This window comes from Numenius arquata, chromosome 7 (assembly GCF_964106895.1).
Source record: "Numenius arquata chromosome 7, bNumArq3.hap1.1, whole genome shotgun sequence".
Lineage (NCBI taxonomy): Eukaryota > Metazoa > Chordata > Aves > Charadriiformes > Scolopacidae > Numenius > Numenius arquata.
The window spans coordinates 57339216-57483394 of record NC_133582.1 but is presented as its reverse complement, the minus strand read 5'-3'; the positions used below and the strand labels follow the sequence as shown (position 1 = coordinate 57483394).

Below are 144179 nucleotides of genomic sequence, written 5' to 3'. Positions count from 1 at the left end.
AAACACCATATGATTCATTTTTATTAGCCATGGCATATAAAAAAAAAAAAAGAAGAAGAAAAAACCACACAAAAAAAACCACAAAAAAACCCCACAAGTCCTTCTGTAAATGTAGGTGACAGCATAAGGAGGAAGAGAAGTGTCAGCTGAATCCAGAATCAAGTTATGTTGTTGTCCAGTGCTTTAGGAATTGTACTTTTAATACGATAAACTGGCTGGCTGGAATGTTACTAGATAGAGATCAAAAAGTTCAGCTGATGAAACCAACTGGCACCTAGAGACCCTTCAAGATTCTTTTAAGAAACACACAAATGTGGTGGCTCAGCATGCCACATTTTTGCCCTATTTTGGATTTAGCTATTGAGGAAAACTAGCAAATTAAGTATTTTTACCACCAGAAAACAGTATTTGTTCTGTGACAAATGTTAACCACAGCCTATGTTTATTTCCCTCTTTTACACTTGAATACTATTAATTAACCACAGGAACAGAAGAATCTTTGAGTACCAGCCCAAATTGTCTGAAAGCCTTTCTTGGTTTCCAAAGCATGAATTCCACAGTATTTACTATAAAGAAAAATATTTACAAGCTGGGTGGTAGGAGACACCTGGGTGGAGTGAAATTGATAGTGGGAATAGAAGTCTGACTCAACTGTAGTTAGAGTGAAAACTTACCCAGAAAATACAAATGATAAGCCATTAATAGAAACTGTGCTCCTGAGATTCATTCCACGAATATGATAGTACAGCAAGGAAATAGCACCAGCAATGCCAACTGGCAGCAAAAGAGAAAAACAAACGTCAGCAGGGTATTAGAAACTGATCTGGGAGAAAAAACGCCATTTACAGGTAAGATATATTAGGTGAGATTTGTCCTGTGACTGCAGCTCTTTTTTACAGGGAAAAGGCCCGAGTAGTGAAAAGAGCCTCTGAGAGGTCCAGATGCAACTGAAGGAGGATTTCCTCCAGCAACCATGAGGAAGACTTTTGGCTGTCCCTCTAAAAGTCACCAGCGACCCCAGGCATCAAATCGGCCCCCAGTGGAGGTGGGGGCTGCAGAGCCAAACCACATGTGTTTCAGGCACGTTGAGCAACACTGTCAGCAGCAGAGCACACGAGGCCTCTGGGCTACGTAAATTCGGCAAAAATCCAAAGACTGCCTCAATGCTTGCAGCAGCCTGGGCGAGGGAGGGGGTAAAACTGCCTTTACTTCTCCCTCCCATGAGGGTAGGAGTCCTGTGCTCTTTGGCAGATGACCCAGGCTGTCACCCCTTATCTTTTCTCACTGACACTGAATCACATAGAGTTGCCTTTAAACTTAAAGACAGGCATATTTGAAGAAAAGAAGTGAGAATAATAAAGCCAGAAGTTGCACTGGGGAAGATGCACGTACTCTGGTATCCCACAGGAACATCGCAGAGCACACTATGCATCTCTGTGTGTCCCCATAAGGAGCCAAGCCATAAGGAACTGCTCCTGTTGGGCCAGGCCCCGGCACAAAGCACCTTCCACATGCTGGGTGCTTCGACCATCACTGGGACAGTGTAGCCTCATGGGCTTCAGAGGCTTTGGCCACAGAAAGAAAAGGAAGAGTTTATCTGCCACCTTAAAATTTCATATTTTAAGACTTAGTTCATATCAAGTCTCTTCCCATGACCATAAAACAAAGCCTAAATGGAACAAGGAAAAGGAGAAATAGAGGGATATTCTTATTCTAATGAAAAAATTAGTAGGCACAGAAGCCTGAAGGGGCACATGAGAAGATGTCATAAGCATTTCTTTGCTCTGACAAACTGCTTTAGCAGTGAGAGCATCAGAGAAGAGGCTGTCCGTGGCTAAAAAGGAAAAATCCCCAAAGTGGCCACAGCATTCAAGGAAGTGTTCAGGCCTGAGTCAGCTATTATTTAGGTAGCTTCATATGGGAGAAACCATTTATAGGAAGACCCAATTCTGAAAAAAAATCCCATGTACTCCATCTGGCATTATGACAGGCCAGTGAATGTTAGATAGAAGAGACAGAAAAAAATGAGGCAAAAGCTTTAACAGTGGCCGGGAAAAGTCTTTAACTCCTTATCACCTTCTCGTTAACATCTGTCTTCTCCATCGGTTTGCAGCTCATCTAGATACCTAGATTAGCTGGTGGGATGACTCACTCATCGAGGTGAATAAACTCTTTCCACCAAAAAAGCGGAAGGTGACAAATAAAATGGTTACGTTAGTGGCCATGATAATCATTCCCCCCAGTGTTGCAGGGGCAGGGCAGAGAATCAGAAGCCATGACAGGCAGTTTTGTGGTGTTAATATGGTTTGAAACAAAAGTAAGCAGGGAGAGTGACTCTGCGACCTTCTGAATTCAAATTTACTGCTGCTGGTGTGATCTCATCATTCACAATTACTGGATTGGGTAAATAAACTCCCCGAAAATGCAGCTGCTTTGACGGGTTCTTGCATTCTGTTGGCTTGTATCTCATTTATTTTATTCCCATTCAATTTGTAGAACAGACTCTTGCAAGTATTTCCCAATAACTTTTAAGTTTCTACAATTGCTGAGATAGTGTCTCAGACAAAGACCTATAGGGCTGAAATAAAAATAGTGAAGGGTTCAAGATGACATCATGTTTTATGAACACAAGACGTGACCACAAATAACCTACAATAACCTTTAAAATTAGTTTTTTCCTGACTTCATAAAACAATATTTTATTTGGCAGGCCCTTATTGGCAAGCACTTTGAACAGTTCTATTTGTTTTCTGTAACCAGGAAGACACAACCAGTGTTTTCACATAGGTTTCCTCAGCACTGTGGTTTTGCCATTTTCTGCCTCTTTATTACTGCCTGCTGCTGTTGAATATTTTTCTTTGGGATGTTTATTAAGAACAAGGATATGAATTAAAAAAAAAAAAACAAAAACCCCAAGCTTTCCTTGTAACAGCACTGGTGAGTTTCTCCCACTGTAATATTACTGTATCAAAAACACAGAAATAGATCATGGTATCTAGAATGATCTGGTTGCTTTAAGTCTAAAGTTATGTAATAACATACAGCTGGCTACATGTATATTATGAGAAACTGAAGGAAATCAGCCCATATGTCCTTTGATGCATTAACCAAGACCAAGATTTAGAAATCCACCATAACTTGTAACACCATATGAAACAGAGGAAAGGGACTTAGCCAGTCACTGAACTAAATAACAAAAAAAAATCTAAGCGTTCCAGTTAAAGTAAATTCAAAATTGATATCACAGAGTGCAAGAAATGCTCCTGGTTTCTTAGGGGATTTTACCTGGGATTAGTTGCTATTTTGTTTCACTATCACCAGTTGTCCTGGTTGTGAGAACAAGGACTCGAGAGGTGTGTTTTTCATAGCGCCACCTGTAACTGAATGGGATTGCTTTCTGTATTTGACACTGCTCAGGCTTTGTTGTTTTGAGTTGCGGTGTCGTGGAATTTCACTGAATTTCACTGAATTTTTTAGAGTTGGAAGGGACCATAAAGATCATCTAGTCCAACTCCCCTGCCGAAGCAGGATTGAAAAATGGACCATTTTCCCACCACGTCTGTAGAAGTAGTTATGCTGCTCTCAGTGCCTTAAATATGTAATTTTGGGGCTTGGTTTGTTGTTTGTTTTTTTTTTAAATATTCTTTTAAAATATCTCCATAAGATTTTTATTCTGTGTATTTTGAACTAAGAAAGAAATTTAGTCTGTAGTCCAAATTGCACCATTCAGCAAATCCCAACCCCCCAAATGTTTTGTGTGTTTGAGCAGGGGCCATGCAATTAAGATGAGCTTTTCAGCTTCTGTACACAGTTCTGACTTCCTAGTAATCCCTCTTTCTCCTGTACAGTATGAAGCTTGAGTGAATAAGGAAAGTTCCAATAATTAAACTTGCTCTATTGACCTAACCAAAATTAACTGGCTATGCAACAATGTAGCTGTCCATGTAAAAACAGGAAGTCAGATTTCCCCAAGTAACCCTTATTCACCATGAGAAAAACAGCTGGTGCTCTCCCTTTACATGCAAGTGTGTGGGGCATGGATAAAAGATGTATACTTCTGATATCCTCTCTTTTAAAAGGGTGTGTTTTTTTTTCCAGTGGAAGTTTTCCAGCACTCAGTTCCTGAGAGGTAGGGCCCCAAGATAGTCTGGTCAAAATAGTTAGAATCGTATCTTTGTAGGGAGAAGTCTGTGAAAACGAACAAAGCAGCCACATTAGTATAACATGAATAATCCTCCCTGACCTCCAAAGAGAAAAATAATAAAGGATTTATTACACTTTTTTTTTTCTCCCTAAGAAAGAGTAATAAGAAAAATCCTCCTTACAACAACAATAACCACTGTTTCAGAATCAGAGCTTTTGTGTCACTGTTTTTCAGTAGTTACGCTACATTTCTCCCAGTACACTGCTGGGATTTTTTATTCTTTATTTTGCTACGCATGCTCGCACATCTGCTCCACATGTGTGATCAGCAACTGGATTTTCTGAGCTGAACGTCCTGTTAAATGGACAGAGTGGGCAGATCATTCCTTAGAGAGCAGAGAATCTGCCTCTGGTGGATTGCCGCCAAATGCAATGGTGTAATAAAGAAAAGAAAGCTGCTCATTCGGATTGCTCTGAAATGAACTGTGTCCTCTCCTAAAATACCATCTGGTTAGGATCCCTGGAGGCGCAGTCCAACACACCTAGGTCTGGCAGTCTATATGTTTGATGGCTGTAAATGTCTCTGCGTAGGTCGACTGGGGGGAGGCAGGATCATTAAGAATTAGAAGAGGTGAAACAATTGTACTCTCATTCCCTTTCACCCACCCAGACAAAATTACACACGAGGGCTGTGGAGGTGATTGTACTTTCTGTTGCTGAAGCTGACAGCTAATCTTTAAAAGAGCTGTCTTAGGCTTCAACTTTCTATGTATTGTCTAAAAGCTTTGTTTTCAGCTGGTGTAAACCAGCAGCAGTCTGGACTGATCGTCTCTCTTCGGATTTGGACCTCAGCGCATTAATCAAGGGGTTTATAGTAAACTCTATGAAGGAGATTGAAGTGAGCCTTATGCTATGTGTGCAAGGTAATCCAGCTTCCAAACATCAAATCACATCAGGGACTGATAACAGATGTACAAAGTAAGCGGAGAAATTAACAGATGCTTCCCAGTTTGGGCCATTATCACCAATGAAACCCAACTCATACGGTCTATAGGTCACATTAAAGAGTCTGCTGTAGATAAATTTGGTGCTTTCCTAATGCTGGCAAAATTAAGATTGCTGGGACTGCACAATACTGGATCTATCTTGAATACAAGTTGATTTTCTGAAGTACTAGCACTGCTGCTAAAAGGATCCCTCTGTGTGTTGAGCAGTTAGTTCTGCAACCAGACAAATAGTATCACACTGGTTTAATCCATCTCTGTAATGGATGTCTTGTAAAGCAGGAAACGTGACGGTTCCATTCTCCAGAAACCAAATATTTCATTTTAATTTTCTTCTCAGTCTACATCTATCCTGGTGAATTAATCAGGGCCTGGAAACATTCCTGGGCACTGGATTATGATCATCTCTGGTGTTAAACAGATAGGCAAGGCCCTAGCACCCTTAAGGCTGCTGCCAACTACCCTTCAAACCGCTCCCAGGCACAAATCAGAAGCAGGGGATTTCCAGAGCCATTCCCAATAGGCAATTTGCAAGCAGCCACCCAGTTTTGAAGGTTAAGAGTGTTTACTAGAGCTGAGCTGGCTGCTCTGTGCTTGTTGGCTTTGGTTCCTGGGAACTCTCTGGGAATGTCTCAGCTGCCCATCCATAGCCCTGGACAACTCTCACCAGCGAGACTTTATTTTAAGCAGGGGCAGAGTCTACCACTTTTTGAGGCAGAGAGTTTTTTTCTGCCTAGGGAGACCATTTTCTCTGTAAACAAGCCCAAATTATAAAACTCTGGAGCTATTTTCAGGGCTTCCCTCTGCAGCTACCACTAGACAGGATTTTGTTTTGGCTTCCCTGGAAGCTGTTGGGCGACCAAACCCCTGCAGTGATTTCACTGACCGGGCGGATCTCACATCCTCTAGCTAATGCAATCACTCTACCCCATTGAAAGCACACTAAAAACATTTTGTTTTGTTTTTCTTTTTCCAGAGGTGTTTTAAAAGAACTAGCTATTGGATATATCGTGAGCTTCTATTGTTCTTTTTAACCATCTGCTTGTAATTGTGCTGGGTTTCATTCAAGATGATTTTTAACTAATTTGAAATCATTAATTTGATTATTGCTTACCACCCAGGAAAGAAATGACCAAAAAAAAGTATTTGGCCTTTGCAGGACTTTTCAAGGACTTGGATTCAGTTATTATAATTAATTATTATTATTATGTATTATTATTATTACTCTTGAGCCAGACATTTTTAAAAATTGCTTTATGAACAGTGACAGAGGGTGTATCTTAAAGAAATTACTCCTTTGGCTCAAGATGTTATTTTAGCAACTATGAAACTGAGAAAAACTTCACTTTCACTAACAGCTGTGCTGGCTTATTGGGTCTCACACCAGGTATTCCAGGGAAAGTCTCTTGTTTAACTGGTACTTTCTGGGCTTCCCTGCATGAAGCTGCAGCCTGGCAGGAATTCCTGGACAGACCAGCTTCCAGACGCATGGAGAGCTTTGTCTGAGCCCGGCACTTCCAGGCTCCAAGTATCAGGTCCAGGGGCACCAGGTGCAAAGAGCAGGACTAAAGGGCTGGGACTCAAAGGGCTTCCAGCCAGCTGAGACTCAAAGGGCTTCCAGCCAGCTGGGAATAAGCCCTGATGCACAAAACTGTGAAGCCAGAGGCTTCCAACCATGACTTTCTACTGCTCGAGGTCTGAGAAATGCAAGGCCTTTGGTGTTCAGCATTCTAGAGTCGGTGAACCAGCTTTCTTCAATTTGCATTTTCTGATAAACCATTCCATTAGATAATTTCTCATAGAAATCAGTGGAATACACATAGGGTAGAAAAGAAAACAGTGAGTGGAGCTGTTTGTTAAGTAATCACTATGATTAATTAGTAGTATATGAAAAAGCTGAACTCCTAAAACCAGGTGAAGGTTTTTCAGTCTGGCAATTGGAGACGGCTAGGGAGGAGGGTTAAAAGTTCTCAGCTAGACCTTGGATTAGAGTCAGCGTAAGGCAGGATGCATCTAAGGAAATCATAATTGCAAAATAACACTATTTAAGTAACATAAAGAGCTCTCCCATTGTTTCAAATGCAGATCCTATCTTGATCAATTATTGTGTACAAAAAGATGATTTAGCAAAGAGGTAGTTGAAATGGAACAGGAGCATTAAGGCAAATACTGGAAAAAAAGAGTTTTCATTCATTATATAAATCACAGTGACAGAGTAATAACTAACAATGAGGTGAAGCCATTGAGGTGACGACCTAGATGATCAGAGCCCACCATTTGAAATTAACCCATTTTGAAGTTTGGTTAAGTTCATCTAGAGGTTTTCAGTATTGTCTGGCTTGCGTCCTGCCTTTCTGGGTCCCCACTGATGGTCAGCTCAGTTCCCCACAAGCTCAGACTCCCGGGAGTGCAGTTCCCTTGTTAGTGACCATGGCATCAAGTGGCAGGGACATGGCTCAGGCCACAGCCAGGCTGGGCAGATCTGCTCCCACCGCCTGCACTAGCTGGGGTCTGTAGGACGTTCTGTAAACCAAACCTGTGGGGCAAAGAACCGTTTGGAAGTCTATGTGAGAAATATGGAGTTGGTTTGGACAGAAAGGATTCCTTCTTTGAGACATTCCTTGTCAGCTGAGCAAGGCACTTTGTCCTACCTGACAATACTTTTCCTCATTCCTCATGTAAGACAGGAGAACTGAAAACCAGTGATTGCCTGTACAAAACCACCGAATTTGAGGCTAAGTATTTCACCCACCCTGGGAACTGATCTGCTGCCCTTTGGAGACCTGAAAAGTCTTCCTGCTGGCTCAGGTGGGGTTTTGGATTGGGTCCCCCGTATAGGTACAGCAGAAAGCCCCTAGCCAAGCAAATAAAGCTTCATGAAATCAAACTATTATATTCTTTGCAGTTCTGCTGTAATGCATTTAATAGTAATTCAAATCTTAGCCATTTTATAGGGTCACATAAAGAAATGGAAAGGGATATAGAGAAAGACACAGTGCGGGACATAGAGTCCTACACAAGGCTCTTTTAGCACACATGGTGGTACAAAGGCAGATCTCTCCAGAGCCATGCAATAAGCCATGGCAGCTATCCTCTACTCTACCCGGCATATGGCTTTCTAGATCTCACAAAGCTTAAGAAAAGGACTCAGCAATACAGTATTGTGCCATACCCTACCACACACCTCCTCATTTTGCAAACACTATGACAGCATTATGGACTGGCCAGAGGAAAAAAAAAACTACTGGTGGGGAAAAAAATGTTTGCTGACTTTGTCCGCTCAGTGTTGTCAATACAGTTTTTAATTGCCTCAGCAAGTTGTCGTTAGGTGAAAGATAACAGCCTGCCAAGTCTAGAGAGTAAACATTTTGTGTTGGTCCGCCCACAAAGCATTCAAATAAGAAACTGAGCTTATTCAGCGTAACTCGGGTTTAACTATCTCATTTTCAACATAGTTCACTCTTCATGGCCTTTCAGATCCTGGTCTCTTCATGTTTGTTCTCAGCCTCCTGAACCTTCCTGCCTGCTCTTTCATGTTCAACATCTGGCTTAATCAGACATAGGTTATCATTATATTTGTGAACATGTCTGATGAAGGTGCCTCTTTTATTACTCACCTGCAGTCTGGTTTTAAACGTTAACATCTTAAATGTTGATAGGTTTTATTCTCATTCCCCAAACTGCATATTGTTTACATGTGTTTCGCTTAGGTTCATAATATAGATATTAAAATGCAAACAAATATATATATGCATATATTTGCACCCACACAACATACATTTTATGCATAAATATACATGTGCATACTATATATAATGTATGCAATCTTTGTGCTTATATTTTTTTACCAACATTTGGCTCTAAATTAAAATATTTCTCCAATTATAACAGCACCTGTTGATGTATTTGTAAGTAAGTTTACTTAAAAATCAGAATGGACTTGTGTCAACAGTGAAGTAGCCCAGAAGCTCAGGGCACCATGTAATTGAGGACCCTTTCCACACATAGTTGGTAAGTAAGCTGTGCCAGGTGGAAAAGGACTTCTCTCTGATACCATAGAACAGGGAAGGAAAAAAATTAAGGGTGCAGACAGTATTGTTCTAAGAAATAGAAGAGGGAGTTCCCAGAGGAGGTTTCTGATCTCCTGGGGAAACCAGGGTCAATGAGATTTCTCAGTTGAAAGAAGATCAGAAAAAGGAAATCAGGGGTAGGAAAGCATGGGGAAAGCACACCTGAAACTCATGAAAGTATGGGGCTGGAGAGGACAGATTTGAGGCTGACAGCAGCTGCCTATGAAGGGAAGAGGAACTTTGCAGCTGGTGCAGCAGAAGGGAGTTTGGCCAGCAGGACATGCAGCTGAGGCTGAGATACAATCTGGAAAAAAGAGCACCTGACGGGGAGTCATCAGGTGGCTCTCACCATTCTTTGCCTCCCCGATACATATCCCTAAAGCTATCTCTACTTTTTACCCCTGAACTGTGTACAGATCTCTAAAGTATGGAAATGCATACAGTGCAGTAAGTCAACCAAAATAACCCATAAGCCTTTATCTTAGGACTTTTGCTCTTCTTATAGTAACCTGCTTGGAGGCTACTGTATGTGAGACTTCATTCCTGTTCCATTTCAGAAGACAAGACTGCAATATTTTCACTGCTCACTACTGAGCTATAAAGTTTCTTGGTCTCCATCCCATAGGAATAAATCTGATAAAGCATCTTGGACTATTTGTCAAAAGGTCTGCTCTTGTTAGCCTTTTGGACCTGAGAAACCTGAGAAATTAGCCAAAATTCAAGAGGCTTGGACTGTTCCAAAGAGGAGAAACTGGTGCAGGAATCAATATTTCTCTCAAACAATTTTGTAGATTTACAAGGAATGGATTGACCCTCTGTTCCTGAGGAGAAAAACCACAGTTATTTACCACATCAATGTCCTCCTAAGTTACCTCCCCATGAGGACTCTCTCCAGGCTTCTCAGGGTTGCGCAACCAGCTGTTTGTTGGGTTCTGTTCCTTTTCCCTCTATACCATGCGAAGGAACATGTTGCAGAGAGATCACAAGTAACAGAAGCCAGGCTAATAGAAAAATCAAATTAACGCAGTCGTGTCAGACCTGTGTTGCACGTGAGCTAATAAGATTTGCAGAAGGTAGTGCTTATAAGTGCAAGCCCAGTGCAATATGCAGGAAGCTGATTTGTTTGGCGGATGTTGCTTAAACCCTTCACAAGACAACCCCTTGTATCATATGGCTGGACCACTGGGTTTCTGTGGGGTAACTGGGCATGTCTTCTCTTTGCTTCCATTTATTTCTCTTGTATATGCAACCCTTTTCAGCCCAGCACTGAGAGAGCTGAGATTCCTCAATTATTTGTGTTATGTCCTTGTGCTAGCGTGGAGACCAGCAGAGCTCCAAGAGCTTGTTTACTTGACTCCAGGTGGTCAAAACCGCCCACTTCAGGGGACCTTCACTGGACTGTCAGTGACTGAAAGTACTGGAAGAAGCCGCAAATTCAGCAGCTGTTTTCTCTTTCTATGAATAGTATATAGGTGTGCTGTGCACTGCTTTAGGATTTAAATCTGGAGTTACATTCTGATCTTTAATGGGGACACTACAGATTTCAGGTGGAGTACCTGGGATCCAAACTTAATAATTTTGGGGGGGGGGGGAGGCAGGGAGGTGTGCTGTGGTTTTGTTTCATCATTTTTTTTTGCGTAAACCAGCTGGACTGTCACAGTCTTCCATAGAAAATAGCCAATGTGCTATTATGGAGAGGATGGTCACTAGAGGAAACTATCGTAGGGAGAGATGGAGGCAGGCGCAGTAGCGATTTTTGAGTGTGTGCTTCTGTCCTGCAGGAGAGGTGTAATTGCGTTATCTCACTGTCAAGGCTGTGGGTAAACAGAGACTGAAAAATGATGTCTCTCAGCAAAACAGGAACAGCTCTCCCTAGCTATTCCACATTGCTTGCTGTCACCTTCAATGAATGTTTATAAAGAACTTGGGGATCTTAGCATGCAAAGTGTCACATATGAGCCACTGATAATTAAATGTTGTATTATGTACTTGTTTAAGCCAATGCTAACAGTAACTAATGGAAAACTTCAATCTCTATGTCTCAAAAAGGTCAGAATAATTGGAACGAGCTGACTGTCTGGGTAAAATGTGTGAAATCTGAAAAAAAGCCCGACTGAAGAGTGTGGTGTGTTCTCACAAATGGGTGGAGAAAAGGAGTCTTTTTCATTTATCAGCACTTGTATTTAATCTAACAAGAATAGAGCAAGCTGATACAGCCAGAATATTTCCTATTTTCAGAGTATTTTCCCTGTTAGTAGTCAGCACTTAAACTGGAGGCAGTGTCTAAAAGGATCTGTTATCTAAATAATAGTCAAACATATTACATGTAAGTCATTAGACAACTTGAACATTTGGCAAATGAGTCCAGTCAACTTGTTAAGATCTATGAATCTCCTCTGAACCAGGGTGAGGCGCTTATTACCCATATCCCTAGCACTACTCCTTAAAGCAAGAGGCAAGTGGATGCAACAAACAGTGCCCAAAAAAAAAAATAAAAAATGGAGAGGCTGGTGACAACTGAAAATAAAACCAACTGGCCTTGGCTTAAACACAGGACCTATAAATTAACATGTGTGCAGGTGCAATTCTGAACGTGCCTTTGTGCATGTGCGCACACGTTCAGTGTCTGCCAGACAGAGATCACAGGCAACTATTGCAGCTCCCTCAGTCTCCGCTTGGCCCTGGCAGTTGCAGAGCTGGTAATTGTTTCCCAAAGCTATATACCAGGTGCAAGTCCCTTGGCTTTAGCCTGTCATTCACATGACTACACTCCACTCACTTGGGAAGAGCCTACATCGTCTGCTATCTTAAAAAAAGAAGACAAGTGAGAACCAGAGAATAAGTACTTTAGCATTGAACAAAAATGTACCAACAGCCCTTGTTGGCTTTATTGCTAGCCATGAATATGTAATTGTATGACTTTATTTTTAAGATAATTTATTATCATGTTTCATTGAATTATTTTTTTTTTAAAAAATCAGCATAGGATTGGCTGAACAACACACTCACTTTTTTCTCCACGCTTTAAGCTCCATCCAGCTACCTGTGAAGCCTGGGCTTGACCGACTACATCAGCCAGCAGAGATTTTAGGCTCACGTTCCGCAGCTGGAAGTCCACATCCTGAACCTCGGTACATGTCAGGAGACCTTCCCCCCGCTACCTCCTCCTACATATTCACTTCATAATATCATAAACTACTTTACGTTAGCTAAACCCATTAGCTAACCTTTATCATACACAGCGTATATATCGTGCCTAATAGAGTTAAGTTGCTAAAAAGCTCAATAGATGGAAACGTGTGCGTTACAAATGGCAGTTACCTGCTGCCGAGCCCCCGCAGGAGCCGAGTTGCGCTCCCCCGCCATTCCTGGTGTTATACTCCCTCTGCTGCCCGCAGCTCCTCCGCCTCTCCTCTGCTTCCAGGCATCTGCGCTTTCTGTCTCCTGCAGTTACCACCGGCACGTTAATCAGAGGAGCATCCCGCTGAAGAGGCTGTGAAAGAATAACGCTGTATGTTTATCACAGGAACAACCTTAATCCCGTCATCGCTTACTTTCTCTCCTCTTGCTCAGTGTTTTAGAGTTCCACCCCATTTCTTTATGGATCTCGGGTGCTTCCAGGGATCTGATTTTTCTCCTTTCCTCCTGTTCTGCAGGAACCCCTCCTAGAGCCCCCTCCTCCTGCCCCTGAGCCCACCTCTCCATCATGTCACCTTGTTACCACTCTGTGGTAAAAGCAGAGGGACACAGAAGGTTGTTCTTTTTTTATCCCTCCATGAATTCTGACACTTGAATATCTTCAACCTAAATCAAAGCCAAAAAGTCACATTTGCTTTTTTTCTTGGTATGAATAGTGAGAGAAAAAGGAAATTTTGAAACATCTGGTTAAGTATTTTCAAAGTAAAGCACAGTTCAGCACCCTAAGCACAGCTGGTTTAAAAAACCCAAAATATTCCAGTTTGGTTCCATGGATCATTTCAACTTTGTAAACACTGTGTTTTCTTCCTAAAAATTTGTTTGGGTGGAAGATTCCCAAGAGTTTTCTCCTCCTCGTCTTAGTAAATGTCCAGCCTCACTCCACTGGGCAGAGAGCAGCCAGCGGTGAAGAGGGATGTGGGGGCTGTTCCCTGCTGAGAGCCATGTAGGGGAGCGTGATCCTGAGCTCAGCTGCCCTCCCAGCCCGCCGGCTGCTGGGACGGGCTGAGCCGGGGTGAGGATTGGGCCGTGGGTATAATCATATATTGTCTAGGTTGGAAGGGGCCTTTAAGATCATTGAGTCTAACTATCAATCTAACACTGCCAAAACCATCACTAAACCATGTCCCTACGCACCACATCTACTTGTTTTTTAAATGCTTGATAACCCTTTTGGCGAAGAAATTTTTTCTAGTATCCATCCTAAGCCTCCCGTGGTCAACTTGAGGCCATTTTCTCTTGTCCTATCATCTGTTACTTGGGAGAAGACACCGACTGCCCCCTCTCTACACCCTCCTTTCAGGGAGTTGTAGAGAGCGAGAAGGTCTCCCCTCAGCCTCCTTTTCTCCAGGCTGAACACCCCCAGCTCCCTCAGCCTCTCCTCGTAGGACTTGTGCTCTAGACCCCTCACCAGCTTCTTTGCCCTTCTCTGGACTCTCTTCAGAATCTCGATGTCTTTGTTGTAGTGAGTGGCCCAAAACCGAATACAATATTTAAGGTGGGGCCTCACCAGTGCCGAGTACAGGGGGACCATCACTTCCTTAGTCCTGCTGGCCACACTGTTCCTGATACAAGCCAGGATGCTGTTGGCCTTCTTGGCTGCCTGCTGGCTCCCATTCAGCCGGCTGTCGACTAAAATCCCCACCTTTCCAGCCACCCTTCCCCAGGCCTGTAGCCCTGCATGGGATTTTTGTGACCCGAGTGCAGGACCCAGCACTTGGTCTGATTAAACCTCGTCCCATTGGCCTCGGCCCATCCATCCAGCCCGTCCAGGTCCCTCTGCAAAGCCTTTACCCTCAAGCAGGCCTACACTCCCCCCCAACTTTGTGTTGTCTGCAAACTTACTGAGGGCACACTCGATCCCCTCGTCCAGGTGGCTGATAAGACATCGATAACGCCCCTGTGGCGTAGGCCTGTGTGGGGATCAAGAAGGAGGCTCGCTCTGGAAATGGCTGCCGGCCTCCAGCAGGCCCCAGGCTGCCGGGGCTGGTCACACACGCCCTGCCAGGCCTTGCTCCCCTGGCACTCAACACAGAAGCTGGAAGTCCAGTTTCCTCTATTAAATGCTTTCCAAAAAACCCCACAGTTCTTAATAGCATAGTAATAGGTCTGAGTGACAATCCCAGGTCTGTCCATGAGGGATTGCAGGTCAATTCACATTGCTGACGCGGAACATAAACAGGGATGAGCGCTGGTAAATCTATTGCACAAAATCAAATGAGCCAAATGAGAAACATGGCTGGATAATTTTAATACACTGATAAATTCTGCGGTCCAAGGTCCTTGCCTGTATTTCAGGTACATGAGTAATACCACCTATTATCTCTAGAGCCACTGAAAAATGAATGCAGGCAAAGAGAGATTTCCATGGTTCAACTGGTTAATCAAGGGTTCCCTGATACAGAGAGGTGTTTTTACCACTAAAGTATCATCTCAGCAGTAATAAATTTCACAAGACAGCACTTTTAAGCTTTTACGGTTTTCAATTTACAAAGGACTTCATAAATATGAATGCAATCACTGCACATAGGCTGCCGTGAAGGAGCCATTATTCACATCGCACAGAGGGAGACGCTAAAGCATAGAGATGTTTACTAAGCTTCTGGCGCCCGTCTTCCCCTGAGCGGGACTAGCACCCAGCTCTCCTCACTCTCCTCTCTGTACTTTAAACCTGGGACCACGTGCACCATATGTGCTTTCCCCTTTTATGGGGAGAAAACAGAGCAGTGAAGTACACTGGGGGAGATACATCTAGCATTGGCCTCACCATCCTGGGACCTTGTCTTTCCTCAAGAAGCCGCTGGTTTTGTGGCTTTCTCCAGTCTCTTTCCAGTGCCTGTGTCCAGCCTCACTCCTTGTGTTGTTTACTTGGACTATAAAGTTCCTTGGAGAGGAGGCACTGTTTCAAAAGTGGCTGGCACATTCTGATCGGTCAAGATCAGAAACTCGAAGTAAACCATTTATAGGGACATATTAGTTTCTTCAGAAAACGCTTTGATTAGAGGACCATCTGTCCGAGTGTTGTACGTACCAGTAAACATACACGACAGTGACAGCCGTTGCCCAGAGAGCTTACAGGAGGTGCTATTGTTCCAACTGCACACATATATGCAGAGAACCTGAGTGAACAGGCAAGAAATGGCCTGTTCTGGTCCAGGCTGGAAGTCCATGCCAGAATTGGTAATCAGCGGTCACTCTTATGTCATTGGTAGGAAAAATAACACCTTTGATGTTTTAAACAGCAGATCATCCTCTCAGCACTGCTGACTTTTTTGCTTCCTCTTTTTTTAATATTAATGCTGCTGCTGTTATTGTTGCTAGTAATTCTTTGGCTTAATTAGATCATACTTGTTCTTTCCTCCCGAAAAGTCCTTTCTGCTGGTACTTCAGGACTGGCTTTCTCTGGCACTGTAGAAATAAGGAAGAACATATTCCTCAGACTACCTTCTGATGTAACTTTTATTTTCATGCACATGTGGCATCTCCATGGATAATGAATATTGCATGCTTTGTTACGTATATGCTAAAATGCTTTGCTGGAGTAGAACCTATAAGAAAGGAAGTTACAGTCCTTATTTTCATCTGGGTGACCATTTCTACTCTCATCCAATGAAATTTTTTATGCACTTTTGCACATCTGTCTTCAAAAGTAGGGGGTATGATTCACTATAAACAATTGTATATGTCCAAAAGTTAGACATCTATTTGAAATTAGTTTAGTGTAATCAAGGTACAATCAATTGAAATAAGGGACTTTTTTCTCACCTCTTTTTATAACGGTTTTGAGTAGGATTAATTGTTTCATGTGCTTCCGTGCATAAATGTGGTATGCACTCTCTGAAAGTGATGCAAAAAAAAAGTTACATGTAATTATGAAACTATTTTTTTCAGTAGTTCATAGGATCATCTATTTATATATAACTTCTACTTGACAGCAAAAATGCACAAAAATCCAAACCTGTGTAGAGATGGCTGTAGTGAAACATCGATGTGCACCAGCAAAGATCTTGTCCAGGAGTGCACCTCTCTTTACTTCTGGGCTCTCAACTCTTGCTGTAAGCATAGCAAAAGCACAAGATCATCAGCTTTGCCATAACACTTGCTAGATGTAAAAGCCACAACCCAGCCTACAGGCAACCCTCAAAAAAATTCTGACTGTATTTACTGCTCTACAGGTTTTCATTAACCCTAAGTACGACATTCCAAAACCAGGAAAAAACACACTTCGACTGCACAGACACAAACAGCATTTTAACTGCAGAGGGCATGAAAGAGCTACTGAACAGCGGCTGCGTTTTACTTACAAGGCGTTATTACTTGCGACATAATTTTCTGCAAGTTTGATTTCTTCCACCCTGAGTATGTAACATACTGCATTTTAGTCATGTCAGATCCTCTAAGGATCCATCTGATCCAGTTCATGTTTTCTTGGGGTAAAATACAAACCTAAGGAACATAAATGATCAGATTCATTCTAGAAGAGATTTCTTTATGATAATCATGAACTAGAAATCATTCTGTTGTCCTCGCTGAATCTAATGGATGTCATTTATTACTGATTTTTTTTTTCCATTTTACTTCACACTCAAATAAACTTTTTTTTTTTTAGATTTGCATATAATGCTGCCAATGTAGGATAAGATGACATTTACCTGTTTCCCACTTAATCCCACTTTGAAAATCCCCAGTCATTCACTAATGCTCACTAGAGTCATTGACCATATCCAGCATAGCACAGTGCAGCTATTTTCTAAAACTCTTCTGGTGCTCATAAAGCTTTCATCAAAAATTAATAATAAAAAAAAGAGTTGAGATTTTTCATTAAAGCATAATTTTTCATTCAAAAAAGCAGTTGAAGATTAATAATTTGAACACAGAGTTGCCCAGAATCTTGCCCATTTGGCCTGTCTTTTAGGGCTTTCTGGAAATCTGAAACAGATCTTACTCGGGGTGTGTTTTCAGAGGAACGAAAAACCGCTGCAAAAACCGCTACCAAGAATCCAGCCTGAGGCAGGTACGTGCTGGCAGGAGCAGCCCCAGCCGATAGCAAAGGCTCCGCCATCCTCCACCCACACAACCTGATTAGCATGAATCCCCATTTTTTTCCACTAACCCACATGCTCAGCGTGTTTTCCAGCCTCCTCTGTAAGCGAGTCGTGCCTTCATTTCACTTTCTAGTGGTACGCAGGGGCTGATGTGGGGCCGATGGCTGTGGAGCCCACCACGCTCGGTATTTTTTCAGCCCACCTCTGTACCCCAGGTTGTCACTGCTGGGGTGACAACCCCAGCAAGTATTGGCTCTTCCTCTGCCATCGGCAGTGCTCGTCTTTAGTTAATTTGGGGAAGGTTTTGGATAAAACATTGATGGACACCACCAGAGGGTGCATCGCTGCCACTGTAGTGGCTGTTCTCACACCATCAGTATCCCTGCTCCGCTGTGGCAGAGCTTTGGACAAATCCTGCACCTTGGATTTCTGTGGGGCTGCCTACACAAAGGTGCACAATGGAAAGCGGGATTAAATACTGAAGTCAGTGAAGCCAATTGCTTTAAAAAAAAAAAAAAGAAAAAAAATAAACAAGGAGAAGTAATACACCCTGTGTGCTGTGCACTCAAGGCATTTTGCAGCTTTTCTTGAAATATCCATCATAAGAGTACTGCTTTGATCTGCTGCTCAGCAGCCACTCCCAGAAGGGGTGAGAGACACCTCGTTTCCTTCCTTCCTTTCCTTACCCTGACCTACCGGTCTGGAATGCAGTTCACCTCTGAGCATTTTCAGATGTATCATTTTCAGCGAGGCTTTGCAAGTCACAACACACAACCCGGGGCGTACTTCACTGCCTCCGACGCCTGCAGACGACAGCCAGAGGAGCCACATTCTGCCTCTCACCCTCCCGTGCTTCACCTACCTGTACGCCCTTGTCTGCGGAAGGGGCACAAGAGCGTTAGAACAACAAATAACTCCCCTCGCCCTCAACACAGGCAGGACCCCAGGCTGCGAAGGTAAAAAACTAGTGCCCCAAGGGTGGAGTTGAGCGGAGGTTTGGGCTGATCTATGTCTCTGTGGCTGTAGCCCTACATGCCCCCAGCACATCCCTTTGCGACAGGATTCCTCACGTACCTCCTCCCCCAAAGTCGTCCCACCTGGTGAGTGTGGTGAAAGCAAATCACGTCCCGCTGGGTTAGTTTCCAGCCAGGTAACAGTTAGTTTTTCAGCTTCCTCAAGCGACCTGCTACACAGCAGCACAACCCTGCTTGGCTAACGTACCAGAGAGAGGGACAAAAGTGTCCAGAAGAGGCCAAGACGGTTTCTAGCCCTTCAGACTAGCTTCAGCCGAGCACAAAATTATCCTTTTAGGCTTACTCTGCTGTCACTGGGTTCAGAGCGAGTCTTCAAAGAGAGATTTTAAACTCTGAATTGCCCTTGAGGAGTGCCCCCATCACCCCACGGACCATGGGCCTGTGGATGCTTAAGCTGGAGTCACAACTAAACTCCAAAAAACATAGCTGGCGTTCATCAGGACCATAATGTTCCCCCACCAAACGGCAAGGGAGTTGAGCACAGCATAAATACACGCTTAAAACTGCAGCACAATAAAAATAACAATAATAATAAAAAACCCCCAGCATAACCAGCATGGTTATGTGTGAGTTAGCTGGGGATGGCCGGAGGGAGGAGATGCCGCGCATTCTTGAGCGCACTGCAAGGAACTTTCAGTCCCATTGACTTCAATGGGGTTTCAATCAGGCTGGGTCTCTGCTGTGGAAAGGAACTGCTTAACACAGCATCGTGGGGTTCCTCGGTTTTTGTCTCTGAGCAACTCCTGGCAAAGCCACTGGTTAGTAAGTGAAAACACACTTTTTCCAGTCGCCAGGACTGCGAGCCGTACCTGCGTTTGGCTTCTTTTCTTTCCTTTCGCTTTTTGTTGTTGCTGAGGCTCTGACGGATTTGCCAGGCTGGCTCCTTGACTAGGTGCTGATTTTACAAACCCACGTTCGGCTACTGGAGGGGAGGTGGGGAGGGCGGGCTGACCTCGGAGCGGACGGTTTCCCCTCCAGCGGGGCCGGCTCCGCTCGCAGCTTGGCTCCGGCTAATCAGTGTCAGCCCAGCAGCTGCCACGCAGGAGGTCCGTCCCTTCGGGCAGCTGCCGCTCATCTGCCGGCAGCTGGCAGCGGAAGTGACATCTGCTCTGGGTCCCAGCTGTGAGCAGCGCCGAGGTGCCAAAGCCCAGACGCCTCAGTTCTCCGTCCAGGAGCGAGGAAGGGTTTCTGATGCCAGACCACGGCCTGGCTCGCAGGGGAAGGGAGGGAGGCTTGGGGTGGGGAGAGGTTGGGGGTGGGGGAGGTCGTCTCCTTCGACGATGGTGGGCTGGGAGGAATGGAAAGAGAGTGACAAATAGGGAGAGAAAGAACAAGCAACAGAAGTATGGGAAAGGATGGGAGAAGAGCGCGGGAGAAGACAGGAATGGTTGAAACGGAAAGGAAACATGAAATTTGAAGTGACGGGGCCAGTCTGAGGCAAGGAAACCAAGGCAAGGAGGCAGAGTAATGAAAAAGAAAGAGATGCAGAAGTAGGAACAAATAACTGTCCGAGGGAGGCGATGATCTCAAAGGGCTGCTGACCAGGCAACGCCTTATCGAGCTGCCATCTCGGGCGCTACCGAGCCTGGAAGGGTTTCCTGCCCGCAGCCCTTCGCCCCTCGTGCCATTCCAGGGGTCATCCCTGCAGATTTTGCCATCTGGAGGAGCTCTGGCATATTCTCTCTTGCCTCCCTTCTTCACCATCTTATTTAAATTCACGTCACTTTTTTTGCCTGTCCAAGTCTCTTACTCTCTCATTTATCTTTGTAACTGTGTTATAATTCAGTGTTGTGGCATTTTAACTGAATTATAATTTCAGTTTCTGAGGCAGGAATGTGTGCAGGATGAAGGACAAGATCCGTTTCAATCTAAAGATCGAAAAGCACACTGAAATTAACCCGGGAATAAATACATTAAGAAATGCCACTTTGCTCCCGGGGTTGGTGTGTGCGAGCCGAGTATATTCTATCGTATTTTCACAGTTGGGACTGTTTCCTCAGCACAGGCACTGAAATTGGCTGTTTCAGATCTCAAAAGGAAAGGAGTATTCCCAGCAGAAATAACCCAGGAAAATGTATATTCGACAAGTGCTTTACAGCCCTGTCAATCAAAATTAACTCACCCCGGGAAAAATGCGGTGAGGGCGACTGCTTCTTTCCCCTGGTGCTTGCCAGAAGCAGGAGAGAAACTGAACGGTGGTTATCAACAAGGCTGAGGAAGGAGCTGAGGGAGACAGACCTCATAAAAACTCACCAGTCTGAAGTGGAAAGGGCAGGCACCGGGCAGATTTGAACTCATTTTGAACCACTTTGCTGTGGTATCTTACCGGAGGCAGCCAGAGCCGGGCATTAGTCATGGAACCCGGTGCCATCGCAAAGTATTTGAAACCAGGTGCGAAAGATTGGATTGATTGAGTTGGGCAGGAACAATGAAAGCCCTTTCTTAGTTTCTCAGAATTCAGCTCTTTGAGATTGGCTTTAAATAACGTAGTTACTGTTGAACTTTTTATATCACAATTACATATTTCTGTAAGATATAGATAAGATACATATTTATATCTTAATATTTCGTGACAGATTTTCCCAGTGGGAGCCCTTACAGATACTTACAGATACTACTCTTTTTACAAGTCTCGGCAGCTCTCCCTGTTTCAGTGAGAATTAGCTGTGGTTTTAGTAAGTGAACTCTGAAACAAACAAGAGGAAATTCCTCTGAATACCATTCTTTCACTACCTGCACAAAGAGAAAAATCTACCATCTAGTAAACTATGCATCTGAATTAATCAATCTAATAACTACTTTTTTTTTTCCAGTCAGACAGGAACAAGACTAGCGCATCTATCGCATGGACCAGAGAGAATAATCAGAGATCTTAAAGAACATAAGGTCGAGGCATTACTAATGCTCTGAAGGGCTCAATTCATCCCGTAACACACAGTTTTTACAAGCACCAGCCATTTGTAAGGCCCGGTTGTCAGAGCAGTCACACTGGGCCAGGTCAGAGGTAGCTCTCACTCACGATTCTGGCTCCTGCAGGGACGCTGTTACCATGAGCCTACACCTGAACCCCAAAACCTTCCTTAACAGGAACAGAGGGAAGCGTGCCTTGTCTGCACATCTTGGGGGATGCTTGATAAGATGAGGTAGCATTTTTCAGATCAAAGTTATGGATGAAGAGGAAGGAGATAAGAATAAAAAAGCTTTTGCATAGAATCATAGAATCATAGAACGTGTTGGGTTGGAAGGGACCTGTAAAGGTCATCTAGTCCAACCCCCCTGCAGTAAGCAGGGACATCTTTACCTAGATCAGATTGCTCAGAGCCTCATCAAGCCTGACCTTGAATGTCTCCAGGGACGGGGCCTGTACCACCTCTCTGGGCAACCTGTTCCAGTGTCTCACCACCCTCATTCTGAAGAACTTCTTCCTAATGTCTAATCTAAACCTACCCTGCTCTAGTTCAAAACCATTGCCCCTCGTCCTATTGCTATGTGCAAACAGTCCCTCCCCAGCTTTCCTGTAGGCCCCCTTCTACAAGTAAATCTGTAAGTAAATGTGAATTTCTTCAGAAATAAAACCTGAACAAAAAGCAGTGACCAGTAGGAAGCGCCCGAGACAGGGAAAACAAACTATGATCCTTCTCTGGTAGAGTGACCTATGGACAGGAAAAGTTGCTGTATCGTGGGAAAGCGCTAAGCAGTAATGGGGAACCTTGCGTGTCCTTGGAAGCTTCTCTTTGGACGGCACCTAGAAGAGCTCTGCGGAGATGATGAGAGTCTGCTGTCACACAGAAATACGAATCTGAATGCACCAAAAGCTTCGAGGCATCCCGACACATTTTTTGTTCTGCAGCCTACGTTAGTTAGAAGATGAGCTAAAAGCTTCATTGTGATATTTTAAAGTCAGCTAGAGTTAAGCCACGGATTACGACAGGGTCACATCTCACTTTGTTTCTCTTTGCTTTTTGGTTTGGTGGTTTTGTTTTTGTTTTTAATTCCACCATCTTCTTTTCATTCTTTAAGCCTTTTTGAGAGGACCATCAAACCATCTTTTTCAAGCAAGGTAGCCTGGAAAGCTAAAGAGAAAAAAAAAAGTTGTAACTAGAAATTCTTCTAGACTGATCTAAGACAAATGAAGTAATTTAATTTTCAGATTTTGCATGAAGTGGGTTGGTTTCAATATACAAATTTAATTCACTCAGCTTTGCAGCTATGAAAAGCCATATTCTGTATTCTCTTTTCTGATGAAGGCTACCCAAGGAATACTAATTAGAGAGCTCGAGGAGTAAGGTAAGCAAGGCTGGCAGAGTCTGAGCTTTTATTTACTCCGTGTTATCTCTGTCCAAATGTTCAAAGCAATATGGGTGGTGACTGATTTACTCGTTAAATTCAAAACAGCATGTGTGTACGAAAGGCTGCCAAGTTTCTCATGTATATAGCTATTTGTGAGAAGCTATGCACAGACAAAAAACAATCAACCAGTTTCTTAATTTCATTTTATATCTTTATTCCCATTGTAAGTATTAACAATCATCCAAAAGACCATTTAAATTCGGTTTGGATACACAATAGCATTAATCACAGTCCAGTTTTGTTTTTTTTTTTTTAACTGCAGTTCTAGTATTTCGGGGTCTGTTTTAGTAGTTCTGTTGTTGGTATATTTGCTTCCAGCAAAATAGATTTTTTCAGTGTCTGTAGATTATTTAAAAAGACTGTTAAAAAACCATAATGCAACGATTAACAGTATATTAATAAAGCTTATTGTCTTCCACTTAAGATTAGTACTAGGTATGTCTGATGACCTGAAACTTACTTTTTTTTTGTGCATTGTCTGTTCTCTTTTCAAAGTAAGTTCATAAACAACCACAATATTTTCTCATTACAGCAGCTCATTGCAGTAACGTTTTTAATTGGATTGAAATCCTTTTAAGAGAATGAGGTTCAGTCAAACAACCCTACAAAGTAAAAGGTTCTGTTTAAGCAAATGACAAGTTACACACAATCCAATGCTAAGGCAGCATCACAATGTATAAATTAGCGTGGACGGAAAACATAAAGGATTTTCTAAATTCACTTCCTTATTATTATGTAGGGAGGACACATCATGGATTGTATTTTAGTCTTCAAGCGAAGAAGAATCAAAAAATACAGTCAAAGAGACATCTTTCATCGTGTCCTTTAAAAGCCTGTGAGACAAATTCCTTCATCAAACTCATTAATGTAAAAGCGAATTCAGAAAACTTATTTGTGGAAGCTGTCCTGTTAAATTATGAATACCAATAATAAATTCTTCAGTTCCTCATTTATTTGCGTACTCTGCATATGAACAGGCATGAATATATATATGAATAAAATATGCCTATTGTATAGGCATACAATCCGCAGAGCTAATATGAATGCTTCTCTTGTACAATGTCAGAAAAGGACAAATTATTAATCAAAGTCGAAAGGAGAGAGAAGCAAAGAAGAAAGCAGACGATGGATAAGAAGTTTGTTAGTTGTCTTAGGGTGACCTCTGTGTGGAAGAAAACGTGTGCTTTGGATACAGAACAGTCAGCTAACAACTATTTTATGGTGTAATGAAGGAAGTCTGGGATTAACATCAGCCTCTAAAAGAGATTTAAAATGGAGATACAGATAGTCAAGTGAAAGGGAAGAAGGGGAAGGGGACAAAATGTGGATCTTGCTATCCTGAGTTTTGTCTGAGCCCCAGAGGGAGTGGAACGTGTTGGGAATAAGGGGAGGAATGCTGGCTTCAGAGGGAAACTTGCTGCAGCTTGCGAGTGGTCTCGCTCAGGACAGACGGAGCAGTGGGCTCCTGGACACTTCTGGTGGGGATGTTTCCCTAAGACCCTGTTCCAATCAGGACAGGTACATAAAGAGATTAACCCAATGCCTTCACAAGTTCCAGGAAAGCTGGAATTCCCGAGTCCGAAGGGAGGGGACAGGTGTTTTTAGGGACTGTCCTCTTCTCGTATTGCTCTTAGTGGTTTTAATAGCTGGAGATACTCCACATAACCATTCACCATTTTACCTTCCTGTCCCAACTTTCCACACGTGAGTATCAGTGTAGCATATAATTGAACCCACAACACTCAGTTCTCTTTGCTACTATTTAATGCATACATATGTTAACCAGCATGAGATGAAAACTGTATTCTTGTAGACGAACTAACAGAACCTTCCTACTTCTCCATTGCCTACGGATTGGGTTGTGAAACATATTTTTCGGTCCTAATTCTTCCTTAAAGTCTGCATATGCACATATGTGCATATACCAACACAAACACGCGAACACAAAGAGTATGTGTAACACTAATTGGAGCTACTTCGAAATGCTGGCCCAGGGGTACTGGAAGAATCCTAGCACCAAGGAGCGCTACAGCCAGAGCATACCGCATCCGGAAAACTGGGGTTTAGCACCTTGTTGCCCCCACGTGCGTCTTTTCTCTGCTTCAAGGTTCCCTTCATTACGTGGAGGACGGGGATCTGACCGTTCAAAGACTTCTTGCCGTGTGCGTTTCTGTTGATGTCGGGAAGGCTACACTGAATAATGAACTCTACACTCACTAATAGGTATAGCAGCAATTTTTAAATAACTTCTTATAAAGAACAAGAGCTGTGCTTTAGGATTATTTTATCTTAAATCAAATTTCTTTCATGCAGTCCTAGAGTACAACACACATGCATGGCTAAAGACAATTCTGCATGAAGACTGGACGCTTTGGTGTCGTCTCTGCTCCCTCTTAAACAATCAGAACCTCACAAAAACCTCTCAGTATCGTTCCTCCCAGTATGTACCCAGTGCATCTCAGAATTATTTGTATTTTACACTTTACAGATAATATCAGACTTGCATTTTCAGTATCAAAAATACGTTGTTAAAAGATCTTAATAATAAATGTAATAAATCCAGAGTTTTCATCAAAGGGTAAAATGATTCAAGACCTTTGGTGAATGGATGATGAAAAAGAAACATTTCCAAAAGCTACACGTGATTTATGCTCTTATGCTACCAACAGCTGCCCAGTCAGCTCCGGGTTTCTGTCCTTTATTAATGCCATGATAAGAGCAGCAGCAGAATTTACTGTCTCCTGAAGCAGCAAATGGTCCTGGGGAAAAAAAAAAAAAAGGAGCAGGGGAAACAGTATATTAACAAAAGTGGAAAAAGTAAATATTTAACAACAATTTTCAAGTATGCAAAATTACCATATGATTGTTGAAAAAAATAAAAACAGTTATTTGCACTTATTAGAAGATGATGAACTTCTAAAACTTAATACTTTAAGGAAACCCCATTTCACAGTAACAACCATTTTCCAATCTCCATGATGATTTAAAAAGCAAAATTATTTTTCTTAAAAGAATATATTTGAATTGCTAGAATTTCTGCCGTCTATCCAGACACCAACAAAACAGAAGCTTGATTCCGTCACTTGCTTCCTAACTGGTTTTTAAAATCTAAAAATGGTTAAAATTTTGGGTTTGAAAACATCGGAACAAAATTGAGGATTTAATCGAGTAGTAGAGTTAAAGACCTGTAACTCCAAGCACCTACCGAATCCCATCTGTAGCCTACAAACTACTTAAACTCAGAAAGGCACTTAAGCACTGGGACTTCAGTGGTTTAGGCTGATCTTTGCATCAAATAACTTTAGCAAGTGGTCTGGTTTTGATAGGCGAGTATAGAGACCAACACAGGAAGAACTAATAAAAATGAGACTTTGATTCTGTGCTTCTAACTGAGCGCTCCAGCTCACATTTGAAAGAGTCCTTTGTCTAATTGCCAAGTTTTCTTAATTGTATTGACTATAAAAGGTTGGCCTCTTGCTACCAGTAACTTTTTAATTTGCGCACTGGGACAACATCACTAGGTGGAGCCAAGGCATAGACACACCCCTGGGGAGACAAACAGGAGGGGACAATTTCTGTGAAGCAACAGAGAAAAAGAAAGGGCTACAAAACTCCATGGAGAATCTAGAAGAGTTTCAAATACAGCAGGGGGAGGTACAAAGAGAGAAAGAGCTGTTCTCCGTATCTGCAATGGATACAACTGGGAGCAATAGGCTTAAGGGAACTTAAACTGGGATATAAGAAGCCAGGAAAGTGTTTTAACAGTAAGGACTGGTATAAAATGGAACAGATTATTGGACAGACCAAGGAAACTCCATCATTAGGGTCGTGCAACGTGGGACCTGCACACATGTAAAATGGGATGCAGGAACCGCTTCCTCTCCGGGGCAGGGGGATGGAGCGGTTTCATACCGTATCCTTCCACCACAACTTTTCTAAGATGCTGCATCAAGCAATAATTTGCAGATGACATGTTTAAGAAGCTTGGATTGATGGAGAAAAAGGAAACGGTTGCAACAACTTACACAAAAACATAATGTTGATCACTGCTTTTTAAGGAATAAAGCTACTGTGAGGGGACGTACCTGGGCAACTAGTACAGAGGGGAGCTGGAGAGCAAGTAGTTGGGGCTGAAGGAAAAGTTGACACTGGAAAAGTATCACTGGAACACTAAAATATGTAGCATTATATTTTATAATGCTCTTATTAACTTTTTGCTTTACGTAAATGACAGGAAAAATGCTAGAGAGGTAAATGGATAGAATTAGAAATAGCTAGTTTATACCTGATTATCATTCCTGGAAAAACAGTATTTACATGTAACTAGATTTTTATCCAAAAAATGATAGCAGCATTCCAGTACCTAAAGGGTACAGGAGAGATGGGGGGGGACTCTTGATCAGTGAGTTTAGCGATAGGACGAGGGGTAATGGTTTTAAACTGAAAGAGGGGAGATTAAGATTAGATCTCAGGAAGAAATTCTTTCCTGTGAGGGTGGTGAGACACTGGAACAGGTTGCCCAGAGAAGCTGTGGATGCCCCATCCCTGGAGGGGTTCAAGGCCAGGCTGGACGGGGCTTTGAGCAACCTGGTCTGGTGGGAGGTGTCCCTGCCCAGGGCAGGGGGGTTGGAACTTGATGATCTTTAAGGTCCCTTCCAACCCGAACCATTCTATGATTCTACGATCTAAGTAACCTGTTACAATTTGTAAACCCCCAAAAGACTACACTCTTCACAAATTCATGTTATAGATTCTAACATGCAGTAAAATTATTCAACAGTGGTCTAAAAACTGCTCACCACGCCTGTGTCTTGTTGTTTATGAGTGACACCCCCCGTTCAGTTGAGCAAGGAGTGCAGGGGCGTACTCAGGTCCTGCTCCTCCCGTACCTTTTCTGATGGACCGAGGGTGCAAAGAGGAACTCGGAATCCATTCCCCCGATTTGGTAGGGGTTTCACACCCTCCTTTCCCACGGGTACAAAACGCTGCACAACGCACAAGGAGAGCGGACGTCATGTGCACACGCACCCGCTCAAGACGGCAAACGCTGCAGTGGCTTTCCCAGATCCAGGAACACGCTTAGCGACGTTCAGCGGTGCCAATCTCCTTGCGCCCCTCATCCCTTTTTGTTCGGTTTCTCTCAAGAAGCACTTCACATTTACAGTCGCTGTTTTCCAAAAGGGCTTCCAGCCATATCTGAAGTTGGCTGGAGGTGTGTATTTTTTTTTTTTCCCATTTCACAAAAAAGGAAAAAAAAAAAAAAATACACCTGGCCAGGAATGCTCTTAATGTTTCTTCCAATAAATCTTTCCACATCCTCTGTTGGTTACTGGATTCAGTACACATTCCTTTGCAGTAATAAATTATTTAAGTTTTTGAACATAAAAGGAAGCAAGAGAAAGAAATTTAACTTTCACAGGAGAGAATGAAAGTGACACCGCGAGATTCCTTTAGACTGAAAAAAAGCTTTTCTAAAGCTAAAGCTAAACCTAAGGCTTTAGGGCTAATTTCCATGTTCTGAAGGAAAGACACGCAAAAAATTATGACCAGTATTTGTAACCCAGGCATGGCAATGTGTATGGAAACCTGTCTATAAACCACACGGAAATCAACCGGTGAATTGCAATGTGTGCAAAAAGAGAAACACAAAAAGTAAGCAGCACAAATTAAAATAATTAATAATCTGATTATTAATACTATTATTACAACTATTCTGGTTACTGCCTTTCTTAGAATCAAGCCATACAATGGTAGGAACAATGAACTGTCACACAGGGTTGGCCCTTGGCCAGGATCGGTCCCTGTAGGTCTGGTTTTTTGGAAATAACCAGAAGTGTATTCTTTAACTGAATACACATTGTCTTATTTAAGATAAAAAATGCAGTAGAAAAATTATTCTTAAATTTATAGTTACAGTTGATGGTTAAATGACATCGTGAAGCATGTACTGAAGCTTTCAAAAGGGCAATCCTTTAAAGTATTTATCATAGGGGTTACTAATTTTTAGATTTATGCTGTTGCTCCTTCCCGGTAACGCTGTCCCAGTTTGATCTTGGGGTCACCTCTTCATTGAACGGTGTCCAGCACCTGGGCCTGGGAGCCAGCCTCGGAGTGCAGGAGAAATCAGTGCCACAAAGGTCAGGCATGTGCCAATTTTAACTTGCTTTATTCTCACAGCCACAGTCTTACTGGAAAGGGGTAGTAAATAATGCAAAAAACTGGACTCTTCCAGGAATTTCAAAATCATGGTATATCCTGTATCCTTCTGAGAATCAAACCTCACAACTGATGGTCACAGCCTGTGCATAATTTATAACTTTTGTTGGTCACTTCTAGTCCTTGTTATCCAGAAAAAGAGAACAGAAAAAGACATTTTAGCAACTGACAGAGAACGCCTTGTTCAAAGTGTAGGCATAACGCTGACTGACACAATAGTTAAGCTGTACCTTAAGTATTCTTTCCTCTCCATTGAATCCTAAGTAGTTATAGGTGATTTGGATGCCAGCAGTGTTCATGGAGAATGTTAAAAGGATTTAAATGACAGAATTCAACAGCAACCCAGGAAAGAAAAAGAATCTCGTGGGTCTTTATTAATTTAAAGTTAAATAAATAAGGGAACGCTTCAAGTCGCCTGGCTTTACCCTTAACACACCCATGTTTCTGACACTGCCATGTTATTTCTGGCAGCAGCGCTGATTACAGCTGATAGTGCCTACAGGGAGGCTTCAGTAAGAATGCCAGGACAAATTTAATCTACCACACCTAACTCCGTTGCACATACAGGCCTCCGATCCTCTTTTATATTCAATGGCATAGCACTAAATCTTTCAAAAATCTCATTATTGGTTGCAGGAAGTCAAATAATCAAGCAGAACCAGGTCCTCACATGCCTAATTGCCTGACGTGTTGGCGTATATTGTAACCACGATAAAAAACAGGATGTAAGAACGGAACGATCAATACAAATCCTCGTGTAGCCCAGAAGAGCTCTCGCACGTTACTGCCCACCCACCGCTCCGCGAATTCCAGGCGGAGAACACACTTCAGCACGCTCTGGACGGATCAAACACGAATAGTTCTTCCCCTCACCAACGAAATCCTTAAAAAAGACCGTGACCTTTAAATAAGACTGGGAGGCAGTAACGAGTTTAATGGATTAATGACTTGAGTTCCCACATGATCGACTGGTGTGCCACGATCCCCCCTAAACCATTGTGATACTCACTGTCTATTCATTTCATCCAGTTGACTTAAATGAGTCTCTTGTAAAAAAGAAAAAAACCAAAACCCCTTAACATTTCTTGGCCATTAATAAATTACATTTTTTATTGTTTGAACAGATGATTAACTGCATTTATAAGCTAAAAACAAAACTTTTACCACTTTATATTTATGTACTTTGGAAAAGAAAGTACTCAGAAACACTGCCAACCTTATAAACCATAAATCCACATAACAGCACTTTGATTCCAAAATAAAATATCCACTTTGTCTGTTATTAAATAGTAAAAATATTCCAACATAACCATATTGTGTGATGGTTGTAACTCATATTCAGAATTTATTTGATGTAGAGTTACTGACTGTAGGGGTTTTCTGGTCGGCAGAATGAGGCTGGGAACGGATACAGGGACAGACTTAAAGTTGTGCTTGGAATATGCAATCCGATATTTTACAAATGTGCATTTATTTAGGAAAGTGTGAGGGTATCTGAATATTTACTGACATTCCCCCAACGATTCATTTCCTTGCTTCAATCTGTTTAGCATTTTTTTTTCCCCCCAGATGGAGCTTCACATTTATGCATGCTTCAATCGACATATATGTACTAGTTCAGTTTAAGCATAGCGTGAAATACACGTAATACCCTTTTTAGCTAAAAATAAAAAAAAAAAAAGCCTCTGCAGGTATTACTTCTGCCTTTTACTGCATCCCTCCGAAAGAATGAAACACCTGTGTTCCATTATTTGCACTCTGTTTTGCTGTAATATCATTTGACTTTCCATTTAATACAGTTCTTAAAAATGAACAGAACTGTAACGTCAGCCCAGAGTATATTGTTGATGGGAAATCTGAAAACACGATTTAAAGACGCCGCTGAACTTAGGGAACATGGATGTTAACAGGGTCAGGTTTGCAGCAGGAGGGGAAGGAGGGCCAGGGCACACTCTGGCGTGCCCCTGCCCCGGCTGCTCCCTTGTGAGCCCGCTCCCTGGCACAGTTTTGGCTCCTGCCAGCTCACATGTTCCCAGACAATGGCTGGGCATGGTTCAGGGGACAGCACAGGCCAGGGACGGCTCCCAAGGGACAGGCGGGATGAGGCCACCCTCTTTTGGGAAAAGGAGCATTCGGCCATATGGACAAGAGGCACGCTGTGCCTTTCAGCCCTGGGACACGAGAACCATCCCTGGGCTGTTTCACTCAGCAGTATGGACGCAGCCGAAGTGCTGCTGGGAAGTGACAGTCGTGCCACTCTCTGCCTTCCCAAACGCATCAAGAAAACATAGAACGGCGATGAAATAATCCCCCCAGAACCGGACACAAATCCCATGTAGCTACCACATAAACACAGTCATTTAAAAAAACAGATTAACTGCTGTGTGGACACCTTTCCAACCAAAACTGAGAAGGAGAGAGAGAGGAACCAGAGCACAGGGCAGCACTCACGCCGTACTGCACATTCCTGCCACCTGACGGAAAAAGGCTGGAGCCAGCAGAAGGACCAGGTGATGGAGCATGTCCACGGTTCCTCTCACAGGGTGGACCTGGATGCAGACCAGAGACACCAGAAGCCGTGAGTGCAAGAGAAAGGGGCTGAGATAGTCTGTGTTCATAGAATCACAGAATGGTTAGAGTTGGAAGGGACCTTAAAGATCATCCAGTTCCAACTCCCCTGCCCTGGGCAGGGACACCTCCCACCAGACCAGGTTGCTCAAAGCCCCATCCAGCCCATCCCCTTCCAGGGATGGGGCATCCACAGCTTCTCTGGACGTTGTGTTCTGGCAAGCATCTTGCAAAAGACTGCGTTGGCAGTACAAGAGGAGCTGTTGTTAATTTAAAACTCCATGGGATGCTGCGACTTATACTAAGGCTATACCAGGTGTCTCCAAAACTCACCTGATGTCACACACTGACACTCAGAGAAACTGAGTAGAGAATCTAGCCTCAAAAACCCCAATACTTGAAATTTTAATCTTCAACTTGTTGGGTTTTTTTATTTAAAAAAATGACCTGGGGAGGCACTGAGGTTCTTCCACTACTGAAAATCAATCACATAACACAGTTTGGTGTTTATTCTAATCTCACCATGAGGAATTCTTTAGTAGATTCCCGAAGAAGCATTTTTTCCTCCTCAAGATAAGTAGTGGCACGCATCTACAAACTAAAGCAACCTCCATTTCTCTAACAGTACAAATTAAGCTGAAGGCTCCTTTCTTCTTAAAATGCTTCCACATCCCATTTTTAAATCCCTGTGCCAAAGGATCTATTGATAAGTGACATCTCATACATTATATCAATGCAGCAAGTTACCTCAATAAGAAGGTAGCTATGCAGATCATTCCAAAAGATAAGAAAACTATTTCTCTGAATATTTCTGGCTTTCCTTTCAAGTAATGCAGAAATAATTAAGGTAGCATTTGAGTTCAGATGGGTAGCTGGGTTCAAATTTACTCCAGCAGGTTCACAATTGAACCTCTCTATACGCAGCCTTGTGTCCTTTCTGAACCAAGAAAATGCAACCAATTCTTCATTAGTGGATATTCCTCAAAAGAGGAAAAATTTAGAAATCTAGATACTCGGGATGCGATGGAGAATTGAGAAAAGAGATGAGTGATACTGGAAGAACCAAAATGTCTCTGTGCTAATCGAGCCTAGCAGACCTCTTAGTTAATGAACGCTGACAGATCTGAGTTAATTCCCTGCAGCGAAACACTTGTGCATCCATGATACGGTCAAAATCAGATAAATTGTGCATAAATATGTGATATTGAACTGTATCTCTCTCCTGTACCATTGCTCAACCACGCCTCTTAACAGTTTGTCACAAGAAAATGGGGAACCATTGACATTTAAAGTGACCGTGTGGATACACCGAGGCCAGAGAAGTATTTTAAATCTCCTGGAGTTTGTAAGGATTATGTCCCAAATGCTGTCGTGTGCATCTTTTCACCCAAGACTCGCAGATTTTAAACTGAAGGTAAATATCACTCTTTTGTTAAAAAAAAAAAAACAAAAACAAAACAAAAAACCAAAACAAAACCAAAACAAAACCAAAACAAAAAAACCCAAAAACAAACAAACAAACAAAAAAAACCAAAAAAAAACCACCAAGGAAACAGCACAAACAATCAAAAACCCAAACAGGATTAATTCCTTTCTCTAATATGAATGGAATAGCCAGAATTCGCCTAAATCAGCAGTTTTAAACCAGCTCTATTATCTACACGTTTTGCAACAACATGTTAATCCATCCCCAGGCTCACACTTTTTTTTTTTTGGATTGGGGTCAGAATTCCTGTGGAGGAACACCCATTCTACGTACAGCCACTGTATCACAACGGAAAGAGGACACGACTCCAGCCTAGACACTAGTCCAGACCCCTGGGGAACAAGGGAAAGCTCTGTTCTAAATTTTGCTCCAAAAGTTTCTTCTTTTGATGTAAAATACACGAATGATGTTTGGAACAGACATGAGCTTGGTGCCAATGCCTCCGCCATCTGGAGACCTAGGCTTTATAGTTCTGTGTTCTTCTCCTCTCCAAGTCTTTTATTTATTTATTTATTTTCCCCTGTAAGAAAAACTGTTGGTGTGGTCACACTGAATAATCAATAAAAATCCCCGGACCGAAAATCTGCCTTGTTATAAAGAACATTTTCAGTGCATTCAGTCACTGCAGCTTAAGCAAGAGTTTTCCTTCAGCACCTACCTCTATCTGATCCCAGCTCTTGGCAAGAGTGAGTGTGGCAGCAGTGATTGCGCAACCAAAAATGGTCTGTCAACCATTTTTCCCCTCTAAGTTTTTCAAAACGCTACCTAACGCTTGAGCTAGCAGCCAATTCTGCCACCTGTATGGGACTGGTACAAAAATACTGGCAGAAATAAGCCATTTAACAGATGTGGTTGTCTGCAAAGGTATATGATGTGTTTGAGGTTTCTTAGAGGTGGTCTCTTAATACAGTATGTTACCAAATAAGACTATAGCGTGAAACGTATTCATGTTAATGTATGTTCCTGTACTACTTACAGGCCCTATAAGGTATCCCTCTGGTAACCTTGTAAAACACACCATAAGGGTTTTTAGGGGGAAGGACAAAATATTTCTTACCACCAATATAGGAAAAGTGAAACGCTCCTGAGGCACAGGAGACTTGCCTTCTCCTCTGACAACGAGCGCTACGAGATGCTGAAAAATCTAAGATCGGGCCGAAGGTGAGGGAAGCTGTGGCAAATCTCTCCTCTGGTTTCAGAAAGCTTTGGATCAATCTGCTAGCGCTGACAAATTCAGGTGGGAGTGGGATTCAAGCCTTCCAGGCGGCAGCAGCAGCAGCAGCACAACAGCGTTTCCCTCAGCGTGGTGGATCCTCTGCTGCCCGTTCCACCCAGAGACTCTATAAATACTTTGATGGGCTGCGGCGTTAAGTTTTGCAGGCGGCCGGGAATACACAGCAGACCCACCACACGCAAACACACAAAAAAAACGGGTTAAGTAGTGCTGGCCTCCTGCGAAACATCACACCCCAGTCAGGCAAATCATTTACAGACCAGGCGCCCGGCGAAGACGGAGCAGCTACGAATCACGTGTGAACGCCCTCGGCACGTGGGGCTAGTCGCAGAGCAAAAGGGGTTCGGCACAGTTTAGCTGGTTTTCTCCTATAAACAGAGAAATCCAGCACTTTCAAGCTTCGTTTCACTCGACGACTAGTGTTTTAGCCCCGGCGGGCAGAAAGCAGGAAGGCAAAAATGCGTGTGGAGGGAAGACTGAGAGAAGTGGTGGGGAACAAGCGAGGGGAAAAGAAGAAATAACAGAGATAAAAGTACACAACTATCTCAATCCTCAAAATACAAAAAGACGTGCCATTGCTAAGGATGAGGAGAGATTAGTATCGATGCCAGAGGCTCTATCTGATAGGCAAACTGTCTCATATACTGCAGGTTTTTTACTGCAGAATCTTCAAAGAACCGAGCAGGACGTTTCTACCAAGTGAGATCTGAGGTCATCAGAGCAATCGTAAAACTGCAAGTAGGTAACTATCACGTATCTGAACATTTCTCTTCACTCTTGGAGCACTATGCCATCCTTACTTGGATCTGACAAAACCTACATAATACGGACAGAGAAAACAACACAGCACTTCTTCATGTGAACTCCTGCAAGAGCAAAAAAATACCTATTTTATGGTAAATTTAACACAGTATGTTTTGATATTACAGGTTTTTTCCTTTTTGTCCCATATTATATAAACAACATAGACTGACTGTTGCACTTTTCAAGAAAAAACAATCAATACAGTATTTTGCAAACATCTAAGCTGCTAATGTGCAGTACAAGACATGAAACACCTTAGTTATCCCAGGTTACAGAATTTTGCATATCAATGTGGAGGAGCAGCTTCATATAATTTGTGACATACAATTTGTGATTATCAGTGTTATACAGAAAGACTGGGCAACTTTTAATCAGTGACTGTAACAAAGTGGGAAGGTCTTCGGGAAGCATGGGTGATGCGTGTGAATCTCCTGGGGAATGCTGAAAATCAGCGCAGAGGAAACGTGAGCATTTTTTCCACCCTTTTAGTCTAAAGCACACTTTTGTCCCCTCCTGTAGGTGTTAACTTCATCTGGAATATTATGCATAATAGACATCCAGATCTTCGTAATAAAAAGAGGCATCCTTGCCTCCATTTCGATATAAGCAATCTGTTCAGTCATTAAAATCTTCACTACTCAACTCCTACAGACTGTGAATAATCTGAAATACAAGCACACGGCTGCAGTAACTAATTGATTGGAAACATTCTTCTTGATTACAGATCATTTATTTGAGATGGTTCAGAGGAAAAGCTGTATAGCCTAACTAAAAAACAAAATTAAAAATTCTCCTTTGGGGAAAGAAATAAACAAAACCCAAGAGATTCTGAGGGGCAAAGTATGCGTACACATGTGCTGGGCTATTGTTCACATCCCAGTCTTGTGGCTTCCAAACTCTTAGGATGATAATATCAGTTCAGTGGGGTAAAGGCCACATTCCAGTCTTGGTTACAGAAATACGAACCAAAGTAACTACAGTATTACGAGCCCAGTTGCTGAGACTGAAATTCAACTTTAAACTCCGTATTATTAAGACCTACTATTTAACTGTTTCAAACTGTAAAGTCTCAAAGGCAGCTTTAAAGTAACTCAAATGTCGGTGTTTGGGGCAGTGAGACACACTGAGAGGGCACGGCTGTCTCATTGTCCAGCATCTGATATCACAGATTCCCCTAATTTGATACTCTTAATTGAATCGAGCTGGTTGCTTGCTAGTGGCTCTCGAGTTGCATCATCTCATCATTTCGTGAGGGACTGATTCCAAAATAAATCAAAAACTTCATGTTTAAGTTACACGCCGAAATTTGAAAACAGCCTCAAATCACACCTTAACATTTAAAATTTAATGCCCATCCTATATCTTTCCTCTCATCACTCAAATTCTACTCCTTTGACCACATTTGTGTGAAGTTGAGGCATAGTTTATGTCCCGTCTCTGATTTCTTTTCCTGTCTACAGCTGAGGGTCTACAGCCGAACGGAAGGCAAAAAAAAATAATTTCCTTACAACTCAAGACTTTTATATAAGGCCAAACTAGTCTACTTTCCCCCAAAATAAAAATACCAGACTGATGAAGAAGTGTCCAGAAATGAGACAAAAAGTTACAAGGACATGAGGTGACATCTCTCTTTGGAGAGTAACAGTAGTCAGCAGGGGGAAAACAAGTTACAACACAAGTTATTAATAGAGATTCATTCCCTTTGTCTCTCACACCAATATCACATTTTAATACATTAATTTTGCAGTAATTCCGATTGTTCTCAACATCTCTTTGCGCAGAACACAAGCTTGTTCCCTGCTCCAGAGCAGTCTTCATGCAGTGGATGCAAGAAGCAGGAAAGGAACTTGCAAGCACAAATAATTCTACGAGCAAAGGAGCTCTAACCACACCCACATACACTCAAATATGCTCAAATATGCTCAAATACACTCAAAACTGCTGTGAGTGGAGAAAGTGTATTTGCCTCTATCTGTCGTTTTCTTTCAGGTGTGTTAAACTGGACAGTTTATCTGGGCAGCACCCAAGGACATGGACTGAATGCAACCCTATCCGGTATGCAGGAGGAGGAAATAATGAGAATTTCTAAAAACCTCAATCCAAACTCTCAATTTCTCTATTTTCTGTTTCTTTGTCCTCCCTAGCTCAGAGCCTAAAGCCAGTGCAAACAGAGCACTTGCCCATGTTCAAGTTTTCAGCCCAGCAATGGAGGGAGCATATACATTTTGAATTATTAATCCTAAAGAAAGACGGTTCTTGAAGTCTGGTGTGAGCAGCAGCGCTGGGTTCAGAAAGCAGCAGCAAACAGCCCGCGTCCAGTCCAACAGACGGGGCAGAGAAGAGTCATAAAAACACACCAGGAACCCACTGTGGCAAAGTGTTCTCTTTTCAGCGAGCGGCTGAGAGGAACGGCGAGCACCGGACACACCGTATCTTGCCATGGAAGCGTGGATGACAGCAACAGATGGACAGGACTGAGGGATAGAGTGCCATTTTTAAAGATACAATCAAAGTATCCCAGCAGTGTGACTGGAGCAACCCAAAATGTCAACAGGGACTAATCCCACGTGCCCTAACTCACTTTCTCAGCTGGGTTTTGCACCCCTGAGGTAGCTCACGCTGCGATGGATGTTCTGAGCCTGGGCCTCCACCCAATCATCCCTCTGTAGCTTGAATCCCATGGAGGAATCTCTCCTGCCACTAGCTACCGATTAAACCACCACATAGCCGGGGGGAAAATAGCCAGTTTCCAAAAACCCTCCTTTGAGTATAAACCCAGTGACAAGAAGGCAGAAGAGGGGCCACAACTTGCCTTGAGGCTAAAACTCAGCCAACAGATAAAGCACTTAGTGCCATTCCTCAGGGTTCACCAGTAAATCCTTGTCCTCAAACTCAAAATGTATAATCCTTACAATGCTAAGGGGACAGATGTGCTTGCTTTTAGATTCTAGTTTTCTTTTAGGCTATGAGAGTCCAACTACACCACAATGATAGAGCTCACAGATGTTCTCTTACATAAAAATCAGGGTTTGCCAAGACAGGCTTCTCTTTCCTTCTGCCAGCTAGTATCAGCCCAAACCATCTAACACAATAGCCTGTCTATATACAAACAAAGGCACTCAAAATGAAAATATATCCAAGAGATAAAACTCTTGTAAAATACCAAAAAAAAAAAAAAAAAAAGTTTTGTGCTTTTAGAAAAATGGTTATTTTAAAAGTTTAAAAAGAAATGGAAAGAGAGTAAAAAGAAGTAGAAAGAAAAAGAATGAAGAAAAAGAATAATGAAATAAAGGAACAAGACTTGCTTTAGCAGATGGCTGATTGTACTCCATAATTAAGATATTTTATTAAAAATAGAAGAGATGAAATATTTTGCTAGCTATGAAGACATCTCTTTTTTTATGAGATTAGCATTCAAGGTGAAGTGTATCCTTCAGGTATGTTGTACCTTGAGTTGCATAACAGAAGACTCTATGTTTTACAGCCTTTAACACTTTCAATTAAATTGTTATCAAAGCTGCCTTTCGAAACATCCCCAAACCGTCCTGTGCCTACTTGCAACTTTAACTATGTCTGTGACTGTCTGCAAAGATAAGTTCGGTTCTCCCTGGTATCTTCATGTCACAGGCATTCGATTAAGAAACTATTTATGACAGTTTCCAAGGGCATGAGTAAACACGATGCGCAAGAGTTTTTAGCACATCCCTGACTCCTCACTTTAAAATTGGGGTCATCCCGAGCCAACTGAAATCAATGGGCCGAGAAGAAGTGGCCACTGCTATTTTCACGGTGATGGACGCTAGTCTTTATCATAAGAAAGGGGATTGCCTTTCCTCCAAGCCAGTAAGCTAAAACAGCAGACATTAATGTCTTGTAGACTGCCTGCATGGGCAGTGTTTGGCTTTTTCAGCTTTCCCTATAAAAGCTGAATATTCAGCTAAATATTATTGTCGCAAATACTTAGAAGTGACGCAAGAATCATGATACTGGATATTAAGTAAATACCCGTATAATTCACTTGCAGGATATCTAAAATGTTTTAAAATATGTTAATTGGTAATAATATTTAAAACAAACTCAAGAATAATTTACAGGGCTTAACAAAATTGTTGGATTCTTTTCTGAATATAACTGTCAAAACTGAAAGCAAGCAGAACACTGAGTAGTTTTCAATCTGATAGCAATTTTGACTGCAGTTAATCATCACAGATCCTGGACGTAAGACTACAGAGGAATTTTATGTTGATTTCTTTACTTTTTTGTAAAAACTGTATTGCAGTAACAACATTTAAGTTTAAAGGAAACACAGTAGGTTAATTTTGTTGGGTTCTAGTCTTGATATTCACAGCTAGTGAGGAATTAACTCCTATGAAATGGTCCAGTTACTCAAGTGAGAACACAGGTATGAATCTGAGCAGCCCCTGTGTGAGCCCAGCTATTACAGCCTGCTGAGGCGTTACATGATAGATTTGTCTGGTTAAAAAGAAACAGAATGTAGCTCTTGTTAAGCCTTATCCAGAATTAAAAACTAGTTCAGCTGCTCAATTAAGTTAGGTGTTAGTTAAGATCTAATCTCCTGGTGCTTCAACTAGAAAGCAGAACTTTTGCTCTACTCACTTTTCTTTTCCTTCCATCTTCAGTATCTGCTTCCAAGTTCACAGCTGCATCCAGAACTGCATGTATCTTTTTACATGGGCAATGATTTCACATTGTTCATCTCCTCAGCCTGTACTGATTAGATGAATGTGTGGTTTGGCTTTTCGTGGGCATCTTTTAAAAGTTTCCTCTGGACAAAAGAAGCAATCTCAAACTCCATTTCCACTAATTCCTCTCTTGACTCAATCTCTCTTTTGTCTTCAACAGACTCTATTCCCTTGTGCCTGCTCTTGGCCTCAGTTTTTAGCCTGTATGCTCTGCTCCCATAAATCTGCCGTCTATTCAGTAAGCAGAAGTACGTCTGCGGCGCTACGTACGTGCCACAGCCTCGGCTCCTAACGCTCCTACTTGTCCTCAGTCACAACGTCTCCTTCACATCAACTACTGAGATTAACTTTCTATTATTTTCTTGGAGCTTACCCATTAGGAACTTTTGCTGCTTAATGCACAGAGTGAAATTTTATATGCACAGAGTGAAATTCCATTCTCCCAAACAAATCTACTTAGAGACACAGCTACGTGTTCCCTTCAAGGTCCATCACCAAAACACAGGATGTCTTGTGCTTGAGACTGTCCGTGGACCTGCTCCAGCCCAACGATGGGCATTAAAACCCCTCATTCTCTCAGTTACTGCTTTCTGATTATTTCCTACATGTTTGTTTCCACATATCCTCTAACCAGATCCCACTCCAGTAGAAAGGATTTCCTGAATTGTTTAGACTAACCTTCATCTGAAAAAGTATTCTTGTCTTCATGCCTCAGTTATTTTACTCTTTTTATAATATTGTTGTTGCAGCACATATTTTCACATAAACTGCATATTATAATAGAAACATGCATTAGGAAAAAAACTTCCTGTCTTCCACTCCCCTTAAACTTTTGAAAAATTTTTCAAATCTTTGATCTCTTTACCAATATCCTGGACGATATAAGCAAATTGTGCAGTTTTTCCCAAGAATTCAAAACCTACACTTTCAAGACATAGACCTTGCTTACATATAGACACTCATTAGGTCCAAGCCCGCTAGTGAAATATTCCCTAGAGGTAATGCATATACAACACATCAAGAGTATTGTTCCGACTGATACTAGAGCATCTGACTTACTTTTCCTTTTTTTTTTCCTAAATGTTTTCAGTAAAATTTATAGGATTCTATTAGTAGGATGGAAATTTGAAGCATCAATTTTAGTTTTTGTGTATTTGTTTATAAAAAACCTCAAAACCTTATGAATATACACTAGAATTTATTTGTTTAAACAAACTCAAAAGAGAAAGTATGGTTGTATAAGATAGCAATAACTATCAGGGGCGTTATTAATAGTTTTGCAATGACATTTAAAATTATTAATCAGGAAGCTTTTTCTCTTTAAAATTCAACCCAAATATCAGAAAGAACACATTTTAAAATGCAGAGCTATTTATAAAATAGAATGTAATTAGGCCAAAATCATCTTTCCCAAAACACTTCTAGATTTCCTCCATGTCATTAGGATGCATGTAGGGAAATAATGAATTTAAAGAGCTTTGCACAGGAATCCTTGTTTCTGCAGCTGTCATGATATTGAGCAAATACATGTGGCAACCAAATTCATGTTCTGTGGCCAGTAAATATCAGGAGCTCTAAAGCCAAATCAGTCAACAGAAGCAATCCCTTAACGTGCTTAACTTATAATGTTCTGAGAAAGCTGCCACGGACCCTACAATTTTCTAAGTCCTAGAGTTGGCCACTGTGCTGTTACTTTCTGCTGTGAGTTTAAAGGAAACAATATTGTATTTACACAATAGATAATACATAAACTGTAATAAGTTATGACAGGCATTGTATTTCAAGACAATTATAATTTGCCTCTAGTAGCTTTATAAGGCATGAGACTAAATACCTATTGAGTTTTACCACCCAAGAAGTACTGGTTTGGACTGAAATGCCTGGATTATATTACTGATATAAAATAGAAAATAAACTTCAAAATAAGGAAAGCAGGCTACATATTTATTTGTGAATGACCTCATTGCGCACCAGCTCCAGAACATTAGTTTTATCAAGAACCCTGAAGCTATTTGTAATGGCAATTGCTATCAGTTCATTTTCAAATTCTTAACCTGTTAGGCAGAGAAAAACACAGTTCTGATAAAAAGAACTAGAAAAGATTCTCATAAACACTGTTGCAAAGCAGAACTACTGCACGATTGTGAGATTTTGCCAGGACCTACTTTTTATAGATCATGCACTCAGGTGATCTGATTTGTTAACTTAGAATCTGAAAATAAAATTTTAAAAAGTTCAAATTTACAAAACAGTGCTAATTCATGATCGAAGGGTCAAAATTCAAGAAGTACATTCCCATGCATTCATTAAAAAAAACAGTCCATGAATGCTTGTATTTAAGTAAGACTTTAAGAAGCAATTCAAACTGTTATGCAATTAGCCATTGTGGTTAAGGTTTGTTACTTGTGAAATCTTCTAAAGTTCACTTGGGGATCAGTTCCTTCTCTTGCAAGAACTGTAAAAACATCACAAATACACCAAACAAAACACCAAACAAATACCAAACAAACAAAACACAAAACAATACATCACAAAACACCAAAATAGATTATTTAGTTACTGCCCAGGTTGACAGTTCAACCTTATGTAGAGGCACACACCCAAGATTCAACGTCAACAGAACATCAAGACTTTTGAATGAAGCAAACTACCAGCAAAGACTGTTGGTAATAACACACTCAATCAGCCTTACGGTAGGTAGATGGATACTCTCTGAAGTCACACATAACAAAGGCTGTAGTCATGTACCGCAGGGACAACAACTGAGGACGGATTTGGCAAGTGCATTGCAAGGCTCTGAGGGTATCCCATAAACATCAGCTTTCTTGGAAAAGAACTGTCACAAGTATGTCCATACTATACTTAAGCTTGGATTCTAAATCTCTTATTGGCTTTAAGACACAAAGCATTATTGATAAGTGTCTGTACCTCAAATATATTTTAAATTATTCCTGATAAAACATGTTAAATGCATTGGTTTCTACTATAAACAATGTCTACTGCATCTTCAAATGCCAGCTCATCAAAAGGAGACATCAGCACAAATGATGCTGTGTTCACCCAACGTACCTTTTGTTCACCACTTCTGCTAGTTCTCTACTCTGTCCTCTCTCCTTTGCAAATCCTGCTTTGCAACTGTGGCTTGAGATATCGTATGAAAACTAAAGGATGAAAACCAGAAGGTAGAACAGTACTGTGCAGTACTGGGTGAACTGTATAATCCAATTGTATAAATAAAAGTGGGAATCAGATTCCAAAGGCAACATAAAAAGTGGTAGAAATCTGGCTTGTATACCAGTCAGAGGTACTCTTTTATATTTTATTTAACGTGAAAGGAGTTGAAAGTAACAGTGAACTCCAGCCTCCTGGGGTACATGCATAAACAGTGAGATTGGATGACAGCAGAATTTACTGATAAGGATAATATATCTATGCATGTATGTATCCTTATATATAAAACAGGTTAACAGACGAATTACAGTACGAATAAAGTCAACTTTTGAATACAAAACTGTCATTATTTCATAAGGATCCCTTTGTTAATATTTATTCTGTGTCCGAGATCAGAATTGTTTGTGATAGTATTTGAGGGAGAAGGTAAATAACTGGCCAGTTACAGGTAAAGGGTTAATACTGAGCTGATACAACCTCACAGATAATCCCTAACAAACCCTATGTAATAATTTGATCTGACGTATATGGAAAAATGCTTTAAAATAAGGTTTTTTAAAATGTCCTTCTGCATAACATAAAGAGCTCTCAGCATCTATTGTGATGAAAGAAGTATGTGGCTACAAAAGCTTTATTTAAAATCAGACAAACAGACACGATCCACAAGAAAGTCCGAATTACAAAACCAGGCAATGGGAGAACAGCTCTTGACATAGTTTCTAAAATTCACTCCGACGTCATATGAAAGGATCAAGAAACATATCAGGTTTGGACACGGATTCACAGAAGAGCTTTATGACTTTCAGTAGGTCTTGGACAGAAAAACGGGTGCTCAATTCCAGAAGCATAACTTTCAGAATCCAAGGACACCTGCGGGTCAAGTAGTTCACACGTTTTTGACACCGTGCTCCTGAGATACTCTGGTTTAGAAGCATCAAACTGCTAAAAAGCAGAATCACCAAACCTTAAATCTACTAAATCTCTATATACTTTCTCTGAGTCGTCTGAGTTACTCCACTCCAACACTACACGGAGTAATGGATAACTCGGTCAGGAAGCCTGATTGCCCTAGACCCCTTTACAGGTATAAAGTAACCTCTCCTTCCCTAGAAAGGATTCAGGTGAGGAGCCTGATGCCCACAGATTTTTCTTTTTCATAAAAGCTGCACTTCATCTGCCTGTGGTAATAAAAGATAACTTATGGAATTATTACTTGAATAGTCACTGCAAATAAAAGCAATATACTGCAAAAAGTGTTGTTCCATTAGGAAACTGTATGTAATTCTGTGCCTGCACTCTCCCATGCACAGAACATTACAATAGAACTTGATAGATTTAAATTGCTATAAAAGATACTTAAGAAGAAGGTGGGTTTTTTTAATTTTACTTCTGAGCAGTTGTAATAGCTCCTCACTAAAATAAGTCTGTATTTGCTGCCCACCTTTGTCTTGCAGTTCTATTTTCCCATTTACTTAGTGTCTGGGTAAAAGTGCTACAGGTTAAGTAACAGATATCTTCTTAAAGACCTGTGATGAATTATTTGTCTTCAATTAATTTATTTTTTTTTGTTTAGAAGCTTTGTATACTATGCAAACATAAGGAAATTCGAACACCAGGCTACCTGGTTCCAAAGATATTTGGGTTTAGCAAAAGAATTTCTGCAACACAAAGTGATAAATTCAAATATACAGTGGTTTATCAAAAAAGAGAATTCTTGAAGAAAATTTTGTATTTTTATAATTATATTCTATTGTGTTATTTTTACAACTTCCACAGACTATTAATATGTAGAAAAATGTATTGAAGACACAGAACGGAGTGTTTATATGTAGTAAGAATTAAGCAGAATTTGAACTACCTCAATAATAGGATGGAGATAAAACAAATTAAGAATCTTGAAACTGGAAAAAGTTTCCTTTCCGTTCATCCTTGTGGTCAGTAACGGGGGTGGCACTGCCCATTAGAAGTCTCCATTTGCAGTGTTTGCTACACCAATCCCCCAAGATAAAGTAAACCAATTAAACATGAACATTTAAGAGTCCTAACAACAAATCGAGCATAACTGAGATGAAAAGAGAAGTTCCGTAAACTTCAGCAATATACAACACAATATTATTTCATTTGCATTTGTTAAATGCCCAGATTTAGTGAGCGGAGGACAGAGCATATCAGAAAAATGATATATGCCTGCCAGATACTGTTGCTTAGTTGACTGGAAGGTATAGAGTGAAGCAACAGATGAATGACATCTTCTGTGTGTGGTTCACAGCTGCTGCCAGTTCACTTACAAGTTAATTTTAACAAACGAACAAAAGCGCTCTAAAAACGTCAGCTGCATTATCTGTAACTGCATGAGTTAATTGAGTCTGTTCCCAGGCCATACCTATCACACCCACTCACTCAGGCAAAGACAATTGCTAATGAAGAAATATTTTCTAGTTCAATCTGCTCAACCCCTGCTACAAATCTGTTATTCCGCAGAGCACTTCCAATTTGCCTCAAGTCAAGTTTTCAGATTGCATGCATACACGCTGGAGGAAAGAAACTCCACTCTTCCTGTGCCATACCTTGGTTCCCCATTCTTCAAAGTCTGAATCATTTCTCAGCAAAGGTTTTTTTGAGTACCACCACCCTCCTGTACTCCACACTTAAATTGCTTTGTTTTAAAAAGTGGGGTTTGGTTGACCACCCGTATCAGGCAGCTGCTGTTATTATTATGTTTTTTTCTGGGAGGAGTATTTTCTCCAAAGGTCTAGGTAGAAAAAATTTTAAAATAATTTTTAAATAAGCAAAAATTTTAAGCCAAAATTTTAAGGCTACAAAGCCTACTGTTCCTTACAGTATAGTATTGCTGAAGAAATACCTTCTTGCTTAAAGCTGTATGGGTGTATAGATATGATTCCACTCGCACACAGATCATTGAGACTACTGAAAATATCAGTACATAAAATATACTGTACAAATATTTAAGACAAAACACTGAATATACTGTGTATATATATTCAGTACACTGAACATAAGGTGGAGTAAAGTCCAAGTACAAACTTCTTCATTTCTTGGATATAAAACCACATACGATGTTCATAAACATATTGATCATACTTTTGTAAATGTACACATATTTATAAAAAGGGATGCTTTAAGCAAATTTCTTGAACTAATAAACATTTTTCTCTTTCATTGAAAAAAGCTGTTGAGTATAGGACTAAAATCCATATAGAGTTCTTCTCTGTGTTTGGTAGCATCTCTGCTTTTGAGTCATTCAAATATGAGAGTATATTTACCAGAGCAACAAATTATTTTTTAGACGCTAGTAACTATATGAAGGAGCCCATCACCCATCAGAGAACAGGCTTTCCCACCGTCTCTTTCTTGGTAATACTTATGGAAAGATCCCATCTATTGATTTTTCTGTGAATTCATATGCTGTTTCAGATTATAAACCTGCACGCTCTAACATGTTCAGATGGTGGGACGAGAACAGACACCTCTCTCTCTTACCATGCTCAAGAGTTTCTTGCGGGTTTTCACTCTCTAATTTTGATTGTGGAATCTATTTAAAAAGCACCTTTTAAAAATAAGTCTCTATCCTACTTTCTGCTCTGTTCCTATGATTTGGTTAGAACACGGTGGGACTTGTGCTGCCCTTCAGAGGGACCTGGACAGGGTGGAGAATTGGCCCGAGAGGAATCTTATGAAGTTCACAACAGGGAAATGCAAAGTCCTGCACCTGGGGAGGAACAAACCCGTGCAGGAGGACATGCTGGGGACTGACTAGCTGGAAATCAGCCTTGCAGAGAAGGACTTTGGGGTCCTTGAGGACAAAAACTTGAGCCAGCAACGTGCCCTCGCAGCAAGGAAGGAGGAACAGCCCCCCTCGGCTGAATTTGGCAGAGCATCACCAGCAGGTCGAGGGAGGTGATCCTTCCCCAGTTCTCAGCACTGGCAAGTCCACTTCAGACGTGCTGTGCCCAGTTCTGGACTCCCCAGTAGAACAAAGGTATGGACTTACTGGAATGAGTATACAGGGATACAAAGATGATTCAGGGAACGGAGCATCTTTCATATAAGGAGAGGCTGAGAGAGCTGGGACTCGTCAGCCTGAAGCTGAAAGCTCAGGGGAGGTCCTGGTAAAGAAATAACTGATGGATGAGAATGAAGAAGTAGGAGTCAGAGTCCTGTCATCAGTGACCACTGAAAGGACGAGAGGCAATGGGCACAAATTTAAGAAAAACCAGGAAACTCAATCTGAACACAAGAAAACATTTTTTTTTTTTCTTTTTTTCTTCACTGTGAAGGTGGTCCCTTCCAACCTGAACAATTACGTGATTCTGTGACTTGGAAGTACAGGAGAATCATTCCCGACAGCGCCGCAACAGGCATCGACCTGCGGGTACTACTGTCAACGTTTACCAGAATTACCAGAACTGGGGGCAAAAAGCCAGTACAAAGGCACAATGTACCTTATGATCACACTTTCTAAGCAGCACCACTCTCAGCTACATAATAAGCCTCAGTGCGCCAGTGAAACCACTGCACGTATATCCCCACCGGTCTCTTAACAGACGTCTTGCAATTACCTACCTCTCTTTTAATCTTTGGAACGCTATTTTGCATACAGGTGTTAACTCTTGACATTTCATACCAATATTTTGCACATTGCAGCACTAACTTAACATTCCAAAAGCAACTCTCGGCCTGGCTAGATTTAAAACTACTATTATAACACCGTAACGTGGTTTTCAATCGATCGTATACCGCTGCAAGGATGGAATCAAGCCCGAAGCCTCAAGTTTGGCTAGTAGGTCGAGGGAAGTCATTCTCCCCCTCTACTCTGTACTGGTGAGGCCACAACTGGAGTATTGCATCCAGTTCTGGGCTTCCCAATTCAAGAGGGATAGGGAACTACTAGAAAGAGTCCAGCGAAGGGCAACGAGGATGATTAGGGGATTGGAGCATCTCCCTTATGAAGAAAGGCTAAGAGAGCTGGGACTCTTTAGTCTGGAGAAGAGAAGGCTGAGGGGAGACCTTATTAATGCCTATAAGTATCTCAAGGGTGGGTTGAAGGAGGAGGGAGCCAGACTCTTTTCAGTGGTTCCCAGTGACAGGACGAGGGGCAACGGGCACAAGTTGGAACATAGGAGGTTCCACTCGAATATGAGAAAGAATTTCTTCACGGTGAGGGTGACAGAGCCCTGGAACAGGCTGCCCAGGGAGGGTGTGGAGTCCCCTTCTTTGGAGATTTTCAAGACCCGCCTGGATGCAGTCCTGAGTAGCATTCTCTAAGCAATCCTGCTTCAGCAGGGGAGTTGGACTAGATGATCTATACGGTCCCTTCCAACTCTAAAAAAAATTCAGTGAAATTCAGTGAACATTTAGGGCTACAACTTGATGTGTTTTAAAGCTCTGAGCAGCACCCTCAAACCAGCAGCACGTGTACTGTTCAACTTGGATGGTGAAGTCAATCTACTGACACCCTTCTGTTACAGCCTCGCCCACGGAGTGCAGTCCCCACCACCGTGAGGTCTCAGCAAGACCTTCCAGACGACAGACAGAAGCAAAGTTTAAAGAGCATTTATGGAGAAATCAGTTAACAAATATCTGATAGAACACATTATATTCACAGATGACACTTAAAATGTTCATCAGATCAGAAAGTCACAACCACTTGCCTTGTATACATTGCGAGACAGGTATTTAAACTTCAAAGAAAAGCACATTATGAAGCCTGAGCATTAGAATGGACAGATGGCATAAAACTGTAGAAAATCGCTATGTTAATACCAGTTGGCTTTAACTTTCAGTGCATACTGTGATAAAATGCTGTTTTGCCAAGTTCATTCCCATCACTTCCAATTTTAAAACATTATCTATTTAATAACCAAAATACTACTTGGCAATAATAATGCTTATTGTTTCCACATTCTTTTCATCTCCAGTCTATCAAAATAAACTTCCAGGAGAAAAACAACCAGATGACAAAGCCTGTTGCTACCAAGAGAAGCCCCTTACCTAAAGGGATAATAGACCTAAAATTTTTTAATGATGAATTAGACTTTGCGAAGCGTTTCCAAACCAGTTTGCTTTGTGCTCATTTTTAGGCACAAGGCACCAGCTGCGCCGCTGCCCTCCAAACTGAGCGGTGCTGCTCCAGTTGCCACCTGTACTCAGTGGTGAGTGCTTACTGCACTTTGGGATACGTCAGGGAGTATTTCACTGAATTGAATTGAATTTCACTGAATTTTTTTTAGAGTTGGAAGGGACCGTATAGATCATCTAGTCCAACTCCCCTGCCGAAGCAGGATTGCTTAGAGAATGCTACTCAGGACTGCATCCAGGCGGGTCTTGAAAATCTCCAAAGAAGGGGACTCCACAACCTCCCTGGGCAGCCTGTTCCAGGGCTCTGGCACCCTCACCGTGAAGAAATTCTTTCTCATATTCGAGTGGAACCTCCTATGTTCCAACTTGTGCCTGTTGCCCCTCGTCCTGTCACTGGGAACCACTGAAAAGAGTCTGGCTCCCTCCTCCTTCAACCCACCCTTGAGATACTTACAGGCATTAATAAGGTCTCCCCTCAGCCTTCTCTTCTCCAGAATAATTTCTAATTATTAATATCTGAGCGATACTACCTCTTTGGGCCAGCCGGCTCAGGTCATTTTCTTTTGACAAGGGACATGAACAAAATAACATCTGGAGGTCTTTTACAGCCCCAGCCCCTGTTTGTAAAAAATGATTGTCTGACTTGATGATTCACTGTTGTAATTTTTCTAGTAACTGGCAACTTTCTGTTGCCAATTATTTAAATATTAAAATAATAATATATTTGCCTAAAGCAATAAAAAGCAATAAAAATAAGAGTTGGCAGTTATTACTTACATTATAAAAATTTTGATCCAGAGAGTTCGTCCAATTAGCAGAAGAATAAATTAGCTAAGAGGTACGCTATGCAAAGTGTTTAACGCTGTTTTCATTTAGATCATGCTCGCGCTCAAGTCCAAAAACAAGTAGTGAGAGTGACAGGGATCCACTTTGCGGATCCTGCCATCTGGCATGGCATCCCTTGGAAGAGCCACAGCACAACCAGATGCTGTCGAGGGAGACCGAATACTTCTGTGGGGGGGGACGGAGGGTAAAAGGAGAGCCAGTCGGGGGGCTCACTGAGCTGGAAGGCATCTTCTCCCAAGTGCAGCCTCTAAACTAGCAGCATCCAAGCTTTTTTTGGTTTCCCTTAAGCCCTTAAACCCTGGTTTTGCCTTAAACACCACCCATTCCAGGCCGCCTCTGCTCAGCACCCGTAGCCAGAGGCGTTAACAGCTGAGTGGGAACATCTGGGCAGGGGTAAGAAAGTAAGGGAAACGCAGATAATTGAGAGTAAATAATAAAGGTAACAGGTAATTCCATTGCTGAATGGAGTAAGGGACTACTTCCTTACCAAAGGGATGCTGCTGCTGCAGATGAAAGTAAGGAAAAGGTAATGAGATGTACTGAAAGGATGGAAGGAGAGGAGAAGGTTGGCTGGCGATGAAGAAAGGCGGGCAGCTGGTGTAGGGAAAGGAGAGAGCTGCCTGCTGCTTTCCAGAGCAGGAGGGACAGACAGCTGAAGCCCAGGTGCAGGAAGGCTTGGGTTAATATTTTAACCCAAGGAACCCAGGAAAAGAATAGCTCCCGGGATTTCCCAAATTCAGACTTCTTCACCAAGCAGGCCAGCAGCACAGTAAGGGCAGATGAATATAATGATGGAGTTGCTGGCGAGGACCTTGCAACTCCACAACACACATTTGGGGGATTTTACTTCAGACGAGTTTAAATCTGAGCCCCAAATCAAGTGTTCCTACTTTGACAGTTCAAAGGAAAGCTATCCCAAAAATCTTTGGTTTCCAGAGAGCAGGTATTTCAACTGGATGCTCTGGGAAGCACTTCATCATCCTTTTGTCTGTCACACATGATAATGCTAGGTGGCAGGGACAGTGACGTGCATTTCCTTTATCAGCCTCATCTATGGAGTCAAGCCTTATTTCTGCTTCTGCTCTGTGTCCTTCTGTCCTTGCTGAAACAAAAGCACCACCAAAAGCGATCAGAAGTCTCCTATCTATTCTGACCTTGCCCACTATTGTTGCAGCGACCAATATAGAAGAAAAGGTGACCCTACTCCTTCATCCATGGTCATTACTCCATGAGGATAACACAGATGAACTGACTTCAGACCTTGTAGAGGCACTTTAGTCTCAGGAAGGAGATACACTTAATGTCTTCTAGGAGTCTCTACGACCACTGCTTCTTTGCTTCTAGTCTGACATCACCTGGAGGTGCCAAGAACCTCTGGATGGGACTCCATCATCCTGGGACACAGGATGACACAGACAAGTCATGCAGGACATTCAGATGCAGAAACAGTCAAAGCCTCCTGCCATGAGCTGGCATCATGACTCCACCATACTCAAAATAAATTTGCGGTGCCTGTAATTGTGTTCAGTTACATCAGGCTGGCCCAGTGTGGGCAAAGTCAGAATCAAGATCTCTGAGCATCTACGATTCTCAAGGGAGAAGCTTCTTATTCTTGCAAGTTTTAGCAAACCTGCATATTTATTTTAATGGACTTGGATTTTATAATTTTACTTTGCAATTTTAAGGAAGTAAATAGCCCTGCCATTGCTTTATTTCACCTTTGCAGTTTTGCATTAAAATGCTGTTAACATTAATAATGAAGTCTCTATTTTCTTCCAAATTAAATATTTTACTTTGCTAATCTCAGTTTTTACAGTATTATCAACCAGTTTGCTAGCACAGCAAGTTTTCTCTGTCGACTAGGATATACCAGCATCATTGCAGAACTTGGTTAATTGACACTGAAATGATTTTTCCCTCAGCATCTCAGCTAATAATTGGGTCTCCATTGAACATCTTTATCAGCCATTGAGAAGTGCTTTTTAACATGCATATGCAGTGAATTATGATGAGTAGTCTGGAAAAATCATTTTCCTAATCGAGTAGCTGTTAGGAATTCCATTTTTTTTTTAAACAGAAGCATAAAACTGGAGGAAATCTCCACAGTCCTCTAGTTCAAACCCTTGCTCCTGAGCTACCCCACAAACAAGATGATTGCTGAAAAATTGGAGTACCATTACTATGGCAACATGGACCATAACACTAACTAAACCTTGCTTCTCGCAACGAGACATGGAGACAGACCCTCCATTCTCCTAGGACTCCCAGGTTCTAGGCTTCTACCCAGCCTACCTTAAATTCAGCTTTCTTGAGCATAATTAACCAAACCCCACATTGTTTACATACACTCAAACATACTAGAATAAGGTACCAAAATACGTTCTGAGATACGGCATAATTAATTTACATGCCACAAAGAGAATATATTTTAAAATGACAGTGTTTTCTTTAAAGACCATGATTGTGGAATATCAAAAGGATGGAATAAATCAAAATAATACAAGGTAAAAAAAAATACCAAACAGACCACCAACAAAAAGCCCTATTCACCTAAAAGCTCAGCACGAGGTAGAACCTTTCCTCTATTCCAAGCTTAAGATGAAGCATTCCTCACCACTTTTGCTTTCTTTCAGAAAGTGTGTTCACTTCTCCCAGATCTTCTTACGAAAGATGACAGAGAGACTAAGATCTGTATCTCCAGATCTGGCCAGACACAGCATTCCCTAGAATGTGTTCCCCCACACGGAGCAAAGCATCAGTGGTCCTGTCATCAATCACAGATGCAGCGAAAGGAATAGAAATATGCTTACTTCTAAACCTGATAGCTTGTTGATACTTGAAAAGAGATAAATCACTCCCCGACTATCTCATAAAGAGTGTTCACTTACAATGAAAGCATTAATAATGCCAATAGCATATAAAAAGAGCTACGCAGAAGGCTATTTACCTATCCCAGGGTATGGGAAAGAAAAACTAATACAATGAACAGTTCAAAATCTCCAAGAGGCACAATAAACTTCAAAGCCATAAAACGCTGTTGGAGAAAAATGTGGAATCACACTAAGATCTTGCAAACTGAAGCTGTGAATCCATACACATTCCACTCCTCCGCGGATACTTGCCCCGGGCTACTGTATTTCTGAAAGAAAGTATCTGTGTAGAGATTTACAAATTAACTTCACTCCATTTTCAAAAACTGCCATTCATCATTGCATCGTGTTTTCAATAAGGGGAGTCAAACAAGCTAAAACGCTTCAGCTGAAGCCACTAAGTGTTTGCTAACTTGATACTGATGTCGATTCCAGGGTGGAGAAAAGCCTGGAAATTAAGGATCATGGCAGGCGAATTTCACAAGGATTTTGAAGAGAACACTATTTTCTTTCTGACTTTTAAAACTCCTCTCTGCTACTTGAATTTTTACTAGAGCTTTTTCTTCCTCTTTGCTCACGCTAAAGACGGTGCATTCTAGTTCCTTCTTTACTGACAGATGCTGATAATCTCTAGTGAGCCAGAAAGATCGGAATATCTAGAATATAATCTGCATCGCTGGTACTTTTATTTATATCTGACAATTTAAGCAAAAAAGAACAGTTTTGCAGTTGTTCCCACTTTACCTTTCAATACATCGTGACAAACAGGCACTGTTAACAATACTAAAATATTTTACCCGTCTAGGAAATAACTATGGTTTAGAAAGTGAGACATTCAATCCATTTACAAAAATAATACGCACACCCCATGTTTCTTCGATACAGTGTGCCCTTGTAACTCCTGGTGGGCCTTGAGTGCTCCTGCATGCATGAGCATGCGTAGGAATGTCTTGTTTCAAAATAAACATTAGAAACTTGGGTAATAAATATATAATTATCATCTGGATAAAATCAGATGCCTAAAATCTTATTGCCTCTGAGTATAATTATAGTAATAAAAGTATTGCTGACTGATGAAGAAATGTACTATTTATGCTGCAGGGATTGCAAATCAACACTTCTTTATACTCAGCCAGTTAAAAAATCCAGTCTGCATTATAAAACTTCATTGGTATATAAAATAATTCACCTCTGGACTGTAGTGATTAATCCTTCTGGCTTTCTCTTCCTGTATTATCTCTTTCCTATGATTTATATTATTGTCATGGTAATAAATTCATCAATTCAAGATAATACTTGGTCTTTACTGGATAAAGCATGTTTATATAAAATGCACATTCATTGTCCTAAATCACATCTTTAAGATATCTTTCATATGTAGTAAAACATTGTCTCAGTAGATTAGAGCAAATATTTCCAAACATGTCTACAAAGCACAACCCTCAGAAACCTCCTATCTTATTTTAAAATCATATCTTTAATCTTATTTTGCTCACTATATCCCTGGAGTGAATATTAAAAAAGGCCTATTTTACAGTTGCCAAGTGGGGATACATCATCTGAACTGCAAATTTAAATTTAAATGCTTTAGATCTTCTAGAAGATTAAAAACGTGAGTAGTGTTTTCATCTATATTTATGAAGTACTTATTGAAAGAGTTTCCAAATTCTGTCAGTAGGGGTAGAAGAGCCTTTTCTTATTCAGAGGTGATGTGGCTATTGCAGTGCCTTTCCTGTTGTGGGCAGTGGTCTACACCGAATCGAGCCAGTTCATAATTAATTGTACATCAGGTCACTTTTTGAGAAAATAGAAAGAAAACATACTGTTCACCATATCCATTTTCTATTATAAAACACAAAGATTCACTCAATAAAATACAAAGATTGGGGCTTGGACTAGATGACCTTTAAAGGCCCCTTCCAACCCAAACGATTCTCTGATTCTATGAAATGTCAGAACTCCAGTAATTAAGGTTTCTCTGTGCAGCCTATTTCAGGATACTTTTGCATAAGGCATTTTTTAATACCCTGTGATCTACTCACTTTTTCGCCCGGCAAGACCCATTGGGAACAGACTACTGGAGATGACTAGGACGGGTAAAACGATCATGGACCCCATGATCTACTCTGCCTGTGCCATGAAGAGCTAACTTCACTGCTGCTGCCCTGCTCCCAGCCATTTTTCTTTCTGCCTCCTGCAACGTTCACTCCTGTCTTGCCTTTTTTCTGCCCCTCCAGTTAAGATGTGTGTTTACCCCTTTATCCTCTCTTCTTGACACCAGGTGCCCAAGCTGAGGGGGACTGTGAGCACACAAAAATCATTCTACCCCATCTCAACTATTACACGTTGTACAACAGCACCAAATGGGCGCAATGAGATGCAAAGTATTCCGGGGTAAAAAAAAGAAAAAAAATGGGGAAAAAAAACCAAAACAGAGCCTGTGTGGGGTCTATTCAGAGGCTTTGCTGAAGGGACAGCCACAGGGAAAGCTGGAACCCCGGAACAATAAAGCATGCTCAGCGCAGAGGAATGTCGGAAAATTTCAAGGCTGTACTTTTCACTAGAATCAACAGCGTATGCACAAGAGAGAATGTTTATATAGCTGATCACTTGGCTAAATCTGGATTAATGTTTACAGGAAAAGAGGAAAAGATATTCCTGATATTATGGTGACCCTCCCTACCATGATGACGTTTACCTTCCTCATTAAAGAAAAGTGGGAAAGAATTTAAAATAAAATTTAATTAATTTACTCTATCTCCCGATCCCAGATCATGGCTCAGACTGGAAGCAGTCTCCATCAGCACAGACTCCATCAAGGATGCCTATGAGGGGACAGAAGCGAGGAAGCTGGGACACTTCATGGTGGCTACATAGGAGGTGGCGATAATCTGATACATAAGAAATTACTCCTCATGAACATAAAACCAGGATTTTGCTCCCTTTTCACAAAACACAACGTTAGGACAGGCTACAAGTATTTGGTAAGTAAGTGAACAATCCACACAGCTCAAACCACACTGCATACAGTAAATCTGCTTTCATCTGCGAAGAGAACTATACAAATCAGAACATTCTTTTCTTAATTGGAGAACCATCTTTATGCACAGCCAAAAGAGCTTTACCTAATCTTACCCAACAAAAGCATCCCCTATATTTAAGTAGAAAGCTTTTGGTCAGTTTTACATCAATCTTGTACTTACCTTCGTTACCAAATGAAGTCAAAACCTCGAGACAACATACATTTAGACTAAACACAATGTGTAAGGATATCAACTTGCTTACAGTGCTCACTAAAGCTTCTAGAAATAATAATCATGCTGCTATCAATGATAAAATCATTTTAACACAAATTGCCCATTAGACCAATACCATAGGAGTGTACTAGCCAAGACTAATTAACACCAAAGTATCTAATGATAAAGCTTATGCTATAAATTAGCACACTCTGAACTATTCTGCCCAGTGTTCCCATCCCAAGTGACGTGATCTTTCACATCCCTAATGATCCTGGCAAGCACTATCTTAAATGCAGCTACACTGCTTCTAGACAACACTTCTTACTCACAGGTCTTGCATGGCTACAGCACGTGGGAAACCACCCCAACCCCCAGTTTGAGAAACACTCATATTCTGGATAATTCATAGAATCATAGAATCATAGAATTCCTTGAACATTTTCCAGCATTTCTATCAAATATTGAATAATCTGAATTGATAATTTGAAAAAACACTTTGATGGTTTCACCAGTGCTACTGCTTATTTAGGAAAAACTCTTATTTTAAAATAAATTTCCAGTTCCGTTTTTTCTGTGAAGAAAAAGCTATCTTAGGTCTGCCCCATTGTAGCGCTTTAGTCTGTGATGGACTTTGATCTGAGGCAAGAGTGAACATCATTTTCAAGAGGCAACATGAAGAAAGGTCTTGACTTACAAAATAAGATGTAACTGAACGTTAGTGTGATTTGGGCAGACAACTGGAGGGGAAAAAAAGCTGCTTTTCAATAATAACCCTAAACATTTCTGTATGTCTGTGTGTTTGGAAAGATACTGCTCATGTCCCACTTAACCAAGAATATGTAGGCGGTAATTAGGCACTGAGCCAGCGAGCCTCCAAGCAGTTTCACTTAATGCTGTAATATTAATTAGTACAAAATATGTCCTTGCTGAATAGAAAGGCAGAATGGCCTAATTCATACCAGAAAGAATTAGAAAAGGAAAAAGGTCCAGAGTTAATTACATAACGTTTTTTGCCAAGCAGTGAGAAGCTGCAATAGATGGGTATATAAAATAAATAGGCCTTTCAGATGACCTACATCAAGTCACCGGTGCAAGATGGGTAAAGGGACTCTAACCAACGCTGAAAGAAGGAAAAACCAATAAAGTTTGCTTGCACGTGGAGTGGAGGAGGTTGGATGATCATTTTTTCCACCTCTAATTTCTAACTTTCTATATACGACAAACAAACATTACTAGCCACTGATTTTGTTCAGCGCTGAACCCTCAAATCCATCTCTTTTAGACCAGTTTCAGGCTCTTACAGACAGAGTTACAAGGAGCTGTTGGCACATGGAACCATGCCTGCTCTTCCACAATTAGAAAGTTTCAGCAGCTACTTCCTTACACTGCTGAATTTTATCCCCCGCTCTTATTCTTGGGATGAACTATTTCAGCAAAGAGATTACTTTGTTTAGGGAAATTATTTTATCCAAGTGATAGAAAGCTATGTTGTTCCTGTTCGGGCATGAGAAAGTGGGTGGGCAAGAAACCTTGTAGCAAAGCTTTGACCAGTCAGAGAGAGATGGAATTAAGGAAAATGAAGAAATCATCTGAGTTCACTTGTCCAATTTTTCAAGAAGCTCTAGAAAAATCAGAAATAACATTTGTTGGATGATTCTAGGTAGTGAAATGCACTTTTCTCAATCATCAGGGAAAAAACTGAAAACAAACATCAGGTCACCTAAGTCTTCGGTAGAATGTTAAAAAGCTAAGAGGCTGCACCTGCATACAACTATAATTGTTATCTTTTCCAAATTTTGTATCTTTTGCAAAATCTATGCAAAATTTGCAAAACTACCGTGACATTTGCCTTCTCTTCCTGTGACACACACCAGTAACAGTTATTAGTAAGTTAATCAGCAAAAATCTTCTATCAAATCTTACTTACAAACTCTGAAACACCAGCACGTTTGCTTCAGTTTTTCTCCTGCCCCAACAGAAAGCACCAAGGGCAGACTTTTCCTCAACTTCTGCCACTGCTTTTAGAAACAAAATTCGGGATGTTTCATCTCTGCTCTGGGTAACTGCATCATGTTTTGCCCACTTGTTCCATATTTTACGTAACAAGGAAAACCTCCAAAAGTTATGGCACTATGTAACATATACATCTCGTAGAGGAGGAGGGAAAATGTTTTAATTAAAATTTTTTTCTCAACAGAATGAGGAAAAGGTGCACAAGAAATGGAGCTTCACCCCAACCCAGACAGGGTGATCCTTGAAAGAAGTAATTTACCTTTCACAGAAGGAACTAATACCCCCTATTCCTCCAACAGAGAACCAGAAGAGGGAGGAAGGTTACTCTTGACTTCAGAGGAAAAGGCACATGCTGTCCCTTTTGAAAACACAACAATTTTGGTTCATAAACTCCATGAGCTCGTCATGATAGGCCATAACTCCACTGACTAATCTTTGTGCCTTGAACAAAAGCACAAAGCACACTTTGAGGACAAAAATCTAAATCTGAACTATGGAACCGGTGTCTGATCTAGTCAAAGGAAAAGCTCTGAAGCCATTTTACCTCATTTTGGGTAATGAAAGATCTCACAGGACAGGGAGAAGCTTCTAAAACCACAGAGCTCAGGGAGTGAGTGGAAATAAAGGTTTGTGTGCAGTCAGGCTTACAAAACGTACTTTATTCTACTGCTGTCGTTTAAGTTGAGACCATACGTTATCTCTGTTTCTCAGACGCTTTGCTACAAATTTTGCCTACAAAATGTAACACCTGGTCTGATAAATTTAAGCACAGAACACTGGAATTAAATACACAAGGGAGAGATACTTCAGCACGTATCTTCGGAAGAGTGGAAAAACTGAGTCAAGGAAAAAGTTGAAGGCAGAGGCTCTGCCAAAAATGAGCGTTCAGGCTGCTGCCAGCACCACACAGGTTGAATCAAACCCAAATGTAAACAATCCCATATTTTAAAAGTTTCTGCTTGGTGGAAACTTCAGAGATCAAAACAGTTATAAATCAAGCAGATTTATTTAAGCACATTGTGAAGTAATGGGCTCTGCCTCTCAGTACAAAGTATGACTTTTCTGAGCTGGTGGGAAATTACACTTGGAATACAGTTAAAATATTATTTAGGCGGATGAATAAAATTGGCTTAAGAAAACGACAGCTCAAAGAATGTTTTAAAATCAAATATAATTCGTTCAGACAGCGAATGCTGGAAATTCTATGATGGTGACGTTTTCACCTTTTTCAAATCCAAGCATACAATAGGAAAATGACTTTCAGAAATTACTTCGCAACAAAATTCAGATGCAAATCACTACCCATGGAGGCTTCCTATGACCTACATGTCTTTCTCTGAATTACAGTATTTTTTTTTATAAAATATAAAAGTACCTCATTCTACATCTGTTAATCTTAAATTCATACATTTCCATGTCTTAAGAGAATTTTCACAGTAGAGTTTCAATTTAACTTCAAACACCTATCAACGCTATCCTGAGATATGAACCTGTCTTCATACCCAGATGTTCCAGCACATACTTAGATAAAAGCCAGCAGAAATGTTTAGAGACTTAACATTACTGAGATGAAGTTGCCACAAGATTTTTTCCTGTTATCTTTAAATGCTAAAAAGCAAATAGCTCTCAGCAACCAGAAGCGAGCAGCAGAATGCACTCCGAGTTTGCTCTGGCTTTATCCTTGGTGAAGAGAAACGAGCATTTGTTGGCTCTAAGTGAATTTTTTTGCTTGTTTCTTGCTTGGTGGTTGGTTAGATTAGATGCTGCTTGCGGGAAGGTTTGCGAGAGGCTTGGTGCGAGTATGGGTAAGCAGCGCTGAAGAAGGAAGGAGGTATTTGTACCTTTGCAGGCAGTAATTCAACAGATAAGATGAGGCAAATGGCTAGATGAGAAACCATGGCTGACAAGGGCACGAGAGCATGCTCAGAGCTCACAGACATCAGGGGAGCTCACATGAGAATGCTCCTCTGCCACCTCTCTATAAAGTCAGAGACGCGCGTAAGATGAAAGCAATACTCACACAGCAAGAAGAAAGACACATTGAAGCTGAAAGGTAACTCAGTACGCATGAAATAGGTTGTGCTCAAGATCTCAGAAGGGAAGACTTAGCTAGGACATGAGGTTATGGCTGAAGAAAGAAGAAAAAAAAGCCTGTCTAGACAAGACAAAATTTGCCAACACCTGCTGAATAACAAACCCATGGTGACGGGCCACAAGAGGAGCAGGAAGATAGAATCATAGAATCATAGGACAATAAAGACAAAGTAGAGAAAGAAGAAAGATAATAGGAGAGAAGAGCAAGTGGATGCCTGAAGGAGGCTGTTACCCCATGGAAAGCCCACACTGGAGCAGGCTCCTGGCAGGACCTGTGGCCCCGTGGGGGACCCACACTGAAGCAGTATGTTCCTAAAGGACTGCACCCTGTGGAGGGGACCCACACTGGAGCAATTCGTGACGAACTGCAGCTCGTGGGAAGGACTCACACTGGAGAAGTTTGTGGAGAACCCTCTCCCATGGGAGGGACCCCACGCTGGAGCAAGAAACAGTGTGAGGAGTCCTCCCCCTGAGGAGGAAGGAGCAGCAGAGACAACCTGTGATGAACTGACCACAACCCCCATTCCCCGTCCCCCTGCACCATGGCGGGGGGGAAGAGGTAGAGAAACTGGGAGTGAAGTTGAGGCCAGGAATAAGGGAGGGGTGGGAGGAAGGTGTTTTAAGATTTGGTTTTATTTCTCATTACCCTACTCCGATTTGATTGGTAATAAATTAAACTAATTTCCCCAAATTGACTCTGTTTTGCCTGTGTCAGTAACTACTGAGTGATCTCCCCATCCTTATCTTGACCCAGGAGCCTTTCGCTATATTTCTCTCCCCGGCCTGAGGACGGGAGTGATAGAGTGGCTTTGGTGGGCACCCGGCATCCAGCCAGGGTCAACCCACCACATCAGCATTGCCAGAACGGCTGAACTGGGCTATAAAAGCAAGGAAGATTAAAGACCTTTTTATGAAGACATAACTTCTAAGATAAGTCTACATGACTTAATCATTTTGGCTGACAAAGGTGATGGGAGAACTCTGATTTCTCCAATTATAAGTTCAATAGCTGAAATAAGTCTAAAAAGGTCGTGTGTAAAAGGCATAAAACACTAATCTCCTCATTTTCTGTGCAGCTTGTTAAAACTCCTAGAAGCTGTAATAGCAGAGACAAATTGAGCAACTTTCCGACCTTTCTCTGATAAAAACCTATGCAGTTATTTAATGAAAACCCAAAAGGTTACCAATTATTTTTCTAAAAACCTCATCTTCCTCAGACTGGGACTGAGGTACTGCCCTGCAAAGTTAGTTTGTGAAAATGCTTCATTTAAGTGCCTTTAGTAAAGTTGCCCAGTGGTAATAAATCCAGTAATTTATTTCCTGTTTTGGTTGGGAGAGGAGGAAGAACTGAGGGGAAACAAGGAAAGGCAAGGGAGAGAGAAAGATGGAGAGAGAAAATGAGCAAGTAAATACAAGAGCATGTACACATGCATTCAAGGAAGATGTGCTAAAACCCTGAAAAAATAAAGAATAGCAATCACAATTTGTTGATCGATATGACCCAGCATCAGGCTTCAAAGCATCTACGGGACTCAGCCGCAGCACAGGCAAGCGGCATCGCAGCCTTCCAAGCAAAAGCAAGATTTCCAGGTTTTGCGTTAAATAATTTAACGCTCAAATGTTTATGACCTTTCCTGACTCAAAGCCCCAGGTTTAACCAACATATCGGTAAACTTGAAATTAATATATTTCTTAATTGACTAATGTCCCAGAGATGTGACCTTTTTTTTGATTTCTTGACATGCTCTGAATGGTACAAAACAGATGCAGAAGGCTGGCTTGGTCAAAGGGATTTCAGTTCCAAATAAAAAGCCACCTCCCTGGTTTATTATTTCTGTCTATATTACATAGCAGAAAAAAATACCATTCACACACAGAAGTACTTCTTTGGAACTACTCAGCCTTCTGTCTTTCAAACATTAAATTTAGAACTGATTTTCTGTAGTTAAATAACATAAATATTTCATTGAGAGAAATCTTAAGACAACTCTCCAACACTTTTTATACTGCCATGGAAAAATTACAGAAATATGATATGCTAACAGGCAGTTGTTAAAAACAGTATAACTAAATCTATATTGTAAAACTGTGCTGTATTCAGAAATTTCTGTAAATGTGCTTTCATGAGAGCATCTAACACACAAAAATTTCTGACTATCTAATCAACCAGACAGACCAATGGTTTTGATCATACACTTTTTAAGCAAAGCCTGTTAAGATTTACACACATTCACACAGTAAAATATATGAATGAACAACGAACTGTTGGAGATTTCAGAACAAAACCAAAGACAAAACTATCAAGGTGGGTCAGAAAGTGATCTGTAATTGTTCGTGTGTGTGAAAATACTGACAGACACAATGATTCCTCTCTGTGAAACCATAATCCTTTCACTAAAGGAAATTAATCTGCTTCAAATAATCTCCACCCAACTGCAAAATTCAAATATGAAGATAAACTAAATATTACTGAAAGTACTGAAGATGTGAAAATTCATATACGTAAAAATATCACCTATAAACATTTTATTTCATAAATTCTACTACCATCTTTTGGGGGCATTAAAAGGCAATATGGCCCATTCAGAATACTGTCCTTCATGAGCAATCTAACTATTTTTGTGTGAGCCATTCCCAAGGGAAAAGGACAGGTTTATGTTTGAATTCTTGAGTATCAAGCAAATAGATCCTCCAGTTCTGTATCTTTTATTCACTGAAAATTCCATCAAGAGTTACCTGTAGTTTTATTTTAGAAGTCAGTGTTTGTAAACCTTCTTCATTATGTCAGTTCTACCTATTGCGAAATACGCAGTCACGACTGCATCATTTTAATCAGATTGCAATCATTTGACCAATTCTATGCTGCTTAACAAATTCAGAAGCATGCAGGCGTCGTGGAGGGCTCATTTGTTTTCAACAAGATACCAAACTTTTAGTTTGTGATTTTACTTCGTTTGCCCTTCAGGCTCGTTATCTCACTACTCGTTACACCACCTTCTGCTTTGCCACTTGGATGACTCCATTTGGGGTTGTGATCGCTGTTTTGAGAACCACTGCCTTAATGTCTGCACTTAAGATTATTTTTAAGGAATCTTTGATGAAAAAGAAATCGCAAATGTTTACCTTTTTGGTTTACCAAGTCAGCCAGAAAACACATTTAGGACTAAGTATTTCTTGAGCCATCAAGCACACTGTAGATGGGCCTCTTGCCTTCAAAAAGTCTTAAAGACTACAATAAACGTCCAGTGTGTTTGCATAAGAAATCTCCCACAGTTCAGTTTCCTTTTAGTTTCAAGCAGTTTCATAACAATCATTCTATTGCGTCTTTGGGCTGTGATTTTTCTGGCTGTCACTGAATAGTTCCTTTATCTTAATCAAACAGCAGCTTCAGAGGCAAAAGTATTTGGGGCCACCTTACCCCGGGCAAGCCCTAGCACACATTTGCTGCCCTGACCCAACATTCTGTCACTGCCTCTCTGAAGTAGGATTATAGAACTCTATTAATTTTTAATAGCAAAGCTCTATTAGTATGACTTTCATATTTTAAAAATTTCTGTGGCTTCCTACATCTATCCATGCATGCTTTATTTTGGAGGATAATTGCTCCTTTTTATTCTCTGTAAAAGTACCAAAGTTACTACTGAAACTTCTAGACCAAGATTTTATTACTGCACCCTCTACACGCTTCTGAATTTGCACCCCCACATTAGGAAATGCTGCTTCTATTTTCTTTTTTTATGTGTTTTTACGTATTTTTTTTGTAATTCAGTCATAAGACTATTACTTTAAAAGGGAGAATAGCAGAAAATAGAGAAAAAAGTAATTTTTTGTAAAACAGTACTGTCATATTTAAGTATATAATCATTAACTATCTAAGATATGTTTAAAGATAATGCATGTTTGTGAGATCAAGGCCCAAGTTCAGTATTATTCCATTGCTCAGAACACAGATCAACAAATAACTACCACATGCAGCTGAGGTTCCCTCCCAAATCTTGTAATTTGAATGACATAAACCAATGCTTTTAAAATTAATGTATTTTCAGCCCTGCATGGATGAAATGTCTTGACATTACCTTTTGTATTCTTTGGTTTCTTAGCAACTCTTAACACCCCTTTTACGTAAAACCCTGTTTATTTAAGAATAACTTGGCTTCTTTTTATAGCTTTTCCTCCTAATATTCAGAATTGGCTGTTCTGCATTAAACCCTACTAGACTAACTACTGTTAAAAAAAAAAATCTTATTCTGATACATAATAATACCATACCAGTCGTTGCTATTTTCAAGGTAAAGTATTCATTACATCAAAACACTTGGAACTTAGTACTAACATGGTCATCAACATACGCTGGTCATATCTTCCATAAGAACTGGATTTTCCTCCCTATTTTTAGTTCACTTTGCTTATCAGCTATTTCCTTCAACTCCTCTGAAAACCCCCTAAAATCTAACTCTACAAGTTCAGACTCTGGAATTTACTGAATACTGTTTTCCCCTCTGTGTTTGGAATATGTAAACCATTTCTAACATTGACAAACTGTTTTAGAAAAGAACTGTCTTTAAAAATATTTTCATAAGTGAAATTCAAATCGATTCAAATTTCAGGATGCAAACTAGAGCTGTTACGAAGCAGATCCAATCTTTGTATCAATATCAGTAATTTGGTATTCTATGCATGATGCTTATGAGAGAAATAACTAATTTAGTAAAACTGGTGAACATGCACTCTTTTTGAGCAAATGGAAGGTACAAAGCAGGTCATTTATAAAACACATTAAAGCTTTTTGCTTTAATTTTCCTGATCAGCTTCTAGGAGTATAAAATATTCATGAAGAACTTGATATCTTTTTCTAAATACCAAATAAACACTGAATTTAAGAAAAAAAAAAAAAGACGACACTTTTTCTTCAGGCTTCACATGTCCTCCAATACTGTCAAAAATGTACTTCTAGGTTCCAAAAGCGTTTCCCTTCCATTTCCAAAACATAAAAAACAATTATGTATCTCAAAAGATATTTATTTCAACAAATTTACTTTTCAAATGCAGAATCTTAAGGAGTGTTCTCATATTCCTTTATATCAACCCATCATCACACCCACTTAATCATACAACCCTTCTGAACATAAAATAATTTCACCTCGGTATTACCATGGTCGTGTGTCTCAATAAATGTCCCTTAGATTTTACTCCTGTTTTTGAATTAGTAAACGTGTGCATATAAACCGCACAACACATGATAGTGATGATACAAACCTGTCAGCTTGAGGGAAGCTCCATGAAGTAACCTGTCATCACTCTTTTCCTGAAATAAACTATAGCTTTCAGGGACTTCTGGAAAGCGGATGCTCACAGAAGTTATTGGAACAACAGGCTGAGTAACCCGCATTCCAGCAGCAGGTGCTTTTTGTTTTTCCACTGCCTCTGGACCCCTCATCATGCCTGTATGAAATTCATCTTTTCCATCCTCAAGCATGGAATTCATCTATGGATTTACCTATTAGCTAATAGGTTGTACTAAAAGTGAAATACCTTGGTGACTCTCAAATCGTGCTTTGGAATTTAAAAACAAACAAACAAACAAACAAACAAACAAACAAATCCCTCTTTCAAAGATGTCTTTTCACTTAACAAACTGCCTTCAATCACTGCCTTCTCACTCTCTCCCAGACCTGGAATAAAGTTTGGGTTACATCATTTCTAGATTCATGTCAAGTCTTTCCATAGGTCTTCACCTAAAAACAATTACTTTCTTTGTAGATCTGTAGCCAAAGGAAAACTTGATCCATATATAATATATATACATATGATCTGTATAAGCCGTTTGTTAGTCATCTATCAGAACACTGACAAGCAGGAACTCAGGACTATATCCCCATCTTTCTGAGCAGGACATGTTTTAAAACAAGATAGCTAGAAGTAAGCTTACTCACTCTGCAAAGTGTTTTACTCTATATAATACTTTTTCCACGCTAATAAATGACAACTCTGCCTGGAGTGATCTTACATAATCATTCTAGCTTTTTATTAAAAAAAATGGAGGCAGCATTCTGCTGCGATTCTCTTACCACCAAGGATCAAGAATTTCTATTCAGATCTCACATTGTTGCTCTACATGCCTTTTATTGATAAAATGTTTTGGTGCCGTGGTCACAAAAATCCACTGAAGATTATAAAAGTGGTTTTTTTCCAGTCAGCTTTACTAACTATTGCTGTCCACATATGTATATTTGATCCACACGCTTATGAAATCATATAAGCCAACAAAGTTTAAAAGGAAAAAACTGTACTTACTCTAATGCAATATTGCAATGTTACTTTTTACCATGATAAGGTGACTCAAAGCTATGTTTCAAGTTATTCAAATGATTTTTACCAAAAGAATCCAGAATTCACCCTGGAAAAAAATGGTGTTTGATAGTGCCAGAAAGAAGATTGAAAATAGCTGTATGTCCCTTTATGTTGTATGAACAAGAGATAAACCAGTGTCATGTAATGGCATTACTCATATTCTGTTGGCATCAGAAGTCTGTAAAAGCACGAACTGATGGGTATCGATACTCATAGCTCTTAATAAGGCCATAGAATTTGGGGGGAAAATCAAGTCTCTTGGTATGCCAGAAAAAGGTAGATAACTATAGCCATGTTCAATGAACTATACATAAATCCAAACACCTAACCCAACCTTAAAATAATCAGTTGAGATTACATTTATTATTCTTTATGAAAATTTCCACTGAATATATCACTCACTTCTTCCTTCACTGTTGACTACATGAAGAAGCTGCAAAGACTGTATCTGCGCTGGAGGCGAGGTGGCCCACTTTTCTGGTTGGCAGAACATGTTTCCAAGGCAAAATGTGTTGGTTTTTTTTTTAAATAGCTTTTGTAAGTACAAAGGATGCTGGAGTCCTAACCCTTTCAGCCTCCAGCTGAGGCAATCTGCAGCTATTGCAGACATGGACACTGTTCGTTTCAACACCTCTGTGCTATGGCCTTTCTGTCATACCAAACGCTGTCTCGATGAGGAACGTAAAACTCTGCGGAACCGCCCATCAAATGCCCTTTTACTATTTTTTTTTAACTTTTTTAATGCTGCAAAAGCGAGTTTCAAAGCAGAAAGAGCAAAAAGAAAAAGGGCCCTGACATTTTCGTGTAATTCTAAAAAATGTTTACAATTTATTCCTCTCTAACCAAAATGCTTTCATTTTTGCCTATAACTACAGGCTCTTCTGAAATATTGAGCAAGAACAGGCAAGAATATTCCCAAAAAATCTTCTTCATGTCATATTTTTTCCCTTTGATTTTGTTTTAAATGAAGATTCTATCATTAATCTTACACATGACAAAAGGAGATAATCTGAATGTAGAAAAAAATCACATACCTTATATTGGATAAGGAGACCATAAACCAAAATATTTTTCTTTTTCACTTCCCTTGCAAATTTCTTCATCCTAGTTATTTCTTCCATCCCAATGCTGAAAGAAATATTTTCTGAAATATCCAAGTGCGCCTGCAAAAGAAAAAATAAGGAAAAAAAAAGAAAAAAGAAAAAACACTGTATTATTTTAGACTGCCAGTTTTTAGTATCTCATTTATAGGCTAACAAAGGTTTTTCTTAGTAGGCTTCTGTTACTATTAAGTTTCACTACTAATAGATTTCGTGACATGAAAATTATTTCTTTTCAAAGCACAGTGAAAGCCATATGCCAGAAGACATCAGAACACAATGTTCGAACTTCATATTAAAAATACTTCATTAAATCAGAAAATGAACAACACTCTTTTGTAAGCTCTAACTTTCACAGAATTATTTTTTCTACTATCAGGACACTAGAAAAAAAAAGTGTTGTTCTTAAGCTTCTTAGAAGTTTTCAAAATGGAACTGCATTCTTTAAAGATTTATTTTGAATTTACTGCCTTTTCAGTATAGCATATTAGTTGCCTAAATTGGATTAATTTCAAGGTAATGCTTCAAGTTTAAAAAACAGAAACTACTTCAAAAGAAGGTAGGGGTAGGACTACCCTGAGGTCTGGGACAAGGAAAGGCAGGTCTCGTATCCACAGGGATGCTGCACAAACGTGATGGGTCTTACAGGACACGAACCGGTATCTCCAGGGAGGTATCAACTACCTCAACCCTCTCCCAAGGCTGACGTGTTCACCAGTTCCATCAGTTTACTTAACAAAACTTCTATTAACTCTAGAAATCAAAATTAAGGACTACGATTTGTACATAAAGTTTCAGCATCTATTAAAAGCAGAAATACCTTTCCCCTTAAATGAAAGAGAAAATATTTTTCTAGCTGAATGATTGCAACGATATAAAACTTATCTGTAAGTACTACCTCTCCTACAGAGAGCTAGGAGTACAGAGGTAGACCTGAGATCTGTGCTCGGAAAAATTATTTCAAGTTCCCTTTGTACCTTATGTTCAATTTTACCTGACAGTAATAGGTTTTTACTCATTTTTCCCTTGTAACACTTTTTAAAAAGCTGTTTACTGTCTGAATATGCACTGAATAAGTGCATATTCACCAGGAGCAAAGCTATTGTCTTCTACTACACAGGCAGAGATAATTTTCAAACACTCATTATTTTGTTATTTTTTATCCAAACCAAGGCTAAGTACTGCTCATTTACTGCTATTTACAAGAAATTTTAAAACCTGTTATTTTAAGAGTACACAACCTAACACCTCTTTACCATTAACCTGTTCCACAGCTTTAAAAAGAGATTTTTCCCAAACTTACTTCTGTACTGAAACGCAAATAATGGCAACTACAGAGCTGAAGTACTAGCACTCCTTTCTTTCTAACCCTAAGTAATAACAACAAAATAAAAATCGTATCCATCCATAGCACCTACGAACGTGAACATGTATCACTTAGAAAAGTAATGTCAGTTTAAGAATCTGATTCTTCTGGTTATAGCAGAGCTGGGGAGGATACTGGTTTGATGCTGGGGAGGATACTGGTTTAAGGCCAGGCTGGATGGGGCTTTGAGTAACCTGGTCTAGTGGAGGTGTCCCTGCCCAGGGCAGGGGGGTTGGAACTGGATGATCTTTAAGGTCCCTTCCAACTCTAACCATTCTATGATTCTATGCAGGCAAATAACAGCATGGAGTTTACCTCTGTGCCTCTTATTTCTCCTGTAACATTAGTCTTCCCTTTTACACTGTGCCCAGGTAGAGTAGCCCAATTGCTGCTTCAACTTGCAGATGCCACAAAAAAAATCCCAGGATAAAGGATAGACTTTGAAATCTGTGGCAATTTATAGGCGGGAATATGGACAGAAGTCACCGTGTCCGGTGCAAGCTCATCCTTTCACTGGGATAATTCTCCCCAGGCTGGTTAAACAGAACATCTGGTACAATCATAACATCTGTCATTTTCACAACTAAAGAAGCTGAATATCAGAAGGAAAAATAAAACCGATTCTCTTAATTATCAGATTGCTACGAAAAAGCTACTCGTGTCCTGAAACCAAAGAACAGACAAGAAGATTATAATTACACAAAAGCCTACATTAGGCTGTTCCTGATGACGAGGTAGGACTGGAAGCGGTTAGCTGCTCTCCTCATCTATCCTTTCAATTCTTCACTACCAGCAACAGTTCCACTTTTGAGAGTGGAAAAGAATAATGTTTCCCATACAGCTAGTACCTAAAACCTATGCCTTTAAATGTCATCCAGTTGCTTAAAATTCTGAGTCACGTTTGCCTGAGAAATATTTATGTGCCCTTTACATCAAAAGAAAGTGTCTTACAATGCATGCGGTAACAATGCATTCAGGTGTTATGTGAAATGGAGCTTGGAGCAAAGAACAAAGCTAAAGAGAATCCCACTCACAAGCCTTAGTGAAGAGGACACCCAATAATGAATTTAATTAAAGACTGCTAAAGGAAAACTCTGTCCCCCAGCCCTACCATCTGTAATGAGTTTCAAGGATCAGAAGTTTAAAGGACTTAAGTAGTTCCCCGTGATTCATATGAGACAATGATTTGTTTAGCTAATTCTTCAGTCATTTAAAACCCACTTTCCAGTCCTCATGGTTTTTCCTTCTTGTATTTCGAAAAGATAGTGTGGTAACGCCATAAAATTTGAAATGCCTTTTCATAGTTAGGGTACTTCATTTTTTAAAGATACTTTTAACAAATACATGTGTATCTGTGTTTTATATGTTAGCAACTGCTTCCACTTTTAATAAGACTTCTCTCCTACTGTCTAGTTTTAGGAAATTTCAAGTAATTGTCAGGAACAAGTGACGGATCTGGAGTACAGTAAAGGGATTAAATGTACCCTTTTCTCCGGAGGCCATTTTAAAAGGTGTCCACCTAAATAATTTGTGCAGGCTGCTCAAGCAGGTACACTTTCACTTAAAATGGGGCTGGATTCTACAATGACTTCAAGGGGGCAGAACCTGGGCTCCATGGTGAGCTTGTGTAAGCATTATTTGCATTCGTACCTATTTCTCAGGAAATATTAAGTCCAGAATATTTATAGCTACAATTATTAAAACAAAGCTCTCACGTTCCATGTGTCACACTAAAAAAAAAAACCACTTAAATTCAAAGTCCAGGGTTGAGATTAGCTATGAATGGGGCACAAATTAAGCATGCTTTTAACACTGTGGTATTACCTAGCTGATTAACATATCTCATTTTATCTGCACAAAAATTTGACAGAAATGCTTTTTATATTCTTGATAAAGGGCTAATGAAAACATTCTCAGTCCAGAAAAGAGCATTCTCCACATTCTCCACATGTTGCCCATGTAAATGGGCAACAGAATTGGAGGCATATAATTGCTCTGATTATCAAAGGCAGAAATAATTTATCTTTGAAAATTCAGTAAAATTAAAGCTCTACCCTGAACTTCCTCAGAAATAGGGCCAAGAAAAAAAAATGGTCTAGAAATAAAGTGCTAAATATTGATGTTCATAGAATCACAGTGGCTCACTCCAAGACAACAGCATACAATAGGTAAGGGTATAACTTTTTCATTTGTAAAAATAATTGATCTTCACAATATCTCATTTATTTGTTAGATCACTAATGAAATTTCATTGCTTAAATTTCAGATTAAGCCTAAAATTGAGAAGTAAATGCTCAGTTTTACCTCGAGATCACTAGACTATGCACTTCAGAAACTATTCAGGCCCCAGCTAAAATATTTCTTCCTTTTTCAGGAGCTTCACATATGGCATTATATTTTTAAATCACAACATATTATCTTGCTGTATTGCTGGAGAGTAAAATAAATATATTCCAGAGGCACAATCCTTGGTGACATATGGCACCAATGACACTCATTCCACCCAACGCTTCTCATCCCTACCTATTAAGCCAGCAAATATAATGATCAAATTAATTGGGTCTCGTTACACTGCACCGAGACATTAAAATCTACTCATATTTTCTCCTTTCTAACAGTCTGAGTAAAATAAAAGTCACGTACACCTTCTGCCATCCACATGAACTGTTAAATTATTCTGGCAGCAATATTCAAATAATGAGAATTTCAGCCAAAAATACCCTTTAAAAATTCTACCAGAATAGATTTTTCAGTCTTAGAACATCTCGATAAGTACAGTATGTATTAAAGTTATATTGCAAAGTAGTTCAAAGTTAATTTTTAATACCCAGACCAGAAAAACAACAATAATTTTAAAACTTTGAACAAACCACACAGCATCGAAAAAAATAAAGCCACTTAATTCTGATTCAACTGAGCATTCCAGCAGAGTACATCATCTGCAGCATCCCCAGCAGAGATGGAGCACAGCAGCAGAGCGGGAGTTAACAGTTCAGTACGACTAGCCACAATGAGGCTTTTACAGAAATATATAACTAATAAATTGTCATTTGCTAGTGTTGCTTTATTTCCTGACAGCATGCAGTACATTTGCTGAAGTGCAAATGATGCTCTTTACAGTCCAATTCACAGTTAAATTTTACAATTTTATTCAGAGCTAGCAGCAGCTTGGAATCACCATCCCTGGAGATATATAAAAGATGGGTAGATGCGGTGCTGAGGGACATGGTTCAGTGGTGGTTTTGGCAGTGTCAGGTTGATGGTTGGACTCGATGATCTTAAAGGTCCCTTGCAACCTACACGATTCTACGATTCTCTCTCTTGAAATAGTTTAAAACTAGTCTAACATTTTAAAGTATTTCATTAGATGCTTTCTACAGCAACTTACAGGAGTTACCTACCAAAATAAGGACAACTGGGTATAAGAGAGGAATATTTGATTTTTCCAAAATATCCACTAGTTGCTGGGTTTCTTGAACGGCACACTTTTTATCCTAAATTAAAATAAATGTTTAGAGTTACTGAAAACATCAAACAATGATTTCATAAAATGGAATTCAAAGATTTGTTATTTAACAAAAAAAGATACATCATTTTTTGGTTTTGGGTTTTTTAATTTGATTACCCTTAAGAAATATATATATATATATATATAAAACCAACAAGTTTAAGGATCTTTATTCGTCTCGGATATGGTTCATCTAAAACCTTCTTGTTCCCATACAGGGACCTAAATACAGATTGCATGGTACGCACGTGTCCAAAATGGGAAGCACAAATTTAGACTATGGTAGCAATGCACAATTAGATGACTACACATACAACATACCTCTTCTTGAGCCAATTCACTTTAATACAATATCTATGAACGAAAATTTTAAACTACTTTCACTTGCATCCCTCTTGTTCAAGACCTCATGGCTGGTTTAAAAACATACTGATGGAAGTGCAGAACCAGGAGAGAAAGAATGGACCAGTATCTCAAAGGTCTAGTTCAGTGCACATCAGAAATACCAAACAGTGGAATGGATACACCAAGAGGATAGAAAGTATTCAAATATGTAATTATTATTTACCACTACTACTAAGTGCAACACTAAAAGCACGCAGCCTTACTACTTACATTTATGCAAACAAAATTGTAGCACTGTCCCGAAAGGATGTTTTGTAGATGGCTATCGTTTTCGCTTAGAGATGTTGAGATAGCTTCAACCTGATTTAAAAAAAAATGAAAATTACTATATCACATAATTGACTTCAGCCTTAACTATCTGCTAAAACATCCACCATTATAAAGTCTTTCATTCAAATTATTTAAAAATGGCAATTATTATTATTGTTTCCACCATGAGAATGAAAAATTGCTCAAATTTTCAGGTGACTCAACAGTGCAACATGGAGTCCAACTCCCTGCAGAGTTTTCTGCAAGTTTTTGCTGAGGCTTACTGTGAGGGGGAGTCACTCCAGAAACAGCCCTGGAACTATCAGACACTGGGTTAGGACGATCAACTGTTCTCAGCGATGAAACACTGTTCATAGGATCAAAACAATCTAACGATTTTGGATCTCCAATTCTGAGAAAACCTCCATAATGCTCAAATACATATATATATATAGTCTTCATATAACTAACAAAATAAATAAAGTACGTATGAATAGGTGTCCAAGATTCTGCATATGACAAAACTCACTTAGATTTTCTTCCGAAAAGCATTTCCTCAATGAATACTTTAAAATAGATAACAGACATACTTATTTTGCGACCTTTAACTATAACACCAGCTAAGAAATTATCTTATCCTAATTAAAATAAAAAGTAGATTCCACTACATCTTCAGGATTGCCTTAAGTAAAACAGCAAACCAGGTAGTGGAAGGGGAATTTGTTCCCTAAGAGAAGATAACACTTTGAAGCCAATTTTAAAAAGTTAAAAATAAGGCCGAAAAACTCTTCATGTTGCTTCTGTTAAACCAGCAAACTTCACTGTTCCAGTGCTCAAATGAGCTTTATTTCTGCCCCAGAAGACAAATTATATATAGCAGCAAACAACAGAAGCAATACACTGCTGGGTTCCCTGGAAATGTCACTTAATCCACAAGCCAACAGAAGTACCAAAATCAACATTTTAAAAGGCTTTGTGCTGTTACCTAAAGCTCTACTGGTTTATTTCTGTGATACTCGGGGACCTAACTTGTTTGCAAAGGAAGGTGGATTGAAACCCCAAAGTTGATATTAATGCATTAAAGATTTTAGAAACATTCTGGGCTGAAAATTTTGGCAATGCAGTCCCAAATAGTTGACATTTAATATTTTAAATAGATTAAAAAAAAAAAAAAATCACAGAAGGCAAGAATTATTTAAAATACTTTAAAAATGCAATACTCCAGGGCTCTTCTGGCTTGAACTTCTGCAGAAGTCAAGTCAGAAATCCCCAGTGCCTTCACAACCTTGCACATACTTAGATGAACAGGAGCATATTGCTTGCCAGAGTCTTTTCAGAAGGTAAATGGAACATGACCCAAGGGAGAAGGCCTAGGTGGTTTTTTTTGCCTTGAGATATTACAACAAGATGATGTAGAGAGAGAGATATTACTTCAGATGATGCTTAAGTATTCCTGAACATTTAAAAATTAATTTAGCGTATCGGAGTTTTGATTTAACTTGAACAACCAAAGTTTAACATCTAAAATGTTAACATATTGACCATAGTTAGTTTAAATTTCAAATTATATGTACTCTACTGAATGATCCCCAATTAGTGTCTTCTTTAGATCGATTACCCTCCAATTAGTCCTTTGAAAAGGCCCAGCTTTCAAAAGGCTCAGCTTTCAGTGCGGTACGTTTAACGTACTTAAAATAATTATCACGCTGAACAGAGTCGAATCTCTCTCTCACAAGGTTACGGTGCTTCTCTTGAGAAACCTGACACCAGATACATTCTTTCTCAGGTGCTTCAAATGTAGAAGTTCTGTATATTGCTAAGCTTAAAAATTAACTCTTAGAGATTTTACTGTTTAAAACCAAGACAACACATAAACATTACTTTTTATAGATTTTCAATGTAAGGGTTCATAAAATGAATGACTAAGGATGTTTCAAGGAACAAGACAGGGATCTTGATGGAGTTCTTTGGAGGTGTCACTTTGCAGGAACATTTTGAACGTGTTGAAGAAAAATTTGACAACCAACTTCATTATGATGAAGGACAACATGGATCAAAAAAGAGAAGAATGATGCTAGAAATCATCAACTAAATAAAATTATTTAACAGAGCCATCAAAAAAATCCAGTCCCCTCCCAGTAGGAATCCCTTCATTTTACGCCCTCATTACCTTGTTTGTGGTCATTTCACATGTGTTTTATTCAAATGCACCAGAGGATCAGGTGCTGGACAAACCCAACAGTTAACTAGTTTTGCAGTGAAAATTTGGAAATATGTTGCAAATTTTAAATAGTTTTGGTGCCAACCTGATTTGAGGTTGCTAAGTTTGGAGTCACAGTGTTGGCTGATTGGACCTAATGCATTCTTTGAATTTTCTTACTGGCTTGGAGGTGTTTCTCATGGTATGATTAAAGTGGTTATCTATACATTATGTTTGCATATAATTTAACACTTAAAGAAGTACTTTTTTTTTTTTTCTAATATGAGTAAGTGATGCCGTAATTGCAGAATAGTTTAAATGGCGAGAAAAAAGGAAATGGATCTGGTATCAATGAAATGGAAACATATTTCTGCTTCATTACACAGCTATTCACACACACAAAAAGATCCTATTAAATTCTGCTATTTTGCACTTTTAAATGTAGGTATTTAATACATAAAACGCATGATTTTCCGTACTAAATACAATTCTTTCCAAACAAAATGGGTATGTCAAATGACATTTCTAGATATAAAACAGCAATACAGTTTGCTACAGAAAAGCATTCTACTATTAACTAGCACACAATGCAGATCAACAGACACGAATAAAACCATTACAGAAATAACATTATGCAAATCAGGAAACCTTTATTTTTTAACAGCTATTTCCTGTCTGTTTCTCTGGGTAATAGAAAGATGTGATAAGATCTCATCACATAAGATATAATTAAGAATCACCCCAAGATCAGTCAAGATTTAAGCAATTACAAATGTTAATCACCTTTGGGAAAATGAAAATATGTGATAGTTCTTTTAGTAGGAATAACGAAAAAGGAAAAGATAGTTAAATGCCAGTAGAAAATTCCATCAATATCCTACAGCAAAGGCTTCAGTGAGCATTCTCTTCTGAGTGACATATCCCCCTACCTCTACACAAAAAGGCTGATTAATTTGACTTCGCATTCTCAGCTCTGCAGGAATACAACTTACTCTCTAATTGGTTCAGACTTTAATGCAGACATCAAAGTAACAAAAGCATTTCCTCTGTAACGTATTTGTAACAATTTGGGTTTACTGAATTCATAAAACCTAAAGAAAATGGCCTCTCTGTTGTCTGGATCTAATTTCTCCTCTAATCTAATATATAAACTTTAAGAGGATCTGTAAGATCTCTCTCTCTACAGCATAATTGGGCAGAAGATGCTTCTCTCTTGGTAACTTCCACACCTGGTGTTAATCCCCTGTAATAAATACTGCAGTGACACAGAGATCTCAGTTTCTGTATTCATGTTATTTAGATCATTTGTTAAGAGTTGTGGCTACCAGAAACATTAAATTAATCGTAAAGTTTACATCTGTAGAGTTGTACTCACTTTTATTTGGCTCTTCAAAGATTCATGAAGGAGAAAACCTATTTGTGCAACCGCTTCCTTCACATCGGTAATAACACACACTTGTTGTGATAGGTTGTCTGTGATCAAGAAAAAAACCTTAGTATTTCATGCAAAGATAAATCAATCCAAATTAGTAATCTGCTAAACGTTACCTTCAATTCATAATAATGCTGTCTCTTGACAGAATCTTTTCAACAGCTGCAAATTTAATTTTAAGATGACTTATTTCAAGGCACAGTTACTATAACTACATAATTTATATAACATACATCTCATAAAATTCATGTTATATTTTATATGATTTTGTAGAACGTGAAAACATCACATAAGGCCTGTCCCCAAGCCCCATTTCACTGAATATCACTGAATTTCACTGAATTTTTTAGAGTTGGAAGGGACCATAAAGATCACCTAGTCCAACTCCCCTGCTGAAGCAGGATTGCCCAGAGCATGTCAGAGCATGTTACTCAGGACTGCATCCAGGCGGGTCTTGAAAATCTCCAAAGAAGGGGACTCCACAACCTCCCTGGGCAGCCTGTTCCAGGGCTCTGGCACCCTCACCGTGAAGAAGTTTCTTCTCATATTTGAGTGGAACCTCCTACGTTCCAGCTTGGAACCTTTAAGTAAGGGACAAAGGAGCAAACCCTCTTTAAGTAAGGGACTTCTATGAAAAGGTATTTGTTCAGGTCCACATGACTGACACTAGATGACAACCAAGAAAATAACTGTTTGAAATCTTCACACCACTTATCACTTCAACAGATCACTAAATGCCGTGTCAGTAATACTGAGAAAAGCAAAAAAACCCAGGAGACAGCAGATAGCATAAATTTTCTCCCCAACAACATATACTACACAGTATTAAAAAAAAAAAAATATATATATATATATACACGGTTCGAGGAGACAGCAGATATAACTGTTCAACTCAATACCAAAACAATTGCAGAGTCAGTGACAAAGATCTTGGCAGAGAGAACACATCACACCCTTTACTGGTGAGGGAAAAAAATAAAATATCTTGTCGATAGCAAGAACAATAGTTTCAAGTTATTGCCTGATCTACTCAGTGAAGCAAATATTTCAGAAAATTAGTGTTCTCTCATGTTATTGATTACAGTTTCAAGATTCAGTGAGCATTTTCCTTTCTTTAAGAAAACAAATAAAAATAATCCAAGTCTGGAACTCTCACTTCTAATTCAGGCTTTTATCCTTTAGATGTTGAATTAATATACAGACCAAAACATAGTATTTCCAAAGTCTTTGGGGTAGCCATTCCATAAGCAGCTAGAAATTTCATAAACATAAAGTCTAATTATATTTAAAGCAGACTTCAATGAGACTTCAGGGACAGAAATATACCAAACACTACCACAAAATAAATTAGTAGTGAAAGACATAAAAGAAATTATAAAAATATGGCCTAACCGCTCTTCAAACAAGTCTGAATATAAAGATACATATTTGTTGCATGTGGAAAGTTTTTTTTATAATTACATACCACACAGTAAGTTAAATCAGATGCACTACTTTAGTAAACATCTCACTTTCTATTGTAAACTCAAAGACTTCATTATAAAATTAATTTTAAAGCTGCTGCAGAGTTAACATTATTGGAAAGTGACTTGTGATTTTTAAACACAATTTTTTGTGAGCAGGAAAAGTGAATTAATCACTGAGGATCCCAAAAGATAACTACAATGATTTTACGAATCACGGACACTTATTATGTCCAATATTTACACAGTGACAACAAAAATAGTGGTAGCAACTGGCTTTGCATTAAGTTAGCAAGAACAGGGACGGGGGAAGAAAGAGAGAGAACAATAAACATCTGCTTATAAACCATCACAACCAGATGAAAGCAAGAACTAAAAAAATGCACGGCCAGTTCTCACAGGACTGGAAATCACAGGATACCACAACTGTGGGAGAAATTATCTTCCCATAGATTCACTGGGCAAAAAAATATACTTAACATGCATCAAAGTTGGCTTCTGCTTAATACAGAATAACTTTACAGTCTCAAAAATGGGTCAATGGGAAACATATTGAATTAATTTCTTATCAGCAGAAAGAAACCGGTGGTAGATTGAAATCAGAGAGCAAGAGCCACTTGAATTTAGTACTGAACACGGCATGCAGATATGCTGCAGATACAAGATAGATGTACATCATAAACCAGACTGGCATATCAGATTTCAAGAACTCAGATCCTATGGAACCGAGTAATGTAATGAAGAAGGTCAGATTGGAGCTATTACAAAAATCCACATGTGGAAGAAGGCTGTGGAATCCGAAAAGGCACCATAACTTACCCTCAGACAGTTCTTTTTTTAAAAAAAGCAGCCAGTTATCAACAGCTACTGTCAAAAGTAACCTCACAAGAGGCTGCTCAAAGACTGCCACTATAAAAGCCCATCTCACCCCTTTCCCCAGCCCCCTTAAACCTCTGACTTCCTGGGATGTCAATGAGAAAGGAGAGAAAACTACAAAAAAAGGCAACTAAGATTTGCAGGTTGAATGTACTAAAGAAAAAAGCAAAGTTGAATGAAGTGTGAAAAACTGTATTTTTTAATCTGGAGGAGGAAGGCAATCTTAGAGGGGAAGTCTATTGATAATAATGAAAAAATGAAAGTAATGATAACACACACATTGAAGAGATGTTGCGTGCTTTTTCATGATCAAGAAAAATGTATAGAGGAAGTCATGAGTTCTGCTGACTGTCGGCAAAGCCAACTGCGTGCAGCATTTCATTCCTGGTTTTCAGAAGTCTCTCTGGGTGAACCAAACAGCCATTCTGGAAAGCCACGTCATGGCCATGTCACAAAGAATTTTAATGCTCATCTAACAAAATTTTGTTTTCCATCAGAGTTTTGGATAATTCAGGCTGGGAGGGACCTTAGGAGGTCTCCAGTCCAAACTCCTACTCACAGCAGAACCATCCATGAGGTCAGGCCTGGTCGTTCGTCCCTTTGCCCCCTCAGAGAATGTAGCCTGCACAACCTCTCCAGGCAACCTGTTCACTGCTTGATTGTCCTCACGGTGAAAGAGTTTTTCCTGTTACTGATCTGGAACGCTCCTTGGTTCAGTTTTTGTCTGTTACCTCTTGTCCTCCCACCATGCACCACTGTTCTACTTTTCTTCCCTACTTTCATGCCATACCTTCCTTTCCATGCCCAACCTTTTTTTCTTCTCACTATTACATTAACTATCAAAATCTCTCTCTTGTTTTGGCTTCTTCTTCCTCTGAACTCATTATTTCCTTGGAAACCTCTTCTTCCCACTACACGTCTCCCATATACTGGCTTCTTTCCAGCTGCACCTGATTATGGAGTAACCCTCCCCATAATGCATCGTATTAAACATCCACTCAGAGCACAGTTTTTGCACAAAATGAAGAATAGTTAAAACTTTACACTACCAAACTCTGTTAGGTTAAGCACTAAATTTCTCTATCAGGAAAGGGGCAGGAATTTGCTTCATTAAAGATAAAGTGGATACAGGATTTCAGAATTTGTTCCATTAAACTTCCTTCTCTCTTGAGCAGAAAACCTAAATTTTCAATTTTTCTGTGCCCTTCTTTGATACCCTGAAAGCTTTAGATCACATTATTATTCAGTAACACCTGTTACAGTCTTTATCCTAGGATCTCACCCAAAATTATACATTAAAATGCGTGCATGTTTATGGAACTGCCTTTGTTAGATAATGTATTAAGTGTACTCTAACTGACTTAAAAAGTTTACCTTGAAAAGCATGCCACAAACAAGCAGCAATTAAAATAATACTTCACTTGAATAAAGATCATAAATATCATATCCTAGGGAATTTATACCATAAGAATAAAAATGCATCTGAGTGGTAAACAGGTTTTAGCCTACAGACATAAATTTTTTCACTTAATTGCACATATACGTGTATACATACATTTTTGTAAACATACATGTTTTGTATACATACATGTTTTTGTAAACATACGTTCATACCATGCCATTCTTGGTCTCTCATTACAATTCCTACTATTTTGGAAGCAGATCCTATTCATCAAAATACTTCTGAAGTTTGTAGTGAATTCAAAATAGTAAATTAATTTATCAGAATTCCATTTTCACTTTCTACACCGCAATGGCTCAACTGCTCTGGAAATTCGGTATGGTTCTCCCTGGCATTTTCAGCATCTCATAAGAGAGATGTTTCTATCCCTGTAAACACAAGAAAAATGAAACAAGTACTGCCAAGCATCTTGTTCACTCAGGCTCAACAGAACGAGTCAAAACTGTTATTCATATAACATAGGTAACCAAAAATACCTACCAATTTTCTGTTTGTTCATTCCACATTTCTCTGTAGCCACAAAAACCAAAAGGCAAATATGACAGTGCCCCTACCGATATTAGCATACAAGAAAGCGAGGAAGATTTTGTGGTAGAAGAGAAGGAAGAGGGTTGTTTTCACCAGACCAAACCATCCTCAGGAGGACCAAACCACCTCCCTACCCGCCAGTCTATTTCTTTGCCTCACGGCAGAGAACAGCCACCGATTAAGGAGTGTGCCCATGAAACTGCAGCCTGCCTCGGGTAAAATATCTGTCCTTTGATACACAATTGACACCGATGTCAATTTTTTAACAAAAAGTCACGTGGGTTTTTCATATAACACAAAATACAGTATGTAGCTCCCAAGAGTCACAAACGGGTTGAAGGCATTATGCTATTTTTCTCGGCACTTCCAAAATATATTTGTACCTACATCAGCAGCTACTTATTTAGCCAAACGCGAGGGCAAAATATCCACTCTGCAAACACACGTTCTTGTGACAAAGTTACTGCAGAAGAAGGGCCCTTAAGAAAAGAAAAAGGAGGAGGAGAGAGAATCAAACTCTTAAGTTAGTTCTACTGAGACGCACCATTTAAAGTTTACATGTTGGAACTAGAGTTCAAAGAAACCTTCCCTCAGGGCAGCAGTCCTAATGGAAATTTTTTAGGATGTTTTGTATTAGCCTGATCTTAACTACATTTCTAGATGAGTCACCCTTATTGTAAGATGATGTTTTCTTACTTCAAGACTATTAAAAATAGGCGTGTGCCACCTTGTCTGCATACTCTACAAGTTTGTACCTGCTTAACTAAAGAAAAGCATTACATTTACTGTTTATAAAACAAAATTATACTGGGACTCAGATTTTCATAATATAGCTGTAAGAGAGACACGAGGAAGTAAGCAAATTAATAAGATATGTTTTAAGAAAACAGCCTCAAAAGATAAATAACTCATCAGTCTATTTATGTTAGTGAAGCCTTTCCTTGTGTTGCCTTGCATATGAATGTTATATATACATATAAATACCTACATTACAAAAACGGACGCATGCATGTATGTTTTTACTTCCACCTAAGTCAAGTTTAGCAAGCTGAAATTTGTCAGTTATTACATGTCATTAGGCCAGCAGTTAGAAATCTAGCTGTGCTTCTGTGAAACATTTGGGACTTGTTACGTAGTTAGAATTACATTTGTAACACAGCAGGCTATGGAAACAGTCTCAGATAATCTAATGATTAATTTTATTTTTTCAGACATCATTTAATTGCCAAACACATATTAACACAATAATTTTTCTTGTATTTAATTAGATTAAATACGGATTTATAATTTAATATATGGACAACCGACAGAAATGCAAGAGTACCTCAAAAATAAACAGGATAGCAAAATAATATGTCAAACTGAACCACAAGGAACCTGTTCTGTTCCTTAGCAACTGTCTGTAGACACAAGTGTAAACTTAATACTCTTAGCATTAAAATGTAAGTATTTAAAGATCTGTTGATGTTCATAATTCAAAGCAAAAAAATTACTATTTGAAACCAGAAAGGGAAAAGTTGGCTGAATAAATCTCATCAACACAAATATTTTTAATATAGCTTAAGTGGATTTTCTAAATAAAACAAACAGGTTAACAGAAAAGACAACTGTCATTCTCTGAAGTTGAAGGAAACAGTTTCGGTGACTAATATAACTGTAGATGACATAAAATTTGGAACTGTGGTCATAAAATTAAATACGTATACTCACACTCCTGAACTCATCCAGTGATAAAATGTGCATCCAGCAAAGTAAATTAGATCACTTAATAATAAAGAAATCAGTTGTGAAGACCTGAACAGTAGCGGGGAGCCCATGTGAGCACCCTACACACTCCCAAGCCATACATTTAGCTTCTGGAACATCTCCAGAGGACCGTCACAGGATGCAAGGTGGCTGCCGAGAGCTGGTACCTTGCAGCCCAGCCTGACAGCATCATGCAGGACTTCCCCTCCAGCTGCTCTACATGGCCTGAACCTGATGTCTGAACCCACCCAACTATGTGATACAGGACTCTACTATCCAATGCATAATGCTGTATTTTCAGTCCTGTGTCCTCTTCCACATTGGAACGGGCTGCCCGGGGAAGTGGTTGAGGCACCATCCATGGAGGTATTTAAAAGACGGGTTGACATAGTGCTTCGAGATGTGGTTTAGTGATGGGTTTTTTTATCAGAGTTAGGTTGATGGTTGGACTAGATGATCTTAAAGGTCCCTTCAAACCTGGACAATTCTATGACTCTGTGATTCTAAGGACTTTTTAAAAATATAAATCAGCACTGGTTTTCATTTTTCTTTTCCTGTGAAGTTTGCACATCCTCAGTACATCCTGAAGATCTTCTGAACTAAGTAACTCTTAAATATTTGAGTAATACTGAATGATACAGTTAAATAAACTGGCCTTTGCATTACAAAAGTAGTGCAGTCTACAGTTAAGTTCAAGGAAAATGGAAATGAAAATGGATCTACTTGATCCGGTGATGACTGATAAATTGCCATTAAATATTGAGAACGTACATGGTAAATAAATATTAAAAATACATATGAAAAAGGAAAGTAACATCAAAGTTAACAGAAATATGAGTTTGCTGAGATTTTTTCCAACTTGAATATTGAACCTTAGTTAAGATATGATCAACATAGTACATTCATTGAGCTGATTCAGGGCATTTACATCATTTTATGCTGGCATTACTGGCTTCAGCAAGCTTGACTGACACAAGTACAACAATTCTTGTTACAGCAAATATTTACAAATATTGTAACAAAACAGCACATCCAGGCAGCTCCATCAGCTTTCTACATTTCCTTATTAACATCATCATCAGAAGGAATTTTAATTTGAAAGTCTCTGCTGCATAGGTAATACTTAAAATTACAGATAATACTTAAAAGAGATCTGTACAGTAAAAGCACTCTATTACAATTAGGAATTCAGTGGGAAGTCCTATCATGAAGGTACAGACAGACTTGCATCTTGCTAGATGAAATAAACTGGATGCTGACAGTGCAAAAAGTGTGTGTTGGGTTAATATATATATTTTTTAATATTTAACTGCCATTCTGACTGCAAAAACTTACTTTATTTAACTGAAATTACGTCAATGGGACAAGTCAGATCATTAGTTAGTTAAGTAAGGACAAGCAAAATGACTGCTGTAATGGGATCTATATTTAGACTGGAAAAAAAGAACTTAATTTTTTCATATAATTACTTTTGCACTTCTCAAAGATTGGAAGCTTCCCTTTTTTCCATTGAACTATCATTCAAGGTAAAGTATTAGTTCCAATTCCTATTCATCATGAAGATAAAATCATTGCTTAATTTTACATCATACTATACCACAAAATTCTTCTTTTGCATACTGATTCATTCTATTAACTCTTCTTTGTCTTGTGAATAATTTTGCTCATCTGACAACCACAATAACAATATTTGAGCTTTTAAAAGTTATATTCAAATTGTACTGTTTTATCCAAGTAAAGATCACTTAAAACTACTACATACTTTTCCAAGAGCACAAGAATTTCAGAAAATTAAAGAAAAAAATGCTTTGATAATCACTGGCCATCTCATGAACTTCGTATCTAGATTTTATTTGTGAAAAACTCTTAATGGCAGAATGAATTCTGTTTGCATAAAGCTTTTAAATATCCGATAGTTATCAAAAAATAAGTTGGCAAAATGGAGATACTACATATTTTGAAAATGTTTTTCCAGTTTAAGTCAGGTCACATCCCCATTTTCAAAGCTTCCCTAAGCTTGAATAAGTTAAAAATATTGTTCTGAAAATATCAACCCAAGTAATTTCTGAGATGAAATATTCTTTTCAGTAACTTAATAAAAGCTGTTAAAAATGGCATTTATAAGCCAAGAGATGCTCATATTGGCAATCTCAGCTGAATTAATGTTTCCTCGGAAATCAAGGACAGACAGTCTCCCTTCCAGTCTCCCAGCTTTGTAATAAAAAATGTGAGAATCCTAAGAATTTCCAGGCTTTTCAGATGTATAAATGCAATTTTCTATAATTCAGTTTGTGTCCGTCGCCTGTTCTCTTTTTCCCTGAACACCACTGAGGAAGAGTCTGGCTCCATCTTCTTCACTCCAATTTATACACATTGCTAAGATCCCCCTGAACCTTCTCTTCTTCAGGCATAACAGTCCAAGCTCTCTCAGTATCTCCTCATACTACAGATGCTCCACTACCTTAATCATGGTCATGGCCTTTCACTTGACTCTCTCCAGTATGACCATGTCTCTCCTGTACAGGGGAGCCCAGAATTGGACCCAACACTCCAGATGTGACCTCACCAGCACTGAGAAGAGGTGAAGGCTCACCTCCCTTGACCTGCTGGCAATGCTCTGCCTATTGTAGCTGTTGGACACCTCTTCCATCAAGGTGCATTGCCAGCTCCTGTTCAACTCGTTGTCCACCAGTACTCCCCAGGGTCTTTTCTGGTGCCTGGGGTTATTGCTTCCCAAGGGCAGGAGTTTGCACTTCCCCTTGCTGAATTTCATGAGACTCCTGTTCACTCATTTCTCCAGCCTGTCAAGGTCCTTCTGAATGGCAGCATAACCACCTGGTCTATCAACCTCTCCTCCCAATTTTGCATCATCTGCAGACTTGCTGAAGGTGGGCTCTGCCCCGTTGTTCAGATCATTAGTGACAATTTTAATCACCGTTGACATCTAGGGTAGACTACTGTGACTGGGCTCCAGCTGGACATCGTTATGTTTGAGCCTGGCAGTTCAGCCAGTTTTTAATCCACCTCACTGTCCACTTTTCTAGTCTGTACTTAATCAGTTTGTCAATGAGAATGTCATGGGAGACATAGTGTCAGAAGTCTTGCTGAAATCAAGACAAACCATATCCATTGCTCTCCTCTCATCCACCAAGTCAGTCATGTCATTGTAGAAGGCTATCAGGTTGGTCAGGCATAATTTCCCCTTTGTAAATTCACACTGACTACTCCCAGCCACCTTCTTGACTTTAACGTGTTTGGAAACCCTAAGCTCAAAAGCTAGAGGAGTGTGGAACCTCTAAGAACTCTACTCAAAGCAAGATTTACAAAATTCCAGGCCTCCAGCTATGGAGACAAGAGCCCAGTCCCTGTTAAAAACAGAACTCCCAAGGTTTCACAGCCTTATCTCCTCGATACATGCCTGAAAAAACAGTCAGGTAGTTCTAGAAGTGCATGTAATATGCAGTATTTGCCCACGTAGAGTCAAGCAAGAGCCTCCTGAATCAGAGCCTATCAGTTGACAATAACCATCAGTGTGCTCATTATAGAGTACTAGCAGTTCTTCCTTTATACATTGTTTTTAGATTGAGTCAATCTAGATAAAGACTAAATCTAGCCTTTCTGTTAAACTGCTAAGAAACAACTGTTACCAGTACAGGAAAAGGTTAAAAAATCAGTTCAACAAAATATTTATAAATTAATGGTATACCTCAATATCATATAATTGCGATATCAATTTAGGTAACAAGTTGCTGTATGTAGAAGAGCGAAGAGCCCTAAAGAGTTAATACATAATTTACAATCTAGTATTTAGATTAGAAAGATGGAACATATTCACAATTGAACTGGAAATGAAAATTAAAAAAATTGTTTATTCCTTATAAAGTCATTCAAAATTAATCTCTGTTTGACTCTGTAACATACACAGCTTTTTATAAGGTTCTCTATTCTAAGAGAAGTAAATAAAGGTAAATAATGCATAATACAAGTATTCCAGTGAACAAGCTAAAACAACTTGCCTAAGCACATTTTATTAATCACAAAACTTTTCTTAAAGACATTTAAAACTATAGCACACAAGGTTCTAAATTAGACTCAGGAATAGGAAACTGACAGCCACAAGGACGAACACATACCCTTAATAATCGATTCAGCTGCATACAGATCCCGCTTGTAGGTCACCTAAAGGACAGACAAGCCTCATTAGATTTAACACAGCAGGAAGGAATGTAAAACCAATAAAACAATGCCCCGAAGGCAATCCTTTGCATTTCAAATACCATAAACAAATGATATTGTCAATTCTTAATTCTGCTTAAATATCACTGGCAAGTCATGAGAACACAAGTTGCAGAAATTACTGGAGACTCAAGAGAAGACTTTTTTTTAAATACTTAGATCTGCTTAGAATTCATTTGAAACCTAAATATATTTTTAACCCTTTGCAGAATCATAAAACCATGACATTGCATCTATTTTCACACATCTATTTTCATAATTCCTTAAAAACCGTATTTCTACTCCATAATTCTATCATGAAATAGGTACATTTTTTATAGGACTTGTGATCATAAAAATGACAGCCAAGGAGAAGCCTCGTAATTTCTTTTACTAATATAGGTGTAATTTTTCAGTAGCGCAAGACTATTACTGCTAACGAGAGTCCAATTAATCAGTGGGAGTCCGTGAGACTATAATAGGCTTTGTATGAGCTTTCTGAGGATTAAAAACCATCAAGATCTTCTTGAAAACATTATTCAGATCAAGTTAGATGGACAGTAAGATGCTGAATATTTTCTTGGTACTTGCAAAAACCACCTTTCATATCTGCCTTTGTGCCCTCGTGGTGGTTGATGATCCCAATAGTAGGCTAGTAGGTAAATAAAATAACAAAAAACCAAAGACAGCATCTACCCAAGATGCCAACAGTCTTTGCTTGCAATGTCTTTGCAATGACGTGCAGTGACATGAGCTGTTATAAGAATAACTAACTCCTGAATATTTGTCTTCGGTTTTACTGTAACCTCCTTTTATGTTAAATATTACTGTATTTTCTGCATTTGTTCCTCTAGAGTCTGAGTAACTCTTCTTTCTTTTTCAAATGGACGGAATAGGATTCCAAAAGCTTTAGTGCTGCAAAGTACATCTTGCAGCAGAAACATATTATTGTAGGTATTAGCATTTTAGTGTCCGAGTAAATGACTATTTCATTTTAACATAAGGATTCTTGTAACCACTTACTTTTCCATCTCATAAATTAAACTGATTACTGTAGTCAGAAACAGATGAATAATATTACCTTTCTCATTACTCATCATTTCTCCAAGGAATGATATTCTTTTAAAATTAAAAATTAAATTTACTTTGCCACAGCTTGTCCTGTGGGAGAAGCCAGAGAGTGAATCTAGCCCACGAAATCTTAGCTGTCTGAGTTTACATACTGTTGGGAATAATCAATGCCTTGAATTTAAATTTAAGGATAAAGACTCATTGAGTCACCAATTCTGTTGCAAGGTTTCTTTATAATTACCTGTTTCTAGAGGGCTTTTTTACTGAACTTTCAATAAACCTGTAACAGATTACCATCTAAAAACCTTTCAAAAAACAAGACTATCTCAGCTCTGTCACATACTCTAAGGTTCAGTTTCTTTAAAATGCAACAGTATTATATATAATAGCCTGATTTTCAAAAGAAGTTACTTCATAAAATAGGCCCAGTCTTCAAGAAAGCAGCACAGAAGAATGAAAAAATTAAGAACGAAGCTTTAAAATCACTTCTGAAATTCTGAGCCAGACATCAGCAAATACTTTTAGGGTGATTTCCTAGAGAAATAAATCATCCGAGACCATAAACTGAAAGAGGGGAGATTTAGAGTAGGCACTAGGAAGAAATTCTTTCCTGTGAGGATGGTAAGACACTGGAACAGGCTGCCCAGAGAAGCTGTGGCTGCCCCATCCCTGGAGGGGTTCAAGGCCAGGCTGGATGGGGCTTTGAGCAACCTGGTCTGGTGGGAGGTGTCCCTGCCCAGGGCAGGGGGGTTGGAACTCCATGATCTTTGGGGTCCCTTCCAACTCTAACCATTCTATGATTCTATGATATCACACTATCCATATGAATTTCTTTCATAATTTTTGATCCTATAAGCTAATTTCAGATACAAGCTCCTATAAGCTTCATGAAAACAGTAAAGTTGACAGAGAGAAAAACCTTGCCAGCTACAGGTGATCACAGGTGACCACAACTTACCAGTCAGGGAGGGAGGGATTCTCTACACCTCTTTCAGTATTGAACAAGATGCTAAATGCAACCAAAGTTTCTCTTAAGGTACGGATATTCATAATGTTTCTGAATTTTCTTGTGTTGATTAAGAGGTGTTCCTGCAATTTAGATGAGACTTACTCAAAAGGCAGGCAACCACGACAGAGACACCCTTTGGTTTGATTCTGACCATTGATTGTTTTAGTATGAATTTGTTTTAAAGAACTTTGAAGGCTAGTCAACACAGCAGTTTAGGGTTCTGAGCAGCTACACTGTTTTATCTGTAGTTTCACCAAAGTGGATTTGCATTCTAGGCTCACCCCAGCTGGAAGCAATTCAGATCTCACCAAATCAACCGGGAAGAATACTTCAAGTGCCACTCTGTATGGAAGACGGCACTCTCTGCTCTTGCGGCCCAGGTGAGGGCCAGAAACCCCAGTGGAAAAAGAATAAGCAAGAAAGATAACACACAGGAGTTCTCTTTCACTTTGCAGAAGAGAGATCTTCTACCTCATCCATTTCTGGTTTTTTATCTCACATTACTAAGCTAAATCTCTACAGACTTTTCAAATTACCATTTAATCTTCTTTTTCATGCTCTTCTCAGAACCTTCTCTATTGATCACAACATTTGCCCAGGGCTTGAGTCCAGATTTGACCGTAGTATTCTAGATGCACTTGTAATACAAGAACATCCCTTTTCTAATTTCAGATTCTTGTTTATATATCCATGGCTGATGGAAGGTATTTTGCCCAGAGTGGAAACTTGCTATCCTCTGCGATTCCTACACAACTTCCAAAGTCACTGTCTTCCTAGAACAATTCTCTAAACATGGCCTATAGATTTTGTTTCCAAATCTACTTCTTTATCGTTGGTTGCAAGGAAAAACATACCTTTTGTTTAAATTGTTTGCCAAGCAATCCTTATCAATAGGTTACTTCTGATCAATCGCATTTTTATTTACAAATCCTTAAATCTTTGTGTTGTCTGCAAACTTTATCAGACAAACAAAAGTAACTTAGAGACAGTAACAGTTTCTGCAGAGCTGCACGTGGTGAGAATTATCTTTTGAAATATATCAGTTATCCTATTTTTAATCTATTTAATGAGGACTAGTACAATTACAGTCATCCTATTTTTAATTAAGATGCCATGTAGTAACAAGTCAAACTTCTGCCAACCCTATATTGTATCAGCACTACCACCTTTATCAGCCAAGACTATAATCTTGTAAAAAAGGCTTGAAGTCAATTTCACAAAATAGGTGAATTCCATGTTGGTTGACATTAATTACATTAGCCCCTTAACTCTTGATTAATCAAGTTCTTCCTGTAGCAGTGCGCCCTTTTGTTTTGTTGCTCAATATCAAACTCACGGGCTTCTAATTATTCAGATTCTCTCTCTTCATGTGACAACATTAATTTTCATTTTGTCCTCTTGAACATCTAGTGTTCCAAAATTTTTTGAACGTTATTGCTGAAAATCAGTATTTCCCTAGGCCAAGTACTAAAACTCAACACAAATACCTCACTATCATGGAATACAAAACAATCATCTACTTATTTGGCAAGGGCAGAATAGTCTTTGTTATTAGACATTTCTCTACTTTTCTGTATGGTAATCTACTGTATCTATTTACTAACACACCAAAATCATCAGATGAGGGTTTGCTTGTTTGGTTTCCTGTGTGCTCTTCTCTCTCAACCGTCAGACTGCACCTTTTCACCACCTAGGAAGATGCTCTTTGAAAAGTTCCCCAAAGTTATTCCCATTTAATATTTAAAAGACTTCTTCAAACAGATTTAGCTTGATGAACATTTCACGTTTATAAAACTATATGTTAAGGGCAAAACATAACCAACAAATACCATAAAGTTATGATCACACATACACAAAATGCAAAATACAAAATTTAGGTTAATGAGGCATTTCCCTCCGTTACACCAAGGTATCCCACAGATCTCCATTGTATGGGATATTTTTCTAGGATTAGAAAATAACCTGTTGTTTCTAGAAATGGTGAGGATTTTTCACACTATCAGCATTAAATCTTTAAATGCCAGTCAATCTTTTAAAAGTGTTCTTACAATGCAGTCTTCATCTGCATTATACACACACACGTATTAGACTCCAACAATTATGTTCTGTTACATGGTTTTACACTTTAAGAGATATTGCCCCAGAACATTTAAGGTCATTTTGTTTCAAAGGTGTCAGGCGCAGAGAAACTGAAAATGCTGTGTTGATAGTGTCATTCTGTTTCCTTTTTCACCATCCTGATCCTAACTATGTTATAAATAATTATATAGTAACTATATTTATAATAGAACTTATAAATATTTATAACACTGAAGTAATTTGAATGTTCCTGCCTGATTGTTGTCACTACAAAGAATGATTTTAATTTTGTAATTTGTTACCAGAAAGTAAACAAACTATCACTTGCTTCAGCTGCAACGGTGAGTGAATCTGAAATGTAGACAGTGCTCCAGTAGAATAATTAAGAGTTAATTCAAGAAGACAATACATACGCACAGGTAAGTAATTTTTCCCACAGCTTTGAGTCATTTAATGTTATGCAGCACCTAATAAATAAACCGAATTCTTAAAAATATCAAATCTTCTCTTTAAAGATTCAAGGTCCACACAGAATGAAATTGGATTGTAATGCTTGGACTTTAGAACCTGTTCTCCACCTGTTAATTGACTGCAGTTTTTCTGTTACGCATCCTCTGAAACCTCAGCTGAACAATGATCACTTATTTCAGTTCTCATTTGTCTGGAAGGAATATCATTTTGCCTCTTGTTGAAAAAAAAGGAAGACTGGAGCCACTGGGAGCACATCAGGTCTTAGCTTATGAAATATAATTTATCTCAGCATTGAAAAGCCTCACAGAAGACCAAAACAACCTGTTACAGATTACATTATTATGAAAGCTAAGGAAAGACAATTCTGCTTCTGAAAGGTGATTAGTAACCAACAGCAATAGCTCCTAACCATTTTTTAGGCAAGCATCACTTGAGAAAATTAGCAGTCTTCAGCACTTCATCAAACTGCACAGACTGAGCACAACCGTTCTCTTCTTTAATGGTACTGCCCCAAATCACCTGCCAAACACACCAGCCCAGAGTGACCAACACCTGGGTGCTACTCCAGCAGGAATGAGCTACCTTCCTCTGCAGCTTTCAAACTGACATGATTATTTGCTGTAGAAACAATTTACTATTTTACAGACCTCATCATTCTTATGCCTTTGACTTTGAATGCCTTCGGGAGCCACAGAAGACACCAATGACTTTTAGCTATAAAATAAGGCAGGGAACAGGATGTGAGAAGGTGTAAGTTCTTTAATGACACGGCACCAGCATCTTTGTGTATAATATATACCGCGTATTCGCTGCTCGGCACTGCCTGCAGCACAGTATCTATCTACACACAGACGGGTGCTGTTGCTGCTGTGACACACCGCACCGTACTGTCAGCACTGGGACTCTCCCACCTGGTCCACAGTATTTTCAGCTTTTCTACCCAAATCTCCTTCTTCATTATATTCCCCAGTTCCCCACCAGCTAAAAGAGTTCTCTGTCCAATATCCAAGGACCTACGAGGAATTCACTCTTCATGTGTTACCATTTTTCATGTGTTTACAGGCCTTTTCAAAGTCCAGCGCTACTGCAGTGGGTTCCACATGCTCGAGAGTGAACAGCATCAGGGTTTTGTTTCACCAACAACGTCGGAGTGGCACTAATACTGCAACAGTTCTCCTTTAAAACAGAGATGTGCACAAGCTCAATTCTGAAGTGTAACTGGGGGCTGGTTACTGCTGCTGATCCTCAGGGGCTGATACTGGGGAGAATGCTGTCTAAATATCTTTATTAATAACCTGGAAAAGAGGAAATGCCCTCAGCAAACTAGTGGATGACAACAAACGAGAGAGTAAGTAATATGCTCAAGGGTACAGCGCTCATTTAGAGGGATTCTGAAAGGCTAGAGAAAGGGGCTGACAGAAACCTTGTGAAACATAACACAAACACAGCATCCTGCATCTGGGACAGAAGAAACCTGTGCAACAGTCACAGGATCACAGAATGATATGGGGTTGGAAGGGACCTCTGGAGATCATCTAGTCCAACCCCCCGCCAAAGCAGATCCACCTAGAGCAGATTGCACAGGAACGTGTCCAGGTGGGTTTTGAATGTCTCCAGGGACAGAGACTCCACCATCTCTCTGGGCAGCCTGTTCCAGGGCTCTGCCACCCTCACAGGAAAGAAGTTCCTTCTCATGTTTAGGTGGAACTTTTTATGTTCAAGTTTGTGCCCGTTACCTCTTGTCCTGTCACTGGGCACCAATGCAGTCCATGCTGATACTAAAATACAGAAAACAGCCTTGCAGAAAAGGACCTTCTGGATAAGCTGAACATGAGCCAGCGGTGTGAAGCAGTGCAGAAAAGGAGCCCAACTGACTGAGCTGTGTTAATAAGGAAGTAGACTTCATTACATGGAATACAGGGATTATTCCCCTGTATTCAGCCCTTTTGAGTACACACTGGAGCAATGTTTCTAGTTTTAGGCTCCCCAGTATAATGCAATGGGGAACAGGAGGAAGCCCAGCAGAAGGCTGCTAAGATGGTGTGAAAGAACTTGGCTTGTTCAGCCCAAAGCTGGGGAAAGGTCATAATTAATGGCCACAGAGAGGAGTAAACTCGACTTTTCTTGCAGATCTTTCTCTTGTCCTTTCGTAATTTCCCAGTACAAGAGGCAGCAAGGGAAATGCTGACCAAATATTATGAAAAAATCTCCTTCATATGGGGGGAAAATGCATTGGAATTGTTTTCCCCAGAGAGTCTTCATTCTTGGAGATACTCAAAACTCAACTGGGCAAGGCCCTGCACAGCTTAATCTAACTAACTTGGTCCCACTTCCAGCAAGGCATTGGGCCAGATGACATGTAGATATTTCCTTCAGTCTCAATTTTTCTGTCATTCTAGGTCAAAAGACTACATTTCATCTGGTGGGCACCAGTAGTATCTACGGACAGTAAAGAATTAAATAAACAATATAAAGAACTAAATGAACATTATGGGTGTACTTTGTTACCTTTCATGGAAGCACCATGCTTTGCAATAAGAACAATGAAACCATCCAGAAAGTGATGTAATGCAGATATGCATGACATAAGCTGTCCCTTAGAAGACTGAATAGGAAAACAGACAATACACTGTTTCAGAAAGACTGTCCCCAGAAAGATATTCAAAGAAGTTGCTGTATGCAACCAATGCATAAGTAAATTTTGCTGCTAAATTGAACAGGAAATTTGCACCGCAGATTCAGGAAATTACCTTTTTGGGTAAGATTTACTGTCATATTATTAGAAATCATGTCCCATTGAAGGAAATTTACTGTCAAAGACGGAGTGATTTGAGCTGCTTCCAGATCCTTCAATGTGGTAATGAATAAAATAAATTAAAAAAGGAAACACTTAAAAATTGCATGACACAACAGTTACTGAGAAAGAATAATGTCCCACCATCCAAAACAATGAAATGTGATACTTTTAAGCAGCAGGGACGTATCCTTTGGTACCTGTATACACACCTGCTTTGTCAGTCATCAGGAACCTACACATTATCAGACAAGGGAATGATGTTCAAATTTTAAAAGCTTGTTTGAAGAGGTCTTAAACATTACAGTGTTACCGAATGTAATGAACTGCTCTAAAAAATCAAACTGTTATTAGCCAGGTATTTGGCATCAGAGGAAAAGTGATGTCCTCATAGGAAAGTGGAGGGAAATAGCCAAAAGATACAGAAATAGCATAAGAAAGCTCATCTCATAAAAGAATCTTCTTAGTTTTAGAGATGATGGATTTATAGTTTTAGAGATTCAAGTACCTAGTTGGTTTTCCTACTTCCAGATAAATACTGTCTTCATTGATTACCTCAGGTAACATCTGCCCGAGTCTGTCTACAACAATGAGCTCTAAAAAAATCTCATGATAATCCAAAAACAATTCTGAAATTTGGAAGAGAAAAGCTTAACTATTACAACTCAAAACACATCTGAATTTCTATGGTAATATGTGAGTTTTATTAATTTTTAAAGATATATGTAAAAATAGAGATTATTATTGCCTTTACCTTCCAGAGGTCAGCTGTTCCTTCAATGAGTTTGGCATTTGTTTTACAGTATTTCAGAGCCAGATGCAAACATTCAGTTCCATAATCCAGGTCATAGTCTGTACACTGTAGTAGTTAAAAAAGAATAAATATTCTTAATTAGTCTTAAGAAATCACACTTTTAAGCAATAACGGATTTTCTCTCCTTAATTGAAACTTACGTCTCAACAGTCCTGTCCAGAACAATACATGCTGTATTAGGTAGGCAAGTTCAGGATGGATAGAAATAAAACCCTTCTAAGAAGCTTATGCCAAATTGTAGCTATTCAGCAAAGTGTTACAGAAGGGAATATGCACTTTATAACCACAAACAAATTCAATTAGGTGCTGCAAGTATCTTCCTATACCTTTATGCTATTAAATAAATCAATAAGAAGTTACACAGATAAAAAAATTTTTGATAGTAACAGACTTTTAGAATATGAGAACAAGTTAATACAGCATGACTCTTCAAATACCTTGACTGGTTTGAGTTTTGCAGCATCAAAAAAGGATGGTAGTAGCTAAGTACCTCTATATTCCTTACATGTTTCCCTTTATATTTTTCTCCAGTTATCTGCACGAAATAGGAAAGTTTCGTGCTGCTCCATGAGCCTTCCAGATTAAAAAAAAAAAAAGAAAAAGGTTTTGCACTTTTTAGTCCTCTAGAAGAAGCATTCTTCTCTCAACACATCCTTCCCAAGCAGCTGGCTGCCTATAGTTAGTGATTATAATACTCCTAATAAATGGAAAACTGAGTAGGGAGCAGAATCTCTGGAGCCAAAACATAGGTAGGTACAAAAGGAGGAACTGGGAGTTTATCAGACAGGACTACCTCAAGATGAATTGTCTTGATTGAGATAAGAAAGTTTTAGTCTATTTTCATATTATTGATAAATTAACAGTGCACTCAGAAACATTAATTACATGTAACAGGGAAGGATAATTTAAGATAGGGTCTTTAATAAAAATGGATATATTTGATAAAAGCACAGGCTGGCCAGCCCAGTATCCACTCTCTAGTAGAGGCTGACAGTGGATAGTCAAGGATAAGTAAATTAGAACAGGGCAATCACAACTTCTTACTTTCCCAGAATACTCCCTTGGTCTCATATAACGGTATTATCCTGGTTTAGGTATTCCCTAAATTAAGACACCTCTGAGGGACACACTGAACCAGAAGCGATTGCCTTAACAATCCTCAGTGAGTTACAGGAATCTTTAATTCACCCGATTACTTTCTGAATAGCAGTATTTCTTTAGCACCTGCATCAGTGAGCATCTGATTCATCACTCTCTTCATCACACGCTCTGCTGTTCTGACAGAAAAGGGAGCACAAAACCACCTTCTCAGCCCTTCAAAATGCTCCACCACCTCTCTTTTCACATCCTTCCACAGGTAGAGAGACCAACATCTGTTCAGTCATTTCAGGTGTGGAACCTACTTCAGAACTTTGATCAACCCTTTTGTCCCCCTTTATATTTATCTACACTTACATATCAATTTTATCATAATATTCTTCTACAAACTTTCTTAGTACCCATTTTTTTTCTGGGTAGTAGAGATGAGGGCTATCTCCACTTCCTGTTCCAAATTACGTACGAACAAAACGAACTGCATAGGTCCCAGGACAGATCTTCACAAAACCCCATGGGTGATTTACTGCTATGAAAACTGGTCATGCACTTTACCTTGTTTTTTATCTTCTAACAAATAATCTACTCTGGTAAATCCTTAGTCTTATCCCAAATCCGTTTCAGCTTTCTTAAAGAGCCTTTGGTAAAAGCTTCGGTGAAACATCTTATGTGAGTAGGTTGTTACCAGCTTCAGCAACCTCGAAGGAGATGTGAGGGTGGGGGTAACTCCTTAAAAAAACAACGATCACCTCTGTAATGCAGAAGCTTTCCTTAACAAAAGCTGAAATAACCCTTCTACTGTGTCAAATTTAACCATGTGCCTACAAATTCGTGTTTGGAATAAAATGTGACAGTCCAGATGCTGTGCTCAGTCATTGACAGTCTCCTCCAGGATTCAAAATCATCAAAAAATGCAAATGTCTAAATGCGTTAAAGAAGATCCAAATGAGAGTGCTGCAATACAACTTGCCTTTTTTTTTTAATATAATTTCCTCAAGAAATTTAGTAGAACAGATGAAGCAAATTTTTAGTTTCTATTTTTGTTTCATAATGCATCAGTGAAATTCAAGGAATTCATCAGCATTATACATCTGAATTGCATTACTAACATCTTAGAAAAATCGTAGTTATCATTTTTATACTATTTAAGTTAGTAATTTTTTGACATTTTAGTTTGTCACGGCTGCAATCAAAAAGAAGATCTCTTATACAGTCCGCTTAAAAGTAATTTGAGTGTTATACCTCTCTACAGAAGTTTTTAAGCGCTTTGAGTAACAAAACAAAACAGACACAAGAAGACAAAGTAACTTAAAAAGAAAGACTGATTTCAGAATACTAAAGAAAACATGGCTTTCAAAAAGACACATTGGAATACTTTTAAATTAAGCAGAAATTATTTATATTCTTTTAATAATCAAGATACAAAATAGGTCAACGGAACATATAAAGGAATAGGGAACTCTAGCTCTAAAATGGAGTGATCTCTCAAGGAAAGAGGTCCAGAGATAAATTGCCAATGAAACCAGAAATGGCCTAGTAACTTTCAATTCCAAATATTTATTACCAAAATGTTTCCTTTATTTGTTTTGTTTTTGAGGAAAATTTTCTTGTAGAATGCAAACTATTTCCTACTAATGTGAATAACATACAGATTAAAAAAAAAACATGTATTTTTCATGTGCCTCAGAATGGAAGAAAAATTTCAGAAAAATTTCTCTGTGAAAGAATTTACTTTTAATTAAAATTAGGTTACATTTTTTAATAGATGAGTAACAAATGGTACTAGGACAAGACTAAGCAGTTCCAACTTTTTAGCAAGGTATTAATTACAGATAATTAGTAGGGAGTGGAGAAGTTCCATAAATGGGCTAAAGCATCTTGAGGGTATTGCTGGCTTCAAGGGATGAAATATGACACAAAGCAAAGTAATAATTAAAAACATATTTCACTAACACTTGTACATCATGACATTTACCAATCTAATTATCTGTAATTGTTTAAACCTAAACATATTGTCACATTGTACTCTTCGGCGAGTCTGATACACTGATGTCAGAGGAGAACAATGAAATGGAAGTACCCACACGAGACCAGCTTATTTATAGATTATCCATACGCTAAACAGCTCCACACGTCAAGTTTTAAATCGTATTTCAGGTGCAGAATTTGAAAGCTTCTATATTAACTCTAAGAAATTCAGTTAACAAATTAAGCATTATCAGGAAGTGCCTATAATAAAAAGTTGTAGAATATCAACGAGGAAATTTCTTACTGACCCAGGCATGCAAACATTCTCATATTCAATCTTCTCCATGTATTTCATTGTACGTCTAGAGCCAATTTACATTACAACAATCTGTTTAAAACTTTTACTATTTCTGAAGTCTCTTTTTGACTGAAAGGCTTTTTAACATGAAGTTTGACAGAGTACAGTTAACTGAACTTGACAGGCACACACAGCTTTGTGAAACAATAGACATAGTTTAAGTTTCAGACCACAGATTTGAAATGGTGGAAACAGCTGGAAATATTGGCACAAAACATATCCACAAAAGGAAAAAAAAACAAACCAGATCTTTAAATAAACAGAAGGAAATACGTTATTTAAAAATGCGTTTGAACTGTTGAATATTCAAAGGCATTCTAGTAGGTAGTTTTGGGGACTTTTTTGTGGGTGGTTTTTTGTTTGTTTGTTTTCCAAGAGTGGATGTTTGAACGAAGTGCTATGGGTGGAGTGAGATCTAGGTTTTAGCATTACACCAATTCTTCCCCTGTTCCCTAAATTAGTTTGAAAATATTTTGATAAACAATATTACTTCCTAAAATGCAAGCTATACTGTTTTTGCTTAGCTCTTAGCTGTAAGCCTGGAACAAGGGGTTAGAGAAAAGAGCAGCTATGCAGCCTCTACCTCCCTGGTACTTACTAACAGCCCATAAGCTAACTTGTTTCCAATACAATACTTTGAAGGAGTGAAACTGTAAAAAAGCAGTATTTAACAATAACAATTTCTTTTACTGTTAACATGCACTATTTTGCTGTATCTTTATACTGGTAAAAGATTTGGAATGGATATACGGGAACTGGTAACCATACAGCAGAACAAACACAGATGCAAGAAGAATTTTCACTACAGCACTGTAATTTTCTTATTTTTTCATCATTTCTTAGTTTTATAATAAGGAAAAAAAATCAATATTCTTTACGTATTAACTGAAAGAAAATTTTCAGATTTTCTCCCTTACCCAGGTACCTTTAAAGCCTGTATAGAGCCAGTCTTTTACGCTCCTGTAACCGCTGGCTGTGTCTCCATTTTATTCTCCCATGTACATCCATTCTATAACAATATCAGAACACTTGTAATTACAAGACATAACTAATTAACAACAGCAGAGCTTTATGATTTTTCCAGATCCTTGCAAATCAAGCTTTCACTGCTGAAGTGCCAGAGTACATCATGAACATTCATCATCAGGAACACTTCACTAAGTTAAAAAAGAAGCAGCCACAAGCTCTGCTGAACCTGAACTGGCCTGTTTTTATCGTATTTTATAAAGAATCATTTTGCCATGCTCATTACCAAGGAAACCAAAAAATGCTGAATCTAACAGCGGATTTGCAGCAACCACTCAATCTAGAGCAATAAGCCACAGCTAAATGAGAAATACCAGCAGCAGCAAACAGAAGGAGGAAACACGTGAACGAGGAGACAGTGAGATTAATGTGAGTTCAGATAAGCTCATCTCCAAAACAATTTCTACTGCAGTTAATTATTAAAACTGCTGTGACATACATCCAGATGCAGAAGTGCTTCACAACGAAGGGAATAAAGCTAAAACAATTTACAGAATTAAGCAAGCCTGGTTTTCAACAGATCTGTATCTATATCCCAATGCCTTTCACTGCAGCACCTGCAAGTGCCCTCTCTATACATCCCGTGATTTCCCTGCCCTCTACCATCTACTCTGAATAATTCCTAACTGCCCATTGAAATATTTTGGTACTCAAGTTGCTTCTAAGTCCACTAAATGCCCATTAAAGAACTTACGCACCGGTTGGTTCCAAAATCCTGTAAGCTAAAAGGTGTATGACCAAGAAAAACAGAAGATTAACAGCTTAATTCACATTTCACAGAATCACGGAATCGTGGAATTCTCAGAGTTGGAAGCTGAAGGCTCGGAGGCTCCAGCCTCCTCTCAGGAAAGGCATTCATTTGGGTTTCCCTCCTCATCACACTTGCCAATTTTTCAAAAACTATACTGGGACTTAACATCGTTGAAATCTCTATGCCTCCATCGATTTTGACTGAAATCACGATCTTAAGGGTCTTTTCCAACCTAAATGATTCTATGAAATTGAACTAAATAAGCAATTAAAGGTTTAAAATATCATTGAGGCATGGGTTAAAAACAAGTAATGCTTTCAAGTATCCTTTTAATAGTAAAAGTTACAAATGAAATAGTAATTTTGCTTGTTTTCAGTGTCCCATTCTATCAAAACCACTAAGAAAAAAATGCCATTTATTTTGATTTAGATACATTAAGGAATCACTACAACAAAAACTTTGAAATAAGGTAACTAGAGAATTAGGAAAGATACCCATTTTATTGACTGCCATTTTCTAGCTCTGACCTCAAAATGAAACAGAAGCTGAAGTATAATTGTAAGACTAAGTCCTAGCCACAGCATCCTGAAGTGTGACTCTGGATAAAAGAAACAGAAAGATCAAGTTTTAAAATTCTTTTGAGAAAGCATAAGAGCTATCTTTTCTGTTCTTAAATCCATGCTTTAAGATACTTGCAGATACCCTACAGGATTATTACGATAGTGTTCATATCATTGCCTCAAGTTGAGCCAGGGGAGGTTTAGATTGGATATTAGGAAAAATTTCTTCACCAAAAGGGTTGTCAAGCATCGGAACAGGCTGCCCAGAGAAGTGGTTGAGTCACCATCCCTGGAGGTATTTAAAGATGCGTAGAAGTGGTGCTGAGGGACATGGTTTAGTTGTGGACTTGAACCTTATTCTTGCTGCTATTGCTTCTGTCTCTGCAAAAAAAGGAAGTCCCAAACAAACCAATCGTCCTGTAAAAGAAGTACATGTGCTCAACTTTACACCAAAATCATAAAAACACTAACATTATAATTTTGAAAAACCCTAGTTTTCTTTGAAAATCAGATGGAGAGCCCTAAGCCCTACGCACCCAGAGTAATCCAAAATTAGTCCTTCCAGAGAATGAGGTCTGCTATGCTCTCCTAGACAAATCACGCTCAACCTGCAGAGAGATGGGGGGAAAGTCCAGCTTTGCTATTAAGGATTAAAAACTTAATCAAGAATAACTGGAGGTGCTTTGCCCAGCAAAGAAGGGCACCGGTAGGCACAGACAAGAAATGTCAAGGGTTGTGTCTACATTACCGATTTGGTGGGCAGGAGAGGTTCTTTTTGGTGCAAGTCTTTCCTGCACCCCTACTTGGAATCTCACAAAACACACTTGACTGAGCTGCTGCAGATCTCAAAGTCACTTCCTTTCTGATGGAATCAAGGTGAAAGCCACACACAAGGGCACCTGCTAGAGCACATCATCTGCAGTGTGGCGACAAGATCCCCTAGCAGCCAGGGCTCTGGGAATGCATTGTGCCCATACGAGTGGCAACTGGGATGAATATCACTGCTGGTGAAATCCCAGTTTACACATGCAATCCCGAAACAATAACAGATCATCAAAAATCAAACCTCAGTCTTCCCCTTTTAGTGCCACACTAGTAGATACATTCCCAGTATTACTCCAACAAAGTCCTCACAAACTATGTTTGTGCATAATGAAAATGAGAACACAAACTTGGTGAAAATAAACAACGGTACAGGTATGAAGATTAAATACTTGATGCAACTAAGAGCTAGTTATTAATCAGATTGACTTCATAAAGCAGGTCCTGAGTAATCATGAGACTTGATTTTTCTGGTATCAGAAAACGACACAGGAGTCATTTTGAGCACACAGCTGAACATGGAATTTCAGACCTTATATACAATTTCAGCTTTTTTGAAAGTCCTATTTTAGTTCCAATGTCCAAAAGAAATAAGAAAATGTTAACGTTCTATTTGACAACAGTAGCAGTCAAAACACTTTGTTAGGACTCATTGTTTAAACTTTAAAAAATTATCTTGTAAATTGGAAAAATACTTGGAAAAGAGTTATATGGACAAGACAAAGAAATCTTGTCCCAATGTAGAAAACTACAGATTGTTTGTAAAGAAGTGATTGTTCACATTCTTCCCATAAAGAGATTTCTAAATATATCAAGTTCTAAAATTAAGCAACCAACAGAGAATTTAATTAGGCTTAGAAGCAGAGGTGAGCCAAATTCAGGTCAAGTTAAAATCACAGAATCATAGAACAGTTAGACTTGGAAGGGACCTTAAAGATCATCGAGTTCCAACCCCCCTGCCATGGGCAGGGATACCTCCACCAGACCAGGTTGCTCAAAGCCCCATCCAGCCTGGCCTTGAACACCTCCAGGGATGGGGCAGCCACAACTTCCCTCGGCAACCTGTTCCAGTGTCTCACCACCCTCACAGCAAAGAATTTCTTTCTGGTATCCAATCTAAATCTCCCCTCTTCCAATTTAAAACCATTACTCCTTGTCCTGTCACTACGCTTCCTGACAAAGAGTTCCTCTCCAGCTTTCCTGTAGGCTCCCTTCAGATATTGGAAGGCTGCTATAAGGTCTCCCCAGAGCCTTCTCTTCTCCAGGCTGAACAACCTCAACTCTCTCAGCCTGTCTTCATAGGGGAGGTGCTCCATCCCTCTGACCATCTTTGTGGCCCGCCACTGGACCCATTCCAACAGATTCATGTCCTTCCTGTGTTGAGGACTTCAAAGCTGGACACAGTACTCCAGGTGGGGTCTCATGAGCGCAGAGTAGAGGGGTAGAATCACCTCCCGTGACCTGCTGGTCACACTTCTCTTGATGCAGCCCAGGATGCGGTTGGCTTTCTGGGCTGCCAGTGCGTGCTGCCGGCTGATGTTGAGCTTCTCATCCACGAGCACTCCCAAGTCCTTCTCCTCAGGGCTGCTCTCCACTCAACCTGTATTTGTGCCTGGGATTGCCACGTCCCAGGTGCAGGACCCTGCAGCTGGCCTGGTTGAATTTCATGCGATTTGCACGAGCCCACCTCTCAAGCCTGTCCAGGTCCCTCTGGATGGCACCCCTTCCCTCCAGCGTGTCGACCAAGCCACCGAGCTTGGCGTCGTCGGCAAACTTGCTGAGGGTGCACTCTATCCCACTGTCCATGTCTCCAACAAAGATGTTAAATAGCACTGGTCCCAGTACCGACCCCTGAGGAACGCCACTCGTCACTGGCCACCACTTGGACATTGAGCAGTTGACCACAACCCTTTGAGTGCAGCCATTCAGCCAGTTCCTTATCCACTGAGTGGTCCATCCATCGAATCCATGACTTTCCAATTTTGAGACCAGGATGTCGTGCGGGACAGTGTCAAACGCTTTGCATAAGTCCAGGTAGATGATGTCTGTTGCTCTGCCCTTGTCCACCAAGTCTGTAGCAATATAATAAAAGGCCACCACATTTGTCAGGCACGATTTGCCCTTGGTGAAGCCATGTTGGCTGTCTCCAATCACCTCCTTCTTTTCCACGTGCCTTAGCAGAGATTCCAGGAGGATCTGCTCCGTGATCTCGCCAGGCACAGAGGTGAGACCGACTGGCCTATAGTTCCCTGGGTCTTCTTTTTTTCGTTTTTTGAATATTGGGATTATGTTCCCTTTTTTCCAGTCAGTGGGAACTTCGCCAGACTGCCACGATGTTATGTTTTATTTTTAAATTTTTTTAACAGATATTATTCACTTTTGGAATAATTTACTCAAGAGAACCACCTCTTGACATTATCCAAGATCATAAACAGTCCTTTTCCTTGCCTTTTGATACACTAACCTGTCATAGCTAAGGCAATAAAAGCTCTAGCATCACTACCTTGTTTTCTTCTTTGCTCTCTCAAAACAAGCAGCAGATGACATTGTAGATGGGTGGTCTCCCATATGTTGGATACAGTGATTCTCGCTCAGTCTTCAGCAATTTTTGAGCCCGTGCCAAAGGGGTGATTCTTGTGGATACAGTGCACTTATCAGGGTAAATCCAGTAACATTTACAACAATACTCTCACAATCCAGCCTAATTTCCAACTTGAATAATTGCAGTGTGCCTCCCTAAAATACACCCTCCAAATTATATATGAAGACAAAATGCCTTTTCACTGCTACGGAGATGCCAGATTTCACCCAGGCTGTGGCAGCTTTGCACCACGGCACCGACGGGTCCAAGAGCTAATACGTGAATTAGCCAAGAGCTTTGAGATCCTACAGGATGAGGAGTGCCACAAAATGGAAGTAATTATCCCATTAGCAAAAAAACTTTTTATTTTTTTCTCATGCAAGGCATTAGAATTTCTCCAAACATTCTTGTGGCAGAAATTAATTAGGGCAAGGTGGGGATTCATGCAATATCCTGGCTCCACCATTGCGCCAAAGAACTAATCAAGTACAGAGCTATCTAAACTAGCATAGTTTTCTCAATAGACCACCAATCTAGCTTCAGGTTTTGAATAAACGAAAGCATTACTGACAAAATCCATTTAGTGTATTTACTCTGAAAAGAATTCTGTAGAACTGGGTAGGTTTTAAGAATATGGAAGGGGAAAAAAAAAATATTGCTCTAAATGTCCCAGGACAAAGCTGGTAGGGTAAAGAGAAGGGAGATGAAGTAACTCCAAAATCTCTTTGGAAAACATCTCAGAACTACAACCTGAAGACTTTTCAAATTAGGATATTCATTTAGGTGAGGCTGACAACCCCTTATTTAAGTAACAGTTTGCATGCATCAGCCTGAAGATAAATGGAGAAAGGCAGATCAAAATCCTTTGCAAAATTGCATTATTAAAAAATTAGCTCCATTGCAATTTTGCATCGAAACAAAAAAATTACCAATTTTCAGTAGGAAAGAAATTAAACAGAACTCAGGTTCAACTGAAGTTCCAAAGAAATAATTTTTTAAATCAACTAAAACCAGAGAAAAAATCCCAGCTGAAATGGACCACAACGATGGAAGGGTGCTGTTAGTAAAGTAAAAACTTCTCACGTACAGAGAAATGAGATGCTGGGGTTTCTTTCCACGTTTAGGACACACACAGATATCCTTGACAATCAATCAGACCTAAAATCCTAATGACTCATGGAGAAATAAGCAGAAAGGCTTCCTTTGTTAGGTTACTTCATATGCTTAGGTTGCACATTCAAAAAGTCACAGATATTCCCCATTTTCGTACTAGTAGACAGCTTATTAAAATGTATATTATTATACCATCAAAGGAACTGGAGTAGGAATTTCAACAAACTGAAATACTCCGAGCTACTTTACTATTCAGCCAAGAAGGTTGACTGGGAATAAATCAAGTAGGTAGTTACACTAAAACTGTAATTACCTCATACATTTCATAGGCAGATGGAAATACGCTGCCTTTAGGACTCCGTACAAAGAGGGGCATTGGCTTGTAGTACTGTCCTCATACAAATCATACAAGTAGTAGATTACTATTATTTTAGCTAGCTCTTGTCTAATTCACCAATCACTTCTTGATTCAGTATTTCAGAATACAGTCGATGAGAAGAAAACTTAAAGACACAAACTGGAATGCAAAATTAGGAAAAAACACAACACTGATGTTACACGGCATATATTAACAAGACCTGAACATACAGCTACGAAATACAAAAGTAAAGTGGGTGACCAAAGCTGGGGATGATGGAAAAGGAAGTGGATCTCCAGACACACACTGAGCACCCAGAAACCACAAAATACATTTGAAGAAGAATGAGGAAAACTGATCACCCTTACAACATAATACACTTCATAAAAGATGTCTGATGCTTTTTCAAAAAGATGAAGGCCAAGAAACAACCCATTACAGTTTGTGATAAAATCTATATATCTTACCTACTTCTTGTCATATGTTAAAAACAATGGTGATCTCTTTTTCAGTGTTTTGACACTACAAAACCAAACAGCTCTGACCCCTATCACCAATCCATGGCGAACAGCATGAGGCAATTTTTTTTTTCTCCAAGTGAATGTTTACAGGAGGTAAATATTAAGCTGTTCAGCCTTGCCACAATGTAGATGCCTTGGCATACACAAAGTTTTATATTTGGTGAATATTAAAAAAAAATAAAAATTGAAGTCCCTTGAAGATTCAGTTATCTTCAGTCTTAGGAGGGAGGTGGGCAGCGGGTTTTTTTCAGGATTCCAGCACGAAACCTAAATGCCCAAATCCTGCCTCACTTACATTGTGACCCTTCAGTCCTTTTTGTGAATCTGACCCTTGCTCCCAAAGTTGCCAAGGTTTTAGCCAACAATTTGTCCGCTACTGTTCATTTAATCGCCTCTTGCTCCTGGCAATGTTAATTTGACAGACATTGATTTCTTTAACAAAGAATGAACCCACAGGAAAATCCCCAAATCAGTCTAGACGTTTTGCCTCGAAGGACTTGCCTGACCTATGCCAAAATATTACTAAACTGCTACAGCTGACTCCACTTCCCTGCTACAGAGGATACTAAAATGCTTCACACATGTTTGAAGAAGAATCCCAGTAATGTTGTGCCCTTTCAAAAAGCACTTTAGAAGTTTACAAAATCCACATGGAATACACTCCCTATTATTTACATACAGAAAAGACAATACTTTGAGCAAATACTTCTACAATGGGCCTAACAATAGCCAACTTCCTTTCATACTCTGGCAAAATCTCCCCTGAACATTCTCAGGGGTTTGTTAGATGAGAACAATTTTGGGATTTCCTTTTCTTCTGCCGAGGACCAAGTTGGACAGTTTGCAGAATATCTCTTCTCCCCATCTCAACCCCAGCTGGGGACGTCTTGCAATGATTTTTTGGGGGGAGTGGAACAACATCTGCCTCCCAGAATTTAGCATCAAAGTATTTGCATGATTCTCCCTGACACACTTATTTTGTATCTTGTCATTACTATGCTTATATATAGCAGCTCTCCCCTATGCAGGCAGATGCTGTAATGTCCTGTAAGTAAATGTGATTGCTTATTATCCAAAAAGTGGGTGATGTTGGCTATGAACAGATGTATTAATTCAGTGTAGTCCCCCAAAGCACTAATCTCTACATAGTTTCTACACAGATTAGACAGAATCCCTAAGGTCAGTCTGTTCTATGGGGATATCTGTAAGGAGGTTATAGACATGCATCAGAGAAACATCTCTAAACATGTTGAAGCTCATCCTCCTTCAATGACTATTGCTGCTTCCTGTTCCTGATTTTTTTAGTTTTTATTTCAGCTTCATTGTTCTGATTAGCTAAATATAAACTTCCATAATCTACAAAAGGTCTAGAATCAACAGATGATTAAACTAACTACACATGCAATACAAACACCCTCAAAAAATGGTGTAGCTTTTGAGGTAAATTTTCCCAGGTACAGAAGATCTTGAGGCTAAGTGTAAAACAATGTATAGAAGATTACCATAAAAAAAAAACAAAACAAAAAAGTGTATCAAAATTACTTTTTAAAACTAAGGTTGTTATAAACCTATCGCTCTGTCTTTAAATAGTGATCAGACTTTGCCATGCTACCCACACATGAAGGATTCCTGCAGAACAGCCTTCTAACATGTTCTACCCTTTCTTCAGCTGCGTGTAGCTACTCCTTCTTACATGGTCCTCTGCTTCACCAGGCTGGTCACGCAGGTGACCAATTCCATTGCATCCCCAGCATTCCTGCTGATAACTCTCTAACCATGTTATCATCTGTTATTTAGATCTCTGACATAGAAACTAGTCAGGATCTTCTACATACCACTCCTCCTCTGCTTCCATTTCCAGCTGTTTCTCTGCCAGATCAGAAAAGGCAAAGCTTTTCAATTGTCCCTGCTCCCTTCCTTACTTTGGCAGACACATTTCAAATACACAATGCTTTGTGAAAGTATTTCAGCCTTTGCATATTGTGGTTGTGGTACTCTGTACACTGCCATGACATAACACAACAAGATGCTTTGCGTTAGAGACAAAAGATCTCCGAGATCTCTGCATTTCACCATATGTCAGACACAGGTATTACAGAAATCGGTCTCGGCCTACTCTGATTAAAGGAAAAAGGGAGTCTACCTGACTTCCTGATACTCTAATTCCTAAAAGATACTGCTCCAGGGGAACACTTGACTTCCAGTAAGTGAAGTCTTCCCCCCACCCTCCTCCTCCCAGGCTTACAGGATCATACTTCGCGTTTGCTCCTATTAAATTTAAAAAGCTGAACAGAAACATGAAACTACCTTAAGCAAAAATGAACAAGTCTGGTCTAAGGAATTTATTCTTTATTTGCTATCTTTGGAAAGGGTGGATTTTCAATTAACACTTAAACTTTTCTGATATCCCTTAGGGCTGATAAGAATAGAAAAGAAACATGCATTTCCAAAGAGCAGGAATTTAACTCTTATTAACATTAAAAAAAAAAAATCCAACTGGCTGTTTTTGTCCCAGGTAGGTTAGAATTGAAGCATATAATTGGTTCTGTGATTTTACAACCTTTTTTTTTAGCAGGTTTTACTAGTTATTAGAGATTCACATTTTTTATTTTAAAAAGTTCAACTTGTCCACTTTGGTAAATACTGAAGGTTAATGGTATGTTTCGTGACATTGTGCAGGACACAAGAACTCACAAATAAGGACATACCAGAACTAAGAACACTGATGCAACATTTCATTTATCCTCTTAACACAATTATCTAGCCTTTTACCCAACACCCGAGGATAAGCCCTGGCTGAGGTAAAGCCTCCTGTCTGCGAGATACCACACGCTTTATCAACAAAGTTCTGCCTCCCCTCGCAGTTGTTTGCATCTGTCTCTTGGCCACTTTGTGTCACAGAATCACATGGGGTTGGAAGGGACCTCTGGAGATCATCTAGTCCAACCCCCCTGCCAAAGCAGGTCCACCCAGAGCAGGTCCCACAGGAACGTGTCCAGGTGGGTTCTGAATGTCTCCAGGGATGGAGACTCCACCACCTCCCTGGGTAGCCTGTTCCAGGGCTCTGCCACCCTCAAAGTAAAGAGGTTCCTCCTCATGTTTAGGTGGAACTTCTTATGTTCAAGTTTGTGCCCATTTCCTCTTGTCCTGTCCCTGGGCACCACAGGAAAAAGACTGGCCCCCTCCTCTTGACACCCACCCTTTAAGTATTTATAAGCATTGATCAGATCCCCCCTCAGCCTTCTCTTCTCTAGAGTAAAAAGACCCAAGTCCCTCAGCCTCTCCTTGTAAGGGAGGTGCTCCAGGCCCCTCATCATCTTTGTAGCCCTCTGCTGTGCCCTCTCCAGCAGTTGCCTGTCCTTCTTGAACTGAGGAGCCCAGAACTGGACACAGTGCTCCAGATGGGGCCTCACCAGGGCAGAGTAGAGGGGCAGGATAACCTCTCTCGACCTGCTGGTCACACTATTCTTGATGCATCCCAGGATGCCATTGGCCTTCTTGGCCACAAGGGCACATATGCAGATGTCACGTATGCATCATACAAATAAAAGTTGTAACTTTTACAAATTCATAATTTTGTAACTTTTTATAAATTTTATAAATTTAACAGATTGCAGGGCATGAAAGCAGTGCTGGACTTCATACAAATATGAGATGAGGAGGCATATATATGATGAGTGACACAGTAAGACTCACAGGCATATGTAAGGAGGCCTGTATAATTCATCCTTTTCTCACCTCAGGACCATCCCAACGCCAAAATTCCTAAATCCTACTACAAAGCATCAGAATACTTCACTGAAACAGAAGCAAACAGCTGTTTTCCCATGCTTCATGTAACCAACCAGACACAGAGACTTGCAAAGGAAAGCGTTAAGCACAGTTACATCCAGGGGTATGGAAATGATGAAGAATGGTTGTTTTTATAAAGACAACAGAGTGCACCCAGTTTTTGAGCAACAAAATTTAAAGAATTTCAACAGCACTACCATGAAGGTGAGAATTCAATAGTTACGATGTCAGAAAGCTTGATGTCGTCACCGTTAAAGCAGAAAGCAACATTTATCTGAACAAAGAAGATCTGTTTGGAATACATATGTTCTAGACATCAGAGAAGCAAGAGTGAAAACTAAATTGAGGTCCAGCACACAAAAATGAGATGCATCACAATGAAATGCATGCAAACAACCCAGCTGAATGTCCTCAAAATCTGTGCAGGATTTTTGGCACCAAATGTAAAGGGAATTCACTGTAGTACACATATATTTTAAGATAATATCGTAAACCCATCTTTGGCATTTGTTGTATCTAATTCAGTTATTTTTATGTACAAGGCATGTATTTTTCCCCAAATCATTACTATAATTTTTTAAATCAAGCAAGAGATGTAAAATTACTTTTCATTTTGTAAAGATCATACAAAAATATTTTCACATAATTTAATAGTGTTAATAGCTTATTCCTTTCTAGTTCTAAACACATTCAAAACAGCAATAAAAGGAGAAGGAGTAATAGTCAGCTCTGCCCAGATTGGAACCAGACAAAAGAAGCAAAAAAAGACTATAGATGGCAACCCTGTAAGGATCAGAGAACTGACCTTTAATTGAATGTTGCAACTTAGTGGTCAAGATACTCAGAGATCTTACATTCACGAAATAGAACACATCTGGAAGTAAACTCTCTAAATCTACCTACTCCATCAGACGATGCATTAACCAGAGATGGAGTTTGAAAGCGGTATTCCACGTTACCCACAATGTAACTGAAAAGCCTATGCTGTTTGAAGCAATAATTCAAATGGACAGTTCCTTTCCAAGGAATGCGTGTTTGACTGTTGTTTTTCCCCCCAACTGCTGTTGCATAAAGGTCACAACTGTATAAAATACACAGGAGCGGGGAGCATGATCCCATGCCGAGGCAGCCAAAATGAATTCCATTCCCAGCTTTGCGAAGGACTTGCAACAGGAATAACAAAATTGTTTTATCTTTTTTTGTTCAGCTGGACAATGATACTTCCCTACTTCACCAGGTTGTGGGAACTAATGATGGGTATGTTAATATTTAGGAAGCATCGTAAGCTGCATCCATTTCTACAAAAATCTGTCCTACAGTAGCTTGACTAAGTTTTTCAGGACAACTATTATCTATCTTTTTTTATGTGCTTGTACAGTTCCCAGAACAATAGGGTCTTAATCCTTGACTTGGACAGCTAGGCACCATTGAAACATAAATAATTAGCAAACAATATGAGTTGAGAGGTTTAGCGAAGTGTTATCCTTCCCAGAGCTCCAAGGCACAGAGCATTTAAATGACCAGAATTTAGCCAATGCAAAGGGAACTGGGGACAAGGAACCATAGCCTTGGTTGCTCGCTAACGACTTTGGTGGCTTGTTCTTGAAAGAGCAGGGATACAAAAAAGAAGACTGATGGAATGCATATGTGAGAAGAGAACACTATTCAGAGGAGCATGGGGACTGCAAATACAGTTGCCTTTTGAACAAGGCATTTAGGGCAAAAGCTTTTCATGTATTTGCCAGCTGTACCATATCTGCAAACTAAGAGCAAACTCAGTAGGAAAAAACAGGGGGTTGTTTTGGGGGGTTTTTTGAGAAGCAACACATAAGCATGCAATTTGCCAAAAGAGATACACATCAAAAAGAAAGAAACAGTTGTATAACCAACAGTAGCTGTTGTCTCGAGATGTGTTCTATGCACATATACGCTGCCTGTATCACGAGCATGCCCACTACATTCAAGCTAGAGTCTCACTTAGAAGCATCAGCTGTGGGTTATCATACACCCCAAGAACATCCCCCTGCTTCTAGAGGTTGCTCTGTCCTCTCTGCACCCTCCCATTAGACCTTATCGCTCTCTACAGCTCCCTAAAAGGAGGCTGAAGTGAGGTGGGGGTCGGTCTCCTCCCAAGCAACAGGAAATAGGACAAGACAAAATAGCCTCAAAAGTTGAGCCAGGGGAGGTTTAGATTGGATATTAGGAAAAATTTTTACATTGAGAGGTTTATTAAGCATTGGAACAGGCTGCCCAGGGAAGCGGTTGAGTCACCATCCCTGGAGGTATTCAAAAGACGGGTAGGCATGGTGCTTAGAGATATGGTTTAGTGGTGGTTTTTGTCAGTGTTAGGTTGAACTAGATGATCTTCCAACCCAGGCAATTCTAAGATTCTATGATTCCCATCAGAAGTAAAAAGGTTGGAGCTAGTCCAATCACTTGAGTAGCTCCTCATCTTGGACAGCATTTCATCATCTAAGAATAGCTTCAAGTACCAAGCATAAAGGGTATGACATGGAATTTGTGCCAATGTTTCTAAGTAAAACAAATATTGAAGAATTAAGCAACTTTTTCTCCTTCATTGCCTGTCCATGCATTTGTTCTGTTGTTGGTGACTTCTAAGCTATGTACTCTCTGAAGGTGGATATCAGTAATTTGGGCTTGTTTCCTCTAGAAATGAAAGACTGATGGAAAGAATGACTGTCAGCATTACTGGAGTGAAAAATAATTCCTTCCAAGTGACAAATGAAGAAATGGTCTGCTTCCAGTCAGTCTGGAAGATACCTGGAGGACAGACAATTTCCACAAGGTGATGAATGAAAAGGAAGTAGAATGCTGAGACGAAAGCTTGGACTGTTTCCAGTAAGCTTTGAATGCAGGGTGGGGCAAATGAAAGCAGTCTGCAAGAGGCATAAAGGCAAAAGAGTCAGGGTTTCATACGCTACCCACAACTTTTATCTTCTTAAATAACGATGATGCTAAAGCAATATATTAGGAAAAAAAAGAATGGAGAATTGCAACAGAGACTAAGTAAATATTTTCAGCCACCAATCAAAGTACGTACAATACACAAGCAACACAAAACAAATTAAACACTTATTTACCCAGATGTATCAAGTTAATATTATCCCAGTATTTTAGAACAGCCTCTATCCCATCATATTATGTCATTATTACACTGTGCATCCAAAAGTTTTTGATACTGTCAGTCAACAACACATACCTAATACATACTTAACTTTAAACACATTAACCCACTCTTTTAAGTAATCTATTTAATGTGCAATAAAAATTAAAGCAAATCTGTCTTTCCAATAGTTTAAACCCCTCACCCCCTCTTGTATTTGGCAGTTTGGTAATCGAAAAACTTGAATAGATTAGAATGATAAACCTTTTCTACCAAAAGACTGCAGAGAACTAACGCGCATACAGTTTGATGTGATCCGAAATAGATGCTGAATCTCTATTTTTGAAAGAAAAGAAATAAAGTTACCTTTTTTTTAATGAAAGTAAATGGAAAAAAAGTCTTAGAAAGTCTCACAGTCTTACCTGCTGGTATGCTTCATAGATTATATCAAACAAGAAAGCCTGAGGCATTTCACTCGCTCTGTATCTGGCACGTTCCAGTGAGTGGTCTAAACAGCCATCTGCAGCAGAGGCAATTACAGTAGAAACTAGAGGGCGAATTGCTCCTGCTGCCTGTGGAACAAAACACAAAGAGAGGCCCAAATGCTCTTAATATTAATATATATTAGATAGCTGCAGTAAAAAAAAAAAAAAAACAAAAACAAAAACAAAACCCAAGAGCTTTAAAATACATCTTCTACTTCTTTATCTTTTATATATCTCATAATGCTTAAGTCATACTACTTATTCTGTACACGACTAAAAGGAATACAGCAACATAAGACTGTATAAGTACACGTTGAGGGCCAATTTACAAAATAAAATAATCTTAAATCCTTCATCTACTGCAAATAGATGTAGAGATCCGAGAGGTTCATTTTTCAGACTTCCTTCTATATACATATTAGGTGGTTTCTGTGAGGACAGTTCTAGGCCTATTCAGATATCAAACTGCAGGACACACCTGAGAGGTCTTGAAAACCTGCACCACCTCTTGCTTTCAGATTTCAGTTTGGATAAACTGCTTAGAAATAAGCAACAAGAAAAGCTTCAGAAAAATGAGCTTGGTCCATGTTGAATTCACCATGTGAAATACTGAGCAACCACACTTATCAGTGAGGTCACTGGGAACACAGTATATACATCAGAAAGTACTCAATACCCAAGCAACACTGTGCCCCAGAACAGATACTTAAATGTTTATAATTTCAGTTTTGGTTTTGCTCAAACTTGAAACCAATTAAACATATATCTTTGATCTTTTCATCAATATATAGTATTAAAGATGTATGGCGTCTCTGAAATACAGCTCTCCTAGCTGGTTTTAGTCCAGAAAGTTACCCACACTTCATCAGTCAGTTATCAAATGCTCAGATGAACCTCATATGAAGCTAAAGGCAAATGGGACAAGAGTTGTATGCAATAGCAGAACATTGCTTATCAAGTCATAGGGCAAAAACAATGCTCCCAACCAATGGTAACCACTGAAAATGGCGTCCTTACACTATACTGTTTATTATCTATTTTTAAGAATAACAAAAAAGAATAATTGATGCTGTTACAAAACATTTGAATTATCCATCATCTTAAATCACCATACCTAGAAAACCAACCCAATGGCAAATTCTGACATTTTTCACAGCAGCCACAGAAAATCTCCTGAGGTCTAGTGAACTTTTACACAGGGAAAAAAAACAGGTATCATCACATAAAATAAGAGCACTGTTACTGTTGATTTCTTTTGTCTTCTGTTGGCAAACCCTGCCTTCATGCATATGAGTCCTGTCCATTCTACAAGATTTCTGACCTCAGATAAGTGTACAGTGGCAGAATGAGACACCAAAAGTGAGCCCAAAGTTTTTTTCCTCTCAGAAAACAAAGAACTAGTTGTCTTCCCTCCCCCTTTCACACTACTGAACAATAAAACAAAGAGGAATTCAGTCAGCGTGTTGAGCACTTTATGAGCTCTAAAATATAGCTTCTTAGTTCATTCTTTTACAGACTGAGGACAGAGATGTGAACCAGTTTCTCATGCCCAAGGAGTTCTGATAGGCATGAGCTACTGGGGCAGGGAGAAGGGAGAGAAAAGATTCAAAAGATTCATATGATAAAGGAAATATCTGAACCACTTTCTCAAACCTGAAAAGAACTTTTGCTTTCTAATACATGGGAAGACATACCTACATAAAACACTACATGGAGCAAAGTACTGTCATCCAAAGGCAAAACACAATACAGAAAGATCAGCAAGAACTGTGAAATCACAGAAAAATTGTCCGTAAAGGATCTCAAGAGGTCATCTAGACCATTTTTCTGTCCTAGGCAGGATCAATTTTACTTCTGTAATAGAAAAGACAAACTGACAAAACTGAACACCACTATAATTTTAGTAGTACATCAATGTATTTAATGAGGAGTAAATTTAACAGATGTACTTTGAGGAAAAGCTGTGCAGAAGTAGAGAGTCAATTATCTGCAACTTGTCCCCTCACTATTTCCTGTGATTCCAGGACATGGATTATTACCTCTATATCCCAGCTGCTGGGCATTTGGACTATGTTATTTTGTTCTGCTGTCGTATTTTAATTGGGCACATACACATAAAAAAAAAATTTAAAAATTAGAAGGTCATGGGAAAAGAGACAGAGCAGCATGCTAGCCACAGCTTTTCTGTAATTAGTTAAGTCTATTTGATTTTTTTTTTTCCCCTGAAACAGTTACCATTCCAAAAAAACAGTTAGCAATAGAGGATTTCTTAGGCTGATCCAATATTTTATTACAGTTTTTAACAATCTTGTCATGTTACATTTTAAGCATAAAACAGGCCAAGAGAATACAATGTGACTTGCATAACCAAATCTCACAAGTGAAACACGCACTCTGAGGAACAAAAAACCAAACTGCAATTCTAAATAAAATTGAAATACTCAAAATTATATTCTTAAAAGAGCTCTGAAACACATTGTCTTCTTGACATCTGGTTTATTGCACAATAAAAATTCATGAATATCTGTATCTTTGTGACAATACTGAACCACATCTCCTGCTCTGCTGAGGCCTAGCTTTACCAGAAGATTCAGGAAGATCTGGTTTCTAATAAATCCAAACACGTCATTTTTTAAAACACCCAATTGACTTCCAAAATCATTCAAAGCTTCATGGCACCTAAAATTTAACAAATGGCTTTTTTCAAACAACTACAGTTCTGCTTTACATTACCCCAGAACTGAGTGCAGTGTGGCCAGGCTGAGAGTTTCTCCCCTGTCTTCCCTCCATCTCAAAGAGAAATCACAAGCTGGGCACAAGAAGATATCTTCTGCAGCAAGTCCACCCAAACTATACCTGACACTGACAGAAAACATGGGGTTTAATACAAAGAATAAGATTTATGGCTGATCACACAAGGGAGAGAAATTCTAACTATGTACGCAGCAACAAGACGACTAGCAGTCATTTGATTAAAAAAAAAATAAAAATCAGCTTTTATTCTAAAAAAGGACGGCTCAGTCCATTACTTATCTATGGTCTAAAAGCAGAATGCAGAGCTCTTGTACTTCCTAATGCCAGGAAGTTTCTACTGCACACAAAACCTTCATATGACAAGCAGCTGGAGTCCAGAAGCCATGAAGCTGGAGTCCAGAAGCTCTAGCCGTAGAGCTAGAGCCTACTTGCTAAGCTGCAGCACTGAGCCGAAACCTTAAAATCCAAAGACGAGATACAGAAGAAACTGGTTGGTTGTTTTCCTTAGTCCTGGTTTACCTTTCTGCAGGACCCTTCTCTGTCTCAGCACGCACACACACACACACACAGGTTCCCTCAACCAGATGATGTGACCCAACACAGAGCTGAGCTTACAGCCTCAGTGAGACAAGAACTACGTTAGTTCTTAAAGCCACTTTCAGACTGGGTGAAACTGGGATCAAACAAAGGAAAATACTGGGCTGTGTATGACCTGCATTGTTTTCATATGGGACAAGAGAGCTGAGTCCCTAAAAGAGGAAACCTTGCATCTGCAGTACTTCTGGATACATTCTCTAGCTGGCATACGCCGACACGGCTGCCAAACCCGAGCCGGCTTACACAGACCTCACCGCACGTGCTTCTGCTTCCAGAGTTGGCTCGTGGGTATCTTCATTCATGCTGTAAACATAACATTTGGCATGTTAAACCAGAAGAATTGAGCTCTGAATGTTGTTCTCATATGCAGGCCAAGGAGGAGCACAGTTGAAGACGTATGGCTCGCTCTGCAGCATTTCCTTCTAGTTCACACAAGGGTCTTCTCTACTCAGCACAAAAGCCTTTCCTGAATTTCAGCTTATTAAACATTATTAGGGCATAGTAGGGTGAATAATACAATAAGGTATTACTACTGTATCTAAAAGGGCTTTTGCCCCCGGTGACTGTGGGGTGCAAGTGAAGAACACAATCATCCAGCTGGTTCTACGTCTATTCAGTTACACCACCAAATATTTTAATCTTTGCAAGGAATTCCCATGTTGTTTTTCTGGTTACAAATCAGTGACAAAGCACTATTTCCATATTAGTAAAGAGAGTATATACTGAGTCTCAGGTATTTGAATTTTATTTGTTCTAATTTGAGAAGCTTTGACTTGCTGTTTATGTCAGGAATGCACAGGTATTTGGCCCAGCTCTCAGGCAAGAGGTTCAGACGTGAATTTAAAACATGAATAAAACAAAGAAAATCTGTCCTCATTTATAGTTTAAGGTACTTGTTAATGTCACTGTAGTTCTACAGACCTTTTCTACACTTTGAATTAGCCTACCACAAAATACAAATCCTGTGAGTCTAAAGGAAGTGCCTGGGCCTTATACTAATATTTCCCTAACCAGAATACTCATCTTCCAATTTCTAATCATTTTGACCCAGATTTCAAGTAGATTTGCTCTCAAAAATCATATATAAAACACATCATACACCCTTCCTGATTGTGAAGTGGATAGTTAATGGATAGTAAAACTGAGTTTCTTTAAATGTCCACTTTACAGCCTTCAAACCACTCCAAGCACTAGTTTTGGTGAATCTGGTACATCCAGAAAATGCATACATTTCTTTCCCCTATGTTTGCATATTTTATTAAATAAGTTAGTTAAAGTATCAAAATACCTGTGGGCAAGCTCTTAAAACATTTCTTCATAGCATAACCAACACTGAAGCAAATACTGCTAACTGGATAGTTTTCCTTTGCAGACAAAATATTGGAACAAAACCCATCCTTTTAATCTATCGTTTCCTTAAAACAATCGTAAAATCTCCTGAGAACGCAGAATTCCATCAAATTCAGTGGAGGTGACAGAAAGGTAGCTCTCAGCATTAAGTTCATCCACCCATCTGCTGAAGACTGAACCAGCCTCCAGACACTTTTAGAAACAACAGATGTCTTTTTATAACCCATTTTAAAGAGCACGAATCGAAATCATTTATAAACAGGTTCTCAGTTTTATATTCAGTTTTTTGCATAACTGTGTAGAACAAAGCACACAAATTCAAGACTTATATTTGATGGTGACTGAAAAAAAGGTAGAGAACCAAGTGTGTCCTGCAGGTCAGTATAATAGGGTATCATAAGTATTTTCAACAGATTCAAGATGTACTAATGCACCTTTCCACTAAAGAGTAATGCTGTATCATACTTTTATTCTGACAATAAATGGTTTAGATGATTGTATTTAGTGAATACATAACCAGAGTGTGTTTTCAAGTAAGACAACACAGTTCAATGAAAGTAAAATCCAAGTGGTATTGATGACACCTTTTATTACAAAATGAATTATGTTTAGCCCACAGAAGCCTACACACAACATAGCAACCTGGCTAATACAATGCAGTATAGATAATTTTTACTGAATGTTCATAAAAACTGAATAAACCTCATTTTATTTAAAAAAACAGAATCCATTAAAATTTCAAAAAGGATTGATGGGAAGAGATGGAACTTACATCTCAAGCAAGATACTACCCAGGTTACAAGTAACTCCAACACACAGTACTTTATTCAGCCGAGACCAACACTCCGCATCTAGAATACGACCTACCAAGTTAGCAAAGAGCCAGAAGCTCCAAAAGAACATGAAAACCAACACACCCACATCACTGATCTGGTCATTTTTGGTAGCCAGAGCTGAAACAGAACAATACTAAATAGCTGCAAAGCTCAACAAATGGAATGATACGGACTAGGAAGAGAAAAAAAACATTGCAGTGGCACAAAATCCTTACAACAAATACCACAACTACAATTCCTTTTGTTTTACAACAGTGTGGTAACAAACTCAGACAACCACAGATCCTGGCAAACTGAAAAAAAAAAAAAAAAGTCTTTGGCATGCCCCTGTCCCCAGTAGGCCCCAAGTACTAACGCAGACCCACAAAGTTCACTTACACAGTTAATTTGCAACCCTGAACTTCAAGCGGGTGAGAATCAGAACCTAAAACTTTACAGAGCCCAGTCGAAAATGAGCAGACTCTCCCATCCCTCTAGCGTGACTCCCTTCTACTTTTTAATTACACCAACAATACTCTTCACTCCATTCATAGGCTCTACCTCCCCCAAAATTCATTCTCCCTATGCTTTCCATCTTCTTAGCTTTCTAGTAACATTAAATAAAAGTACATTTTATATTTCAATCATCCCAACTGCATTAGATTCAGTGTTATGAAATTACTTAGGAATAGGCCTGGCGTCAAACACATACAAGCATAGCTTATGAGTGCTATCTTTAAAAGAATGTCCCTATTGTCATGTTTTCACATTTATATTCACATTTAATAGTTTAAATTCTTTAATCAGAGTTGTTTTCAACTCTGACAAGCAAAATAGCACTGAACCAAGACTCCCAAATGATTTAGTCACCCTGCATTTGAAAAAAAATAACCCGTCTTGCATATATACACTGGAAATATAAGTACACTAGAAATATATTTTCATTACTTCAAAGCAGCTGACTTCTTTGAAACTGTACGCTGGAGACTGTGGGACTAGTCACACTTAGCAGGACAAATACATCCATCTCGGAATTCCATTAAAGTCAATTTTGTAGAGGTGAATTTGGTAAATACACAAACAATTTTATCTTGCTTTCCCATGATGACAAGGATTGCATTAAGACACTGTTCGAGTACATAACAATAATGATCAATGTTAATTTAGACAAGCTAGGTATCTAACAGTTTACAAATACGTCCTGGAATGTTTTTTATTAGGTGAAAGATTATTTATATGTTTCCAAACACTACCATCTCCTAAAGATTTCAGTCTAAATTAGGTCTGGCTATGAACCAGAGAGAGCAGCTCAAAATAACTTATGATTAATTTCTTCTTTTATTCCAAACTGTTTCCACATGTTACTACAGGGAAAGTATTCTTTTACACTGATCAAACTACTTGCCATGAAGGGCATTCACAGCCATCTACAGTATGAAAAAATTCAGATATAAACACAGTATCTGTGATGCACAAAACAGGTAAAAACATGCACTTCTATTCAGCCATCTGCACTCCAGCTAATTGCATCTATGTTAATCAACTTGCTTCAGCCACACTCAGTAATTACCATTTAAGCTAGAAGAATTGTCTCTACTGAAAAGATTTCTTATTTCAAATTTATGAAACAGAATCTTCAAAAATCCAATTGTAAGATTAAAATGTTTCATATCTTTAAGAGGATGCTATTTTCAAATCTTCTATATTGTAAATGCGAAGGGGAGAATATCTAATAAAACAAAGTCATGTAACTATCTTTGTAACACAGAGCAATCAGATAATTTCTTCCAATGCCCATTCAAGGTATCACATTGAATTATCGCATTTTTTTTACATTTTTTCTTTTCCTTTTCTGCATTTTGTAGGCAGCTATTGTGTAGGATTACATTTTATCTTCCCTATAACCAAAAGTTGTAATCTATGGGAAGTTTTGTGATTCTGCTGCAGAGATGGAACCCTTGGAGTATTTCTCCAACGTACAGAAATCCTGGCAAAATAGTTCTGTTTGGATGGGAGAGATTGGGGCATAGACAAAGCAATGACACAAACTGTAAGCAACCACTGCTATACAGAAGTACAGCTGGTAACCACAGTTTGGCTATAGGTCCAAAGCTTTCTAATCTTAGGTGTGAACACATAGAATCATAGAATGGTTTGGGTTGGAAGGGACCTTAAAGATCATCCAGTTCCAACCCCCCTGCCATGGGCAGGGACACCTCCCACCGGACCAGGTTGCTCAAAGCCCCGTCCAGCCTGGCCTTGAACACCTCCAGGGATGGGGCATCCACAGCTTCTCTGGGCAACCTGTTCCAGTGTCTCACCACCCTCACAGTAAAGAATTTCTTCCTAATATCTCACCTAAATCTCCCCTCTTTCACTTTAAAACCATTAAACCCTCATCCTATAGCTCCACTCCCTGATAAAAGAGTCCCTCCCCCATCTCTCCTGTAGCCCCTTCAGGTACTGGAAGGGGCTATAAGGTCTCCCTGGAGCCTTCTCTTCCACAGGCTGAACAATCTCAACTCTCTCAGCCTGTCTTCATAGGAGAGGTGCTCCAGCCCTCTGATCATCTTCATGGCTCTCCTCTGGAGCCGTTCCAACATGCTCAGGCCCAGACTAGCCAAACTTCCAAACTGAACTGATTCAAGCCTGCAGGTAGTCCACAGAGTTCATCACCTCATTCGGAACCCACCTACCTCCTGTACAGCCAGGCAAGGCAGCCAGTCTGGCCACACAGGTTCAACTCAAACCTGTCACCACCTGCCCCCAGAACTCCTTCTGTTAATGCCATGTCCCCAAGACCCCCCCAAACCAACACCTCAGCTGCACAGTTCTCTTGAAGGACCAGACAGGGCATGCAGTCAGGAGCAGAGGACAGCCACAACGACTCAGTAAAGCACAGCAGACCACAATAAAGGTAGAGGTTCTCTTATTACCATGCAGAAACACAAATCTGAGTCCAGGGCATATCACACTTCCACCCACACTCACACCCAGACTCTACCATGTAGCACAGACATGATTTGTGTGGCCGTGCTGTGGTGGGGACAGGACTCCTACTGACAAACAAGTACAATCCACAGCCTGGGCTGTGTACCCATTAGAGATTAAGGCTGAAGAAAATAAGGTTACCTTCTTTCTGCTACATATCTGCCTTTTTTTTAAACAACAAGAATAATACTTAAATTACCTTATTTTGAATTCTGTTGAAAAAAAAATTATTAAAATTCATAGTCCTTATCGGCACACCATCTTTGATTCTCATTAGTGAGATAACCACTAAAATTTCTCCTTTGTAGGCAGTATCACCAACCAGTCCGATTCCAGCTATCTTGACATATTTGTACTGGCAGCTTTTAATTGCCCAAGGACAGTGCTGGTTGAAATGTTAAACAAGCCCGGTGTAACACCGATATTAAACCTAATCATCAGCCAGACAAAAAGAAGGCTAATTAGAACAGATGTAAGGAGTTTTGAAGACCATGAAAAAAGTCTTGTATGCTAAACTTCACCTAATTTCCTTAAAGCCTGTTTACCCAGCTGGCTAGGAGCAACAGTCAAACTTGCTAAAATTAGGCACATGTTAATCTTAAACCAACACCAGGAAGGAAGAAGTTATAATTGTGTTTATTCCTAGCTGCAAAAGAAGGGATGTTTAATCAGAAATTTAATATACACTTTGATCCAATGTTAATGAGCTGACACTATGTTGTACATTGAACTGACTTCAAAGACACAGGATGCCTTAAACAAATGTAATGTATATTTATGATACTGTTTAAGAAAAAGAAAACATTTCTTCTAATGAGGTCACCTTTATCAGAACATACTATCTGAGTAGATGGGGATAGCATATGTACATCAAGACATGTCAGAGCCCCAATTAGCTATAGCAAACTAAAGAAGATTACTGATAACAGAAACTGTTCCTCAAAAATTAGGACTGCACATGTTCTTGTTTACATAATTTCTGTTCTTCTGTATTTAAAGCATTTACCTCTAAGTGTCAGGAAATATAATTTTCATCTAACAGACAACATGCTAAATTCTAAATGCTCTTCTGTAGAAAAAGTATGATTTCTCAAAATCAAAAAGACTCCCCTCAAAAAAACCAGGATGCTAGGAATACAGAACTGAAAACACAAGGTGGAGGAAGAACTAGGCATATCTCAGGCTGCAATTTTACAACACAGCACTGAAAACAAGCTCAAGAACATACTGAAAGTAGAAAAGAAGCAAAGCAGAGTCTTAAGAATATGTCATTATGTTACTCTTTGTCCTAATTTTCAGCTGGGACAGTGTTAACTTTCTTTCCAGTAGTTGCTGCATTTCAGATTTGGTATGAAAGGAATGTCAATAATGCATATTGTTTTTAGTTGTTGCCAGGCAGTGTTTATAGTTTTCAGGGACTGTTTTTTCAGGTTCCCTTAGAAGCTGAGAAGAACCCTAGACAGAATGATGGAATGGCCAATGGAGTACTCCATACCATAATATAAATGGTATATAAATGAGGTTGGCCAAGGGGTGGATACTCGCCATCAGTGCTCAGGAGGGTGCCAGTTCACCAGATGGTGAAAGTGACTTGTGTCATTATTATTAATATTGTTACTATTATTGTGACCTTCCTTTTTTTGACATTGTTCTATTAAACTGTCTTTATCTCAACCCATGAGAGTTCTTTCCTTTCGCCCCTCTTCTCCCTACTTTTCTTGGGGGGCACGGGAGAGCGAGCAGCTGCGTGGTCCCAGCTGCCAGCTGGAGTTAAACCACGACACGCTTGTATCATGAGTTACTGCCATAAACCAGATGAACTATTTTTAATACAATAAAGAATAAAATTACAGAAGTTAGCAGGATTGAACCAAAATACGCATTTTTAATGGTGTCATAAAATATACATCATTTCTTTTGGTGCATTCCTTGTGAGAAATTCAAGAATGGTCGGAAGTTCACGTTTTCCATAAATAGAACAGTACTGTATATTCAATAAAATACTTTTTATCGCATTATTAACCAAACAAGGTCTCATTACCTTAGTCAACATATTCAGCTGATTTTTGTCACAGTGCAATAACCGGTAATGTTTAACAACACATTCTTACTTATTAAGGTTTTGTTTTCTTCTTGATAGATTTTTTTTTTTTAAAAGTACTTCCCAGTTTGTAAAAAGTCTGGATAATGCTACCAGAGACCCACACTAAGTTTATGATCCAGGCCACACATAGCACCTCCCACCTAAAGAGCGGCACGTGCTGGTACAGTGCTTTAAGATTTTCTTATGACATATCTTTAATCATTTCAGTTGTCCGCAATAGTTGTATATTATACACAGTTATGATGGACTGGCTGCCTATGGCTTGGATGGGTGTACTCTTCACTGGGTAAAAAACTGGCTGGGCCCGGAGGGTGGTAGTGAATGGGGTTAAATCCAGCTGGCAGCTGCTCACAAGTGGCATTCCCCAGCGGTCAGTACCGGGGCCAGTTCTCTTTAATATCAATGACCTGGACAAGAGGATCGAGTGCACCCTCAGTAAGTTTGAAGACACCAAGCTGGGTGGGAGTCTTGATCTGCTTGAGGGTAGGGTGGCCAGAGGGATCTGGACAGGCTAGATCAATGGGCTGAGGTTTAACAAGGCCAAGTGCCAGGTCCTGCGCTTTGGTCACAACAACCCCATGCAACGCTACAGGCTCGGAGAAGAGTGGCTGGAGAGCTGCCCAGCAGAAAAGGACCTGGGGGTGCTGGTCAACTGCCAGCTGAATATGAGCCAGCAGTGTGCCCAGGTGGCCAACAGCATCCCGGCCTGTATCAGAAATAACGTGGCCAGCAGGACTAGGGAAGTGACCATCCCCCTGTACTCAGCACTGGTGAAGCCACACCTAGAATACTGTGTTCAGTTTTGGGCCCCTCACTACAGGAAAGGCATTGAGGTGCTGGAGCGTGTCCAGAGAAGGGGAACAAAGGTAGTGAAAAGTCTAGAGCACACGAGGAGCTGCTGAGGGAACTGGGGTTGTTTAGTCTGGAGAAAAGGAGGCTGAGGGGAGACCTTATCGCTCTCTGCAACTCCCTGAAAGGAGGGTGTAGCAAAGCAGGTATTAGTCTCTTCTCCCAAGTAACAAGCAATAATAGAAAAGAGGAAATGGCGTCAAGTTGAGCCAGGGGAGGTTTAGATTGGATATTAGGCAAGATTTCTTCACTGAAAGGGTTGTCAAGCATCGGAACAGGCTGCCCAGGGAAGTGGTTGAGTCGCCATCCCTGGAGGTATTTAAAAGACGGGTAGATGCGGTGCTGAGGGACATGGTTCAGTGGTGGTTTTGGCAGTGTTAGGTTGATGGTTGGACTCAATGATCTTAAAAGGTCCCTTACAACCCAAACAATTCCATGATTCTATAACATGTAAAATTCAATCTAAGCAATTTTAACATTCCAAAGCAAATCATGTGGCGAGTATGCTACCAATAATTTTCAATATTTTTTATAAGTATTTCAAAGTATACTTACAGCTTTAAGTTTTGCCATTCATTCAACATAAGATGAGCTACCAGCATTTTCTTGTTCTAACTGGTCCTATACTGCAAATCTAGATGGCAAAAATTAATCAGAATATTTGCAATAAAAGTTAATGGATCATGAAAACAATCATTTTTGCCTCTAAAATTAACAAGTTTTATTTTACTTCGCATAGTATTATCTTGCATTAACAAGTAACGAAACACATCTTACAGTCAGCAAGCCATCTTTCATACCCTAATTACTGATTTACATTGCAAAAAGCTATCAGTGAAAGTGCACTGTGCCACAAAGGGTTTTGCATGTTAGAGTGAGCCAACATAAAGAGGAGTTAACATTTGCATTCAGTAGAGCCACAGGAGTGACAAGTACAGTTAAGTTATATTTCACCTCCAGAAAGTCTACATCATTACAAAATCAACAATATCATTATGTGAATGCAACTGATCCACTCATATCATTAAAGACATGATTTGCATCGTATTATGAAGAAAGAAGAAAAAAATCTTGAGGTGGTGTAGGAGGACTCTTGCACAATTTAATCAACCAAATGCAAAACTGCAATGTTTAATTAGTAACTCTTTCCCACACCCAGAGTCCTGAGTGACCAAAACCACAGGCACTATAGTTTGTGGTCCATGCAGTTCCCTAAGTAGCTCTGCACCCGCTTATCAAATGTCTTTGCCTTCTTTATTTGCTCAGCTGCTTCTCCAAGGAGAGGACAATTGCTTGGGTCCTCTCCTTGCAAGAAACCTCGCACCAGAGCTTCCTTCTCTTACTGCCCATTAGATTCAAAATTTCAAGTCACTTCTTTATATGAGCTTCATCTAAGACCTTCTCTTGTTATCAAGGGCCTTGCACCTTACCATGCGAGTTCAGCCCGAATAGTAACTCTAATTAATACATGTACGTATGAGTTTGATACCTCACGAATTCTGTCCTACATGCTCCTCAAGGCGATTTTAGTTCTATCTCTACCACAATTCACTTACCTTCTTGGAAACAGGAAGATAAGCACAGAACCAGTCCTGCAAACTATTACAGCATATGAAAGAAGCCAAGTTGGCTTTCAGAAGCTTCACCTGACCTGCAGGCTGGTGGTGTCCTTGCCACAACCACCCAGATCACAAACTCAACCAAAATGCAGCCAGGGGCATTTCTGGATGAAAACTCAGATTTCTTTTCAGTGCAGTATTTGGGGGGAAAAAGGGAAAAACTCAGCATGAGGTATGCACACCTCCCTAAATCAGAGAGATATGGCTAAGTATCTCTTTCAGATCTTGCCATGTAGAAGTGGCTAAGATAATCCAAGGCCTTTATTCAGCTCGTCACACATGCTGGACAAGCTGAGATTTCCTTTATTTTAAGGAGCTACTCTCTACTCCCTTGACCTGCTGCAGGAAAGAGAAATCTGAGCAACTAAATAGACACATCTTTGCTAAAGGCTGCTTCATTTTCCAAAGTCCTATAGTTTTCTTAGATGAAGCATAAAGATTTTAATTAGCTTCAAATCAACAGCAGTGTCATACATGTAGTTTCTCCAAATTTAGAGGAAGTACATTTTATAGACAATACATAAAAATGACCTCAGCAACCACTCAAGTAGAGGAAGCTATGCTCAAAATGTATTTCTAGGATAACCTAATCCTGCCTAAAAAAAGAGTAAGGTAAGAATTACTGTATGTGTAGACTTCCAGGAGGTAAAAAAGGTGGGATTAAGTCACCTTTTTAAAAAGGATTAAATAGTAGTTGTGTTATGCACAGCTGGCTTAGTGCAACACAGAAATGCTGCAAAGAAGAAAGGAAGATTGTAAGTTTCTATGATTCATGTATTTCAATTGGTTGAGTTGCATCCTTCATAATGAATGCAACGCACCTTCTAAAGCACTTGAATTGAGACTGGGAAATGACAGAATTGTTTCTCCCCTTACCAGTGCTTTCCCGCCACCAAACACTACATCTTGTTAGGACAAAGACTTCAAGTATTTACTAACAATACATTAGTTTTCCATTCAGCACAGAAAACAATTAACAACTTGGCTAAGAAGGTTATAACTTTCTATGGGACCAATACTGTCATATGCTGTGGAAACATCTGTATGTTTTCCATAGTTATCCATTACTACAGATTTGAAAAAGGAATGATGTGTTGTATAACTATTTTCCGTACAGCAGCAAACCCACACTTGATTTCTTCACACATTCAGAAAAGTTTCAGGGCTACTGAGCAGATTCTGATCTTCACAATAATGTAGCTGTTCAAATGTTTTCTTCTAAAATTGCTACAGAACATCCCTACAATTCATTAATACACATTTTTACACTGACGTAAGTCAGACTCTCCTAAATTACAGAACTCGTTCCATCAGTGGAACAAAAACCGTATCGAGATGGTAATATGTCATTAGTTCTTGATTCTGCCTTTGCACAAGTGTCTGACAGGACAGCAGGAGCCCCCCAAAATACCAAGCATACAGTGAAAGCAGAACCTCTGAGAACACTGCACGTGACAACTTCAGATGCCTCAGTGTATAAATACAGAATCATAGCATCATCTAGGTTGGAAGAGACCCTTGGGATCATCGAGTCCAACCACCTACCCTACTCTACAAAGTTCTCCCCTATACCATATCCCCCAACACCACATCTAAACGGCTCTTAAACACATCCAGGGATGGTGACCCAACCACCTCCCTGGGCAGCCTATTCCAATGCCCGACCACTCTTTCTGTGAAAATTCTTTCCTGATGTTCAGTCTAAAACTATAAATATGTATCTAAAATGGTCTGTTACTGATGCAGCCTTTACAGCTGGCTAAAATCAGTCTTTGAGTACAACATAAAGGACAAAGATCATGTGTAAAATGCTCCATATATAGCAAAAACAGGAGATAAGAAAACATAAAAAGATAATTGCCTCTAAGAGAAAAAGAGCAAAAGGAAGGATAGAGTGAGCAGAACTGGTCCAGCATGGCCATCCCCGCCCAAGTACACCATACCACATCAGCCTATTTATCTACCCAAGTCCTCCTTCACCCTCAGTGGAGAAAAAGAGGTGTTTTTTGATTTGCCACCCATGTTGACTTGCCAGTGCAACTCAACAGTCATACATAAAGGATTTTATTTTGCTATCTGTGTGGAAGAACAGTGTGTGTATGGGTGTATGCTTTCTGCTTCAGCCTTCCGATACAGTAAGACCAGTAAACGCAGCACTGAGTCTGAGTAAACTCAGAGACAGGAACAGACTGAGCACAATATGCAGTGTTTTCTGTCTGGGGCTATTATTTTGACTGATTGTGTATGTGAGTAAGAGTCCAGGAGACTGAGTAGCGCTATACATCTGTACAGGCATGTATGCTTTTTTGAGAGCCTTGCTAAAGCTGAGAATAAAGTAACGATGTTAGACAGCTTCCAGAAACCAGCTTTTAAGAATGCCATTTTGATTCAGTCCTTTCAAAGAAATAAACTGTACTTTCAAATCTAGTTTATGTTACAGAAAGAGAGTCTTTGATTGCATGTGCCCCTTTTTTTATTTAACTCTCAATAGCAGAGCTGACAAGTTCCCCCCCACCTTCCTGATTCTTTTCTTGTAAGCAATTTTTTTTTTTTTTTTTAGTTATGTTGTTTAAAATGCAACATTGGCAATAAGATCTTGCTAGAGGCTTTGGACTGATGCCTTCTGAAGCTTCCACTTTTCCTGACTTTTACTAGCAATAAAGAATTTGTTTCTAGAAACATGTAATTTTAATTACAAAATTACCCCCAAAACATAAATGGAATTTAATTGGTTACAAAGTAATATTTTCACATAATCAAGGGATTGTTTAGGGGATTTAAGGCATAATTTATTAGTTCTGGATAAGGTACACATTTTGATTCCTACAGGCAAATAACAAACTGATTAGTAAGTGTAATAAAGCAATTTATTTGTCTGAAAATTGGCAGCTAGAAGTGCAATAACTTACTTGATCAATTGCCATTTTAAAGAACATTAAAGCTTCTCACAATTATGCTATCTATATGGTATGCAGATGAACAACAATACAGCATTACCCCTATTACACTAGTGATTTAATATGATGTTTCTGCCAGGTTTTGTACCTTTCTACATAATGCAAAAGGAAGTAATTACTTTTTGTACTGAAAGATTGAAGAATTTACTCTTTTAGATATGCAAAGAATTTGACTAGAGGAAGAACTAAAGATAATAGCTTCTCTCCATCAAATTTTTTCCGATTTTCAAAACCATGCATGTCAGTTTTGAGAGTCTTAGCTTTCCAGTCATTCAGTTCTTCAGAATTCTGTAGTTGTCAAGTGAACATAGACATGCATCAGAAGAAGCATGGCCAGCAGGTCGAGGGAGGTGATTCTGCCCCTCTACTCTGCTCTCTTGAGATCCCACCTCATGAGTACTGCATCCAGCTCGGAAACCCAAACCATGACAGCAGGAAGGTCACAGGTCTGTTGCAGCAGGTCTGGAGAAGGGCCACAAAAATGATCAGAGGGCTGGAGCAGCTCTGAGAGAGGCTGAGAGAGTTGAGGTTGAGAGGTTGAGATTAATAGGCTGAGAGAGTTGGGGTTGTTCAGCCTGGAGAAAAGAAGGCTCCGGAGAGACCTTACTGTGGCCTTTCAATACTTAAAGGGGCCTACAGGAGAGATAGGGACAACTTTTTAGCTGGGCCTGTGGCAATAGCACAAGGGGTACTGGCTTTAAACTAAAAAACTAGATATAAGGAAGAAATTTTTTACAATGAGGGTGGTAAAACACTGGAACAGTTTGCCCAGAGAGGTGGTAGATACTCTATCCCTGGAAATAGTCAAGGTTAAGTTGGATGGGGCTCTGAGCAACCTGATCTAGTTGAAAATGTTCCTGCTCTTTGCAGGAGGCTTTGACTGGGCAACCTTTAAAGGTCCCTTCCAACCCAAACCATTCTATGATTCTACCTCTTTCTGGCAGGAAGCTTTTCCAATTTGTTACATGCAATGAAGTTCTTCTCACATTCTTTAATTCAATTACTTTATCAGATAACATCACTAGCTAACATCGTTTGAAGTCCAGTTCTCTGATGGCCCAGCCTCACTGAATACAGTGGACCTCAGCCAACACAGGAAACCACCGCAGAGCCAATAAATGCCATGCACATTTCAGACAGACATTATACAATGGAAAAAACTATGACAAATGTATAAGATCACCTTTTTGAGATCAAACAATACTTCAGTGACCTGGGAAAGGAAATATTTACCAGTCAGAAGTTCAGATGAACTACAGTACACTGCCTTGAGAAGATCAATGGAGACTGTCTTGATTCCCTACTGTTTCACTGAAAGTCTTACACTCAAAAAGAAAATCAGGGGAAAAAAATTTACATTAAAAAAAAAAAAATCACACAAGTTTCAAGAATAAGTGAACAAGCTGAAAAATTAAACACAAAGACAAATGAGATACGATATACCATAACATGCAAAGACACCTAAGCACAAACACATTCAGAGAACAGTCAATTAACCCCATTCTTCTACTACTCTCAAAGAATCTCATTTAAAACAGATTTACAAAGGCGATCTAGTTTAAACTCTTTGGCAGAGAATCAATTCTGGAAAGCTATTTTGTGCTATATGAGAAAGGTCAAAAACCTTGTTAAAATTCTAATGGAATTTGAGTTGTAATGACTGGAAACATGTTCTGTATCACTGAAAACTGTAAAGCAGAGTTTCTATTTTACTACCATTTCTTATTAAGCCGATCTACAAAAGTATAGGCTACTAGTAAGAAGCTCAATATATTTAGATTTCTAACATAATGTCCTGAGAGACCTTATGTAAAACACTTATTATGAAAATTAAATTAATAAGCCAATACATTCCCCTTCAACACTATGATTTTTCAAAAAAAGGTGGAGGAGTGCTAAGGAAATACCAAAATTCATTCTGCGGACTCTATTCCACTGTCAAAGTTGTGACTCATATGTTGATTAGCTTGTATTTTACCTCATTTCCTGAAAAAGAGGGCACGTTTTCCTAGCTTTATAATACCAAAACAATCTGCTGCCACTAACGACCTCAATCATCTCCTATCTTAGCATCCTACTATCTTATTAATGGAGAACTGAAGTACAAGGTAAAGATAGCAAATTGTACCAACAAGCCTGTGGCTGTTGTGATTTCTTACGTCTCTCTCTCAGTTTATCCACCAGTTCCTCTTGTTGCCTTTGATAACTCTACCATTCCCCTTGCATAACACAACTTCTACCAACTCTTTCCCTTCATGTACCACTTATTTTCTCAGAAATCTTTCTGGTTCCTGTGAATATTCCCAGTCCTCAAATGCAGTGACGACCAGGAGGATCTATGGTTGGAGGTTTCCCACTTCCTCTTTTTCCCCAGCAGTTTGCAATGCCTACAGATTCTAGGAAAATTTAGCATTAATACAGAGGATGCATTGCCACCTTGTTCAGGACTTGCATATAAGTTTGAGATGAAAACACATAAAGTTCGCATGTCAACAATGCAGTAATCTCTTTGACTATTATTAATAAACACTAAGTGAACTACTCTAGCATTAAGTGAGAATTCTGCATGGAAAAAAAAAAAAAGTAAACTATCATTATGTAATTTATCTTTCAAAAAATTGCTGACTAATTCAATCTCTTGGTGATAGTCTCTATGGCAATAATTATTCCCTGTAGCAAATAACACCTGCAGCATTTAAAAATGTCTCCCTCCCCCATCTGACTTCTCTCCATAACACGGATTCCAAATCTGTTCTACTTAAAAATTAACATAAAACATTAACATAGTTGCTAGAAAAATCCTTATTTATCAATCACGATTTTACACTGTACAGTACAAAGAACATTACAGAGTTGAATTGCTGTATAGTACATACCCCATGTTCTTTAGCAGCCATAACCACTTTTGAAAGAATATCTTCTTCAAAAAATGGCCTCACAGCATCATGGATAATCACTACTTCTGGTTTCTGGAGCAGATGGTTGGAAAATTCATTCTCTGCAAATACTTTCAGTCCATTGAAAATTGACCGGTGACGAGTTATTCCACCTTTAACTACCGTAACTCTTTTATGGCCATATTTTTCAATGATAGACTTCATTTTTTCAATATTTTCAGGAGAGACCACCACAATAATGTTGGATATCCAATCTATCCTAGAAGAAACAGTACAAAACCAGAGAAAGTAGACATGAACGTCTAAATAAAAGTACCTTAAATAAAGTAAAAACATAAAAATAAAATCAAAATATCTAAATAAAATATCTCCATGAAACAAAAGAAATTTGTATCAAAAGAAATTCAAGATGGCTAAATAAAGCATCTTTCAATATACTTTTATCTATGCTTTTGTGTGTCTAAAAGCAGAGCTACACGAGAGGATCCCCACCGATACATGGATGTCAACCAAAGTAACTGGAATTCTGGGAAGGGACTTGCTTCCAACAACCAGTTGGAAAGGGGAGCCAGGTAAAGCATCTTCTGATAACCCTTTGAAAAGCCTTCAAAACATTTCTTACTCCAGTCTTATTCCTACCTTCAAACTTAACTTCTAAATCAATCAGCTACAGTCTGTTATTCCCGCTGGTTTAGCTTTCTCTAAATTCAGCATCCAGTAAATTGGTAAATCCTGGAGTACCTGGAATACTCCATGTTCTACTGTGCAGGACACTGCGTACAAGTGAATAGGTGGATCAAGAAAAGGTCCAAAACGAAAGATCACGACCAAGACAGGCATGAACAGTAACACATACAAAGGTTTCTGCTATAGGAAGCGAACAAAATGTAAAGCATAGCTATGCTAAGTAAAATTATCATAATATGAAAGTGTATTTTTAGGGAACTTCAAGCTTCTGGTATCGGCCTGGCTCTCTAACTGAGGGGTGGTGAGGGGGGAGAATGACCCACAAGATTAAAACCAGTCATAACTGAAGTTAAGCTGAAGTCATACTTGTGTCAAAGGACATAGGAATACAAATCACAGTCACATGTGGCATATTGTATTTCAAAATAAAGGAAATACCATAATTCAAATCCAACCATTTGAGTGTCTTACTTCCTAAATACTATGTAGAGAGCATAAAAAAAAAAAAGGATTTAAAATTGTTTCATTTCCTTTCTGTGTCTCCACAGATGGCAGGGGGATTGGGGGATTTTTTAGCATGACAGAGAAGAAACTCATCAGATAGGCAATGATTACAAAAATAATTTACCATAGTAAAATCACTCATGTGTAGCCCACACATCCAGCTAAGAAGGAAGAGAGGCAAGTACAGTATGTTCTTTCAACTAAAACCAGTAAAGCTATTGAAACTAATTTTGCAGACACAGATGGACTAAGGTACTAAATACTTCCAGGTAGAAAAATAGGAGTAAGAAATTTAGAGCTCAGAAATACACAGGCTCAAGCTACTGGTTTCTGCAATAACACATGAGAAGGCACTGCCTAGGAACTATCCTTACTCCAAAAGCAAAGTCATCTGTGATACAAACCACTCCCCTAGAACTATGTGAAACAGCACAGCATCTTCCACCTTCTGTATGGGGTTTTTTGTAATTAATAGAATTCCATGGAAATTACTTCAATTAATTTTAAAATTGCTAACAAAAATAAAATAAATGGAAGTGCTATTAGGATTTTTCAAAGAAAAATATTTGTCCTTATGCTTATTTTATTATTAACAAAGGCAGAAAATACAGCCAAACCAACATATTCTCAGCATTTTTTAAGTACGGAAGTTGTTCAAATGTAAAATCTGAAGTCATGTGGCTTCAAGTTTCATTTCAACTTGTCACTCACCACAGGTTCATCAAAAGGTTTTCAAATCTCTCAAATGAGTCCTAGCATAGTCTTACATCTAGCCACAGAACTTAGCACCTCTGCATGACTTCAACTCAGAACTAGGGCAGACTAATTGCATTCATCTCGGCTCTTTGGAATATTGAGAGTCAGTCATTTAAATAACGCAAAATTCAAGAAGAGCTATTCCACACTAAACAAAAGCTCTGCACTTCTGTTTGCAGAAAGACCACAGCCTCGCACAGTTCCCAGAAACAGCGGACAGTCTGTGCATTCACTAGTGACTGTGTAAAAAGGGCACTGACATTTCCCATTCTGGAGTCAAATGAAACAGATTATGAGGCAACTGGTTAGTACACAGCATCTTCTGAGAAGAAGAGAAGAGAACAGAAGTACTGGTCAGCCTACAATAAGTCTCTGCACGGGGGAGTGGAATGGCTCAAGGCCTCCAGTGGTACAATACACCGAAAAGTGACAGGATGCGGTCACAGCTCCACCCTGTGTCTGGATAAACACATTTATAAACTTGAGTATGTCCTCCTTAAACTCATTCTGGACTAGTGTTCTATAATTCGAGCTGGGATTTAGAGATGCAACGTACTCTTAGTATAAAGATTGATTAGATACAAGAACAGCTTAGGCTTTGAAACCAAACATGTCTCATCAAAACTGATTTATAAAACTCATTAAAAGAACTAATTCAGTAAAGGATGCTACAAAATCTCCCAAATGAGAACGGTGCACCACACAGGTGCTTACACTTTTGAAGAGCTGCTTATGGAAATGTTGCAAAGTGTTTTAATGAAGCAGAAAGATATCAGTATACACTCAATCTGGCAGTAAATGGAAATTTTTTTTCCCCTCTCAATTAGTCACACCCTTTTCTTCAGAAAGATTTCTTATTAAAATAATAAGAAGCTCAGAACCTGCTCAAAGCCAGTTTAAAAATAGTAAACACCCTTTCCATTTTATAACAGTAATATTAGATCAAGTTAATGCATGCTTCAGAAAGAATCGGCACAAGGCAAGAAAGAGATCAAAATACAGAATTCTAGTGCTTCCATACAATATAGGCTGTAGTTCCAAAGCGGAAAATCATGTCTGATCAAATGAAACTAAAGTAACAACCCCAGTTACAATCACTTTACAACTGCCTTGGGGAAGACTTCAATAATAGGAGGAAAACAATAAGGCAGAAAAGGACTGTATTTTTGTTTCCTGCAACTGTCCTTCTCATCACCACCTAGAGACAGGCAGACCAGCTGCCCAGAAGAAAACAGCATTGTCTCACTAGATTTCAGACAAAAGTACATATGTTTCTATTAGCTGAGCCAGAACTCAAAGTAAAGGAGCTCATTAACTCGGCAACAGATTATGCTATTACATGACTTCACAATGTAGACTGCAGAGGAAATGAAATAGGCTCGGAGCATAACTCATGGGTTATCACCTGAATGGGATGCTGAGGTTCAGACGGGACTGAGGTTTAACCCTCTGTCAGTTCACTCATACACAAATCAGTGCTAAGCCCTAAATCTGACAGAAGGCCTAAATGCTCACACTGAGTTTCTTGCATCTCTTACTCAGAAGAGTCACAACCTATTTAACGTATAAACTATTGAAATTGGCAGTTCTATCAGCTAAACAAGGCCAGAACCAGGCAGTCACTGCTGAGATGGCTTTAGCAGTGCAAGATAGCATCTTCCACTGCCACAGAAATTCTTCAGAGGTACAAGATAAAGCATTATATTACTTTTGCTGATCTTATTTTTCAGTCACCAAATGAGAAAAAGAACTGTGAAGAACAAAATGCATTTGCAGAATGCAAACATAACTTCCTTTTGCTCCATACAGCTTTGTTATGACTTTATTAATATATGAAAAAATATATTAATATATATGTATCTTTTACAGTACAGAAATGGAAGCAGGGAGCTTTTAAGTCTGAAAAGTATAGGGGAAAAGAAGTACAGGTATGTTAAGGAAGTTTTGAGCATCTTATGTACAGAAGCCATCCATTTTTTCCTGAAAGAAAATGTTCCTTATTAGTCAGACAAGATAACAAAGACACCTTCATAAAGTTAAAACAACTGGATTGCTTGCTACGATTATTTTTAGCTCATTAGCAGTTTCAAGAATAAGCTATGATAACTGGATAAAAAGAACTACCATAATAGATAAATTTCACAAAACTGTGTGACCTGTAGAGCCAGTGAACACGCATCAGCCAACGGGGAAAAATACTTGGGAAATAAACTACACAAAACACTTCAGAAGAGGCAATTCTTTGGAAGCTTCCCCCAGGTGATTTTTTTTTTGTTGTTGTTATCAGGCCACCTGTTTTAAGAGACTACATTACAGTAAACAAAGTAAACAAAACTGTCTGAAATCTGTATAGAAAAATTTTATTCTGTCAGTAAACATACCAACTCTGTTTTCTTCTTTCATAACTTCTCACTGTACTTTCAACAGCTGCTGAAATATGAGCACAGCAAGCACAGCAGCAGTTTATTTGTCTCACAGTGATTCTAAAATCAGCCTTTACCTTCACCTGTTTTCCTCTATAGCTTTAATTAAATATGTGTATACATGTGCACACAGAGCTGAGACTCCTCCCTGTCTCAGAGAAGGAATTGGAGAGGTTCGATTCTAAACAAACATTAAAAAAAAAAAAAAATCAAAATGAAGGAACAACCCTACTAGTTTTGTACAGAAGCAAGAAGGAGGAATGCCATTCTAGTTCTGTTGAACTTGATGCAAAAGCCTTGCATAGTTCAACAAAAGCAGAAACAACTAACTCCAATAGGAAAAGCAGACATTTAAGTTCTCAAAAAACGTGCTTTAATTTTACCCCCAAGGTAGGACATGACCTTCCCATTAGCGCCACAGTACTTGCAATAAAAAACAATCATTTCTCCTCACCCTATTTTTTCTCACCTCCTCTTCCTAAGGGCATCATCTTTGATTATTATTGGCAGGCCAACATTCTACATGCTGTCACCCTATGCAACAGGATGCATTGCTTATTCATTCATGTCTGCTCTTGTCTTGCCTGCCAGTTCTTCCACATTAAGATTTAAGATTCTCGCTACTTTCAGCTCAACAGTGTAAAAATCTTTTTCTCCTGATTTTTTGAAAGGCACAAGCAAAGCAGCTGCAAATTCTTGATTTGCTTGTGGATTTCTGTCTATATGTTGCTACGGTTTTTTTCCAGATTAAAAAAAAAAGCTCAAAAAAAGCTGCAGTAGCTGGAATAATCAGTTCAGTGGAAGTTATTACAGGCTAATGACTCAACAATTCATCCAGTCACAGCAGGTAAACAACAGACATCAGAAGATAGTATCAAGCTAAACACAGAAAAACTGCCACTTCTGGGTGACAGATTAAGTGACAAACTGCAGTTCCTCAATATTACATTTTTGCGCATCATTTGCGCAAAGTAAGAACAAGGTACCTCCTTTACAGTTTCAGAGTCAGAAGTAAGGGTGTGGAGATGAAAATGAAAGCCATCCCAAGCTTTAGAGTACATCTGTTCCCAACTCCCCATACATATACATACCAGCCAACACTCCAATTCAGTATAGAGATGGCAGAAACCTCTGCCTGAGAGACCACTGGTACCAGATATTGCACTCCTCAATTAAGTGAAAGCACTAGGTTGTTACTCTCACAATCAACTTGGGATCACTTGCCTGGTTGGACTGTACAATTAGAATTCAAACTTCTAATTTTTTGCAGCTTTAGGACATAAATATAATACTGTTGCTCAAAGAACTGTTATTTTCCCAGAGCTTCCTGGCAGCAAAAGTGAAAGATTTTTTTTTTTTTAATGAATAATGTTTTATTTTCCTATGAATATTACTTCCTTCCCAAACCTCACACTGTTCTCTTTTCCAGGTCTCCAATACACTGAGTGAGGATATTATTCTTCTCTGTAGATTCCCATGACATTCTGGCAGAAACTACAGCTGTGACAAGCTTTGGATTGGAGGTTTTGCTTACTGATGTGTTCAGCTTTGTGACTGGCTGCTGTTGAAAATTAAATAAAGAAAACAAGCAGTATTTCTTTCCTAAATTAACAAGTGACCTGAGGGAATCCTCTCTGGGTGGGAATGGAAAAAAATCCCAATTTTGATGTTGTACAAGTTTCCATGAGTTAGGAACCTTGGGAGATGCTGGCAATTCCATTTCTTTTCACCACCCTCCACTCCTCCCCATTTATTCTCTCTAAATTCTAAAGGTTTGGTTTTCTACAAGTTACTGCAAAACATCCAGAATACATCTGACACTCCACTCCTACCTGCAGTGTTTCAAGTGACACTAGATACAAGACTTACATTATGTTAACATTTGACAATAATATATTAACTGTCAGTCACATGCCTAGAACTCAACAGCCTTATGAAAAGGAAAAACCTGACTGCTAAGATATCCCATTACTTAAATTCTTTGCTCCAACGTAAACAAAGAAAAGTTACACATGCAGCCTCATGCTATGTGAGCTATCAGCTTCTAGCCCAGTAACTATGTCTTAAATAAAGCCAAGGGGGGCATTTAAGCTTTCTGCTGAAGCAGCGTGCTCCACCAGAGTATAATGGCGAAGTGTAATGCAGCACTGAGTGCATCCCACTACGAAGAGCAGATCTTTTTTGAGGCCTCTGGACACTTAAAACCATGGTTATGACAGAATAGATCTTTTTTCAAGGGTGATGGATGGTATTATGACCATATCCAACAGCTACGGTAGGCTTGTAGCTCACCAAACCAGCCATTGCAGCTACAGTAAACCCTCAAGCTTTGAGGTTGAGGTCCTCGAACAGATCTCCAGCAGCAATGGAGGGCTTCAAGGCATCGGCAGCTGTGGGGACAGGAGGAGAGCTGCCCAGAATGGCGGCGACAGAGCCAGGCTGGGTTGGGGGCACAGGCCCAGCTCTCACCCATTAGCTCTCCCCAGGCGAGCCGGCCCAGCCCCAGCTCACAGCACCCTAGCCCCTCACCAGGGCTGCGTGCTCCCAGCCACCCTGTCACTTGTCACACGTTTTGACGGGGCGGGGAAGGAAGGAGACGCCACTAAAACCAACTCCTCCGAGGGGCGGCCGCGCCGGGGGCGCCCAGGGCCTGCTTGAGGCGAGGGCGGCTGCCAGCGGCTTCCTGGGGACTGAGGGCCCGGCCAGGGCCGGCGGCTGGGCCTCAAGCGCCGGGGTGCCGGGGAAAAGGGCCGCAGGGCGCGGATGGGGAGCCGAGCGGCGCCTGCCTCATTACCTCTCCATCGCCCGCACCGTGTAGCTGACGAGCGGCCTCCCCTGCACGGCGCAGAACTGCTTGGGGGTGGCGCCACCCAGGCGCTCCCCGCTCCCGCCCGCCGGCAGCACGGCCGCCACCGGCGGCACGGCGGGCCCGGCGTCGCGGCTGCCGCTGCTGAGCTCCATCTGTGCGGGGCGCCGCGGCTGCTCCGCGGGAACGCAGCTGGGACGGCGCAACTGCCCGCCCGCGTGTGTTTATATGCCCGCGACGTCCGCAATCCAAAGAATCCAGTGCGCGCCCGCCCGCTCGCTCGCCTGCCCCCAGCGGGGACCGGGCCCTTACTGCTCGCCCACCCCGCGTTACGCGAGGCCCCACGGAGGCGTGCGGGCCCGGGCCCGGGCGCGGCCGCGCAGCCCCGCGGCGGACGCCTAGGCCCCGGCGGGGGTGGGAAGGGGGTGCCCACCCGCCTGGGGCAGCCCGGGAGGGGAGACAGCAGGCACAAGCGGCGTTCGGCGGCCATTGGCCCTTTAAATGCCTGACGCGCGCGTGCCTTCCCCACGGCGCATGCGCGGCCGGCCCGGGCTGCTCCCACCTGCGCCACAGACGGGCGGGCGTCCGCGCGGGGAGGGGAGGGGCGGCGCGGCGGCGGGAGGCGCGCGGGCTGTGAGGCCGCCCGCCATCTCCTGTGTCGACCCCCCCCCGTTACTGGAGAGAGGGGGAGCCGGTGCTGCCGGGCTCCCGCTGGTCCGGGCGGGATGTCCTCTCTCGGTGAGGAAATAAGTACCTCGTGTTTGGGGCCGAGGGGAAGGCAAGGGCCGAACCGCGGCCCTCTGTCTTCGCGTGAGCCCCGGCCCGGCCGTGAGGGCACTGCTTCTCCACAGGCTCGCTGCCGGAATCTTGTGTGTGTTGCCCTTAAGCCCAGGAGGGAGAGGTTGAAATAGTAGTGCTGTATTCACTGGGGAAGCTGGGACGTTGCAGCTCGTCCTATGGTGTTACTGGAGGCAGTGGTTGACAGGAAAACTCCCAGGGCTAATACCCATTAGAATCATACAATCATAGAATTACAGAATTCTTGAGGTTGGAAATGACCTTTAAGATCGAGTCCAATCTTTAATCTAGCCCTGCCAAGTCCATCACTAAACTATGCCCCTCAGCACTGTCTACACGTCTTCTAAATACCTCCAGGGATGGCGGCTCAACCACTTGTGTGTCCTGTTCCAATGCTTGACAACCTTTTCAGTGAAGTAATTTTTTCTAATACCCAATCTAAGGCTCCCATGGTGCAAGGAGGTGCCACTCCTGGAGGTCTTTAAAAGACAGGTAGATGCAGTACGGAGGGACATGGTTCAGATGGTTCAGTGGTGGTTTTGGCAGTGTTATGTTGATGGTTGGACTCAATGATCTTAAAGGTCCCTTACAACCTAGATGATTCCATGATTCTGTGATTCTATAACATGTAAAATTCAATCTAAGCAATTTAAACATTCCAAAGCAAAACATGTGGCGAGTATGCTACCAATAATTTTCAATATGTTTATAAATATTTTGAAGTATACTTACAGCTTTAAGTTTTATCATTCATTCAACATAAGATGAGCTACCAGCATTTTCTTGTTCTAACTGGTCCTATACTGCAAATCTAGATGGCAAAAATTAATCAGAATATTTGCAATAAGAGTTAATGGATCATGAAAACAATCATTAGGCACTTTACATGCAGAGGTGTCTTGACAGTTAAGGAAATGGGCAAAAATCACATCATCTAGTACCATGCAATGGAACATCAGAGGGTCTGATGGATAAAAATAGGAAAATAGGAAAACATATTAAATGAAAACATACAGATGTGCCTTCTAGATAATGATGTCTCCAAAAGCTTCTGTAAGGAACAAATGTACTATCATGGGCATTGAAGGAAATGGGCATGTAAAAAATGGGAAAGAATATGAGTTACACAGATTGCTGAAGAACTTCTGAAATGGAGACCCCTTTCACTAGTGAAGGCATTAGCTCCAAGTTGAACTGCCTTCCTCCTGACAAGTGTTGGTCTCATTGTCTTCAAGACTGCTAATCATAGGATTTATTTTAGAAAATCTGTTGACTCAGGAACTCTATGTAGCTGTTTCTTTTCCTTTTCAGTGGGTCTTATATTTTCTCTTCTTTGAAAGTATTTCTCTACACCTAATTCCTGGCTGATGACAGAGGTTTGTTTGTTGTCTCTTTTCAGGACTTCCAAGCTTCAGCTGACTCTTCCTCTGTGTGCAGATTACTGTCCATTCAGCATCACTTCTTTGTTATCAGATGCCCAAGATAAAATATTCATCTTAAGGTAGGCACTTCTGGCATCCACAATCTCCTTGGATTGTACAGGCTTCATTATTCTGACTTTTTCTTGCAGCAGTTCTATACAAACACGTTCATGGCAGGTTGTTCTGCAGCATTCCCACTGTTTCCTTTTGGTTTTCTTAAGTGTAACAGACAGTCTGAATTCCTGACTCAGATCTTCAAACTTCCATTCATAAAGAGCACAGAGTTTAAGCTAGTCAACTGTAGCTGATTTTCCAGACTTTTTACTTGTTTGCATTATTATAAGGAGCAAAGTAAGGTCTTTTTAGTTCCTATGGCTCCTCCCACAGTACCTTGGTTCTGAGGGGCAGGTAAGTAGGATGGCCCCAAACAGAAAGACAACCTTTGGAACTATTTTCCCCTTCCTGCCTGACATTGTGGTTTTGCGCTTCTTCCCCCACTCTGGCAGTCTGTTTTGCCTAGTGCCTTGCCCGGCCAGTGTTTCCCCACTTCATTTCTTTCACACATATTAATTTCTTCTGTGAAAGATGAAAAGGCAAGAGAGATTGAGGAAAGAGGATCACATACCAAAATTGTTTCTGTTCCTGTTCTGAAGCCTACTTTCCTTATTCCGCTAGGTGGACAAGGCTTGATCTGTCCAGAAGAAACTATGTTTGATGATAACTTTGATGGATGCAGACTTCAGTGTCCTCAAATATGTTGTATATTTATGGTGAGATTTGATGATCCATCCGAACAGCACATTGAAGCTGCTTTTGGCTGCACTTGAATGTCAGATGCTTCAGAAGTTTTCATGCTTTCCACAGGCCCTATGGAGTCAAAATATTCTTGTTTTATGTTGATAGCACCTGTTAGTTCTTCAGGAAGCCCTTCAGTATGGATTCTTGAGGTCTTGGTTAGCCTGAGCTTGTTACTCCTATTTCTCCTTTTATTTTCTGTTTTCTTAGACAATGACACAGAAGGAAGACCATATTTAACATCCTTATCAATTTATGCCGTGTCTTGACATAAGTTAAGAAAATCAGAATTTTTGTTTTTACATCTTTTTAATATTCACTTGATAGTAACATGCAGTGAAACCCAGTGGCATTTTGTGAATACATAATTTTCTTCAGCTTCATTCCATTTTGCATTTTTTGTTGACTCAATCTAATATTTGTTTACTGTGCATATACGTGCATGCTCATATATAAACATTTAAAGTGAGGTAATTCACACATTGAGAGAACAGTTTTCAATTGGATAAAGAGGGACAGAGGCAACATTTTTGCCTCAAAGCAAGTAAAGAGCAGGCTAATCCATCATTTCTGTGCAGGGGTATAACATCTGAAACCACAGTAGTAGTTTGCAATTATGCAGTAAATATGCCAATCATATGTTTGAAAAGAAAAGTGGAGGTTTTTTTTCTTTTTTATTGAAGAAAGAAGATACGTACAAATTGGAATCAAATTACAGAAGTGAAATTCACCTGAAAAGTTAACTGCTGGAAAAAAAAAATCCATCCGTTTCTATGACTGAAACTCCTAATAGCGTTTCGAGAGAACATTAAGTTATCGGAGTGGTAGAAGTCACACTGAAAAGTTTTTGTGAAAAATGAGTAAAAGAGTAAGATTTCTTAATTAAAAATTGTATTTGAGTCTTCTATAGATATGGTATAAATTAATTGTCTGTCCTTTTTTCAGAGTCATTTGTAAGCTCTTGAAGAATTTTGTTTTTAATGCAAGCAAAATAAGATTAATGTACCTTTTCTTGACCAGCAGCAAAGTTCACTGTTGTGTGTTTTCAAGGGAAATGCATGCAATCAAGGAACATTTTGCAAATTAAAGTAAATTGTAAAAGCAAAATTTAAAAAAATTACAATACTTCCTACTATGGAAGTGCAAGATCTATAAAAGACAATGTAAAGCTAAAAATAT

General features: G+C 39.6%; 1 protein-coding gene across 1 annotated transcript; it reads right to left on the bottom strand.

The window, feature by feature from the left end:
• Nucleotides 1-22993: 22993 nt before the first annotated feature.
• Nucleotides 22994-140141, bottom strand: CRPPA (CDP-L-ribitol pyrophosphorylase A). The gene is made up of 10 exons (XM_074150678.1): nucleotides 139975-140141; nucleotides 132790-133069; nucleotides 113815-113964; nucleotides 95264-95368; nucleotides 87004-87049; nucleotides 76739-76836; nucleotides 73125-73214; nucleotides 72403-72495; nucleotides 67570-67698; nucleotides 22994-25600 (listed from the first exon to the last, which is right to left on the bottom strand). The coding sequence occupies exons 1-10, from the start codon at nucleotides 140139-140141 to the stop codon at nucleotides 25496-25498; spliced, it is 1263 nt and encodes a 420-aa protein (XP_074006779.1). The 3' UTR covers nucleotides 22994-25495.
• Nucleotides 140142-144179: the final 4038 nt, after the last annotated feature.

Coding starts and splice junctions, on each gene's coding strand:
- CRPPA (XM_074150678.1), bottom strand. CDS start 140,141: ATGGAGCTCAGCAGCGGCAGCCGCGACGCCGGGCCCGCCGTGCCGCCG. Junction 133,070..139,974: donor ACGGTGCGGGCGATGGAGAG/GTAATGAGGCAG, acceptor TGTTTCTTCTAG/GATAGATTGGATATCCAACA. Junction 67,699..72,402: donor ACCCAGTTGTCCTTATTTTG/GTAGGTAACTCC, acceptor TTTCTTTTGCAG/GCGCACTTGGATATTTCAGA.